The 144,179-nt window shown below is 42.3% G+C and overlaps 7 protein-coding genes, 1 long non-coding RNA gene and 1 pseudogene across 15 annotated transcripts in view; 3 read left to right on the top strand and 6 right to left on the bottom strand.

Moving 5' to 3' along the window:
* Positions 1 to 8,307: 8,307 nt before the first annotated feature.
* On the top strand, positions 8,308 to 9,249 carry LOC109904447 (C-X-C chemokine receptor type 3-like). Its single transcript, XM_020501685.1, has one exon. The coding sequence runs from the start codon at positions 8,308 to 8,310 to the stop codon at positions 9,247 to 9,249; it is 942 nt and encodes a 313-aa protein (XP_020357274.1).
* A 5,650-nt stretch (positions 9,250 to 14,899) lies between these two features.
* On the bottom strand, positions 14,900 to 25,115 carry LOC109887597 (immunoglobulin lambda-1 light chain-like; annotated as a pseudogene).
* Positions 25,116 to 41,352: 16,237 nt separating this feature from the next.
* On the bottom strand, positions 41,353 to 42,282 carry LOC109903570 (leukotriene B4 receptor 1). Its single transcript, XM_031789234.1, has one exon. The coding sequence runs from the start codon at positions 42,280 to 42,282 to the stop codon at positions 41,353 to 41,355; it is 930 nt and encodes a 309-aa protein (XP_031645094.1).
* A 6,039-nt stretch (positions 42,283 to 48,321) lies between these two features.
* LOC116353408 (protein misato homolog 1-like) lies at positions 48,322 to 53,435 on the bottom strand. Its single transcript, XM_031788657.1, has 8 exons — positions 53,301 to 53,435; positions 52,922 to 53,056; positions 52,346 to 52,498; positions 51,949 to 52,080; positions 50,924 to 51,108; positions 50,219 to 50,323; positions 49,864 to 49,976; positions 48,322 to 49,267 (listed from the first exon to the last, which is right to left on the bottom strand). The coding sequence occupies exons 2-8, from the start codon at positions 52,991 to 52,993 to the stop codon at positions 49,008 to 49,010; spliced, it is 1,020 nt and encodes a 339-aa protein (XP_031644517.1). The 5' UTR covers positions 52,994 to 53,056; positions 53,301 to 53,435; the 3' UTR covers positions 48,322 to 49,007.
* Positions 53,436 to 60,155: 6,720 nt separating this feature from the next.
* Positions 60,156 to 61,085, bottom strand: LOC116353462 (leukotriene B4 receptor 1-like). The gene has a single exon (XM_031789232.1). It carries the CDS (start codon positions 61,083 to 61,085, stop codon positions 60,156 to 60,158), a length of 930 nt encoding a protein of 309 aa, XP_031645092.1.
* A 594-nt stretch (positions 61,086 to 61,679) lies between these two features.
* Positions 61,680 to 71,640, bottom strand: msto1 (misato mitochondrial distribution and morphology regulator 1). Its single transcript, XM_031788656.1, has 14 exons — positions 71,385 to 71,640; positions 70,391 to 70,520; positions 69,981 to 70,050; positions 69,819 to 69,894; positions 68,629 to 68,686; positions 66,828 to 66,978; positions 66,192 to 66,306; positions 65,844 to 65,978; positions 65,268 to 65,420; positions 64,871 to 65,002; positions 63,828 to 64,012; positions 63,552 to 63,656; positions 63,217 to 63,329; positions 61,680 to 62,620 (listed from the first exon to the last, which is right to left on the bottom strand). The coding sequence occupies exons 1-14, from the start codon at positions 71,466 to 71,468 to the stop codon at positions 62,361 to 62,363; spliced, it is 1,767 nt and encodes a 588-aa protein (XP_031644516.1). The 5' UTR covers positions 71,469 to 71,640; the 3' UTR covers positions 61,680 to 62,360.
* A 334-nt stretch (positions 71,641 to 71,974) lies between these two features.
* tmem79a (transmembrane protein 79a) lies at positions 71,975 to 78,259 on the top strand. Its single transcript, XM_020500360.2, has 4 exons — positions 71,975 to 72,401; positions 74,416 to 74,601; positions 74,866 to 75,094; positions 75,909 to 78,259. The coding sequence occupies exons 2-4, from the start codon at positions 74,418 to 74,420 to the stop codon at positions 76,099 to 76,101; spliced, it is 606 nt and encodes a 201-aa protein (XP_020355949.1). The 5' UTR covers positions 71,975 to 72,401; positions 74,416 to 74,417; the 3' UTR covers positions 76,102 to 78,259.
* Positions 77,335 to 109,943, bottom strand: LOC109903572 (myocyte-specific enhancer factor 2D homolog). 8 transcript variants are annotated; one of them, XM_020500353.2, is made up of 13 exons: positions 109,769 to 109,943; positions 93,850 to 94,183; positions 90,120 to 90,323; positions 89,418 to 89,561; positions 88,953 to 89,160; positions 88,201 to 88,257; positions 86,432 to 86,613; positions 85,325 to 85,354; positions 84,309 to 84,435; positions 82,824 to 82,986; positions 82,094 to 82,162; positions 81,467 to 81,514; positions 77,335 to 80,904 (listed from the first exon to the last, which is right to left on the bottom strand). In XM_020500353.2, the coding sequence occupies exons 2-13, from the start codon at positions 93,901 to 93,903 to the stop codon at positions 80,460 to 80,462; spliced, it is 1,731 nt and encodes a 576-aa protein (XP_020355942.1). In that variant the 5' UTR covers positions 93,904 to 94,183; positions 109,769 to 109,943; the 3' UTR covers positions 77,335 to 80,459. The 8 variants fall into 8 exon arrangements, with proteins under 8 accessions (XP_020355942.1, XP_020355943.1, XP_020355945.1 ...); XM_020500354.2 differs by having other exon boundaries at positions 85,334 to 85,354; XM_020500356.2 differs by lacking the exon at positions 81,467 to 81,514.
* Positions 109,944 to 142,289: 32,346 nt separating this feature from the next.
* The window catches only part of LOC116353407 (uncharacterized), an 11,248-nt gene continuing 9,358 nt past the window's right edge, over positions 142,290 to 144,179 (top strand). Inside the window, exon 1 of the long non-coding RNA XR_004202872.1 lies at positions 142,290 to 142,416. This is a non-coding gene — a long non-coding RNA (uncharacterized LOC116353407). The remainder of the gene's footprint in view (positions 142,417 to 144,179) is intronic.

Genomic DNA, 144,179 nt, shown 5'->3' with positions numbered 1-144,179 from the left:
AATTTGCAAATAAATTCATAAAAAATTATACAATTAGATTTTCTGGATTTTTTCCCCTCATTTTGTTTGTCATAGTTGAAGTGTACCTATGATGAAAATTACAGGCCTCTCTCATCTTTTTAAGTGGGGGAACTTGCACAATTGGTGGCTGACTAAATACTTTTCTGCCCCACTGTACAGTGCCTTCAGAAAGTATTCATACCCCTTGAATTATGCAACATTTTGTTGTGTTACAGCCTGAATTCAAAATGCATTAAAACGACTGCATCCTCACCCATCTACACACAATATTCATAATGAATAGTGAATTTGTTTCCCAATGTCTGATGGAAAGCAGACTGAAAGATGTTTTTCTATAGGATCTTGCATGTGCTTGGCTCCATTCCATGTATTATTTATCCTGACATCTCTCCAGTCCTTAACGATTACAACTATACCCATTACATGAATCAGTTACCGCTATGCTTGAAAATTTGGAAAGGTTCTCAGTAACGTGTTGTATTGGATTTTCCCCAAACATCACACTTCCTATTAAGGACAAAAAAATTCCTTGTCTCATTTGTTGCAGTATTATTTTGGTGCCTTGTTGCAAACAGGATGCATGTTTTTAAATATTTTTATTCTGTACAGGCTTCCTTCTTTTCACTCTGTTAATTAGGTTATGTAACGGTTTTCTTCTATCTCCTCCTCTGACGAAGAGGTGTAGCAAGGATCGGACCAAAATGCGGCGTGTAGATTATAATTCATGTTTAATGAAAAAAACACACTAAACACAAACACTACAAAACAATAAACGTAACGAAAACCGAAACAGCCTATACTTGTGTAAACTAACACAGACCAAGGACATCAGGACACTAAGGACAATCACCCACGAAACACTCAAAGAATATGGCTGCCTAAATATGGTTCCCCATCAGAGACAACGATAAACACCTGCCTCTGATTGAGAACCACTTCAGACAGCCATAGACTTAACTAGAACACCCCACTAAGCTACAATCCCAATACATACACACCACATACAAAAACCCATGCCACACCCTGGCCTGACCAAATAAATGAAGATAAACACAAAATACTTCGACCAGGGCGTGACAGGTTAGTATTGTGGAGTAACTACAATGTTGTTTATCCAACCTCCGATTTCTCCTATCACAGACATTAAACTCTGCAACTGTTTTAAAGTCACCATTGGTCTCATGGTGAAATCCCTGACCGGTTTCCTTTCTCTCCGGTAACTGAGTTAGGAAGAATTATTGTGTCTTTGTAGTCACTGGGTTTACTGACACACCATCCAAAGTGTAATTAATAACTTCACTATGCGCGAAACACTCACATAAATTGTGCAAATATAGTACAATAAACATCCCTCATGAGAAGCCGGTGGTGGTTGGACCGTTTCAGGAATCTGAGGTTCCTCTCCTTGTTCGGTGTTCGGTGTCACCTGTCTTCTAGCCATCGTCGTTCCACTTTTCATTTTTCATTTGTTTTGTCTTGTTTTTTTCCGACACACCTGGTTCTCATTTCCCTCAGTAAGTCTTGTGTATTTAACCCTCTGTTCCCCCCATGTCTTTGTGTGGAATTGTTTCTGTAAGTGCTTGTGCACATTGTTACTGGTGCACGTCGGGTTATTTCTTTATGCCGTTGGTTTTGACATTTAACTGCTCTGGCTATTACATAGTTCTGCTCTCCAGGGTCTTACTTCACTGCCACCAGTTACGCATCCCTTACACCTATGTAAAATTAAAATATTTCAGCATACCTCTCCCTTTTTGTAATGGGATAAAATCCTAGGAATCAAACTGCATTTCATAATTCATTATTTTAAATATTTTAAAGACAATTCCACAGAATGTAGGACCAATTCTTAAATGACAATCTGTTTAAAATAATGCTGAGTGATTAAATTCCAGTTGACTGTAACCATGTCAATATAATATTACATTTAAAGATGCATTATGCAGAAATCACTACACCATTTCCTGGTTGCTAAAATGCTAATAGTTCACCTAACTTCTGTTTATGTGATAAAACAAAGAAGTATAGTGTAAGAGCATGGCTTCAACCCTGTTCCTGTTGAGCTACTGTCCTGTAGGTTTTCACTCCAACCCTGTTCCTGTAGAGCTACTGTCCTGTAGGTTATCACTCCAACCCTGTTCCTGTAGAGTTACTGTCCTGTAGGTTTTCACTCCAACCCTGTTCTTGTTGAGCTACTGTCCTGTAGGTTCTCACTCCAACCCTGTTCCTGTAGAGCTACTGTCCTGTAAGTTTCCACTCCAACCCTGTTCCTGTTGTGCTACTGTCCTGTAGGTTTTCACTCCAACCCTGTTCCTATAGAGCTACTGTCCTGTAGGTTTTCACTCCAACCCTGTTCCTGTAGAGCTACTGTCCTGTAGGTTTTCACTCCAACCCTGTTCCTGTAGAGCTACTGTCCTGTAGGTTTTCACTCCAACCCTGTTCCTGTAGAGCTACTGTCCTGTTGGTTTTCACTCCAACCCTGTTCCTGTAGAGCTACCGTTCTGTAGGTTTTCACTCCAACCCTGTTCCTGTAGAGCTACTGTCCTGTAGGTTTTCACTCCAACCCTGTTCCTGTAGAGCTACTGTCCTGTAGGTTTTCACTCCAACCCTGTTCCTGTAGAGCTACTGTCCTGTTGGTTTTCACTCCAACCCTGTTCCTGTAGAGCTACTGTCCTGTAGGTTTTCACTCCAACCCTGTTCCTGTAGAGCTACTGTCCTGTTGGTTTTCACTCCAACCCTGTTCCTGTAGAGCCACTGTCCTGTAGGTTTTCACTCCAACCCTAATCTAGCGCACCTGATTATAATAATTACCTGGTTGATAATCTGAATCAGTTTTAATACAATTTGGGTAGGGGTGAAAACCTACAGGAGGGTAGCTCTCCAGGAACAGGGTTGGTGAGCCCTGGTGTAGTAGAGAATCATTTTACCATCTGTGAAATATATTTTCCATAACAGGAAATATTGTATTTTCACCTGTTTGATCAGGTGTTCAAAACCTAAAGTAAAGCAAAAACAAAATGTAAGAATGAGAAGCATAGAAATAGCACACATTGAATAATCTACGCTTCATAGACGTGCTTTCAATGAGAATGAAACATCTAGAACTCATATTTCTATGTGAATTTGGTCATCCAAAAAAGTTACATAGCCTATTGCAGGTTCATTTAAAAGACACATAACCTTTTTTAATGTTTTCAAGATTATCATAACAAAAACAATAAAGTCATAATGTAATTTACAAGATATTCCAAAAAGTATATTTACATGAACAGCAAGACTTTGTATGATAGCTCACTTAGAAAAATATTATAAAATAATAAGATAGCAATATAGCAAATAGACAGCAAAACTGAGCATTTATTTAAATGAGAAATTACACGTATATAAGCTTACTTCCAACATCCAGTCTAGTGCCTCCACAAAAAGGGTACGACAGTGATACAAACTCATGCAACGGCCATACAACAACCCTTGAAACTGATCTCTTTGTCAAGATAAATTTAGTCAAACCACTCTCAGATTTCAACAATAACCCTATTGTTTGAAAATATACACACTGTATAAGCACCTTGTTTGATATATTACATCTTGAATAGGCATTCAAATTTAACTCACTTTACTTCAAAATGTAACACAAATTCTCCAAAAATAAAAACACATTTCTACTTTCTTTTTGAGAGATTAGTAATAGTGTTAAGAAAATTCATTGGGATTTTGATAACAGAGGTCAAGATCGAGAATTGAATACTACTAACACTCAGTTTAGTCCCTTCACCAAAAGTCCACCACAGTGATAGAGTCTGATTGACTCGCAGTACATAAACCTCCAGACACAGAGGTGAACGTTAATAACACAACATGGAACTGATCAATGAATCTTACGTTGTCACTGATGCCCCCTACTGGTATACTCTGGAACTCCAGGGGAAACAATGATGCTAATACTACTACTAATAATATATATATAATAATAATTCAAATATAATAAACAAAAAAAATGCACAATGTCGAAGATGTGTGTTAAAGAATCAAATCAAATCAAATCAAATTTTATTTGTCACATACACATGGTTAGCAGATGTTAATGCGAGTGTAGCGAAATGCTTGTGCTTCTAGTTCCGACAATGCAGTAATAACCAACAAGTAATCTAACTAACAATTCCAAAACTACTGTCTTATACACAGTGTAAGGGTATAAAGAATATGTACATAAGGATATATGAATGAGTGATGGTACAGAGCAGCATAGGCAAGATACAGTAGATGGTATCGAGTACAGTATATACATATGAGATGAGTATGTAAACAAAGTGGCATAGTTAAAGTGGCTAGTGATACATGTATTACATAAGGATGCAGTCGATGATATAGAGTACAGTATATACGTATGCATATGAGATGAATAATGTAGGGTATGTAACATTATATAAGGTAGCATTGTTTAAAGTGGCTAGTGATATATTTACATCATTTCCCATCAATTCCCATTATTAAAGTGGCTGGAGTTGAGTCAGTGTCAGTGTGTTGGCAGCAGCCACTCAATGTTAGTGGTGGCTGTTTAACAGTCTGATGGCCTTGAGATAGAAGCTGTTTTTCAGTCTCTCGGTCCCAGCTTTGATGCACCTGTACTGACCTCACCTTCTGGATGATAGCGGGGTGAACAGGCAGTGGCTTGGGTGGTTGATGTCCTTGATGATCTTTATGGCCTTCCTGTAACATCGGGTGGTGTAGGTGTCCTGAAGGGCAGGTAGTTTGCCCCCGGTGATGCGTTGTGCAGACCTCACTACCCTCTGGAGAGCCTTACGGTTGTGGGCGGAGCAGTTGCCGTACCAGGCGGTGATACAGCCTGCCAGGATGCTCTCGATTGTGCATCTGTAGAAGTTTGTGAGTGCTTTTGGTGACAAGCCGAATTTCTTCAGCCTCCTGAGGTTGAAGAGGCGCTGCTGCGCCTTCTTCACGATGCTGTCTGTGTGAGTGGACCAATTCAGTTTGTCTGTGATGTGTATGCCGAGGAACTTAAAACTTGCTACCCTCTCCACTACTGTTCCATCAATGTGGATAGGGGGGTGTTCCCTCTGCTGTTTCCTGAAGTCCACAATTATCTCCTTAGTTTTGTTGACGTTGAGTGTGAGGTTATTTTCCTGACACCACACTCCGAGGGCCCTCACCTCCTCCCTGTAGGCTGTCTCGTCGTTGTTGGTAATCAAGCCTACCACTGTTGTGTCGTCCGCAAACTTGATGATTGAGTTGGAGGCGTGCGTGGCCACGCAGTCGTGGGTAAACAGGGAGTACAGGAGAGGGCTCAGAACGCACCCTTGTGGGGCCCCAGTGTTGAGGATCAGCGGGGTGGAGGTATTGTTGCCTACCCTCACCACCTGGGGGCGGCCCGTCAGGAAGTCCAGTACCCAGTTGCACAGGGCGGGGTCGAGACCCAGGGTCTCGAGCTTGATGACGAGCTTGGAGGGTACTATGGTGTTGAATGCCGAGCTGTAGTCGATGAACAGCATTCTCACATAGGTATTCCTCTTGTCCAGATGGGTTAGGGCAGTGTGCAGTGTGGTTGAGATTGCATCGTCTGTGGACCTATTTGGGCGGTAAGCAAATTGGAGTGGGTCTAGGGTGTCAGGTAGGGTGGAGGTGATATGGTCCTTGACTAGTTTCTCAAAGCACTTCAATGATGACAGAAGTGAGTGCTACGGGGCGGTAGTCGTTTAGCTCAGTTACCTTAGCTTTCTTGGGAACAGGAACAATGGTGGCCCTCTTGAAGCATGTGGGAACAGCAGACTGGTATAGGGATTGATTGAATATGTCCGTAAACACACCGGCCAGCTGGTCTGCGCATGCTCTGAGGGCGCGGCTGGGGATGCCGTCTGGGCCTGCAGCCTTGCGAGGGTTAACCCGTTTAAATGTCTTACTCACCTCGGCTGCAGTGAAGGAGAGTCCGCATGTTTTCGTTGCAGGCCGTGTCAGTGGCACTGTATTGTCCTCAAAGTGGGCAAAAAAGTTATTTAGTCTGTCTGGGAGCAAGACATCGTGGTCCGTGACTGGGCTGGATTTCTTCTTGTAGTCCGTGATTGACTGTAGACCCTGCCACATGCCTCTTGTGTCTGAGCCGTTGAATTGAGATTCTACTTGGTCTCTGTACTGACGCTTAGCTTGTTTGATAGCCTTGCAGAGGGAATAGCTGCACTGTTTGTATTCGGTCATGTTACCAGTCACCTTGCCCTGATTAAAAGCAGTAGTTCGCGCTTTCAGTTTCACGCGAATGCTGCCATCAATCCACGGTTTCTGGTTAGGGAATGTTTTAATCGTTGCTATGGGAACGACATCTTCAACGCACGTTCTAATGAACTCGCACACCGAATCAGCGTATTCGTCAATATTGTTATCTGACGCAATACGAAACATATCCCAGTCCACGTGATGGAAGCAGTCTTGGAGTGTGGAGTCAGCTTGGTCGGACCAGCGTTGGACAGACCTCAGCGTGGGAGCCTCTTGTTTTAGTTTCTGTCTGTAGGCAGGGATCAACAAAATGGAGTCTGGTCAGCTTTTCCGAAAGGAGGGCGGGGCAGGGCCTTATATGCGTCGCGGAAGTTAGAGTAACAATGATCCAAGGTTTTTCCACCCCTGGTTGCGCAATCGATATGCTGATAAGATTTAGGGAGTCTTGTTTTCAGATTAGCCTTGTTAAAATCCCCAGCTACAATGAATGCAGCCTCCGGATAAATGGATTCCAGTTTGCAAAGAGTCAAATAAAGTTCGTTCAGATCCATCGATGTGTCTGCTTGGGGGGGGATATATACGGCTGTGATTATAATCGAAGAGAATTCTCTTGGTAGATAATGCGGTCTACATTTGATTGTGAGGAATTCTAAATCAGGTGAACAGAAGGATTTGAGTTCCTGTATGTTTCTTTCATCACACCATGTCTCGTTAGCCATAAGGCATACGCCCCCGCCCCTCTTCTTACCAGAAAGATGTTTGTTTCTGTCGGCGCGATGCGTGGAGAAACCCGCTGGCTGCACCGCCTCCGATAGCGTCTCTCCAGTGAGCCATGTTTCCGTGAAGCAAAGAACGTTACAGTCTCTGATGTCCCTCTGGAATGCTACCCTTGCTCGGATTTCATCAACCTTGTTGTCAAGAGACTGGACATTGGCGAGAAGAATGCTAGGGAGTGGTGCACGATGTGCCCGTCTCCGGAGTCTGACCAGAAGACCGCCTCGTTTCCCTCTTTTTCGGGGTCATTTTTTTGGGTCGCTGCATGGGATGCATTCCGTTGTCCTGTTTGAGAGGCAGAACACAGGATCCGCGTCGTGAAAAACATATTCTTGGTCGTACTGATGGTGAGTTGACGCAGTAGTTCAGTAGTTATTCTCGACTGTATGTAATGAAACCTAGGATGACCTGGGATACTAATGTAAGAAATAACACGTAAAAAAACTAAAAACTGCATAGTTTCCTAGGAACGCGAAGCGAGGCGGCCATCTCTGTCGGCGCCGGAAGTCAGTAATGCAAGTATATATATATATATATCTTTGTGCTTTATACAAATGTGCAGTTTTTGTCAATAGCTTCCCAAATTAAGATTACAGAAAATAGCAGTCATGGTAGATTTATGCTAGAATCTGTTGCAGGGAAGAATTGTAGTTTTTCTAGCCTTATTTTGCCACTAAATGGAAGCATTAAACTAAGGCCATACGTTCAAAGAGAGCCAACAACACAGAGATGAATTAAATGCATTACACATCCATTTATCTGTCAATAGTTAAAATCATTTTACACAAGATAAAATCACATATAAAACATGAATTATTAAATGTGGGGAAAATATATAAAAACTGTGTGGCTTGACCCTGGACAACAGCTACAATCTACTTTATATGTTTAGTCTATAGTTTAAAACTATCTTCTAGGAGTCATGTGTCTATTGATGAGAATCAGGTTGAGTGTAGCCTTAATGACAAAATTGGGAGTATCGAACTGTTAACCTCAAACACAAATCTCTCTCTCTCTCTCTCTCTCTCTCTCTCTCTCACTCACTCACATTCACACAAAGGCTCAGACTCAAGCTCACACTCACAAACACACAGAGCTTTGTCAGGAGGAAGCTGACCAGAGGCAGTTAACCCACATCAGTTTCCTTATTATCACTCTGTTACAAGAGTTCAAGAGAAGTATACAAACTTGTGAGGATTTGAAGAACGATAAACAAATAATTAAATGTCTAAAGTCGACTGTCTTCCAGGTAGCTCTTAGATCTCGTATTATTTCAGGACCATTGGGAACATGACCTCCTCCAACAACTCTAGCTTGGACTCCACTTTGATTCCGGCTAGCTGGAATTCGGGCAGCCTGATATCGAGCATCATCCTGGGGCTGTGCTGTGTTCTAGGCCTCCCTGGTAACATAGGTGTCCTCGTGGTCATCCTGCGCCGCTCGTCCCGACGCCTCAACTTCACCCTGTGCCTCATGCTGAACCTGGCTTCCTCTGACATCCTGTGCTTGGCCATGGTTCCCGTTTGGATCTACAATATCCTGTACGACTGGACTCTGGGCCATGCTGTATGCAAGTTAGCCACCTTCCTGCTCTACCTCAGCCTGTGTTCTAACGTGCTAACGGTTACACTACTCGGTGTCCATCGCTACCTTCAGGTGCTCTACCCGCAGATGTGGAACAGGCTGGGGCGCAAGGGGGAGGTGGTGCTGCTCCTGGCCCTGTGGGGGCTCGCCTGTGCTCTGACATCCCCCACTGTTGCCACTCGCGATGTGGTTGATGGCGGGCTCCATTGCCAGCAACACAAGGGCTCCGATGCTGAAAGAGTTGCTGTGCTTGTCTTGCAGACCCTTTTAGGGTTTGTGGTCCCGTTCTCTGTGCTGGTCACCTCCTACTGCCGCCTCCACCGGCGGGTGAACCAGACAGCGCTGTTCAGCAGTGCCAAGATGACGCGGCTGGTCACCAGTGTGGTGGTCGCCTTCTTCATCCACTGGATCCCTGTGCACATTGTCAATGTGGTAGATATCGCCTACATTGTGCTGGGGGCTTCTCTGCCGGAGTCGTCAATTCCGCTGCCGTGCCAAAGAAGCACGGCAGCGCGTATCGCCCGGTGCTTTTTGTTTTTTAACTGCTGCCTGGACCCCTTCTTGTACGCCTTCGCCTCGCGGAGGATCCGTGAGCAGCCCAAGTCATCGTCGAGTGGCGAAAACAGGATGCAGGTCACAAATGTCTGATGTTTAAAGCTGTGCTCTGCTGGTGCGACTAAAGCCAAATGACTGGCATGCCGACCCCTAATTCTAACCCTCAGCCTACACATAGTCAAACCCCCTAACCCTAACCTTAACAATTCAGGGTACTCTCAAAAATAAATTGCTTTTTTTTAGGTGTTCTTGACTTTGATTTTAGAACAGCCAAATAAGAGTCCCATTGCCCCCTGCTATTTTGTCCTCAACAAAACCTACATTTTGGTTTGCTGACTGTATAGGCTGTACTTTCTAGGTATCCATAGGTTAGCCTAGATGTGTTATTTCGGGGATCTAACGCCCTTCAAGCTTGACCTCCATTGGTCAAAGCCTAAATTGTATTGCTTCTTTCAGCTTTCCCATAAATACATACATGTATTTGGTTACTATGAGTAAGTTTCTCTCACAGTACATGTACTTCTGCTTTGGTTCAGAGGAGCTTCAACTTACCCGTGTGTTTTGGAATATTTGTCTGCTTGTGAAGTTGCCTCAATGTATGTCAAAATCAGGTATTTTAGAAGAGAGCACAATGGAAAACCACACTAGATCTATGCAACAACATGTCTGCCTAAATAGATCAATAAAAGCATGCATTTCAAACCTTACACCACTCTGATGCCCAATATGGGTTTAACCATTTTAGTTTCAGTCTAACCCGCAACAAGAAGTGTGCCAACTTGCCAACACTGCCAAACAAAATCCATTCTGAACCAAATGAAGGTAGAAGTTGCCATATGTCAGATGTAATAACACATTTGGTAAACAGACAAACAACTTTATCTGCACCCAAAGGAACATGCCTTTAGGTTTATAATTAGAGAAAAAGCTTGAGATTGACATAATGTAGTTTAAAACATATTTTGAAACAATAAATAGTTTTTGGGGGTAAAAATTGGTGGTAAAAATTATGAGCTGACGCACACCCAGCATTTATTGTAGAGGTGCTGACTAACTGTATAAAAAGAAAGAGAGAAAGTAGTACACTCTACATAGATATGCGTCACACACCCCACATATGCTGCCAACAATTTAATGGGTATATAAAGTGTAACTTTCTCTTTATACGGTTCTGGGGAACTTGGAGATTTTCAGATGTAAGCAACATCAAATCTAACTTGCTTTTCTTTTTAAAGTGCTGAATAGAAAGAATAGTAGAGGGTAAATATCATTTTCAAATTATAGTAGAGGGTAAATATCATTTTCAAATTATAGTAGAGGGTAAATATCATTTTCAAATTATAGTAGAGGGTAAATATCATTTTCAAATTATAGTAGAGGGTAAATATCATCTTCAAATTATAGTAGAGGGTAAATATCATCTTCAAATTATAGTAGAGGGTAAATATCATTGTCAAATTATAGTAGAGGTTAAATATCATTTTCAAATTATAGTCGAGGTTAAATATCATTTTCAAATTATAGTAGAGGGTAAATATCATTTTCAAATTATAGTAGAGGGTAAATATCATTTTCAAATTATAGTAGAGGGTAAATATCATTTTCAAATTATAGTAGAGGTTAAATATCATTTTCAAATTTTAGTAGACGTTAAATATCATTTTCAAATTATAGTAGACGTTAAATATCATTTTCAAATTATAGTAGAGGGTAAATATCATTTTCCACACAGTATTTGACCATAACTTGACATGCACAATGTTTTAAATCATTTGAATCCAACGGCAGGTTGTGAGCATGTTCAGAAATACAGTGCCTTCAGAAAGTATTCACACCCCTTGACTTTTCCCTAAAAAATTCCAGCCTGATTTTAAAATAGATTATATTAAGATTTTCTCTTTCATGCCTACACAATCTCCCATAATGCCAAAGTCAAATAATGTTCTAAGAAATACAATTAATAAAAAGTGAAAGTTGAATTGTCTTGAGTCAATAAGTATTCCTCCCTTTTGTTACGGCAATCCTAAATAAGTTCAGGATAAAAAATTTAGTTATTGAATTTATTAATTACACATTGGATGATGTATCAGTACACCCAGTCACTACAAAGATACAAGCGTCCTTCCGAACTCAGATGCCGGAGAGAAAGGAAACCGCTCAGCGATTTCACCATGAGGCCAAAGATGATTTTAAAACAGTGAGTTTAATGGCTGTGATAGGATAAATCGGAGGATGGATCAACAACATTGTAGTTACTCCACAATACTAATCTAATTGACAGAGTGAAAGGAAGGAAGTCTGTACAGAATACAAATATTTCAAAACATTCATCCTGTTTGCAACAAGGCACCAAAATAATACTGCAAAAAATGAGGCAATGAATTTTCTGTCCTGAATACAAAGTGTTATGTTTGGGGCAAATCCAATACAACACATTACTGAGTACAACTATCCATATTTTCAAACATAGTGGTAACTGCTTCATGTAATGGGTATGCTTGTAATCATTATGGACTAGATAGTTTTTCAGGATAAATAATAAATGAAATGGAGCCAAGCACAGGCAAAATCCTATAGGAAAACCTGGTTCAGTCTGCTTTCCACCAGACATTGGGAAACAAATTCACCTTTTAGCAGGACTTGAACCTAAAATCAAGAAAATCTACACTGGAGTTGCTTACCAGAAAGACAGTGAATGTTCCGGAGTGGCCGAGTTACAGTTTTGACTTAAATAATCTATGGCAAAAAAATACATTTGATTATTTATCAATGATCAACAACCAATTTGACAGAGATTGAAGAATTTTCATAAGAGAAATGGGGAAATGTTGCACAGTCCAAGTGTGGAAAGCTCTTAGAGACTTACCCAGAAAGACTCACAGCTGTAATCACTGCAAAGGTGGTTCTACAAAGTATTGACTCAGGGGTGGGAATACTTACGTAAATGAGCTATTCCTATATTTTGTTTTCAATACATTTGCAAAAGTTTTCCAAAACATGTTTTCACTTGGTCATTATGAATATTGTGTGTAGATGGGTGAGGATGCAATCTTTTTAATGCATTTTGAATTCAGGCTGAAACACAACAAAATGTGGCATAATTCAAGGGGTATGAATACTTTCTGAAGGCACTGTATGTCAGTCTTATAGTTGTATTATCCTTATACAGTACATACTGTACGTAGGACAAATCATCAGAAACAGGGGTATTGTAAAGCAGTTGGCTACTGTAAACCTGTAGCACGTTGTTGTATACCATTTATTATATGTTGGTGATCAAATGATTGTATCTTTTGAAAAAGGTACAAAACAGGTTCACATGGACAGAAAAACAAGTGATGAGACCGAACAAGACAAACGGTTCCCATTCCACCCCGAACCACAGGACTTCCCCAACCCAAAGTTAGATTAGCGGTTCACAATAGCGGTCTTTTTACAGAGTCATGTTGTACGTCATTTCTGCCCCATGCAACAATGTTCAAAATCAGCTTCTCTACTGATACAGTATCGCCTGTCTCTCTGCTTGAAATTCATCAGCTTGCAGTGTACCAATGAAATTCAGATAATGACTGGAATATATTGTTATATACATCACAGTACATTGTACACTATAATTAAGCAATAAAACACGAGGGTGTGTGGTGTATGGCTAATATACCACGGCTAAGGGCTGTTCTTACGTACAACGTAACTCGGAGTGCCTGGTTACAGCCCTTAGCCGTGGTATATTGGCCATATACCACAAACCCAAGGTTGCTATTATAAACTGGTTACCAATGTAATTATAGCAAAATTAAAATCATTGGAAAATGATAAAGTATTTACAACCACATCTATAGTTTGGTTTTACCTTCCATCATAAATTGATGTCAAATTGTTACATTTATGAGGTAAAAATTCAGAAATGTACAGTGGTTAACAGTTATATGTTAACCAGGCACTACATTATTTTGGTTCGGTAGTTATCATTTTTGAGCAGTTTGATTAATTAAGTGATAGTTAATTGCATTGTTAGCAATAGACAAGGAATTCCTACAAGAAGTGAATATTTCATTTTGAACAGCAGATACTTTGACTTGATATTCAGCCAAATTTAGTGATTTGTGACTTTGTTTGTTGTACTCAGTCAGTTGGAAATGTGCTTAGAGTTTTGAAACATGAACCATTTTGATGATCTGTTTCGGGTTTTTATGCTTAGAGTTGTGAAACTGTACCAAATACTTGATTGAAAAACACCACAAAGTAACACCCACTTCATCACCCAAACTGCCATAACACACTGTGGTCAGAGGAGGGCGACAGAGTTTGAGTGGGAGTGTATCTGGTTCTCATTACACTCTGACTGTCAGTGGAGTCCAGGCTGAAGATGCTGGAGATTACTACTGTCAGCAGAGGTACAACGGGTTTTACTGTGTCAGAGCGTCATACAAAATCCTCCCTCAGCTATAGAGGAACTGCTCTGACTCAACAGCTGCAGAGCTACGGAGTCTCTTCTATTCTAAAGTATCCTAAACACCATTTCATCAAAATATGACAATACAAAACAATAATGGAATTGGTTAGACTTGTCTATGGATAATGTTACTGTACATATCTCTCAATGTATTCTGCAAAAATTGACATTTGTGTAAAGACACTTGGACCACTAAGGAAACAGAGCTGTAAGAAATGCTTGATTTTGCAGGAAATGTTGAACAACATTCAGAAAAGGTTTTGATTTTTTAAAAACGTTTTATTGAACTTCATATTCATATGAAAACCACCCATTTCAGTACACAAATATATGATTGTTTACCCTGTCCAAACCCAACTATTCATCACCTAGTCAACTTCTATACCCCTCCAACCCTGAAAGAGTGAATACAGTCATATTGATTCCATTCAAGAAGTACTATTTTAATATCATGATTATACTGTACATATCTGTCACAAATACATTTAGTTTACATATAGAAATTCATAAAAAGATCTTAGATTGAAGTCCCCTATTTGAACATTATGCAAAGTCCAGTGTAATAGCTGCTTCCCCAGTCCATGTTCAGTTCTCTAAGTCAAAAACACAGCTCATGAAGACAAGTGATTTTATAGATAATGGATTCAGTACTAGTAATATCATGAAGACCCTTGATTTTATAGATCATGGATTCAGTATTAGTAATATCATGAAGACCAGTGAGATTATAGTTAATGGATTCAGTATTAGTAATATCATGAAGACCAGTGAGATTATAGTTAATGGATTCAGTACTAGTAATATCATGAAGACCAGTGAGATTATAGTTAATGGATTCAGTACTAGTAATATCATGAAGACCATTAAGTTTATAGCACATGTCCTCAGTATTAGTATCACTGTAGGTCACAGGAGGCTGCTGAGGGGAGGACGGCACAGAATAATGGCTGAAATGGAGTGAATGGAAAGGTATCAAACACATAGAAAAGATATGTTTGATGAGTTCGATACAATTCCATTCATTCTGTTCCAGTCGTCACTTTGAACCAGTCCTCCCCAATTCAGGTGCCACCAACCCCCTGTGCTGTAGATATCCTTTTGACTGGTACCAACTTTGCCCAATCAGCCAAGTATTCATTGAGCGATGCTATTTAACTGAAATGTATTAGTAAAATCATTTTCCATGGCAGAGCTCTCCATTCCTTATGACAACTAAACAAATCGTAAAGATCTCAATGTCTAATGGTAAAACTCATTAATGATATCCAGGCAAACAATTTTAAAGATTGAATGTCTTTATTATCTCAACATGTCAGAACCAACAGCATGACAGCAATAAAGGGCATCACACACGTGATTAAGAAAGACAAGCAGATCTATGACATCAGAATCAGAGAGATATGGATTCCCAGACAGGGTCCAGCCCAACACAAGTGTTCTAGTCACAGGAGGCTGCTGAGGGGAGGACGGCTCATAATAATGTCTGGAATGGAGTGAATGGAATGGTATGGATCACATGGAAACCATGTGTTTGATGAGTTCGATACCATTCCATGTATTCCATTCCAGCCATAACTTTGAGCCTGTCTTCCCTATTTAAGGTACCACCAACCTCCTGTGGTGCTAGTAGTGCTGGATCAGTAAAACGGAGAGGCGTTGAGTGCAGAACAGAGTAAAAACAGTGGAGTCAGAGGAGGAGCTCATTAATCAGAACACTGGTCTCTCCTCAGTGTCTCCGAGAGAGGAGTCTGGGAGCCCTGGGTGGCCTCACACGTCACAGAGTCCACCTTCCTCCACTGGTCAACAGGGAGGGTCAGGGTGCTGCTCCAGCTGTAGTGGCCATCCTTCACCAGGACCCCAGGGCTCCCGGTCACCTCCCAGGTGCTGCTACTGCTCCCATCCACCTTCCAGCTCAGCTTCCAGTCTGAGGGGAAGACCTTGTTTGCCAGGCACATGAGAGTGGCCTTCCCCTGCTGCAGCTCCACACTGGAGGGGGGCAGGACCGTCATGGTGGGACGAACATCACCTAGGTGACAGGTGGGATGTTAGAGAGAGGGGAGCTGTCAATCAATCACCAGACTGATATGACAATAATGATGCGGCAGTTTTACATCTTGGCTTTAAACTAAGTTGGTTTTTTTCAGTAGGTTTCTGTCCCTCAAACACACAGCTTCTCAGTCTTTCTGTCACTCTTTCACTTCCCTTTGAGTAGCTACTGAAGCAGATTAAAATGATTATGATTATAAGATTACTGAAAATACATTCAAATATACTTCAAAACTTTCAATATTTAAAAGGAAAATATTTCAGCATACCTCCCGTGGGATAAAATCCTAAGAATAAAACTGCATTTCATAATTTATTCTTATTATTATTTAAAAGAAAATTCCACAGATTGTAGGACCAATTCAATAATGACATTCCGTTTAAAATAATGCTGAGTGATTAAATTGCAGTTGACTGTAATCATGTAAAAATAATATTACATTTACAGATGCATTATGCAGAAATCACTCCTTTATTTCCTGGTTGCTAAAATTCACTCCAACCCTGTTCCTGTAGAGTTACTGTCCTGTAGGTTTTCACTCCAACCCTGTTCTTGTAGAGCAACTGTCCTGTAGGTTTTCACTCCAACCCTGTTCCTGTAGAGCTACTGTCCTGTAGGTTTTCACTCCAACCCTGTTCTTGTAGAGCAACTGTCCTGTAGGTTTTCACTCCAACCCTGTTCCTGTAGAGCTACTGTCCTGTAGGTTTTCACTCCAACCCTGTTCTTGTAGAGCAACTGTCCTGTAGGTTTTCATTCCAACCCTGTTCCTGTAGAGCTACTGTCCTGGAGTAAAAAAAAAAACGTTTAACCTAAATACAATGACATGGTAACATTTGTTGTTGAATTCACGGTTAGTTGACAACTCAACCAAATGTAAATCAAAACTAGACATAGAACTGTTGTCTGTGCCCAGTGTGAACCTACCATTCATTATACACTGCGACCACAGGAGTATTGTATCAGATATTTCCCCACTATAGTATGATACAGCACCACTGTGGTCTCTATCTTGTACAGTAAATATACAATGAAAAGCCTATAGACAGACAGTGCAACTAGTGCTCCCATTATAAACACAAACCTCCTCACACACAGTCATGTTAACACTATGGGCCATTAGTAGTCAGTATTACATGATATCTATAGATCTGAAGCCAACCTGCAAGAAACCCCTTCCACCAAATACAACTAACATTTAACTTCACTATAAATGTTATCTCTCATTCAAATGATGAACCTGAGAATGTAGAGTCAGAGATGATGTTAAGTCCATAGAGAATGACATCATCTCTTGGTGGTTCCTCTGTGGAGGAGGGCCCGCTATGGTGATACTGGGAAACACTAGCAATAACACGTCATTAACATGTCTCTCTTCAGTCTGTGCTGCTGCTGCTGCTCTCCTCCAGTTGCTACTGGAACAGCAATACATACAGTTGAAGTTTACATAAACCTAGCCAAATACATTTAAACTCAGTTCTTCACAATTCCTGACATTTAATCCTTGTAAAAATGCCCTATATTAGGTCAGATAGGATCACCACTTTATTTTAAGAATGTGAAATGTCAGAATAATAGTAGAGAGAATCATTTATTTCAGCTTTTATTATTTTCATCACATTCCCAGTGGGTCAGAAGTTTACATACACTCAATTAGTATTTGGTAGCATTGCCTTTAAATTCTTTAATTTGGGTCAAACGTGTTGGGTAGCAGGGAGAGTACAGTAGACGGCACACGTCAAACGTGCTATTTATGACCCCATGTCATGGGTCCCATGTGTATGCCCATATATGGGCATCCTGTCAGGACATCCTGGCGGGAAGTTATTACGTGTTCTAGGGTGTGCCCATATAACAGCAACATCTTAAGACATCAGTCAGGAAGTTAAAGCTTGGTCGCAAGTGGGACTTCCAAATGGACAATGACCCCAAGCATACTTCCAAATTTGTGTCAAAATGGCTTCAGGCCAACTAGGTAAAGGTATTGCAGTGGCCATCACAAAGCCCTGACCTCAATCCCATAGAAAATGTATGGGCAGAACGGAAAAAGTATATGCGAGCAAGGAGGACTAAAAACCTGACTTAATTACACCAGCTCTGTCAGGAGGAATGGACCAAAATTCACCCAACTTATTGTGGGAAGCTTTTGGTAGGCTACCAGAGAGAATACAGTAGACGGCACACGTCAAACGTGTGATTTATGACCCTATGTCATGGGTCACGTGTGTATGCCCATATCTGGGAATCCTGTTAGGACATCCTGGCGGGAAGTTATCACGTGCTCTAGGGAGTGCCCATATATGGGCATCCTGTCAGGACACCCTGTCGTCCGTTCATGTATGCATGTATTTCATCTGTTACTTTAAAGTTGTCATGATGATTGATGTGTAGGGACCTCATTGAACTGGGGGATGAGTGGGGGATGTGACAACTACTGTTGCAAAAAGGTGTTTTAAGAAATACATTCGGTTGACAGATTTGTAATATTATTTAAAAAATGATATAACATTATTATTATGTTACAGGCGAGACAGACCCAGAAATGTCAACGTCTTGTCAAGTGCTCAAATCTGTACAACAGTCCCGTATAATCACGTAGAGTAGCTCCAACTTACATGGATGTGTTTACCAGACAGTGATGAAAACATTTTAAAGGAGCTCTAATACAAACATGCAAAGATATATATTTGATACAATTACCCCGTTAAAAACTGTTGATACAATATCACTTCTCATTGTGTACATTTCAAGGTTTCAACAACAACAAAAACAACTATCTAATTAAAGTTTCTCAGACCTACACACTGTTGAGTTTCCTATTTATTAAAGAACAATCACTAAGACAAAACATAAAAAGTTGTAATATAATCTGTATAGATGTCATTCTATACTGTGAAAACAGGTACATTCTGAAAAGATTTTGATGTTGATGTGATAACACATTCTTTTATTCATCTCGCAATTTAGAATAATACTGTTTATTTTATACTTGACTTAAACTGTATTATTTATCTTGTCTCATACCATGCTAATACACTACCACGCAATGCAAACCGATGAGGAATTAATCCCATAACAGGTGTGTGTCTTTTTGGATCAATAAATGATCAAGAATACCAATAGGCGTGATCAAATCCGCTCCCCTATTACGACATCATATAATGCACAGTCATATGCAAAACCATAAAACTCCGACAAGAAAACATTGAAAACCTTAACATGACCACATGCATTGTCATGGGGGGGGGGGGGGGGGGACCACTAGCCCTTCTAAGTAATTGAGCCGAGAACATAATTGCTATATTGTAATTAAAATCATTGACCGACAAGAGAACACAGGACCATAGCAAAGCAGGACCCATATAGAATTAAAACAACATTATTCTTAATGAGAATATGTAGTCTTCTGTAACAAGCCCTTGAACAAGGCAGTTAACCCACCGTTCCTAGGCAGTCATTGAAAATAAGAATTTGTTCTTAACTGACTTGCCTAGTTAAATAAAGGTAAAATAAAAAATGACTTTCTAGTCTGAGAGGTTTGATATAATTAGAGTGTCAAAAAGACCCTAAGAGGGTATAAGCTATTGTTTACAAACAGTATGAATAAAAACATTGGTTCAATGGATAAATAGCCTTCATTTAAAAAAAACATATACGTGAATGATAATAATTAATACATATCATTCTTAAATAATATATATCTATATACAAACATCACATTGAATATTCAGCTCACCTTCAAAAAGCTCCATGAGGAAGGATTCACAGATGATCTTTTTGGCTGTTCTGTCTTCACGCTGTTCTGGACTGATGGCTGGTGTTTGGATCTAGGGTTAAGCCTGCTGTACAGAACGGTAGAATACGGTCTGTTTCATCTGCTCCTCCGAAGTCGTTCAGAGTCCAAAATGCATCACGTTTCATTTTGGGGGGGGGCTGTCCGCTAAAAACACAATATTTATTTTTTAAATAGGGTACAGACTTTTTGTTTTTAATGTATTCATATTATTATGGATTTTATTTTTGGACTTAAGTCAAAAATAGCATGACGGTGACGGGCTTCGTAAAGAAGACTCAGTTTGTGTCTCAGACTCTGTCTCAGTTTGAACCTCTGATTTCTCATCTAATGATGGCTGATCCCAATCAATTCTTCCTGGTAGCACCTGGGTAAACGACGGGTAGCCTATAGACGTTAGATAATATTAGCATATATTTAATTGAAGTATGTACATTTTAACTTGTAAAAATACGTGCAATTGTCATCAATACATACCTGAAAAATCCATGTCCACCAGGGCTGTACTACACTTTAATACCCATTAAATGCATTTATTTATAACTGTCAGTTGTAGGAAAGACTGTATTCATATTAAAAAAACATTGTTTTAAAACAATTGCAGACCCCCCCCCCCCCCTCCGAAAAGCCCCATGTTTTGAAACGCACACCCGCGTCTTTCCTGAAACATTTTCTCGTTAAAAGGTTCTTCGTTAAAAGGTGAGATACAATTTTAAAACCCTTTATTTAATTACAAATATTTAGTACAGACCTTTTAAAACATGTTACAATTAGTACAAACAACTTTACTATTCCTTTCTTCCAGATAAATGGTCCGGCTATGGGGTTAGCCCTGACATCCATCCGTTTCCAATTCACCTTCGTCAAGACAGGATCTCTTGCTCACAAGAGAGCAACATTCCGTAAGTTTTCATTCCATGGATAGATCAAACGTTGTGCATGTAGACCCTGGGCATGTCTTAAGGATAGAAGCGCCCAGCGGAGTAATTGTTCACGATTTTGGAAAAGAATGGCAATTTTTTTCATCATGGCCAGGTATATATGATAATCGGATAATTTAAAGCTAAAGATCGGCATAAAATAGTTCACATCCTTGCAGGCTTTGGAAAATATATATGAACTAACAGATTTTGTAGCATTTGAACTAACATATTGTTCACAAGCTAAAATTGGGCTATACGCCATTGAAGAGATTCTTATGGCTTTCAAATCATCGCGCCCGCACACCTCCTCCTCCAACGCGTAGCCTGGCAGGGATGTACCACTCAGGGCTTGTTCGATCTGACATAGCACTAGTCGTATCTTAAGCCATTCTCTCATACGCAGTGCTGGAGAAAAACTCCAAGGTTTTGCTTGATAAAGTGGGCTGGGGCCATTTTCTGTGAAAATCTTCACAGTTGAATCCTCATGTTGGAATATGTGAGCCATATGTCCATCACGCATATCCAAAACTTCTCCTCCTCGATGCTTTTGTCATTGGGTTCTTGGCACAAAGTACACCCAGAATTGGCCTTGGAGACATGTTTAATTTGACGGTTTAATGTTCTGGGTTGATTTGATAAATTTCTTGTTTAGTGTTCTGGGGCGCTTATGGTGTTCTGGGGCTTATTTATAATGCGTCTGCCCCCAATAACCCCGGACATTCCTGTTTCATAGACAACAGCCCTAAGGTCCCTAAAACATGGTGGGGGTCATACTCTTTGAAATGTTCAAACACATCCCCCAGTTCAACAAGGTCCCTATACATCAATCATCATGACAACTTCAAAGTAACAGATGAAATACATGCATGAATTAACACTCACTCTAAGGCGTGAGAACGGACGACAGGATGTCCTGACAGGATGCCCATATATGGGCACTCCCTAGAGCACGTGATAACTTCCCGACAGCATGTCCTGACAGGATACCCATATATGGGCATACACACGTGACCCATAACATAGGGTCATAAATCACCCGTTTGACGTGTGCCATCTACTGTATTCTCTCTGGTACCCTACCACAAGCTTTCCACAATAACTTGGGTCAATTTTGTCCCATTCCTCCTGACACCTGTGGTAACTCTGACAGTAGTAAACTCCTGTATACTCAGCCTGGACATCACTGATGGTCAGAGTGAAGTCAACACCATTTCCTCTCCCACTTCCACTGAACCTGGTGGAAACTCCTGTGAACCTGTCTGATGTGTAATAGATCAGGAGTTTAGGAGCTTCTCCAGACGTCTGATGGTACTAGGCCAGGTAATACTGTGAGCCAGAGTACTGAGTAACTTTACTACTGGTGCTACAGTCAATAGAGACAATTTGACCCGGCTGGACTGATTGAGCTGCTGACTGAGTCAGTACATACTGGGCCCAAGACCCTGCAGGGAGAAAGAAGGAAAAGATCACATATAGGAAGGTAAAATATTTGGAAGATTATATTCGTAATTCCACATTTACAGTGGGGAGAAAAAGTATTTTGTCAGCCACCAATTGGGCAAGTTCTCCCACTTAAAAAGATGAGAGAGGCCTGGAATTTTCAGCATAGGTACACTTCAACTATGACAGACAAAATGAGGGAAAAAAATCCAGAAAATCACATTGTAGGATTTTTAAGGAATTTATTTGCAAATTATGGTGAAAAATAAGTATTTGGTCATCTACAAACAAGCAAGATATCTGGCTCTCACAGACCTGTAACTTCTTCTTTAAGAGGCTCCTCTGTCCTCCACTCGTTACCTGTATTAATGGCACCTGTTTGAATTTGTTATCAGTATAAAAGACACCTGTCCACAACCTCAAACAGTCACACTCCAAACTCCACTATGGCCAAGACCAAAGAGCTGTCAAAGGACACCAGAAACAAAATTGTAGACCTGCACCAGGCTGGGAAGACTGAATCTGCAAAAGGTAAGCAGCTTGGTTTGAAGAAATCAACTGTGGGAGCAATTATTAGGAAATGGAAGACATACAAGACCACTGATAATCTCCCTCGATCTGGGGCTCCACGCAAGATCTCACCCCATGGGGTCAAAATGATCACAAGAACGGTGAGCAAAAATCCCAGAACCACACGGGAGGACCTAGTGAATGACCTGCATAGAGCTGGTCATTCAAAGTAACAAAGTAACAAAGCCTACCATCAGTAACACACTAGGCCGCCAGGGACTCAAATCCTGCAGTGCCAGACGTGTCCCCCTACTTAAGCCAGTACATGTCCAGGCCCGTCTGAAGTTTGTTAGAGAGCATTTGGATGATCCAGAAGAAGATTGGGAGAATGTCATATGGTCAGATGAAACCAAAATATACATTTTTGGTAAAAACTCAACTCGTCGTGTTTGGAGGACAAAGAATGCTGAGTTGCATCCAAAGAACACCATACCTACTGTGAAGCATGTGGGTGGAAACATCATGCTTTGGGGCTGTTTTTCTGCAAAGGGATCAGGACGACTGATCCGTGTAAAGGAAAGAATGAATGGGGCCATGTATCGTGAGATTTTGAGTGAAAACCTCCTTCCATCAGCAAGGGCATTGAAGATGAAACGTGGCTGGGTCTTTCAGCATGACAATGATCCCAAACACACCGCCCGGGCAACGAAGGAGTGGCTTCATAAGAAGCATTTCAAGGTCCTGGAGTGGCCTAGCCAGTCTCCAGTTCTCAACCCCATAGAAAATCTTTGGAGGGAGTTGAAAGTCCGTGTTGCCCAGAAACAGCCCCAAAACATCACTGCTCTAGAGGAGATCTGCATAGAGGAATGGGTCAAAATACCAGCAACAGTGTGTGAAAACCTTGTGAAGACTTACAGAAAACGTTTGACCTCTGTCATTGCCAACAAAGGGTATATAACAAAGTATTGAGATAAACTTTTGTTATTGACCAAATACTTATTTTCCACCATAATTTGCAAATAAATTCATTAAAAATCCTACAATGTGATTTTCTGGATTTTTTTTCTTCTCATTTTGTCTGTCATAGTTGAAGTGTACCTATGATGAAAATTACAGGCCTCTCTCATCTTTTTAAGTGGGAGAACTTGCACAATTGGTGGCTGACTAAATACTTTTTTGCCCCACTGTACAACGCGATGCTTGCATTCTGAAAATGTTCCAAATCAAATCTAATCAAATCCAATCAAATCAAATCTAATTTTATTTGTCACATACACATGGTTAGCAGATGTTAATGCGAGTGTAGCGAAATGCTTGTGCTTCTAGTTCCGACAATGCAGTAATAACGAACAAGTAATCTAACTAACAATTCCAAAAAAACTACTGTCTTATACACAGTGTAAGGGGATAAGGAATATGTACATAAGGATATATGAATGAGTGATGGTACAAAGCAGCATAGGCAAGATACAGTAGATGATATCGAGTACAGTATAACATATGAGATGAGTATGTAAACAAAGTGGCATAGTTAAAGTGGCTAGTGATACATGTATTACATAAGGATGCAGTCGATGATATAGAGTACAGTATATACATATGCATATGAGATGAATAATGTAGGGTAAGTAACATTATATAAGGTAGCATTGTTTAAAGTGGCTAGTGATATATTTACATCATTTCCCATCAATTCCCATTATTAAAGTGGCTGGAGTTGAGTCAGTGTCATTGACAGTGTGTTGGCAGCAGCCACTCAATGTTTTTTTTTTATTTTATTTTTATTTTACCTTTATTTAACCAGGTAGGCAAGTTGAGAACAAGTTCTCATTTACAATTGCGACCTGGCCAAGATAAAGCAAAGCAGTTCGACAGATAAAACGACACAGAGTTACACATGGAGTAAAAACAAACATACAGTCAATAATGCAGTATAAACAAGTCTATATACAATGTGAGCAAATGAGGTGAGAAGGGAGGTAAAGGCAAAAAAAGGCCATGATGGCAAAGTAAATACAATATAGCAAGTAAAATACTGGAATGGTAGTTTTGCAATGGAAGAATGTGCAAAGTAGAAATAAAAAAATAATGGGGTGCAAAGGAGCAAAATAAATAAATAAATAAAAATTAAATACAGTTGGGAAAGAGGTAGTTGTTTGGGCTAAATTTTAGGTGGGCTATGTACAGGTGCAGTAATCTGTGAGCTGTTAGTGGTGGCTGTTTAACAGTCTGATGGCCTTGAGATAGAAGCTGTTTTTCAGTCTCTCGGTCCCAGCTTTGATGCACCTGTACTGACCTCGCCTTCTGGATGACAGCGGGGTGAACAGGCAGTGGCTCGGGTGGTTGATGTCCTTGATGATCTTTATGGCCTTCCTATAGCATCGGGTGGTGTAGGTGTCCTGGAGGGCAGGTAGTTTGCCCCCGGTGATGCGTTGTGCAGACCTCACTACCCTCTGGATAGCCTTACGGTTGAGGGCGGTGCAGTTGCCATACCAGGCGGTGATACACCCCGCCAGGATGCTCTCGATTGTGCATCTGTAGAAGTTTGTGAGTGCTTTTGGTGACAAGCCAAATTTCTTCAGCCTCCTGAGGTTGAAGAGGCGCTGCTGCGCCTTCTTCACGATGCTGTCTGTGTGGGTGGACCAATTCAGTTTGTCTGTGATGTGTATGCCAAGGAACTTAAAACTTGCTACCCTCTCCACTACTGTTCCATCGATGTGGATAGGGGGGTGTCTCTCACCTCTCACCTTGTGCGTAACAGCCCAGAGTCCAGATGAAGATGGGGATGAAAGTCATGGTTGCCTTGGGTTCTGTTTAAATGAAATACAGCTCTCACATGAAGTGTTCAACTCACAGGGCTATAAACACTCTCAGAGCACTGAAGCATGTGATGCCAATGCAAAGTGTCTCTCTATAGAAATGTTCCTCCTGGGCAAATCACTGCACTGTCATTAAGAAAAGTTCTGAAATCCTCCTCCATGTGTTGTCTGAAAGTCATTACACAAACATATTTATACTGACACATTCCTTCATTGCTGTATCAAGCTCTTTTCATGATTACTTGTTAAAATATGATTAGATATTATCAACATAGTGCACAGCTGTTTTCATACTGTTGAATGTTTAATCGTGAACAGGGAACAGGGAACGTGAATGTGTCCAATCTCCTGGAGTTCCAGAGTATACCAGTAGGGGGCATCAGTGACAAAATAAGATTCATTGATCAGTTTCATGTTTTGTTAATAACATTCCCCTATGTGTCTGGAGATTTTTGTACAGCGAGTCAATCAGACTGTCACTGTGGTGAACTTTCGGTGGAGGGACCAAACTGAGTGTAAGTAGTATTCAATTCTCGATCTTGACTTCTGTTATCAAAATACCAATTCAATTTCTTAACACTATTACAACTACCTTAAATAGAAAGTAGAAATGTGTATTTATTTTTAAAATAATTTGTGTTGCATTCATTAACCTTAGAAGTTAATTGAGTTAAATTAAAATGCCTATTCAAGATGGTATATCAAACAAGGTGCTTATAAAGTGTGTATTAATTTCGAACAATGGTGGTATTGTTGAAATTTGAGAGTGGTTTGGATAAATGTAGGTTTACAAAGAGCGAGAGCCGTGTCTTTATAGTTTCAAAGGTTTTTGTATGGTCGTTGCATGAGTTTGTGAAGAATCAACAACAAGTGGGACACAATCATGAAGTGGAACGACATTTATTGGATATTTCTAACTTTTTTAACAAATCAATAACTGAAAAATTGGGCGTGCAAAATTATTCAGCCCCCTTAAGTTAATACTTTGTAGCGCCACCTTTTGCTGTGATTACAGCTGTAAGTCGCTTGGGGTATGTCTCTATCAGTTTTGCACATCGAGAGACTGAAATGTTTTCCCATTCCTCCTTGCAAAACAGCTTGAGCTCAGTGAGGTTGGATGGAGAGCATTTGTGAACAGCAGTTTTCAGTTCTTTCCACAGATTCTCGCTTGGATTCAGGTCTGGACTTTGACTTGGCCATTCTAACACCTGGATATGTTTATTTTTGAACCATTCCATTGTAGATTTTGCTTTATGTTTTGGATCATTGTCTTGTTGGAAGACAAATCTCCGTCCCAGTCTCAGGTCTTTTGCAGACTCCATCAGGTTTTCTTCCAGAATGGTCCTGTATTTGGCTCCATCCATCTTCCCATCAATTTTAACCATCTTCCCTGTCCCTGCTGAAGAAAAGCAGGCCCAAACCATGATGCTGCCACCACCATGTTTGACAGTGGGGATGGTGTGTTCAGGTTGATGAGCTGTGTTGCTTTTACGCCAAACATAACGTTTTGCATTGTTGCCAAAAAGTTCAATTTTGGTTTCATCTGACCAGAGCACCTTCTTCCACATGTTTGGGGTGTCTCCCAGGTGGCTTGTGGCAAACTTTAAATGACACTTTTTATGGATATCTTTAAGAAATGGCTTTCTTCTTGCCACTCTTCCATAAAGGCCAGATTTGTGCAATATACGACTAATTGTTGTCCTATGGACAGAGTCTCCCACCTCAGCTGTAGATCTCTGCAGTTCATCCAGAGTGATCATGGGCCTCTTGGCTGCATCTCTGATCAGTCTTCTCCTTGTATGAGCTGAAAGTTTAGAGGGACGGCCAGGTCTTGGTAGATTTGCAGTGGTCTGATACTCCTTCCATTTCAATATTATCGCTTGCACAGTGCTCCTTGGGATGTTTAAAGCTTGGGAAATCTTTTTGTATCCAAATCCGGCTTTAAACTTCTTCACAACAGTATCTCGGACCTGCCTGGTGTGTTCCTTGTTCTTCATGATGCTCTCTGCGCTTTTAACGGACCTCTGAGACTATCACAGTGCAGGTGCATTTATACGGAGACTTGATTACACACAGGTGGATTGTATTTATCATCATTAGTCATTTAGGTCAACATTGGATCATTCAGAGATCCTCACTGAACTTCTGGAGAGAGTTTTCTGCACTGAAAGTAAAGGGGCTGAATAATTTTGCATGCCCAATTTCTCAGTTTTTGATTTGTTAAAAAAGTTTGAAATATCCAATAAATATCGTTCCACTGCATGATTGTGTCCCACTTGTTGTTGATTCTTCACAAAAAAATACAGTTTTCTATCTTTATGTTTGAAGCCTGAAATGTGGCAAAAGGTCGCAAAGTTCAAGGGGGCCGAATACTTTCGCAAGGCACTGTACTTTTGGTTACACCAGGGCTCACCAACCCTGTTCTTGTAAAGCTACTGTCCTGTAGGTTTTCACTCCAACCCTGTTCCTGTAGAGTTTCCCTCCTGTAGGTTTCCACTCCAACCCTGTTCTTGTAAACCTTCCCTCCTGTAGGTTTTCACTCCAACCCAAGTTGTAATTAACCTGATTCAGCTTATCAACCAGGTATTTTTTTAGAATCAGCTGAACTATATTAGGGTTGGAGTGAACCTACAGAACGGTAGCTCTACAGGAACAGGGTTGGAGTGAACCTACAGGACAGTAACTCTACAGGAACAGGGTTGGAGTGAAAACGTACAGGACAGTAGTTCAACAGGAACAGGGTTGGAGAGCCATGCTCTTCCACTATACTTGCTTGTTTTGTCACATAAACTGAAGTTAGGTGAACTATTAGAATTTTAGCAACCAGGAAATGGAGGAGTGATTTCTGCATAATCTTTAAATGTAATATTATTTTTGACCTGCTTACAGTCAACTGGAATTGACTTCCTCAGCATTATTTTAAACAGATCATTATTTAGGAATAGGTCATATATTCTGTGGAATTTTCTTTAAAATAACAATAATAATGAATAATGAAATGCAGTTTGATTCCTAGGATTTTATCCCATTACAAAAAGGGAGAGGAGTGCTGAAATATTTTCATTTTAAATAGTAAAAGTTTTGAAGATAGTTGAGTAATCAGTAATCTCATACAGTTATAAGATGCTTCAGTAGCTACTCAAAGATAAGTGAAAGAGTGACAGAAAGACTGAGATGCTGTGTGTTTGAGGGACAGAAACCTATTGAAAACAAAACATCTTAGTTAAGCTAAGATATAAAACTGCTGCATCATTATTGTCATATCAGTCTGGTGATTGACTGACAGCTCCCCTCTCTCTAACTTCCCACCTGTCTGCTAGATGAGGTTCGTCCCACCATGACAGTCCTGCCCCCCTCCAGTGTGGAGCTGCAGCAGGGGAAGGCCACTCTCATGTGCCTGGCAAACAAGGTCTTCCCCTCAGACTGGAAGCTGAGCTGGAAGGTGGATGGGAGCAGTAGCAGGGGAGGACGGTGGACTGTGACCTGGTGGACTCTGACCTTCATGGTGTTTTAGGTCAGGTCGTGACAAGGGGGGTTTCTAGATAGAAATATACTATTTGGTGTATGTGTATGGTTCCCAATTGGAGGCAGCTGATAATCGTTGCCTCTAATTGGGGATCATACTTAGTGTGTTCCTTTTCCCACCTTTAGATATTGTTTTGTAGTAGTGCCTATGTGCTCTACGTACTTCACATCATTATATCTTTGTGTCACGATCGTCGTATTGAGTAGACCAAAGCGCAGCGTGGTGTGAATGAATGATTTTAATGAAAGATGAAAAAAAACACGAAGTATACGAACAAACAAACAAACTAACAAGACGAACGTGACTGCTATCAAAACACTGTGCTAGAGTGCACCATAACATAGACAATAACCCACGAAACACAATACAAAACAGGCTACCTAAATATGGTTCCCAATCAGAGACAACGACAAACTCCTGATTGAGAACCATATCAGGCCAAAACAAATAGAAATAGACAAACTAGACATAGAATGCCCACTCATATCACACCCTGACCAAACAAAACATAGAAACAAACAACGCAAATCATGGTCAGAGTGTGACAGTACCCCCCCTAAGGTGCGGACTCCCCAAAACAGCCGCAAAACCTAAACCTACAGGGGAGGGTCTGGGTGGGCATCTGGCGTGGGACGTGGACCCCATTCCACCATAGTCATTGCCCTCTTCAAGGGCCTCTTTAGAGTGACGACCCTCGCCTCCGACCTTGGGCCTGAGACCCTAATTAAAGGCCCCACTGGACTGAGGAGCGCCTCTGGACTGAGGGGCAGCTCCGGACTGAGGGGCAGCTCCGGACTGAGGGGCAGCTCCGGCCTGAGGGGCAGCTCCGGACTGAGGGGCAGCTCCGGACTGAGGGGCAGCTCCGGCCTGAGGGGCAGCTCCGAACTGAGGGGCAGCTCCGAACTGAGGGGCAGCTCCGGACTGAGGGGCAGCTCCGGACTGATTGACGGCTCTGGCGGCTCCTGGCTGGCTGACGTCTCTGGCGGCTCCTGGCTGACCGGCGGCTTTGGCGGATCCTGGCTGGCCTGCGGCTCTGGCGGCTCCTGGCTGGCCGGCGGCTCTGGCGGCTCCTGGCTGGCCGGCGGCTCTGGCGGCTCCTGGCTGGCCGGCAGCTCTGGCGGCTCCTGGCTGGCCGACGGCTCTGGCGGCTCCTGGCTGACCGGCGGCTCTGGCGGCTCCTGGCTGACCGGCGGCCTCTGGCGGCTCAGGACAGACGGGGGACTCTGGCGGCTCAGGACAGACGGGGGACTCTGGCGGCTCAGGACAGACGGGGGACTCTGGCGGCCCAGGACAGACGGGGGACTCTGGCGGCTCAGGACAGACGGGGGACTCTGGTGGCTCAGGACAGACGGGGGACTCTGGCGGCTCAGGACAGACGGGGGACTCTGGCGGCTCAGGACAGACGGGGGACTCTGGCGGCTCAGGACAGACGGGAGACTATGGCGGCTCAGGACAGACGGGAGACTATGGCGGCGCTGGACAGGCGGGAGCACCTGTAGGGATGAGACGGAGAGACAGCCTGGCGCGTGTGGCTGCCACCGGAGGGCTGGTGCATGGAGGTGGCACTGGATTGACCGGACCGTGCAGGCGCACTGGAGCTCTTGAGCACCGAGCCTGCCCAACCTTACCTGGTTGAATGCTCCCAGTAGCCAGGCCAGTGCGGCGAGGTGGAATAGCCCGCACTGGAATGTACCGAACCGGGCTATGCACACGCACCGGGGACACAGTGCGCTCCACCTCATAACACGGTGCCTGCCCAGTCCCTCTCTCTCTCCGGTAAGCACAGGAAGTTGGCGCAGGTCTCCTACCTAGCTTCGCCACACTCCCTGTGTGCCTCCCCAATACATTTTTGGGGCTGCCTCTCGGGCTTCCAGCCACGCTGCTGTGCTGCCTCCTCATAACGGCGCCTCTCTGCTTTCGCTGCCTCTAGCTCTGCTTTGGGGCGGCGATATTCCCCTGGCTGTGGCCAGGGTCCTTCGCCATCCAGAATCTCCTTCCAAGTCCAGGAGTCCTGTGTTCTTTGCCGCTGCTGCTGCTGGCCGTTACCACGCTGCTTGGTCCATTGTTGGTGGGTTATTCTGTCACGATCGTCGTATTGAGTAGACCAAAGAGCAGCGTTGCGTGAATGCATGATTTTAATGAAAGACGAAAAAAACACGAAGTATACTAACAAACAAACAAACTAACAAGACGATCGTGACTGCTACCAAAACCCTGTGCTAACGTGCAACATAACATAGACAATAACCCCACCAAGAACCACAATACAAAACAGGCTACCTAAATATGGTTCCCAATCAGAGACAACGACAAACTCCTGCCACTGATTGAGAACCATATCAGGCCAAAACACATAGAAATAGACAAACTAGACATACAACATAGAATGCCCACTCATATCACACCCTGACCAAACAAAACATAGAAACAAACAACGCAAATCATGGTCAGAGTGTGACACTTTGTTTTGAGTTTCACTATTAATAAAATGTGGAACTCTTCTCACGCTGCGCCTTGGTCCAATTATTTATATGACGGTAGTGACAATTAGCTATAAACTCACTGGTCTTCGTGATATTACTAATACTGAAGCCATGTCCTATAAACTCACTGGTCTTCATGATATTACTACTACTGAATCCATTAGCTATAAATTCACTGGTCTTCAGGATATTTCTAATACTGAAGCCATTATCTATAAAATCACAGGTCTTCATGATACCACTAGGCTACCCTGCCACCTCTACATCTGTACTTCCGGCGCCGACAGAGATGGCCGCCTCGCTTCGCGTTCCTAGGAAACTATGCAGTTTTTTGTTTTTTTACGTGTTATTTCTTACACTAGTACCCCAGGTCATCTTAGGTTTCATTACATACAGCCGAGAAGAACTACTGAATATAAGATCAGCGTCAACTCACCATCAGTACGACCAAGAATATGTTTTTCGCGATGCGGATCCTGTGTTCTGCCTTACAACCAGTGCAACGGAGCGGATTACACGCAGCGACCCAAAAAAACGACTCAGAAAAAGAGGGAAACGAAGCGGTCTTCTGGTCAGACTCCGGAGACGGGCACACCGTGCACCACTCCCTAGCATTCTTCTTGCCAATGTCCAGTCTCTTGACAAGAAGGTTGATGAAATCCGAGCAAGGGTAGCATTCCAGAGGGACATCAGAGACTGTAACGTTCTCTGCTTCACGGAAACATGGCTAACTGGAGAGACGCTATCCGGAGCGGTGCAGCCAGCGGGTTTCTCCACGCATCGCGCCGACAGAAACAAACATCTTTCTGGTAAGAAGAGGGGCGGGGGCGTATGCCTTATGACCAACGTGACATGGTGTGATGAAAGAAACATACAGGAACTCAAATCCTTCTGTTCACCTGATTTAGAATTCCTCACAATCAAATGTAGACCGCATTATCTACCAAGAGAATTCTCTTCGATTATAATCACAGCCGTATATATCCCCCCCCAAGCAGACACATCGATGGCTCTGAACGAACTTTATTTAACTCTCTGCAAACTGGAAACGATTTATCCGGAGGCTGCATTCATTGTAGCTGGGGATTTTAACAAGGCTAATCTGAAAACAAGACTCCCTAAATTTTATCAGCATATCGATTGCGCAACCAGGGGTGGAAAGACCCTGGATCATTGTTACTCTAACTTCCGCGACGCATATAAGGCCCTGCCCCGCCCCCCTTTCGGAAAAGCTGACCACGACTCCATTTTGTTGATCCCTGCCTACAGACAGAAACTAAAACAAGAAGCTCCCACGCTGAGGTCTGTCCAACGCTGGTCTGACCAAGCTGACTCCACACTCCAAGACTGCTTCCATCACGTGGACTGGGAGATGTTTCGTATTGCGTCAGACAACAACATTGACGAATACGCTGATTCGGTGTGCGAGTTCATTAGAACGTGCGTTGAAGATGTCGTTCCCATAGCAACGATTAAAACATTCCCTAACCAGAAACCGTGGATTGATGGCAGCATTCGTGTGAAACTGAAGGCGCGAACCACTGTTTTTAATCAGGGCAAGGTGTCTGGTAACATGACTGAATACAAACAGTGCAGCTATTCCCTCCGCAAGGCTATCAAACAAGCTAAGCGCCAGTACAGAGACAAAGTAGAATCTCAATTCAACGGCTCAGACACAAGAGGCATGTGGCAGGGTCTACAGTCAATCACGGACTACAGGAAGAAACCCAGCCCAGTCACGGACCAGGATGTCTTGCTCCCAGGCAGACTAAATAACTTTTTTGCCCGCTTTGAGGACAATACAGTGCCACTGACACGGCCTGCAACGAAAACATGTGGTCTCTCCTTCACTGCAGCCGAAGTGAGTAAGACATTTAAACGTGTTAACCCTCGCAAGGCTGCAGGCCCAGACGGCATCCCCAGCCGCGCCCTCAGAGCATGCGCAGACCAGCTGGCCGGTGTGTTTACGGACATATTCAATCAATCCCTATACCAGTCTGCCGTTCCCACATGCTTCAAGAGGGCCACCATTGTTCCTGTTCCCAAGAAAGCTAAGGTAACTGAGCTAAACGACTACCGCCCCGTAGCACTCACATCCGTCATCATGAAGTGCTTTGAGAGACTAGTCAAGGACCATATCACCTCCACCCTACCTGACACCCTAGACCCACTCCAATTTGCTTACCGCCCAAATAGGTCCACAGCCGATGCAATCTCAACCACACTGCACACTGCCCTAACCCATCTGGACAAGAGGAATACCTATGTGAGAATGCTGTTCATCGACTACAGCTCGGCATTCAACACCATAGTACCCTCGAAGCTCGTCATCAAGCTCGAGACCCTGGGTCTCGACCCCGCCCTGTGCAACTGGGTACTGGACTTCCTGACGGGCCGCCCCCAGGTGGTGAGGGTAGGCAACAACATCTCCTCCCCGCTGATCCTCAACACTGGGGCCCCACAAGGGTGCGTTCTGAGCCCTCTCCTGTACTCCCTGTTCACCCACAACTGCGTGGCCACGCACGCCTCCAACTCAATCATCAAGTTTGCGGACGACACAACAGTGGTAGGCTTGATTACCAACAACGACGAGACGGCCTACAGGGAGGAGGTGAGGGCCCTCGGAGTGTGGTGTCAGGAAAATAACCTCACACTCAACGTCAACAAAACTAAGGAGATGATTGTGGACTTCAGGAAACAGCAGAGGGAACACCCCCCCATCCACATCGATGGAACAGTAGTGGAGAGGGTAGCAAGTTTTAAGTTCCTCGGCATACACATCACAGACAAACTGAATTGGTCCACTCACACAGACAGCATCGTGAGGAAGGCGCAGCAGCGCCTCTTCAACCTCAGGAGGCTGAAGAAATTCGGCTTGTCACCAAAAGCACTCACAAACTTCTACAGAAGCACAATCGAGAGCATCCTGGCGGGCTGTATCACCGCCTGGTATGGCAACTGCACCGCCCTCAACCGTAAGGCTCTCCAGAGGGTATTGAGGTCTGCACAACGCATCACCGGGGGCAAACTACCTGCCCTCCAGGACACCTACACCACCCGATGCTACAGGAAGGTCATAAAGATCATCAAGGACTACAACCACCCGAGCCACTGCCTGTTCACCCCGCTGTCATCCAGAAGGCGAGGTCAGTACAGGTGCATCAAAGCTGGGACCGAGAGACTGAAAAACAGCTTCTATCTCAAGGCCATCAGACTGTTAAACAGCCACCACTAACATTGAGTGGCTACTGCCAACACACTGTCAATGACACTGACTCTACTCCAGCCACTTTAATAATGGGAATTGATGGGAAATGATGTAAATATATCACTAGCCACTTTAAACAATGCTACCTTATATAATGTTACTTACCCTACATTATTCATCTCATATGCATACGTAGATACTGTACTCGATATCACCTACTGTATCTTGCCTATGCTGCTCTGTACCATCACTCATTCATATATCCTTATGTACATATTCTTTATCCCCTTACACTGTGTATAAGACAGTAGTTTTTTGGAATTGTTAGTTAGATTACTTGTTCGTTATTACTGCATTGTCGGAACTAGAAGCACAAGCATTTCGCTACACTCGCATTAACATCTGCTAACCATGTGTATGTGACAAATAAAATTTGATTTGATTTGATTTGATTTATTACTCATACTGAAACCATTATCTATAAAATCACTGATCTTCATGATATGACTAATACTGAAGCCATGTGCTATAAAATCATGAGTCTTCATGATATTTCTAATACTGAAGCCATTGGTTATAAAGCCACTAGTCTTCATGATATTTCTAATACTGAAGCCATGTGCTATAACCTCACTAGTCTTCATGATATTTCTAATACTGAAGCCATTGGTTATAAAGCCACTAGTCTTCATGATATTTCTAATACTGAAGCCATGTGCTAAAAACTCACTGAAACTCTCTGGGGACAGCTGAACATCTGGCTATGGTGCTGCTCTATTCTGGGAGTGTGGCAGTTCCCTGCCCATGCAAATCTGAGTTTCAACCCCACCACAGCTCACAATCTCTCAGCCTCAATCTTCTGGGACTGGGGCAGCTGTGTGTTTGACCAGAGAACTGAACATGGACTGGGGAAGCAGATAATTACACTGGACTTTGCATAATGTTCAAATAGGGGACTTCACTCAGGTCTTTATGGTTTTCTATATGTAAAATAAATGTATTTGTGACAGATACAGTTGAAGTCGGAAGTTTACATACACTTAGGTTGGAATCATTCAAATTTATTCAAATTCGTTTTTCAACCACCCAACAAATTTCTTGTTAACAAACAAGTTTTGGCAAGTCGGTTAAGACATCCTTTTTGCATGACACAAGAAAATTGTTCAACAATTGTTTACAGACAGATTATTTCACTTACGTATAACTCACTGTATCACATTTCCAGTGGGTCAGAAGTTTACATACACTAGGTTGACTGTACCTTTAAACAGCTTGGAAAATCCAGATAATGATGTCATGGCTTTAGAAGCTTCTGATAGGCTAATTGACATCATTTGAGTCAATTGGAGGTGTACCTGTGTATGTATTTCAAGGCCTACCTTCAAACTCAGTGCTTCTTTGCTTGACAACATGGGAAAATCAAAAGAAATCAGCCAAGACCTCAGAAAAAATGGTAGACCTCCACAAGTCTGGTTCATCCTTGGGAGCAATTTCCAAACGCCTGAAGGTAGCACATTCATCTGTACAAACAATAGTACGCAAGTATAAACACCATGGGAACACGCAGCTGTCACACCGCTCAGGAAGGAGATGTGTTCTGTCTCCTAGAGATTAACGTACTTTGGTGCGAAAAGTGCAAATCAAATCCAGAACAACAGCAAAGAACCTTGTGAAGATGCTGGAGGAAACACGTACAAAAGTATCTATATCCACAGTAAAATGAGTCCTATATCGACATAACCTGAAAGGCCGCTCAGCAAGCAAGAAGCCACTGCTCCAAAACCGCCATAAAAACCAAAACAGATAATCAAAATGGCTCATGTTTCAAAACTCTAAGCACATTTCCAACTGACTGAGTACAACAATCAAAACTACAAATCACTCTTTCAATTTGGATGCATATCGAATTATCTTTTTTGACACCTTTATTTAACCAGGTAAGCTAGTTAAGATAAAGTTCTCATTTACAACTGCGACCTGGCAAAGATAAAGCAAAGCATTGCGACACAAACAACAACACGGGGTTAAACATGGAATAAACAAGCGTACAGTCAATAACACAATAGAAAAAAATTAAGTATTTTTACAGTGTGTGCAAATAGCGTAAAGGAGGTAAGGCAATATGTAGGCCATAGTAGCAAAGTAATTACAATTTAGCAGATTAACACTGGAGTGATAGATGAGCAGACGATGAAGAGCAGATGATAATGTGCAAGTAGTGAAACTGGTGTGCAAAAGAGCAGAAAATAAATAAAAACAATATGGGGATGAGGAAGGTAGATAGGGTGGGCTATTTACAGATGGACTATGTACAGCTGCAGCGATCAGTTTGCTGCTCAGATAGCTGATGTTTAAAGTTAATGAGGGAAATGTAAGTCTCCAGCTTCAGCGATTTTTGCAATTCGTTCCAGTTACTGGCAGCAGAGAACTGGAAGGATAGGCGGCCAAAGGAGGTGTTGGCTTTGGGGATGACCAGTGAGATATACAGTACCTGCTGGAGCGCGTGCTACGTGTGGGTGTTGTTATCGTGACTAGTGAGCTGAGATAAGGAGGAGCTTTACCTAGCATAGACCTATAGATGACCTGGAGCCAGTGGGTTTGGCGACGAATATGTAGTGAGGGTCAGCCGACTAGAGCATACAGGTAGCAGTGGTGGGTGGTATAAGGGGCTTTGGTAACAAAACGGGTGGCACTGTGATAGACTGCATCCAGTTTGCTGAGTAGAGTATTGGAAGCTATTTTGTAGATGACATAGCCGAAGTTGAGGATCGGTAGGATGGTCAGTTTTACTAGGGTAAGTTTGGTGGCGTGAATGAAGGATGCTTTGTTGCGAAATAGAAAGCCAAATCTAGATTTGATTCTGGATTGGAAATGTTTGATGTGAGTCTGGAAGGAGAGTTTACAGTCTAGACAGACACCTAGGTATTTGTAGTTGTCCATGTATTCTAGGAAAGAACCGTCCAGAGCAGTGATGCTAGTCGGCGGGTGCGGGCAGCGAATGATTGAAAAGCATGCATTTGGTTTTACTAGCGTTTAAGAGCAGTTGGAGGCCATGGAAGGGGTTTTGTATGGCATTGAAGCTCATTTGGAGGTTAGTTAACACAGTGTCCAAAGAAGGGCCATATGTACACAGAATGGTGTCGTCTGCGTAGAGGGGAATCACCCACAGCAAGAGCGACATCGTTGATATATACAGAGAAAAGAGTCGGCCCGAGAATTGAACCCTGTGGTACGCCCATAGAGACTGCCAGAGGTCCGGACAACAGGCCCTCCGATTTGACACACCGAAGTCTGTCTGCGAAGCAGTTGTAGAAATTTTACATCAAATTTTGTTGGAAGGTAAAACCAAACTGTGTATGAATGTGGCTGTAAATACTACATCAATTTGCTCTCATTACGTTGTTTACCAGTTTATAATAGTAATCTCGGGGGGTTGTGGTATATGGCCAATATACCACGGCTAAGGGCTGTATCCAGGCACTCCGAGTTGTGTTGTGCTTATGAACAGCCCTGAGCCGTGGTATATTGGCCATATACCACAACAATTTTGCACAATGTTGCATGGGACAAAAAAGGCATACAACATGACTCTGTAAAAGCGCCACTATTGTGAACCACCAATCTAACTTTGGGTTGGGGAAGTCCTGTGGTTCGGGGTGGAATGGGAACCGTTTGTCTTCTTCGGTCTCATCACTTGTTTTTCTGTCCATGGGAACCTGTTTTGTACCTTATTAAAAAGATACAATCATTTGATCACCAACATATAATAAATGGTATACAACAACGTGCTACAGGTTTACAGTAGCCAACTGCTTTACAATACCCCTGTTTCTGATGATTTGTCCTACGTACAGTATGTACTGTATAAGGATAATACAACTATAAGACTGACATACAGTGCCTTCAGAAAGTATTCATACCCCTTGAATTATGCCACATTGCCACATGTTATAGCCTGAATTCAAAATGTTTTAAAAATATTGTTTCCTCACCCATCTACACACAATACCCCATAATGACCAAGTCAAAACATGTTTTGAAAAACTTTTGCAAATGTATTGAAAACAAAAAATAGAAACAGCTCACACCCCTGAGTCAATACTTTGTTGAACCACCTTTGGCAGTGATTACAGCTGTGAGCCTTTCTGGGTAAGTCTCTAAGAGCTTTCCACACTTGGATTGTGCACCATTTCCCCATTACTCTTTTGAAAATTCTTCGAGCTCTGTCAAATTGGTTGCAGATCATTGATAGATAAAAATGTTTAGGTTTTGCCATGGATTTTTTAAGTCAAAACTGTAACTCGGCCACTCCGGAACATTTACTGCGTTCTTGGTAAACAAGTCCAGTGTAGATTTGCCTCATTTTAGGTTATAGTCCTGCTGAAAGGTGAATTTGTTACCCAATGTCTGGTGGAAAGCAGACTGAACCAGGTTTTCCTATAGGATTTTGCCTGTGCTTGGCTCCATTCCCTTTTTTTTATCCTGAAAAACTCCCTAGTCCATAACGATTACAAGCATACCCATAACATGAAGCAGTTACCACTATGTCTGAAAATGTGGAGAGTGGTACTCAGTAATGTGTTGTATTAGATTTGCTTCGTATTCAGGACAAAGAATTAATTGACACATTTCTTGCGGTATTATTTTGGTGCCCTGTGGCAAACAGGATGCATGTTTTGAAATATTTGTATTCTGTACAGGCTTCCTTCTTTTCACTCTGTCAATTAGATTAGTATTGTGGAGTAACTAAAATGTTGTTGATCCATCCTCCGATTTCTCCAATCACAGCCATTAAACTCTGTAACTGTTTTAACATTGGCCTCATGGTGAAATTCTTTCCTCTCCGGCAACTGAGTTAGGAAGGACGCTTGTATCTTTGTATCGACTGGGTGTATTGATGCACCATCCAATGTGTAATTAATAACTTTAATAACTACATGTTTTATCCTGAACTTATTTAGGCCATAACAAAAGGGTTGAATACTTATTGAATCAAGACAATTCAGCTTTCACGTTTTATTAATTTGTAAACATTTCTTCGAACATTATTTGACTTTGACATTACAGGAGTTTGTGTCTAGGCCAGTGACACAAAATCTTAATTTAATCTATTTTAAATTCAGGCTGGAAAAAAACTGTGGAAAAAGTCAACGGGTGTGAATACTTTCCGAAGGCGCTGTATTTCTGAACATGTGTAACAGTATTGATTCCGTCCCTCTCCAAGCCCCAACATGGGCTCGAACCAGGGACCCTCAGCACACAGACAACAGTCACCCTCAAAGCATCGTTACCCATCGCGCCACAAAAGCATTGCAGAGAAAGGGGAACAACAACTTCAAGGCCTCAGAGCGAGTGAAGTCACTGATTGAAACGCTATTAGCGCGCACAACTGCTAACTAGCTAGCCATTTCACATCGGTTACACATGCTCACAACCTGCCATTGGATACAAATGATTTAAAACATGGTGCATGTTAGGTGATGGTCAAATACTTACCCTCTACTATAATTTGAAAATGATATTTACCCTCTACTATAATTTGAAAATGATATTTACCCTCTACTATAATTTGAAAATGATATTTACCCTCTACTATAATTTGAAAATGATATTTACCCTCTACTATAATTTGAAAATGATATTTACCCTCTACTATAATTTGAAAATGATATTTACCCTCTACTATAATTTGAAAATGATATTTACCCTCTACTATAATTTGAAAATGATATTTACCATCTACTATAATTTGAAAATGATATTTACCATCTACTATTCTTTCTATTCACCACTTCAAAAAGAAAAGTAAGTTAGATTTGATTTTGCTTGAATGACTCAACAGTGAAAGTTCTGTGAAACCCCAATGAATTCACAATCAAAGTTCTGAACATAAGATAGAGGGAATTACAAGTGTTAGGAATTTTGTACTTATAAATATACCACTTACATCTGAAAATCTGCAAGTTCCCCAGACGTTAAATTGTTGGGAGCATATGCAGGATGTGTGACGCATATCTATTTAGAGTGTTCTACTTTCTCTCTTTCTTTTTATACAGTTAGTCAGCACCTCTACAATAAATGCTGGGTGTGCGTCAGCTCATGATTTTTACCACCTGATCATAACCCCCAAAAAACTGTTTATAGTTTCATAAAATGTTTTAAACTACAGTATGTCAATCTCAAGCTTTTTCTCTAATTATAAACATAAAGGCATGTTCCTTTGGGTGCAGATATAGTTGTTTGTCTGTTTACCAAATGTGTTGATACATCTGACATATGGAAAGTTCTACCTTCATTTGGTTCAGAATGAATTTTGTTTGGCAGTGTTGGCAAGTTGGCTCACTTCTTGTTGCAGGTTAGACTGAAACTAAAATGGTTAAACCCACATTTAATATCAGAGTGGGATAATTTATCTATTTAGGCAGAAATGTTGTTGCATGGATCTAGTGTGTTTTTCCATTGTGCTCACTGCTCAAATACCTGATTTTGACATTCAATGAGGCAACTTCACAAGTATGACGAAATATTCCAAAACACACGGGTAAGTTGAAGCTCCTCTGAACCAAAGCAGAAGTACATGCACTATAAGAGAAACTTACTCATGGTAACCAAATACATGTATTTATTAATGGTAAAGCTGACAGAAGCAACACAATTTAGGCTTTGACCAATGGAGGTCAAGCTTGAAGGGCGTTAGATCCCCGAAATAACACATCTAGGCTAACCTATGGATACCTAGAAAGTACAGCCTATACAGTCAGCAAACCAAAATGTAGGTTTTGTTGAGGACAAAATAGCAGGGCCAATGGGACTCTTATTTGGCTGCTCTAAAATCAAAGTCAAGAACACCTAAAAAAAGCTATTTATTTTTGAGAGTACCCCGTCTTGTTAAGTTTAGGGTGAGGGGTTTGATTATGGGTAGGCTGAGGGTTAGAATTAGGGGTTGGCATTCCAGTCACGTGCCTTTAGTCACACCAGCAGAGCAGAGCTTCATACATCAGATATTTGTGACCTGCATCCTGCTTTCGCTCCTCGACGACGACTTGGGCTGCTCACGGATCCTCCGTGAGGCGAAGGCGTACAGGAAGGGGTCCAGGCAGCTGTTAAAAAACGTAAAGCTCCGGACGACACGCGCTGCCGCGCTTCTGTGTCTCAGCAGCGCTGCCGATGCCTCTGGCCAGGAAGTCTGCAGCACAATGCCGGCGATGTCCACCACATTGACAATGTGCACAGGGATCCAGAGGATGAAGAAGGCGACCACCACACTGGTGACCAGCCGCGTCATCTTGGCACTGCTGAACAGCGCCGTCTGGTTCACCCGCCGGTGGAGGCGGCAGTAGGACGTGACCAGCACAGAGAACGGAATTACAAACCCTAAAAGGGTCTCCAAGACGAGGACAGCAACTCTTTCAGCATCGGAGCCCGTGTGTCGCTGGCACTTGAGCTCGCCATCGCGCACATCGCGAGTGGCAACTGCGGGGGCAGTCAGGGCACAGGCGAGCCCCCACAGGGCCAGGAGCAGCACCGCCTCCCCCTTGCGCCCCAGCCTGTTCCACATCTGCGGGTAGAGGACCTGGAGGTAGCGCTGGACACCGAGTAGAGTAACCGTTAGCACGTTAGCATACAGGCTGAGGTAGAGCAGGAAGGTGGCTAACTTGCATGCAGCACGGCCCAGAGTCCAGCCTTGCCCGAGAGTATAGATCCACACGGGCACCGTGGCCAGGCACAGGATGTCGGAGGAAGCCAGGTTCAGCATGAGGCACAGGGTGAAGTTGGGGCGTCGGGACGTGCGGCGCAGGATGACCACCAGGACAGCTATGTTACCAGGGAGGCCCAGCGCACAGCACAGCCCCAGGACTGTGCTCGAAATCAGGCGGCCCGAATCCGGGGAGGTGGAGTCCAAGCTAGAGTTGCTGGAGGAGTCCATGTTCACCGTGGTCCGTGAAAGAATATGAGCTATCTGGGAGAGGGTAGACTTTAGACATCTAATTCTTTAGTTTCTCGTTCTTCAAATCCTCACAAGTTTGTATACTTCTCTTGAACTCTTGTCATAGAGTGATAATAAGGAAACTGATGTGGGTTAACTGCTTCTGGTCAGCTTCCTCCTGACAAAGCTCTGTGTGTGTGTGTGTGTGTGTGTGTGTGTGTGTGTGTGTGTGTGTGTGTGTGTGTGTGTGTGTGTGTGTGTGTGTGTGTGTGTGTGTGTGTGTGTGTGTGTGTGTGTGTGTGTGTGTGTGTGTGTGTGTGTGTCTGTGTCTGTGTGTGTCTGTGTCTGTGTCTGTGTCTGTGTGTGAGAGAGAGTATGAGTCAGAGAGAGAGATATGTGTTTGAGGTTAACATTTAGAAACTTCCAATTTTGTCATTAAGGCTACACTCAACCTGATTCTCATCAATAGACACATGACGCTGAGAAGATAGTTTAAGCTTTAGTTAAAACATATAAAGTAGATTGTAGCTGTTGTCTAGGGGGAAGCCACAAGGGTTTTATATATTTTTTCCACATTTAATAATTCATATTTTTTATGTGGTTTTATCTTGTGCAAAACGTTTTAATGATTTGAACTTTTGACAGATAAATGGATGTGTAATGCATTTAATCCATCTCTGTGTTGTTGTCTCTCTTTGAATGTATGGCCTTAGTTTAATGTTTCCATTTAGTGGCAAAATAAGGCTAGAAAAACTACAATTCTTCTAAAATGGAGGAAATGGTGTTTGACCCCAAATCAGTCAGTGACCACGTGTCTATGGTTGTCCACAATGCCAACATAGCACAGGTTAGATCACCTGGGTGCTGATCTGGTAGGTCAAAGTAAAGAGGGTCTGCTTCAGAGTCCAACAACGCCTCTATTTCCTTCGTAGACTAAGGGATTTTGGAGTTGACCAGAAAAAAAGCTCCTGTTCTTCCATGAGGTCATAGGGAGAATCCTGAGATACGGCATCACAGTCTGGTTTGCAAATGATCAAACTGCCCTGAAGGTCTTGGGTGTGAGGCAACATCACTCACTGAAGACTATTTTTGAATAGACAATTATCAGACAAGATCAGAAAATAATTTCAGATCCCTCCCATGGCCTTTTCTAGGGTCCCTCCTCCCCTCAGACAGCCGCTATAGGGTTCCTCCTACCCTCAGACAGACTCTAATGGATCCCTCCTCCACTCAGACAAAAACTATAGGGTCCCTCCTCCCCTCAGACAGACTCTATAAGGTCCCTCGTCACCTCAGACAGTCACTATTCGGTCCCTCCTCCCCTCAGACAGACTCTACAGGGTCCCTCCTCCCCTCAGACAGACAATATAGGGTCCCTCCTCCCCTCAGACAGACTATATAGGGTCCCTCCTCCCCTCAGACAGACTCTATAAGGTCCCTCCTCCCCTCAGAAAGATAATTTAGGGTCCTTCCTCCCCTCAGACAGACACATTAGGGTCCCTCCTCCCCTCAGAATATCGCTATAGTGTCCCTCCTCCCCTCATACAGACACTATAGGGGCCCTCCTCCCCTCAGACAGACACTATAGGGGCCCTCCTCCCCTCGGACAGACACTATAGGGGCCCTCCTCCCCTCAGGCAGACGCTATAGGGTCCCTCTTCCCCTCAGGCAGACGCTATAGGGTCCCTCTTCCCCTCAGGCAGACGCTATAGGGTCCCTCTTCCCCTCAGGCAGACGCTATAGGGTCCCTCCTCCCCTCAGACAGACACTATCGGGACCCTCCTCCCCTCAGGCAGACGCTATAGGGTCCCTCCTGCCCTCAGGCTGACGCTATAGGGTCCCTCCTCCCCTCAGTCAGGTCCCTCCTATAGGGTTTGTGTTTGGTATGTACCTTACTCTACCTGCTCAACACAAATCCAAAAAGGACCTTTGACACACACATGACTCTAAGTCGCACACGGGCAGTTGTATAAAGTGTCTGCTAAATGACATATATTATTATGTATATATATATATATATATATATATATATATATATATATATATAGGGTTGAAGTCTGAGGTTTACATACACTTAGGTTGGAGTTAATAAACTTGACTTTTCAACCACTCTACAAATTTCTTGTTTACAAACTATAGTTGTTATAGTCAGTTACTTTGTGCATGACGCAAGTATTTTTTCCAACAACTGTTCACAGACAGATTATTTCACTTATAATTCACTGTATCACAATTCCAGTGGGTGATATGTTTTCAAACACTTCGTTGACTGTGCCTTTAAACAGCTTGGACTATTCCAGAAAATGATGTCATGGCATTAGAAGCTTCTGAAAGGCAGTGTTGGAGGTGTACCTGTGGATGTATTTCAAGGCCTACCTTCAAACTCAGTGCTTCTTTTCTTGACATCATGGGAAAATCAAAAGATATCAGCAAAGACCTCAGTCAAAAAATTGTAGACCTCCAGAAGTCTGGTTCCTCCTTGGGAGCAATTTCCAAACCCCTGAAGGTACCACGTTCATCTGTACAAACAATAGTACGCAAGTATAAACACCATGGGACCACGCAGACATCGGACCGCTCAGGAAGGAGACATGTTCTGTCTCCAAGAGATGAACGTACTTTGGTGCGAAAAGTGCAAATCAATCCAAGAACAACAGTAAAGTACCTTGCGAAGATGCTGGAGGAAACAGGTAAAAAAGTATCTATATCCACAGTAAAACGAGTCCTATATCGACATAACCTGAAAGGCCACTCAGCAAGGAAGAAGGCCCTGCTCCAAAACCGCCATTAAAAAACCAGAGTACGGTTTGCAACTACACATGGGGACGAAGATCATACTTTTTGGAGAAATGTCCAATGGTCTGATGAAACACAAACAGAATTGTTTGGCCCTAATGACCATTGTTATGTTTGGAGGAAAAAGGGAGAGAGCTTGCAAGCCAAAGAACACCAACAGCAACATCCCAAGACATCAGTCAGGAAGTAAAAGCTTGGTCGCAAATGGACAATGACCCCAAGCATACTTCCAAAGTTGTGGCAAAATGGCTTAAGTACAACAAAGTCAAGGTATTGGAATGGCCATCACAAAGCCCTGACCTCATTCCTATAGAACATTTGTGGGCAGAACTGAAAAATGCGTGTGCGAGCAAGGAGGCCTACAAACCTGACTCAGTTACACCAGCACTGTCAGGAGGAATGGGCCAAAATTCACCCAATTTATTGTGGGAAGCTTGTGGAAGGCTACTCAAAACGTTTGAACCAAGTTAAACAATTAAAAGGCAATGCTACCAAATACTAACTGAGTGTATGTAAACTTCTGACACACTGGGAATGTGATTAAATAAATTAAAGCTGAAATAAATCACTCTCTACTATTATTTTCCATTTAACATTGTTAAAATAAAGTGGTGTTCCTAACTGACCTAAAACAGGGAATTTCTACTAGGATTAAATGTCAGGAATTGTGGAAACTGAGTTTAAATGTATTTGGCTAAGGTGTATGTAAACTTCCGACGTCAACTGTATGTGTCGTACTTCTTGATGTCACGTTCTGACCTTAGTTCTTTTATTATGTCTTTGGTTTAGTATGGTCAGGGCGTGAGTTGGGTAGGTTGTCTATGTTCCTTTTTCTATGTTTTGGGATTTCTGTGTTCGGCCTGGTATGGTTTTCAATCAGAGGCAGCTGTCAATCGTTGTCCCTGATTGAGAATCATACTTAGGTAGCCTGGTTTAACTTTTGACTTGTGGGTGTTTATTTTCTGTTGTGTTTTGATGCACCGTTCAGGACTGTTTGTTTGTTTGTCGTGTTTTGTTTCTGTATTCATTCTTTATTAAATTACAATGAATACTTATCACACTGCACCTTGGTCCTCTCTTTCTCCCGCCGACAACCGTTACACTTGAATGGAATCAATATGACTGTATTCACTCTTTCTGGGTTGGAGGCGTTAAGTTGTTGAATCGGTGATGAATAGTTGGGTAGTTGGGTTTGGACAGGGTCAACATTCATGCATTTGTGTTCTGAAATGGGTGATTTCCCCTAAAAATCTACACCTTTTCTGAATGTTGTTCAACATTTCCTGCAAAATCAAGCATTTCTTACAGCTCTGTTTCCTTAGTGGTCCCAGTATGTTCACACAAATTTCAATTTTTGCAGAATACATTGAGAGATATGTACAGTAACATTGTCCATAGACAAGTCTAACCAATTTATTAATGGGAAAGCTGACAGAAGCAATACAATTTAGGCTTTGACCAATGGAGGTCAAGCTTGAAGGGCGTTAGATCCCCGAAATAACACATCTAGGCTAACCTATGGATACCTAGAAAGTACAGCCTATACAGTCAGCAAACCAAAATGTAGGTTTTGTTGAGGACAAAATAGCAGGGCCAATGGGCCTCTTATTTGGCTGCTCTAAAATCAAAGTCAAGAACACCTAAAAAAAAGCTATTTATTTTTTAGAGTACCCTGACCTGTTAAGTTTAGGGTGAGGGGTTTGATTATGGGTATGCTGAGGGTTAGAATTAGGGGTTGGCATGCCAGTCACGTGCCTTTAGTCACACCAGCAGAGCACAGCTTCAGACATCAGATATTTGTGACCTGCATCCTGCTTTCGCTCCTCGACGACGACTTGGGCTGCTCACGGATCCTCCGCGAGGCGAAGGCGGTCCAGGCAGCTGTTAAAAAACGTAAAGCTCCGGACGACACGCGCTGCTGCGTCTCAGCAGCGCTGCCGATGCCTCTGGCCAGGAAGTCTGCAGCACAATGCCGGCGATGTCCACCACATTGACAATGTGCACAGGGATCCAGAGGATGAATAAGGCGACCACCACACTGGTGACCAGCCGCGTCATCTTGGCACTGCTGAACAGCGCTGTCTGGTTCACCCGCCGGTGGAGGCGGCAGTAGGACGTGACCAGCACAGAGGACAGCAACTCTTTCAGCATAGGAGCCCGTGTGTCGCTTGCACTTGAGCTCGCCATCGCGCACATCGCGAGTGGCAACTGTGGGGGCAGTCAGGGCACAGACGAGCCCCCACAGGACCAGGAGCAGCACCGCCTCCCGCTTGCGCCCCAGCCTGTTCCACATCTGCAGATAGAGCACCGAATAGAGTAACCGTTAGCACGTTAGCATACAGGCTGAGGTAGAGCAGGAAGGTGGCTAACTTGCATGCAGCACGGCCCAGAGTCCATCCTTGCAGGAGAGTATAGATCCACACGGGCACCGTGGCAAGGCACAGGATGTCGGAGGAAGCCAGGTTCAGCATGAGGCACAGGGTGAAGTTGGGGCGTCTGAACGAGCGGTGCAGGATGACCACCAGGACACCTATGTTACCAGGGAGGCCCAGCGCACAGCACAACCCCAGGACGGTGCTCGAAATCAGGCGGCCCGAATCCGGGGAGGTGGAGTCCAAGCTAGAGTTGCTGGAGGAGTTCATGTTCACAATGGTCCGTGAAAAAAGAGATCTAAGAGCTGTCTGGAAGAAGACAGACTTCAGACATCTAATTCTCTGTTTCTGAAAACCTCAAGTTTGTTATCTTCTTTTGACTTCTTGTCATAGAATGATAGGGGAAATTGTGGGTTAACAGCCTCTGGTCAGCTTCCGTTTAATGAGCTGTTGGTGTGTCAGCCAACCTGATTCTCACAAATAGACACACTGAGAAGATAGTTTCAAGCTGTAGGCAAAGCATCTACCATATATGTGCCTAGGGGCCAGCCATGCAATTGTTGTATATTTTATCATTTTTCAGTGATTTTAACTTGTGTAAAAAGTTTAAATGATTTGAACTTTTGACAGAAATGGATGCGTAATGTAATCCATCTCCTTGTTGCAAGGGCTTGATAAAGATAACAGCTCTTTCTTAGCGTCTCGCTAAGTTTTTGGCCATAGCTTCAATGTTGCCATCTAGTGGCAAGGACAGAAAAACGATATAAAAGATTACTGCACCTTTCATTTCCTCCCTGCCACAGATTCTAGCAGAAATCTACCATGACCTATGTTATCTTAATTTGGGAAACTATTGACAGTAACTGGACAGTTGTATAAAGCACATTTATTTGCAGATACACATATATACAGTACTTGCATTCTCTCGTTTCTTTAACTCACATCGTAGTTCTTGTGTTTTAAAAAAAAAAGTATTCAATATTATTATCATCACTGCATTGTTGTCAAATAGCTCGCAAGGTTAGAATTAGACAGTACTGTTTTACACCTTTTGTATCCTGTGCATGTGGCAAATTAACTTCACTAACAGTTCCAACATATCACCAACCGACATTCTCCCTTCATTGACCTTTCCTTCTATCCTCTTATTTTGTCTCTCCTTGATTTAATGACTGCGTTTCACAGTCCAAATATCTTTTGTCAGTTAAAACCTCAATCTTTTACCATAACCGTTCTCTGGTCGCCATCTCAGTTGTAAATGAGAACTTGTTCTCAACTGGCCCACCTGGTTAAATAAATGGTAAAAAAGACAAATAAACAGCATTCTTTCCAACCAGAATTCACAATCCTTATCAAGTCTCACTGTGTCTTCATGAATGCGATCAGATCCACAGACAAGAATATACAATGTGGATGGGTGGGTCTGTCAATACTAGTCAATGTCAATTGAGACCCATCTATTCAGATGGTATGGAGTGCGCAAAAATCATTCTGGGCTAACAATGCGGGAAACAGAAAAGAGAAAATGACTCTTGCGGTTCAGCAGTTGTCAGTCAATCAATCATCGTCGTCCTCTTCCGAGGAGGAGCACATCATGCCTCCGCTATCATTGCGGTAACAGCGGGCCAGGAGGTGGAGTTGCTCCAGGGACTCCTGGAAGTCGGTCAGCTCAGGCCCCTGGGAGAGGAAGCTGGGGGCGATGCGGCGGGGGTCCAGGGTGCTGGCACCGCGGTGCAGCTCCGACAGCCACGGGCCCAGGGCCGGAGAAGACTGCAGGGAGGTGAGCACGGGGAGGGAGGAGACCGCACAGGACCGCTCTGTGGAAGAGGATAGGAAGAGGGAGATAAGGTGAGAGGTATAGACCTGACAATAATGAGAGAGACTGTTGGATACAAGCATAGTGAGGCATGACAACAGAATAGACTTATTTAGGGATTGTGAGGCAGGGATCTGAAGTGAAGTGACAGGGAGTGAGCGAGGAAGGGTAGAATATGCATATACGATCACTTGTGTAGCCAGATGAAATGGCTTTTACTATTACTATTTATTAATACTGCACAATTTAAAAAGACTTGCTCCCTAATCCCCCCCTTCCCAGATACAAAAAAAAAATGCCTTTCTATATTATACTTCTTCAAAAATGATATATTCTACTGAGCCATTTACTTTATGTTCGTATTCTTATATTTTATTGTTGTTGCATTGCCGAGAAGGAACCTGCAAGTAAGCATTTCATTGGATGGTGTATACCATGTGTATCCTGATCATACGACTAATAAAACTTGATAACAGAAACATAGACATTGAGTCAGAGAGAGACAAACTTTGAAAATAACTTGACAGTGAGAAAGAAAGCGCAGTTCGATAAATGGACCAGAAATGTCAGAGAAACATTAGGATTAGATTTACTCACTTTTGGGGGGAGGGGCTTGACTCTGCAGAAAGCCCTGTGGACCCAAGGATTGGCTGAATATCTGTGGGAAGGGCGGGGTCAGCTTACTGGGGCTGGATACAAGCTGGACCGAACTGCACAGGGAGAATGAGGAAATGGTCAATTGTGATTTTTATGATTTAAACAGCAGGATTGGTTTGGTGTGGTCTATCAAACTACTACAGTCGTGTGTGTGTGTTGAATCCGTCCATGTGTATGTGGCCATGTCTCGAAGCCTGCCTATGTGAGTGTCAGTGCATGAGAATAAGTGTGTGTGTGTGTGTGTGTGTGTGTGTGAGAAAACGGGTGCTATTGTGTATGCAAGAATGACACTCACAAAGGCGTAGCGGGGTAGTGAGCATTGATGTAGGAGGCTAGCACCTCTTCCCCACAGTCAAGGCTATGCAGCTGGGTGGGCGGCTGCATCCCTGGTCTCAGCTGGCTGCAGATGGGACCGCAACGTTACAGCAATGCACATTAACTGGTAAGGTCCATGCCCCAGGACTACCTGACATGATGACTCCTTGCTGTCCCCAGTCTACCTGGCCATGCTGCTGCTCCAGTTTCAACTTCCACCTGACTGTGCTGCTGCTCTAGTTTCAACTGTTCTGCCTTATTATTATTCGACCATGCTGGTCATTTATGAACATTGAACATCTTGGCCATGTTCTGTTATAATCTCCACCCGGCACAGCCAGAAGAGGACTGGCCACCCCACATAGCCTGGTTCCTCTCTAGGTTTCTTCCTAGGTATTGGCCTTTCTAGGGAGTTTTTCCTAGCCACCGTGCTTCTACACCTGCATTGCTTGCTGTTTGGGGTTTTAGGCTGGGTTTCTGTACAGCACTTTGAGATATCAGCTGATGTACGAAGGGCTATATAAATAAATTTGATTTGATTTGATTTGATTAACACCAGAGCAACGTTTAAAATCGGCCAATTGGCATCCAAAAATACAGATTTCCGATTGTTATGAAAACTTGAAATCGGCAAATTCCGATTAATCGGTTGACCTCTAAACATAACAGCCATGTTTTGTCTCACCTGACCAGACTCTGCCCCTCTAAACCCTTGAGGGTCACTGATTGGCCGAAGCAGTGGCCATCGCCCAGCTTGGGGCAAGCCGATAGGGGTTTCCACGGCAACACATCCGCGCAGTCACCTAGGGCGTCGGGGAGAGAGCACCCCTGCATCATCGGAAAGGGGAGGGCTCCGTACGCAGCCACCACCTGAGGAAAAACACATGTTCATTAAATCAAATCAAACTTTATTTGTCACATGCGCCGAATACAGCAAGTGTAGACCTTACCGTGAAATGCTTACTTACAAGCCCTTAACCAACAGTGCAGTTCAAGAAGAGTTAAGAAAATACTTACCAAATAGACTATTTTTATTTTACCTTTATTTAACCAGGCAAGTCAGTTAACAACACATTCTTATTTTCAATGACGGCCTGGGAACAGTGGGTTAACTGCCTGTTCAGGGGCAGAACGACAGATTTGTACCTTGTCAGCTCGGGGGTTTGAACTCACAACCTTCCGGTTACTAGTCCAATGCTCTAACCACTAGGCTACGCTGACGCACCACTATAGTAATAAAAAAATAAAAAATTGGGCGGGCCGTCATCAGGCACCAAAGAGAAGAAAACAGACAAACAGGGAGGAAGTACACAGACTTGGCCAACAAGAAATGTTTTCAAATGTTTTTTTGTTTGTTGTGTGACCACTAATCAATATGACCCTGGTCTCACACACACTGTAAATCTGTTAAATGTATAGTAGGCTGTGGGGAAGACATAATGATTATCTTGTGCCCTGGACATTCCCTTCTAAATGTTATTTGAGAGTGATAACTGAAGCCAACCAGAGCTGCAGTCTAGCTTGAGCTGTTATTTTAGTCATACCTGTCTAAACCTTTCAGACCTTTCACAGGTTATTTATTTAACCAGGTTAGTCTCATTGGGAAGGAAAGAAAAATCGGACATAAGAGATAGCAGTAGGGTTAGAAATGTAAATAGCTTGATTTTAAACTCAGCGGTAATGGATTCAAAGAAAGCACCCAGCTCTCACCTTTCTCCCGGACACTGCCAGTGCGTCTGCAAACTCCCACATGGGGGTGCTGTTGTGCCTCAGCCTGTAAGGGACAGTAAGGGAGTCCAGGGCCAGAGCCAGCACAGAGCTGGAGTGGTACCACAGTGAGGGCTGGAGGAGACCGAAAAGACAGAGTGATTGGAATAGACAGAGAAACACACACACATTCATTTCTGGGGTTGTAGGACATCTTAGCTTGCTAAAAACAACAGTTAGCATCCTCTCAAGCAACGGTGGGGGAGAGCGATGTCAATCATTTACACTACAGCTCAATCAAGTCTATATATTTTCAGCGAAAGTATGAATAAATGACTACCAAAATGTGGGAATAGACAGATGATAGATGGGAAAAGAGGGTGGCGTCTGTCTGACTCACGTCGTAGTTGAGGTGGGGGGAGGAGGGGGGTTGGGCGGGCCGTCTGCCCAGCCCGCCCTTCAGGGTCAAAGGGCAGAAGAACGAGCTGTTATTGGCCATGTGGACCATGCCTAAGGAGTAGTTCAACAGGTGGTAGAGCTCCTTCATCGGGGTCTGAGGAAAGCAACAGAAGAACAATGTCATAGGACTTTATTCACAACACAATAGCTGTGCATGAAACACAATTACTATGAGATACGGACAAAACCAGATTAGTCATTAAATCAGTAGCAAATTGTGAAATAAAAACAAAATCACAGATCTCAGCTGAACTCTATGAAATACATTTCTATCTGCAATTTTACAGCGAATAAAACCCATGGCAAAGAATTACATGGCAAGAACACCTGGGTCATGCTCATTAGGCACCAAACGGAAGAAAACTGACAAACAGGGAGGGACTATCTGGACTTGGCCAATAAGAAATGCTAATTGTCCATTGAGTGCCCTAATGAACATGACACTGTTGAATAAAACAGTGCTTACTGATGAACTGCCTGAAAACACACTGCCAAAAACCTCCCTCTTGTCACTCACTGTGTCTGGGTGACTAACAGGTGCGAGCCCCCAGGTAAGGATGCCCCGTCCCCCATAGGAGTCCTGCAGCATCTCGGTGACCTTTGAACCCAGGCCAGAGAAGCCATCAGCCAGGTCACAGAGCACCTGGAACCCCTGGGAGGGAGGGAGAGGGATGGCAGAAGGAAGAGCAGGAGAAAGAGAAAGGAGAGATGACAAACAGATTAACTCAGCCATTCGAGGAGTGATTGTACAGAATGGGGCCTTTAGAATGAACAAAGTATGTTTGGATGGATATATGGATATTTTTGATATTCGAGACATGTAGTTTTCCAGGAGCAGGGTTTGTGATAACCCCTATTGGAGAGTCACGGTAGAGGATCACCAGTCAGTTAGTTACCTGTAGGTAGTCACATTCCTCTATGAAGAAGTGTAGTCTGTCCTCCAGATCCTCCAGCACTGAGCCCTGAAGCAGAGCCTCCCCCTGGCCAAACGTTTCCAAGCGGTGGGCCTCCCTGTAGAACACAATGCCAAAACAAAGTCATTTTCCTGAGAAATCCAAGATAGTTCTGCTGTAGCGTGTGGGAAATGCACTCCGTGCGAAATAATTGGGAGTCGACCTAGCCACATTATAGGACTGTAATGTACTGTAGTGTGTGACCGTAATCATTTTTCAGGTTCATATCTGTTCAACAACTCATCAACCAAACTTTGGAACTGGTAGGGACAGCTCAGGGCTTCATGCCCTTTTATCCCGCTTTTCAGTTTCCAGTTGAGGTTTTTGGTTGGTCAAGGGTCCATCATAGTTAACCTTTTCTTGTCATCTTCAACTTGACTTTTATTAAAACAAACTATTTGGTTTAAAATATGTAAAGAATTTTAAAAAAGACAGTAAAATAAAGAGGGGGGTGGGGTTGGATATAGGATACGAACCCGGGGTAAAGATTTCATTTTTTGGGTTGGGAATGAGATACAGAGAACTGCATCTTTGGCTGTTACTATTTGACTGCATGTGCCTATGGTGATGCTCTCACCCGTCGTGGTTGTACTCGTGGATGACAGAGATTGTGCGGGGGTGCAGGTGGATCCTCAAGAAGTCCGACCATACCCTCACACTGCCCTCCAGTCGATAGCCCTTCTGAGCGCGCTCCAAGCGGCTGTTCACCGTCTCCATGGCTAAAGTCCCTATTCGGGAAACACGGATCGATGAAAAGGAAGTGTGTGTGAGTGACCGAGAGCGGCTTGTTTCTCGGTCTGATCCTCTTTTAGCCCATTTCTGGTCATACAGGTTCACACAATTACACTGGACTTTGCATAATGTTCAAATAGGGGACTTCACTCAGGTCTTTATGGTTTTCTATATGTAAAATAAATGTATTTGTGACAGATACAGTTGAAGTCGGAAGTTTACATACACTTAGGTTGGAATCATTCAAATTTATTCAAATTCGTTTTTCAACCACCCAACAAATTTCTTGTTAACAAACAAGTTTTGGCAAGTCGGTTAAGACATCCTTTTTGCATGACACAAGAAAATTGTTCAACAATTGTTTACAGACAGATTATTTCACTTACGTATAACTCACTGTATCACATTTCCAGTGGGTCAGAGGTTTACATACACTAGGTTGACTGTACCTTTAAACAGCTTGGAAAATCCAGATAATGATGTCATGGCTTTAGAAGCTTCTGATAGGCTAATTGACATCATTTGAGTCAATTGGAGGTGTACCTGTGTATGTATTTCAAGGCCTACCTTCAAACTCAGTGCTTCTTTGCTTGACAACATGGGAAAATCAAAAGAAATCAGCCAAGACCTCAGAAAAAATGGTAGACCTCCACAAGTCTGGTTCATCCTTGGGAGCAATTTCCAAACGCCTGAAGGTAGCACATTCATCTGTACAAACAATAGTACGCAAGTATAAACACCATGGGAACATGCAGCTGTCACACCGCTCAGGAAGGAGATGTGTTCTGTCTCCTAGAGATTAACGTACTTTGGTGCGAAAAGTGCAAATCAAATCCAGAACAACAGCAAAGAACCTTGTGAAGATGCTGGAGGAAACACGTACAAAAGTATCTATATCCACAGTAAAATGAGTCCTATATCGACATAACCTGAAAGGCCGCTCAGCAAGCAAGAAGCCACTGCTCCAAAACCGCCATAAAAACCAAAACAGATAATCAAAATGGCTCATGTTTCAAAACTCTAAGCACATTTCCAACTGACTGAGTACAACAATCAAAACTACAAATCACTCTTTCAATTTGGATGCATATCGAATTATCTTTTTTGACACCTTTATTTAACCAGGTAAGCTAGTTAAGATAAAGTTCTCATTTACAACTGCGACCTGGCAAAGATAAAGCAAAGCATTGCGACACAAACAACAACACGGGGTTAAACATGGAATAAACAAGCGTACAGTCAATAACACAATAGAAAAAAATTAAGTATTTTTACAGTGTGTGCAAATAGCGTAAAGGAGGTAAGGCAATATGTAGGCCATAGTAGCAAAGTAATTACAATTTAGCAGATTAACACTGGAGTGATAGATGAGCAGACGATGAAGAGCAGATGATAATGTGCAAGTAGTGAAACTGGTGTGCAAAAGAGCAGAAAATAAATAAAAACAATATGGGGATGAGGAAGGTAGATAGGGTGGGCTATTTACAGATGGACTATGTACAGCTGCAGCGATCAGTTTGCTGCTCAGATAGCTGATGTTTAAAGTTAATGAGGGAAATGTAAGTCTCCAGCTTCAGCGATTTTTGCAATTCGTTCCAGTTACTGGCAGCAGAGAACTGGAAGGATAGGCGGCCAAAGGAGGTGTTGGCTTTGGGGATGACCAGTGAGATATACAGTACCTGCTGGAGCGCGTGCTACGTGTGGGTGTTGTTATCGTGACTAGTGAGCTGAGATAAGGAGGAGCTTTACCTAGCATAGACCTATAGATGACCTGGAGCCAGTGGGTTTGGCGACGAATATGTAGTGAGGGTCAGCCGACTAGAGCATACAGGTAGCAGTGGTGGGTGGTATAAGGGGCTTTGGTAACAAAACGGGTGGCACTGTGATAGACTGCATCCAGTTTGCTGAGTAGAGTATTGGAAGCTATTTTGTAGATGACATAGCCGAAGTTGAGGATCGGTAGGATGGTCAGTTTTACTAGGGTAAGTTTGGTGGCGTGAATGAAGGATGCTTTGTTGCGAAATAGAAAGCCAAATCTAGATTTGATTCTGGATTGGAAATGTTTGATGTGAGTCTGGAAGGAGAGTTTACAGTCTAGACAGACACCTAGGTATTTGTAGTTGTCCATGTATTCTAGGAAAGAACCGTCCAGAGCAGTGATGCTAGTCGGCGGGTGCGGGCAGCGAATGATTGAAAAGCATGCATTTGGTTTTACTAGCGTTTAAGAGCAGTTGGAGGCCATGGAAGGGGTTTTGTATGGCATTGAAGCTCATTTGGAGGTTAGTTAACACAGTGTCCAAAGAAGGGCCATATGTACACAGAATGGTGTCGTCTGCGTAGAGGGGAATCACCCACAGCAAGAGCGACATCGTTGATATATACAGAGAAAAGAGTCGGCCCGAGAATTGAACCCTGTGGTACGCCCATAGAGACTGCCAGAGGTCCGGACAACAGGCCCTCCGATTTGACACACCGAAGTCTGTCTGCGAAGCAGTTGTAGAAATTTTACATCAAATTTTGTTGGAAGGTAAAACCAAACTGTGTATGAATGTGGCTGTAAATACTACATCAATTTGCTCTCATTACGTTGTTTACCAGTTTATAATAGTAATCTCGGGGGGTTGTGGTATATGGCCAATATACCACGGCTAAGGGCTGTATCCAGGCACTCCGAGTTGTGTTGTGCTTATGAACAGCCCTGAGCCGTGGTATATTGGCCATATACCACAACAATTTTGCACAATGTTGCATGGGACAAAAAAGGCATACAACATGACTCTGTAAAAGCGCCACTATTGTGAACCACCAATCTAACTTTGGGTTGGGGAAGTCCTGTGGTTCGGGGTGGAATGGGAACCGTTTGTCTTCTTCGGTCTCATCACTTGTTTTTCTGTCCATGGGAACCTGTTTTGTACCTTATTAAAAAGATACAATCATTTGATCACCAACATATAATAAATGGTATACAACAACGTGCTACAGGTTTACAGTAGCCAACTGCTTTACAATACCCCTGTTTCTGATGATTTGTCCTACGTACAGTATGTACTGTATAAGGATAATACAACTATAAGACTGACATACAGTGCCTTCAGAAAGTATTCATACCCCTTGAATTATGCCACATTGCCACATGTTATAGCCTGAATTCAAAATGTTTTAAAAATATTGTTTCCTCACCCATCTACACACAATACCCCATAATGACCAAGTCAAAACATGTTTTGAAAAACTTTTGCAAATGTATTGAAAACAAAAAATAGAAACAGCTCACACCCCTGAGTCAATACTTTGTTGAACCACCTTTGGCAGTGATTACAGCTGTGAGCCTTTCTGGGTAAGTCTCTAAGAGCTTTCCACACTTGGATTGTGCACCATTTCCCCATTACTCTTTTGAAAATTCTTCGAGCTCTGTCAAATTGGTTGCAGATCATTGATAGATAAAAATGTTTAGGTTTTGCCATGGATTTTTTAAGTCAAAACTGTAACTCGGCCACTCCGGAACATTTACTGCGTTCTTGGTAAACAAGTCCAGTGTAGATTTGCCTCATTTTAGGTTATAGTCCTGCTGAAAGGTGAATTTGTTACCCAATGTCTGGTGGAAAGCAGACTGAACCAGGTTTTCCTATAGGATTTTGCCTGTGCTTGGCTCCATTCCCTTTTTTTTATCCTGAAAAACTCCCTAGTCCATAACGATTACAAGCATACCCATAACATGAAGCAGTTACCACTATGTCTGAAAATGTGGAGAGTGGTACTCAGTAATGTGTTGTATTAGATTTGCTTCGTATTCAGGACAAAGAATTAATTGACACATTTCTTGCGGTATTATTTTGGTGCCCTGTGGCAAACAGGATGCATGTTTTGAAATATTTGTATTCTGTACAGGCTTCCTTCTTTTCACTCTGTCAATTAGATTAGTATTGTGGAGTAACTAAAATGTTGTTGATCCATCCTCCGATTTCTCCAATCACAGCCATTAAACTCTGTAACTGTTTTAACATTGGCCTCATGGTGAAATTCTTTCCTCTCCGGCAACTGAGTTAGGAAGGACGCTTGTATCTTTGTATCGACTGGGTGTATTGATGCACCATCCAATGTGTAATTAATAACTTTAATAACTACATGTTTTATCCTGAACTTATTTAGGCCATAACAAAAGGGTTGAATACTTATTGAATCAAGACAATTCAGCTTTCACGTTTTATTAATTTGTAAACATTTCTTCGAACATTATTTGACTTTGACATTACAGGAGTTTGTGTCTAGGCCAGTGACACAAAATCTTAATTTAATCTATTTTAAATTCAGGCTGGAAAAAAACTGTGGAAAAAGTCAACGGGTGTGAATACTTTCCGAAGGCGCTGTATTTCTGAACATGTGTAACAGTATTGATTCCGTCCCTCTCCAAGCCCCAACATGGGCTCGAACCAGGGACCCTCAGCACACAGACAACAGTCACCCTCAAAGCATCGTTACCCATCGCGCCACAAAAGCATTGCAGAGAAAGGGGAACAACAACTTCAAGGCCTCAGAGCGAGTGAAGTCACTGATTGAAACGCTATTAGCGCGCACAACTGCTAACTAGCTAGCCATTTCACATCGGTTACACATGCTCACAACCTGCCATTGGATACAAATGATTTAAAACATGGTGCATGTTAGGTGATGGTCAAATACTTACCCTCTACTATAATTTGAAAATGATATTTACCCTCTACTATAATTTGAAAATGATATTTACCCTCTACTATAATTTGAAAATGATATTTACCCTCTACTATAATTTGAAAATGATATTTACCCTCTACTATAATTTGAAAATGATATTTACCATCTACTATTCTTTCTATTCACCACTTCAAAAAGAAAAGTAAGTTAGATTTGATTTTGCTTGAATGACTCAACAGTGTAAGACCTGTGAAACCCCAATGAATTCACAATCAAAGTTCTGAACATAAGATAGAGGGAATTACATGTGTTAGGAATTTTGTACTTATAAATATACCACTTACATCTGAAAATCTGCAAGTTCCCCAGACGTTAAATTGTTGGGAGCATATGCAGGATGTGTGACGCATATCTATTTAGAGTGTTCTACTTTCTCTCTTTCTTTTTATACAGTTAGTCAGCACCTCTACAATAAATGCTGGGTGTGCGTCAGCTCATGATTTTTACCACCTGATCATAACCCCCAAAAAACTGTTTATAGTTTCATAAAATGTTTTAAACTACATTATGTCAATCTCAAGCTTTTTCTCTAATTATAAACATAAAGGCATGTTCCTTTGGGTGCAGATATAGTTGTTTGTCTGTTTACCAAATGTGTTATTACATCTGACATATGGCAAGTTCTACCTTCATTTGGTTCAGAATGAATTTTGTTTGGCAGTGTTGGCAAGTTGGCTCACTTCTTGTTGCGGGTTAGACTGAAACTAAAATGGTTAAACTCACATTTAATATCAGAGTGGGATAATTTATCTATTTAGGCAGAAATGTTGTTGCATGGATCTAGTGTGTTTTTCCATTGTGCTCACTGCTCAAATACCTGATTTTGACATTCAATGAGGCAACTTCACAAGTATGACGAAATATTCCAAAACACACGGGTAAGTTGAAGCTCCTCTGAACCAAAGCAGAAGTACATGCACTATAAGAGAAACTTACTCATGGTAACCAAATACATGTATTTATTAATGGTAAAGCTGACAGAAGCAACACAATTTAGGCTTTGACCAACGGAGGTCAAGCTTGAAGGGCGTTAGATCCCCGAAATAACAAATCTAGGCTAACCTATGGATACCTAGAAAGTACAGCCTATACAGTCAGCAAACCAAAATGTAGGTTTTGTTGAGGACAAAATAGCAGGGCCAATGGGACTCTTATTTGGCTGCTCTAAAATCAAAGTCAAGAACACCTAAAAAAAAGCTATTTATTTTTGAGAGTACCCCGTCTTGTTAAGTTTAGGGTGAGGGGTTTGATTATGGGTAGGCTGAGGGTTAGAATTAGGGGTTGGCATTCCAGTCACGTGCCTTTAGTCACACCAGCAGAGCAGAGCTTCATACATCAGATATTTGTGACCTGCATCCTGCTTTCGCTCCTCGACGACGACTTGGGCTGCTCACGGATCCTCCGTGAGGCGAAGGCGTACAGGAAGGGGTCCAGGCAGCTGTTAAAAAACGTAAAGCTCCGGACGATACGCACTGCCGCGCTTCTGTGTCTCAGCAGCGCTGCCGATGCCTCTGGCCAGGAAGTCTGCAGCACAATGCCGGCGATGTCCACCACATTGACAATGTGCACAGGGATCCAGAGGATGAAGAAGGCGACCACCACACTGGTGACCAGCCGCGTCATCTTGGCACTGCTGAACAGCGCCGTCTGGTTCACCCGCCGGTGGAGGCGGCAGTAGGACGTGACCAGCACAGAGAACGGAATTACAAACCCTAAAAGGGTCTCCAAGACGAGGACAGCAACTCTTTCAGCATCGGAGCCCGTGTGTCGCTGGCACTCTAGCTCGCCATCGCGCACATCGCGAGTGGCAACTGCGGGGGCAGTCAGGGCACAGGCGAGCCCCCACAGGGCCAGGAGCAGCACCGCCTCCCCCTTGCGCCCCAGCCTGTTCCACATCTGCGGGTAGAGGACCTGGAGGTAGCGCTGGACACCGAGTAGAGTAACCGTTAGCACGTTAGCATACAGGCTGAGGTAGAGCAGGAAGGTGGCTAACTTGCATGCAGCACGGCCCAGAGTCCATCCTTGCAGGAGAGTATAGATCCACACGGGCACCGTGGCAAGGCACAGGATGTCGGAGGAAGCCAGGTTCAGCATGAGGCACAGGGTGAAGTTGGGGCGTCTGAACGAGCGGTGCAGGATGACCACCAGGACACCTATGTTACCAGGGAGGCCCAGCGCACAGCACAACCCCAGGACGGTGCTCGAAATCAGGCGGCCCGAATCCGGGGAGGTGGAGTCCAAGCTAGAGTTGCTGGAGGAGTTCATGTTCACAATGGTCCGTGAAAAAAGAGATCTAAGAGCTGTCTGGAAGAAGACAGACTTCAGACATCTAATTCTGTTTCTGAAAACCTCAAGTTTGTTATCTTCTTTTGACTTCTTGTCATAGAATGATAGGGGAAATTGTGGGTTAACAGCCTCTGGTCAGCTTCCGTTTAATGAGCTGTTGGTGTGTCAGCCAACCTGATTCTCACAAATAGACGCACTGAGAAGATAGTTTCAAGCTGTAGGCAAAGCATCTACCATATATGTGCCTAGGGGCCAGCCATGCAATTGTTGTATATTTTATCATTTTTCAGTGATTTTAACTTGTGTAAAAAGTTTAAATGATTTGAACTTTTGACAGAAATGGATGCGTAATGTAATCCATCTCCTTGTTGCAAGGGCTTGATAAAGATAACAGCTCTTTCTTAGCGTCTCGCTAAGTTTTTGGCCATAGCTTCAATGTTGCCATCTAGTGGCAAGGACAGAAAAACGATATAAAAGATTACTGCACCTTTCATTTCCTCCCTGCCACAGATTCTAGCAGAAATCTACCATGACCTATGTTATCTTAATTTGGGAAACTATTGACAGTAACTGGACAGTTGTATAAAGCACATTTATTTGCAGATACACATATATACAGTACTCGTTTCTTTAACTCACATCTTAGTTCTTGTGTTTTCAAAAAAAAAGTATTCAATATTATTATCATCACTGCATTGTTGTCAAATAGCTCGCAAGGTTAGAATTAGACAGTACTGTTTTACACCTTTTGTATCCTGTGCATGTGGCAAATTAACTTCACTAGCAGTTCCAACATATCACCAACCAACATTCTCCCTTCATTGACCTTTCCTTCTATCCTCTTATTTTGTCTCTCCTTGATTTAATGACTGAGTTTCACAGTCCAAATATCTTTTGTCAGTTAAAACCTCAATCTTTTACCATAACCGTTCTCTGGTCGCCATCTCAGTTGTAAATGAGAACTTGTTCTCAACTGGCCCACCTGGTTAAATAAATGGTAAAAAAGACAAATAAACAGCATTCTTTCCAACCAGAATTCACAATCCTTATCAAGTCTCACTGTGTCTTCATGAATGCGATCAGATCCACAGACAAGAATATACAATGTGGATGGGTGGGTCTGTCAATACTAGTCAATGTCCATTGAGACTCATCTATTCAGATGGTATGGAGTGCGCAAAAATCATTCTGGGCTAACAATGCGGGAAACAGAAAAGAGAAAATGACTCTTGCGGTTCAGCAGTTGTCAGTCAATCAATCATCGTCGTCCTCTTCCGAGGAGGAGCACATCATGCCTCCGCTATCATTGCGGTAACAGCGGGCCAGGAGGTGGAGTTGCTCCAGGGACTCCTGGAAGTCGGTCAGCTCAGGCCCCTGGGAGAGGAAGCTGGGGGCGATGCGGCGGGGGTCCAGGGTGCTGGCACCGCGGTGCAGCTCCGACAGCCACGGGCCCAGGGCCGGAGAAGACTGCAGGGAGGTGAGCACGGGGAGGGAGGAGACCGCACAGGACCGCTCTGTGGAAGAGGATAGGAAGAGGGAGATAAGGTGAGAGGTATAGACCTGACAATAATGAGAGAGACTGTTGGATACAAGCATAGTGAGGCATGACAACAGAATAGACTTATTTAGGGATTGTGAGGCAGGGATCTGAAGTGAAGTGACAGGGAGTGAGCGAGGAAGGGTAGAATATGCATATACGATCACTTGTGTAGCCAGATGAAATGGCTTTTACTATTACTATTTATTAATACTGCACAATTTAAAAATACTTGCTCCCTAATCCCCCCCTTCCCAGATACAAAAAAAAAATGCCTTTCTATATTATACTTCTTCAAAAATGATATATTCTACTGAGCCATTTACTTTATGTTCGTATTCTTATATTTTATTGTTGTTGCATTGCCGAGAAGGAACCTGCAAGTAAGCATTTCATTGGATGGTGTATACCATGTGTATCCTGATCATACGACTAATAAAACTTGATAACAGAAACATAGACATTGAGTCAGAGAGAGACAAACTTTGAAAATAACTTGACAGTGAGAAAGAAAGCGCAGTTCGATAAATGGACCAGAAATGTCAGAGAAACATTAGGATTAGATTTACTCACTTTTGGGGGGAGGGGCTTGACTCTGCAGAAAGCCCTGTGGACCCAAGGATTGGCTGAATATCTGTGGGAAGGGCGGGGTCAGCTTACTGGGGCTGGATACAAGCTGGACCGAACTGCACAGGGAGAATGAGGAAATGGTCAATTGTGATTTTTATGATTTAAACAGCAGGATTGGTTTGGTGTGGTCTATCAAACTACTACAGTCGTGTGTGTGTGTTGAATCCGTCCATGTGTATGTGGCCATGTCTCGAAGCCTGCCTATGTGAGTGTCAGTGCATGAGAATAAGTGTGTGTGTGAAAACGGGTGCTATTGTGTATGCAAGAATGACACTCACAAAGGCGTAGCGGGGTAGTGAGCATTGATGTAGGAGGCTAGCACCTCTTCCCCACAGTCAAGGCTATGCAGCTGGGTGGGCGGCTGCATCCCTGGTCTCAGCTGGCTGCAGATGGGACCGCAACGTTACAGCAATGCACATTAACACCAGAGCAACGTTTAAAATCGGCCAATTGGCATCCAAAAATACAGATTTCCGATTGTTATGAAAACTTGAAATCGGCAAATTCCGATTAATCGGTTGACCTCTAAACATAACAGCCATGTTTTGTCTCACCTGACCAGACTCTGCCCCTCTAAACCCTTGAGGGTCACTGATTGGCCGAAGCAGTGGCCATCGCCCAGCTCGGGGCAAGCCGATAGGGGTTTCCACGGCAACACATCCGCGCAGTCACCTAGGGCGTCGGGGAGAGAGCACCCCTGCATCATCGGAAAGGGGAGGGCTCCGTACGCAGCCACCACCTGAGGAAAAACACATGTTCATTAAATCAAATCAAACTTTATTTGTCACATGCGCCGAATACAGCAAGTGTAGACCTTACCGTGAAATGCTTACTTACAAGCCCTTAACCAACAGTGCAGTTCAAGAAGAGTTAAGAAAATACTTACCAAATATATTTTTATTTTTATTTTTTATTTTGTTATTTTACCTTTATTTAACCAGGCAAGTCAGTTAACAACACATTCTTATTTTCAATGACGGCCTGGGAACAGTGGGTTAACTGCCTGTTCAGGGGCAGAACGACAGATTTGTACCTTGTCAGCTCGGGGGTTTGAACTCACAACCTTCCGGTTACTAGTCCAATGCTCTAACCACTAGGCTACGCTGACGCCCCACTATAGTAATAAAAAAATAAAAAATTGGGCGGGCCGTCATCAGGCACCAAAGAGAAGAAAACAGACAAACAGGGAGGAAGTACACAGACTTGGCCAACAAGAAATGTTTTCAAATGTTTTTTTGTTTGTTGTGTGACCACTAATCAATATGACCCTGGTCTCACACACACTGTAAATCTGTTAAATGTATAGTAGGCTGTGGGGAAGACATAATGATTATCTTGTGCCCTGGACATTCCCTTCTAAATGTTATTTGAGAGTGATAACTGAAGCCAACCAGAGCTGCAGTCTAGCTTGAGCTGTTATTTTAGTCATACCTGTCTAAACCTTTCAGACCTTTCACAGGTTATTTATTTAACCAGGTTAGTCTCATTGGGAAGGAAAGAAAAATCGGACATAAGAGATAGCAGTAGGGTTAGAAATGTAAATAGCTTGATTTTAAACTCAGCGGTAATGGATTCAAAGAAAGCACCCAGCTCTCACCTTTCTCCCGGACACTGCCAGTGCGTCTGCAAACTCCCACATGGGGGTGCTGTTGTGCCTCAGCCTGTAAGGGACAGTAAGGGAGTCCAGGGCCAGAGCCAGCACAGAGCTGGAGTGGTACCACAGTGAGGGCTGGAGGAGACCGAAAAGACAGAGTGATTGGAATAGACAGAGAAACACACACACATTCATTTCTGGGGTTGTAGGACATCTTAGCTTGCTAAAAACAACAGTTAGCATCCTCTCAAGCAACGGTGGGGGAGAGCGATGTCAATCATTTACACTACAGCTCAATCAAGTCTATATATTTTCAGCGAAAGTATGAATAAATGACTACCAAAATGTGGGAATAGACAGATGATAGATGGGAAAAGAGGGTGGCGTCTGTCTGACTCACGTCGTAGTTGAGGTGGGGGAAGGAGGGGGGTTGGGCGGGCCGTCTGCCCAGCCCGCCCTTCAGGGTCAAAGGGCAGAAGAACGAGCTGTTATTGGCCATGTGGACCATGCCTAAGGAGTAGTTCAACAGGTGGTAGAGCTCCTTCATCGGGGTCTGAGGAAAGCAACAGAAGAACAATGTCATAGGACTTTATTCACAACACAATAGCTGTGCATGAAACACAATTACTATGAGATACGGACAAAACCAGATTAGTCATTAAATCAGTAGCAAATTGTGAAATAAAAACAAAATCACAGATCTCAGCTGAACTCTATGAAATACATTTCTATCTGCAATTTTACAGCGAATAAAACCCATGGCAAAGAATTACATGGCAAGAACACCTGGGTCATGCTCATTAGGCACCAAACGGAAGAAAACTGACAAACAGGGAGGGACTATCTGGACTTGGCCAATAAGAAATGCTAATTGTCCATTGAGTGCCCTAATGAACATGACACTGTTGAATAAAACAGTGCTTACTGATGAACTGCCTGAAAACACACTGCCAAAAACCTCCCTCTTGTCACTCACTGTGTCTGGGTGACTAACAGGTGCGAGCCCCCAGGTAAGGATGCCCCGTCCCCCATAGGAGTCCTGCAGCATCTCGGTGACCTTTGAACCCAGGCCAGAGAAGCCATCAGCCAGGTCACAGAGCACCTGGAACCCCTGGGAGGGAGGGAGAGGGATGGCAGAAGGAAGAGCAGGAGAAAGAGAAAGGAGAGATGACAAACAGATTAACTCAGCCATTCGAGGAGTGATTGTACAGAATGGGGCCTTTAGAATGAACAAAGTATGTTTGGATGGATATATGGATATTTTTGATATTCGAGACATGTAGTTTTCCAGGAGCAGGTAGAGGATCACCAGTCAGTTAGTTACCTGTAGGTAGTCACATTCCTCTATGAAGAAGTGTAGTCTGTCCTCCAGATCCTCCAGCACTGAGCCCTGAAGCAGAGCCTCCCCCTGGCCAAACGTTTCCAGGCGGTGGGCCTCCCTGTAGAACACAATGCCAAAACAAAGTCATTTTCCTGAGAAATCCAAGATAGTTCTGCTGTAGCGTGTGGGAAATGCACTCCGTGCGAAATAATTGGGAGTCGACCTAGCCACATTATAGGACTGTAATGTACTGTAGTGTGTGACCGTAATCATTTTTCAGGTTCATATCTGTTCAACAACTCATCAACCAAACTTTGGAACTGGTAGGGACAGCTCAGGGCTTCATGCCCTCTTTTATCCCGCTTTTCAGTTTCCAGTTGAGGTTTTTGGTTGGTCAAGGGTCCATCATAGTTAACCTTTTCTTGTCATCTTCAACTTGACTTTTATTAAAACAAACTATTTGGTTTAAAATATGTAAAGAATTTTTAAAAAGACAGTAAAATAAAGAGGGGGGTGGGGTTGGATATAGGATACGAACCCGGGGTAAAGATTTCATTTTTTGGGTTGGGAATGAGATACAGAGAACTGCATCTTTGGCTGTTACTATTTGACTGCATGTGCCTATGGTGATGCTCTCACCCGTCGTGGTTGTACTCGTGGATGACAGAGATTGTGCGGGGGTGCAGGTGGATCCTCAAGAAGTCCGACCATACCCTCACACTGCCCTCCAGTCGATAGCCCTTCTGAGCGCGCTCCAAGCGGCTGTTCACCGTCTCCATGGCTAAAGTCCCTATTCGGGAAACACGGATCGATGAAAAGGAAGTGTGTGTGAGTGACCGAGAGCGGCTTGTTTCTCGGTCTGATCCTCTTTTAGCCCATTTCTGGTCATACAGGTTCACACACACAATAGTTTGCTAACTTATAAATCATGTTAAATATTGATTAAATGTAATCTTGGAAAATATACTTTAAAACTTCTTATGGCTGGGGGCAGTATTGAGTAGCTTGGATGAATAAGGTGCCCAGAGGTGCCCAGAGTAAACTGCTTGCTCCTCAGTCCCAGTTGCTAATATATGCATGATATTAGTAGTATTGGATAGAAAACACTCTGAAGTTTCTAAAACTGTTTGAATGATGTATGTGAGTATAACAGAACTCATGGCAGGCAAAAACTTGAGAAGAAATCCAACCAGGAAGTGGTAAATCTGAGGTTGGTCGATTTTCAACTCAGCCCTTATCGAAGACACATTGGGATATTGGTCATGTTGCACTTCCTAAGGCTTCCACTAGATGTCAACCGTCTTTAGAAACTTGTTTGAGGCTTCTACTGTGAAGTGGGGCCGAATGAGAGGGGAATGAGTCAGATGTCTGCCAGCAGCCACGAGCTCAGTCACGCGCATTCACATGAGAGGTAGCGCCCGTTCCTTTGCTTTTCTGAATACAAAAGAATTCTCCGGTTGGAACATTATTGAAGTTTTATGTTAAAAACATGCTAAAGATTGATTCTATACATCGTTTGACATGTTTCTACGGACTGTAACGGAACTTTTTGACATTTCGTCTGCAACTAGTGAACACGCTTCGTGAATTTGGATTTGTTTACCAAACACGCTAACAAAAGTAGCTATTTGAACATAAATGATGGACATTATCGAACAAATCAAACATTTATTGTGGAACTACTGATTCCTGGGAGTGCATTCTGATGAAGATCATCAAAGGTAAGTGAATATTTGTAATGTTATTTCTGACTTCTGTTGACTCCAACATGGCGGATATATGCATTTGTTATCTGAGCTCTGTACTCAGATTATTGCATGGTTTGCTTTTTCCGTAAAGCTTTTTTGAAATCTGACACAGCGGTTGCATTAAGGAGAAGTATATTTTTAATTCCATGTATAACACTTGTATTTTCATCAACATTTATAATGAGTATTTCTGTAAATTGATGTGGCTCTCTGCAAAATCACCGAATGTTTTTGGAACTACTGAACATAACGTGCCAATGTATACTGAGATTTCTTTATATAAATATGAACTTCATCGAACAAAACATACATGTATTGTGTAACAGGAAGTCCTATGAGTGTCATCTGATGAAGATCATCAAAGGTTAGTGATTAATTCTCTCTCCATTTCTGATTTTTGTGACTACACTCTTTGGCTGGAAAAATGGCTGTGTGTGTTTTTGTGACTTGGCTCTGACCTAACATAATCATTTGTGTTGCTTTCGCTGTAAAGCCTATTTGAAATTGGACACTGTGGTGGGATTAACAACAATATTATCTTTAAAATGGTATAAGATACTTGTATGTTTGAGGAATTTTTATTATGAGATTTCTGTTGTTTTGAATTTGGCGCCATGCACTTTCACTGGCTGTTGTCATATCGATCCCGTTAACGGGATTTCAGCCCTAAGAAGTTAAAAAGAAGACCTTACCTGAACAGTGAGGCACTGGAGTTGGGTCAAAATCAACCTCAGCCAATATCTCCCCCTTCTGGACATAAAAACAACTGTCATAACAAGACACTTGAATGAGAGCCTTTTCGAACACGAGTTATGCCTGGTCCAAGAACAACTCCAATTTCCTTGCCCTGGGCCCAAACCCTTTGGTGAATGAATAACTGCAAGTATTAGGCAGGTGTAAGTAATATGGTGACGGCTCTACCTAGCCTTTCAACAGGCTTCAGCGAGTTTCAGCAATATTGCTTACACCTATCTGGTTCCTTCAGACATGCAATCGGGCTAATGCCGGGTGTACACTACACAACTTTCAAAATCCTAACGTCGTTGAGCCTCTCACATTAAATTACCGTATTTCCTGTATGTTTTTGTCTTGCCAACGTAGTGGTGCGCACACTCAACGATCTGGCACAGATGGGTTGTCACACACTACAAGATTCTTCACTTGGTCATGAAGATTCTCCATACCACCATACTGTCTTGCGAAAAAACTATGATGTGATTAGATTGTGTAGCTAGAACGAGCTGTGGCTCAAAGCAGCCTCAAACGTTTTCAGTCAGATATTCACACTTGCCATACAGAGTTGATATTTCTAGACAACATGTTGAATTGAAAAACATTGCTTGTGAACTTCAGAGCTGTAACGATTTGGCACATTTGCTTTGGTTAAAGCCAAGTACAAAGGCATACTAGTAGTACTCATTGCTCCTGCGCGAGTCTACACATTCTGGGTGATGCAAAATAACGTTGCCATCTCACTGGCGAGCTCTCATTGGCTATTGCTGCTCACCGTTCTCAAAACTTGACGTTGCACATCTTACATTACAAGAGCATTCCAGATTTTGTGCTGATAAAAATCGAACTTTTGAAAATATCACGACGTCTGGGACTGCTCACAGACGGAATTGGTAGCATCTCTGACACGCTCACGTTAAATGAGTGTCGGTGATGGCCGTGCACTGGAAATAGGCAACATGGGGAATTTGTCTCCGATCTCAAAAACTTGTATGGGACAGCCAAATCGGGGCCAAAAATCGATTAGTGTACACCCAGCTTAAAGGGTTAAAGGCTAGAAGTTGTTTTTGGACTATCCTATTTAAAAAGTCTTCATTCTTTGGGTTTAAAGGGAGAGAAGTAATATACATGGTGTTTGTGTCATACTCACGTCTAGCTTGTCCAGGTCTAGGAGGAAGGAGTTCTTTGTTGGCAGGCTCTCTTTGTGCACCATTACATTGCCCTCCCTGCAAAGAGAAGTAATTTACATCACACACATAAACAAGGTTTGGGAGAAACACACAGACAGACAAATGCACGCACACACACTTACCATGTGATAGCAGTGGGATCCTTCCCAGTCTCATAGAGGCTCCCCTCCTGTCTCAGTGTCTGAAGGCTACCTATATAATGGCAATGGACACAGAGGATGGTGATTCAGTATTTAAATATAGCCAACCTGGTTGTTCAATCTATATCTACCCCTGTAGCCACAGTAGCTATCCTTACTCCAATGACATGCATTGTCCATTTGTCACCGTCAAACCTAAAGATGTACACTGTAATTGTGGCAAACTCTGTAAAACGTTCCAACATGTCATGTTTACTCAATCTGTGACCTCTAAGTGACATTCAGCAAAACATCTGTGTGAAATTTCAAGGAAGCGGTTAAGTGCTTCAGAACATTTCAGCAACGTGGTGCCCTTATGAATGACGCACTGCGGGTTACCAAGGGTTGGTTACCTTTGAGGTCCATAGCGATCAGGCGGGGGGTGTAGGTAATATGACCCCCAAAGGTTTGCCCCTCTCTGAAGAGAACATCATTCTGGAGCTCGCCTGGGGGTGCATCTGGGTCATAGGTCAGCGAGGCATCCTGATGCAATACACAAACAGAAGGACAGGGAGGGAGAGAGAAGAAAATGTATCTTAATAGTGGCATAAGATGCAGTCAAGATGTACATACATAGCAAATATTTTAAGGCAAATCATATGTTATGTGTACTGTGTCAACTCATACAAAGACAAATGGTAATTCAATGTGTCACCTTCCATGCTGCAAATATTTACTCATTTGTAATGATGGACACATCATATATTGACACTTGACACTTGCTCATGTATACTGAGCACCAATTGACAATGTTTATGAAGACAGACAAACAGACCACACTAAAACAAAAGGTCCCTACACCATAAATAAACCATCTCTGCCTACACCCTCACAGCAAAGACATAGTTAACAGGCTAGCTATCTCTAACTTTAAAGCATGTATTTTTTCTGAGTTTCATAATTGACTCTTGTGTTTTTTCCTCGTTGTTACCTAGCTAGCTACAATACATGGATTATTTTATCTAGTTACTTTTGCCCTAGCGGTATAACGTTAGCTGGCTGTGCAATTTCTGTCGATGGTTGTTGCAGTAAAATGAGGGCCACACCCTAGCCTCACTCCCTTTTGCTGCACCTCTCACCCTCTGTGCACCAAAACACCACTCTTCTCCGCATTGTTAGCCTGGCTATTTCAGTTTGAATGTACGATAACTAGGGTCATGTTAGCTAACTACAGTAACAGTAGCTAGTTATGTCAGAATAGTAGTGGCTAGCTAACCAACTAACTTATCCACGTACTGCACCAGTTCTTAACTAAAATAGTAGCTAGATAGCTAGCTTGCCCACTACAACTTTTAGAACACATGCATATGTTATATGCAGAAACCGCTAGCTTTAGCGCGTATCAACCTGTAAATTCCACCAATGTGTGCCAACGAAGTTTGAATAGTGCCCGAGTTGAAGAGTGACGATTTCTCTACACAGGCTACCCATCGTGACGTCTATAAATTAATAAAAAAAATATCACAAATGCATAAATCTGTTAATTTCAGAATATTCTTTTAGAATAAGATATATGACTCTCCATCATGGCAGGAAAACATGACAACAGAGTTATGGATCACTCAAACATGTGTGCATCGTTCAGAGGGAGCCCACCCTCGATGGAGGCCTTGGCGTCTACTATTGGTTAATAAGAAATACACGAACGAATATGATTGGCTTTTTAAAACGTTTTTCAAAAAGTGGATAGGGTTCGGTTTCACTGCGCCGAGGAGGCACACGTGCAGCGCACAGCGCTCTGATAGGAGCGCGGTGAGAAAGCAGCCTCTTTATTGGCCTGTTGATGTTAGACAAAGACCCGGTACAGTAGACTATCGAATGTTGGCCTACCTGCGATTTATGAAAATAAAATATTATGGGTAGCCTATATTTACGACGAGGGGATGCATCTTCACCGATTAAAATGAATAAAATAATTTATAAAGATTACCAACATGATATATAGACAAAAGTTTGTTTAACAAACCCTCTCTATCGCAATGTTATATCTGTGGTTTTGAGCTAGCCAGATTGTAGTCCAAAAACCCGGAAATAAATTACTTATGGTTGGTTCAGTCATACATATGGGAAAACAATCGGGTTTTGGGATAAACCATGGCGGAGTTAGTGCCTACAAAAACTATACTATTTTTCTCTATGGCATTGTAGAAAACGTAATCGTGGACAAAGTTTTCACATGATACTGCCTTTGCAACTACACAAATGTCCTGCAGTGCTTTACCTTGACACACCTGTGAAACAACCCACCCCTACTTAAGTTTCACTTTACGACCGAGTTTGACAAACACTAGGACAAGTTAACTTATTTACACTATTAAAACATCATATTTGAATCTCATGGAACAGCAGGAGCCTAGACATCAGGTAAGTCAACTACAATTAGGCTACAGGGTTCAAAGTTCCTTATGTCTTGGTGTTTTCACTATGGATTTGGTCCAGTATCGTTAGACCAGATTCGCAAAGCAAATTTTTACCACAACATTCCTTCTCTGTAAGCTCCCTGTTTCTGCAGTGTATTACAAATTGATATAAAGTAGGCTTTATACCTTTACCAACTGTATATAAGAATGTTGATCATTCCCACTTTCCACAGGAAAAGTTAACTTTCTCCTTCCATGCTCACTGACAGCTCATTAGCTTATCAAATAGATTGATTTGTAGTCACACGGTAATACATAGTTTTATTGCTCTTGCCTTTCAGGTGAATCAGTGGGACTTGCCCTTATGAGAATATTTTGTACCAACTTGTTTTATGGAATATCATTTGAAATGTTGAAACGCAATGGTAAATAGTCACTTTGCAGACAGACAGACGGGCCAATAATTGCACTCACAACACATAGCCCCTAGACATGAATATCATACAGACCGAGACAGGCAGAGAAACAGTGATGTCAGAGCACCTGACTTTAAACCCAGAGCCAGATGAAGACCGAGCTGGAGGGCCTTCTACAACCAGTGGGTCTACAGCTGCAGGACCTCAAACACCTGGATCGAAACAACTGGGCCTAGAGCACAGGAGGATGGAAGAAGAAAAGGGGGAAGAGGATGAAAAGGAGGAGAAGGAGGCAACCAGCTCAGCTGCCTTTCAGCCTAGCACCATGGCAGGGAGACCAAGAGATGGTGCGAGAGGGAGAGAAAGGAAGTGTACCATCTGAGAGCGAGGGAACTGAAGGGGAGGAGAGGGAGATAGGGAGCCAAGAGCTTCTGGAGGGACAGGAGAGACAGCCAGAGAGTGAGCGAAAGGCAACATGGAGAGAAAGCATGCCGGAGGGAGAGAGATGGACGGATGAGGAGGTGGAGGGAGGCCAAGATGAGGAAAGGGATGGTTCGCTTGAAGATGAGGAGGAAAGCCCAGTGAATTGGATGCCAGAAAAGGCTATGCAGGTCTTCACTCCGACAGTGATAGTGCGTCCATCTAGCAAATGGGAGGAGTTCCCACCCGAAAATAACTACTATGAGGAAATGGACACTGAGAAGAGTTCTTTCTTAGAGCCCCTGACACATACAGTCCCACCAGTATACTACTACCCACAATGGACAGAGGAGCGGGACAACTACACACGTATGTACCAGTGCCGGATCAAAACCATTTATGTCAATCAGTTCAGGGATTGAAGTGCATTACTATGAAACAAATATTTGTCATAGTAATGTCATTATCTGCTGCCTGTGACTGGAACGAATTGCAAAAATCGCTGAAGTTGGAGACTTTTATCTCCCTCATCAACTTCAAACATCTGCTATCTGAGCAGCTAACCGATCGCTGCCGTTGTTCATAGTCTATCGGTAAATAGCCCACCCATGTTTACCTACCTCATCCCCATACTGTTTTTATTTATTTTATTTTATGCTCTTTAGCACACCAATATCTCTACCTGTACATGACCATCTGATCATTTATCACTCCAGTGTTAATCTGCAAAATTGTAATTATTCGCCTACCTCCTCATGCCTTTTGCACACAATGTATATAGACTCTCCTTTTTTCTACTGTATTATTGACTTGTTAATTGTTTACTCCATGTGTAACTCTGTGTTGTCTGTTCACACTGCTATGCTTTATCTTGGCCAGGTCGCAGTTGCAAATTATAACTTGTTCTCAACTAGCCTACCTGGTTAAATAAAGGTGAAATCAAAATAATTATGTTAATAATTATGTTGATTAAAAAAATTAAAAAATGTTTTGCCCATCTTCTGAAAACATCTGAAACTCTACCTCATCAGAGTATTTCAAATAATCCCACAGCACACCCCTTTTTTTTCCTTTTAAGTCTTAATTAGTTTTGATTATAATACAACTTTTTTTGTTTTTTTAAAAGCAATTTTCCCAATATTTGGCTGTAATTAATTGAACCCAGATTCCTCTGTTATTTAGATATGTGTTGCGGGGATGTTCTGAAACTTAGCCTGGGCATTGGTGCTGCAGCTGTTCTATTCCCTCTACTCGTATGGGGTGGTTATGCCCTCTTTCCCTTTGATGCCCCGCCACTGGACAGCGCCCCTCTCAGGCTGGTGTACACACTACGCTGCTCCTTCTTTGCTGTCATACCCATCATTCTAGGTAAGACTGTGGACTATTAGGGTTGGGCTGCGATATGACGTTGTTGCCTATTAGCCATTTAACAGACTCATAATGTGTGTTACTTCTTGCTCTTGGCAATGCTAATGTTTTAATAAAGAAAATTGAACTCTCATGTATGCATTGTTTTGCTGTTCCTCACTTTTTTTGTCTTATTCATCCTCTGGGAGGGGAAACAATCGTCCTCTCCCCCTACCTCTATCCCCATCCCTTGCACTGTCCCCCTTCCCTCCTCTCCTTTCCCAGGTGTGCTGGTGCAGGGGGTGGCGCGGCTGCACTACGGCGCCGTAATGCCCCTCTACGAGGGCAAGGTGGGGGAGGAGAGCCGGGAGATGGCGGTGCACCGGCACTATGTGGTTGACTCGCTCTCCATCTTCCTGCTCTACTTCCTGCAACTGGCCATTATGGCCACCTACATTAGCCAGGACCTGCTCAAGATTGTGCCCCTGCTCACCATCGTCTTTGCCTTCGGCAGGTGTGTGAAATGTATGTTCACTACTCTGCCTCCTTGGTGACAGTGCATTCTACACTGTATGTTTATTTGTGTGTGTGATTATGTGCATTCACTCTGCAGGTAGCAGAGATGTAGCCGACGTGGCATCACTAGATAATCAGCTGTTTTGAGATTGGGCATACGTCTCTAGTGTAGTCAGCCTAAAACGTGGCCATTGTTCCCCTTTCTCAACAAGGGCCATGGCTTTTGTGGAGGGATAGGTAATACTGCTTTGTGGGTGCAGAATGGGTTGTGTTGTGCAGATGGGGCCTGGTGTGTTCGTGCAGATGGGTAGTAGCATTCCCTTCTCTCTGATCTATACTTTCAGTCAACATTGTTATCCTTATATTTTCTGACCTTTTTTATATCATGTTTGTAAACACTTGATCCGTTCTCTGTATATTATCTCCATGTTCTCTGACCCATAGAGTTATCTGGTATTCGTTTATTGTTCTGCATCGCCTTTTGGAGATTTGAATTAATCTTGGCAGACCGGAATTTTCATGTTTTCTGTTAGCAGGAAGTATCTTCAAATTACTATGTAGTCTACCTTAAGTTTAGACTGGGGCAATATGACAGCGGTTACTAATATTCACTGAATATGGGCGAGTTCGTTTAACATGGCCGGTGCCCTGGTTGGGCAGAGTTTTAGACCATTCCATTGGTCCTTAAGTGAAATCTCCACCCACCCGGGCCATGCAAAATGAACTTGCCCCAGGTCTCTTCTTCTATAGGCTGAACTACTGGGTTCGTGTGACCTAATTGTCTGATCTTGTTGTGATCTCTCACCCTACAGGCTGATCTACTGGGTGTGTGTGTCCCTAGGCAGCAGTGTGAGGGGGTTGGGCTTCGGCCTCTCCTTCCTGCCCATACTGGTCATGCTGGGTGCCAACCTCTACTTTGTGTGCTCGTCACTCAGTGAAGGGGCTGTCTTTGATGTGGCCCCTCCCACCACCGCCCCACCTCCCCGGCAGAGTTGGTGGGGCTAAGGAGGAAGAGTAGATATCCTGAAGCCTAGATGGACCCCCAGTCCCTAGACACTTGTGTAGATCTGAAAGATGTAAGGATAAATGACATGGGAATATGTCCACTTTGCTTTCTGATAGACCAGGGCCATGCTCAGTAGGCAAACATTGTGCAACCTTGCAGATAGAAATGTATTCCTTACTCTATTATGTCAGAGATGCAAGTGTGTTCACAATATAACACACATTCCCCAATGTTTTGCCCTACTGAGGTTTGTTTGAAATGTTGTTGGTACCCATTCAGCTCTACACAACTGTCATGGTGTTGATTTGGAAGGAGTAAGGGGGGAAGAATCAATCAAGTTCATCAGCTTGGATTTCATCTGAAACATTGGATTGCATTTGCAGTGGTTGATGGTGAAATACAATGACTTGAGGCTAGCAACCCCATAGAAGTTGCTTGTAATTGCAGGATTGTGTGCCATACGCCCTATGGGACTCCCAATCACGGGGTCTTCAAGTTATTGAAATTTATGAAGACTTGAGTGCAACTTTGCTGAAGTATAAACGTAGTGCAGAGTTGACTTTTAAGAAGAAAAAAAAATGCGGTGTCAAACAGGCTGGAAGCCCGTAACAACGAGGGAGACAAGGAATAACAAAATACAATAGTGTGAGTGGTTGCATGCATAGATATGACAATGAGGGGTGTTGAATGGTGCCAAAGCAAACAAACAAAATGGCCACAACCAAAATCAGTGTCTGCATGGAGAGGCTCAATGGGGAAGATGTGTATTTATCCTGGGCCCAGGTGTGTCCCATTTCGCTGACAACCCTCCCGTGTCTCCCACCGACATCCTAATAAGGAAAACGAGAAAGAATACAGCAGACAGTGGGGTTGTCACAGCAGCTATAATTGTTTCAACTACAATGATTACATTTCATTTCCAAATTTGTTACAGCATTTAATACTCCCAATGGATGGGAATGAAGTATAATTTAATGCCTACACGCAATGTGCCTTATGTCTGTACAGTACCATAAAAGCAATGAACAAATCAGTACATTGTTTGTAAAATTACAGCCAGCTGATATAATTGTTGTATTCCTTTTGGACATTGTCGTTCAATATGGTTGGCACTGTCTTAATGGAATGATATTTCTCATAAAGCACCTAGTATTCCCGAGTTGTGTCATGACATCATGAAGCCAAGGGATGAGATGGGGATTGACAGCCAGCTCAAAAGAAGACAAGATCACTTTTTCACTCAATTTGTCTATTTAATATATAAAATACGGTAAAACATACGCAAAAAGGATAAGGTTAAGGGACTTGGATACTTTGGTACAACAAACACTTTTGTAAAAGCGGTATAGAATTTTAATAACATCAGTGCATACATTGTATATGAAAATATACACAAAATGTATATCGTTCTCAAAAAACAAAAATAACCTTTACAACGAAAACCCAAAGCAGACTAACCGAGCACAATATATTAGCTATCATTTGTTTTTCTTATGCTACATTTTTCATGAGGTTCTCTTACTCATTTGTGATGCATTGTGATTTCTTTTTTAATGCATGTAACATTTGTTTTGTATAATCCCACGCATTTACATTTTCGAATTGGGTTAATTGCTCATTTCAGTTTCACCCCCCCCCCACATAAATAAATGTTCATATCTTAATCAATATTGCAGCATTTAACTGGTATTTTCCTTCATTGCATTTGCTATGTCACAATAACTGATCGTGCAATTCTAGCAAGTTTCAAGAAAGGAAGCCAGTTACACATATCATGTATATAAGGTCGATTAAATAAAAGGTTGAATATCCTACACAAAATACCAGAAAAATATAAGCTCCATAATAATAGAATATTAATAAAAGACAATGGAGCTGTCACCAGCACAAATAAACACTTGAAAAATAGTAAGATCTAGAAAACGTTTCACACAAGAAAAAAAAAGGGTGCAGGTTTTTCATTTAACATTATAGATTGTCTTCAGACTACATTGCTAGATTGGACAGAAAACCTTTTGTACATGAGTGGCCTGCAAGTGTCAGGGTGTTAAAACCAAATCAGTGTGGTGTCAAATGTCTCAAACCAGAGGGACCGCTCCCTCAGACTGAGGTGGGCGTGACTACACAAAAGTTCAGATAGAAATGTAGAGTGTAGAAGAAAAAAAAACTTTGAATTGGGCAGGGATGTCCGTTCTAGACATTACATTTCTATCTGCAACGTTGCTCCCCACAAGAAAGGTCACTGGTGCCAGCCATACGCACTGAACCCTGGGATACCCTGAGCAGGCAATGAAACTAAACCTGTGTTGCATAATGTACAGTAGATACATTTATAGAAATCAACACCGCCTTCTTACATTGTGTCAAATAGGACAACTCCATTAGGACGTAGCTCACGGCGGAGGGTGAAGCATATGAAAACACGATTTCATATGAATGATTAAAATGTGACTTCAAAAATCGGCAAATTACTTCAAATAAAGTAGCATTCGTTTTCGCTCAGCCTGACAGTGTATACTGTAGTTTACGAAGTCTGATCCTTTTAAGACAAAATACCATGATTCAATGCAATTGTACTAGTTTAATAGTACAATCCATTTTATTTCTATAATTTGTTATAGTGGTCTATCACTTGACTTTGATTATTGGGGATTGGGTTCAGAGCGTGAGGCCAAAGGGCATGTTGACGCCGCGGCCAAGCAGGCCTCAAGAGTGAGACAGAAAGTGCACACCATCAACACGAGCATTATATAGGTTACTGAAAAACTTCTCGGCTACTGCGGCAGGACTCCTGCATCGTAGCTCGAAACATATCACAATCACACTCATATGCAAGCAGATCCACTGAGAATGAACACATTGCTTGTTTTAGGGATACCTAGCGAAGTCTATGCAAATATATTCATATGAACACACATCTGTATTGAAAAGCCTACTGCTTTGCTGCCAACTGAAGCTATAGAAATATAGAATATGTATTTTTCCATTCTGCTGAAACAGCTCTTTTTAAACATTGCAAAGAGGTGCAGAAAGCTAAGGGAACATCAAAACGCTTTTGTATAATAATTGTATACAAAGTCTTACTCTTAATTCCCCAAAACTACAGTTCAACAGTTCTAACCTTTATGAATGTGTCCAAAATGCCAAGACCAAATACTTCCTTAAAGAGAGCAACCAGAAGTCCAAAACAAACTTTAAATATGCATTGCATCGGGGTCTTCTACTAGTAGAACAAAGCCTTTAGAAGTCCTGTATCTCAGCATCTAGCCTAAATTCTGGTGCAACAAAGATCGCAACAATTCCTTCAAAATCAGAAAGGAAACACAGGTGACGACACAAAGTACATCTGAGCATAGAGATATTGAGAGCAGAATCAAAGTCTGAGTGTTTTTTTTACTGTTTCGTGGAGGTGGTCAGTCATAATAACTTAACAATATTCTTCAGTGTCCCTGTACTGCGTCCGAGGCATTTGGCATTTAGGAAAAGAGGTTGATATCGGCACTCTGGCAAGATGCTCGATTTGGCCTTGGCTGACAGTGCCAGTTGACCACAGAGTGCCACCTGAGGCTTTGGCTGGGGTGATGGAAATTGGTGGCAGCGGTGGGATCCATTCCTGTGTATCCCGGACCGACCGGACATCCTGTTTGCCCGTCTGGGGTCTCTTCGCTCAGTGCCACTGATGAAGCTGAGCCAGCAATCTTTGCAAGCAGCGCTCGTCAAAACAGTCATTCCCAAAGTGCATTTTGAAGGGGTGCTTTCTGAAGCAGACAGTGCTAATTATATCGAACAACAGAACTGAAGAGTCAACGGGGCAGAAAGTCCCAAGGTGAAAACTAGCACTTGTGTCAAGCAAACACAGCAAAAGCCTTCCGTCGGACTGTTAACGATACAGTCGTGCTCAAATTCAAATACGTGACGTTTCGACTAACATCTCTAGATTCACTTTTACGCCTGGTATAAACAGCAATGAGCAGTCAAAACATTTAGGAGAATATGTTCTATTTTAAATCCATCCATTATCTTCTTATCATCCTGATAGCGCAAGTGTCAATTCCCACAAAACACACAAACTCAATTTGAGCGGGACAGCATCGAGATTCTTTGAGCCCCCATATTCAATGTGCTGCCCAATACAAAATCCAACAGCACACTATACCATCCTCCCCTCAGGTGGAGCACAAGCCCATACATTTCTGTCTCTGCTTTGAGTCCTGGGGAGCTGGGTAGGTGGAGGCAAATTCTTTGGATGGAGGCAGCGAAGTGGAGGTGGAAAATGGCGGGAGGTGGTGGTGGGGGGGGGGGGGGGTGTTCTGTGTTTGTGGTGCTTCAGGGGTCGATGATGTTGGCGCCATGGCCTCTATGTGACCCACGCATCGAGTCTCATGCGTTTTATGTTGGCTCCCTCCTGCTCCGCCTCATTCTGGGCCCGCAGGAGCTCCACCGAGGGGCTGAATTCGGGGGGCAGGGAGCGGCCAGGGTTGCCCATGTTGCCCGCTGCACTTCCGCCGATGCCTCCTCCTCCGCCACCTGCCACAGGGTCGTCGTGGTCATTGCCCTCGTAGGAGCTGCCGTTGCTGCTGAGGCTGTCGGCGGGGGAACGGCCGGTTGGGGGCTCCAGGCACAGCAGGGAACCAGGGTATTGTGGCGGGGGCGCGGCCGTCTGGACGCCCCCCCCGGATGAGGACGGCGGGGGGCACGGGGAGTGGCGGTCTCGGCCAGGCGAGATGGGCTCAGACTTGATGCTCATGTTGGAGTTGGTGTTGACAGTCAGCATGGTGCCCTGAGGTATGTGCCCCACCGGCCTGAGTGTCAGAGAGAGAGAGGGAGAGAAGTGCAGGAGAGGGGAGGGGAAAGATGGACAAAGATTAAGCACAGAGATGGAAATTAAGAGAAAGAAAACAGGATGGGTGAGTTTCACTTGACAATTACAATATATTGCAATACAAACAGTGACAGGTTTCTCATGTGACGTTTCGGAGGGAACCCCTAATCACAAGACAGAGCACCAACAAGGCATAGTAGTAGCAGCAACACCATTTGAATTGATGATCAAATCCATTCCAAGCAGTTGACAAGTAAAAGTAACCCTCAAGCTCCCAAAATCCATACAAAAACAGGCCAACAGCATTAGAAAAGCATGAAATTGTCTGTGTATGAAAGGGGTGATTTGACAAGAGATCATGGCGGCTCAGGAAAAACAATCCTGAAACGGGATTTTTCAAAAATCCCAGTTGGAGGATTCCCGGTTCCGGAATTTTCTGAAATAACCTGGGAACTTTGGTCAAGTGTAAATCACCACCACAGAATTTACATGCCGGGGCAGCCAAAAGCGCACAGACATGACAGTACGGAGAAATACAGTACCGGCCCAACCACTCATCTCTACCCAAGAGGAGGTTGGACTGCGAGGCGCTGTGGGGAGAAAGAAACATTGGAGACACTTGCAAAAGAAAATGACAGAGTATGTAGCTATGCATGTGAAAGGTGTACATGAAGGGGGTATATTAGTATTCATCAATCTACCGATCCATCGATACAGCAATTGCAAACAAAAATAGATGGACATAATAATACATGAATGGAAATATGTATATGTTAGGGATAGATCATAAATAGATTGAAGTTGTGCCCAATCCCATTTCGTCCAATATAGAAGAAGTATTAAAAAAAAAAAGAGCTGTGACCACATTTTCAGGAGTGGTAAATGATATTTAATGGTTTTCATAAGTGGTCTCTGGACAGACCGTTGCCTGATTCAATGTTAGTGCAAGCCTTTGTGCCCCCCCTGTGGTTAATGCTAATATGTGTCACCATCTGGAAAAGACAACTCTCCCTTTATAATAAAAGACTTTGCTATCGTTTGTAAATGTACTTGGCATTGTCCAAAATAAAATTGTTCTGAAAAAGGCATCTGTGTTCTTAAGGAAGGAAAACATGGAATAGAGAACAGTCCCCATCCACCCGAAGGGACACCTCGGCAAAGACATTCACCTCAGATTGGCCGCCAGACTGGAGATCTGGCTAGACAGGTCCCCGCTCTGTTTGTCCATGCCCCACATGCTGTGGACAAAAGGAGAGAACACACTCACTCAGTCACACAGGCTACTGAGGCTGAGTGTGTGTGCATGGTGGCCATTTTGACCTCTATTATGTGGGTCAATTGACCACTGGAGGATTTGGCTGGGCTGGGGGGGAGGTATTGGTGCCAGCAGTGGGATCCATTTTGACCATTGACCTTTGCTGTTTGGGACAAAACGGTGACTCTTGCAACTTTGGAGGTTCTAAAAAAACTACACGATCCTGTGTGCTGCCATCATAAAGCTGAGTGTGGAGCCACAACGCAGCATAATACGACCGTCCTTATTTGTGCCAGGTATTTTCCTCACACAGGGCATCTGACCTAAGATAATTAGGTATTTTATCAGTATATAAACTTTAAAAACAAATCCTGTATTAAGTCCCATCCCTAAAAACAACGATGGTGCTTCAAGAAGAAAAGGATCTGGGGTGGCATATGTCGGTGACACCAATTCACAGACCCCATCTAAAGGATGTGAATTGCTTGCAGTTACAAATGACATGGGGACACTATGCTACATGACAGGAATGGCCAGTTGCATAGTGTTTTGATGGACAGCTCGACAGTCATCAATTGGTTTGTAGAGAATGGAGGACGGCTTCATGGTTGCTTTGTGACGTGGCAATGCAAGGATGGACTTACACCAAGTTGCTAAGCGACGCCAGACTAAGTTGTTGCTGTTGCTGCTGCTGTTGCTGCTGGGACAAAGACGGTTGCTGTTGCCACGACACGTTGCCTTGCAGCAGGCCGCCTGGTGATGCCAGGGCGTGGAGAGCGGTGATGTCAGCGCTCGTCAGCTGGTATTCTGAGGGAGGCGAAAGACAGAGGGAAAATGGTTCAGCCACATTCACTTCCTTTCATGTGTAATGTTGAAATGAATCAATCTATATAGGAACTCTGTACACACTAGTGCAGCTATGGTGCTTTTTGCAACGGTTTGTTACTCACTGTTTGTTACTCCGCCACTCTAAAACTACTGATTTTGGTGTCGGGGAGAAATGAAAACTAGAAGGACTGCAGAACTCGGAGGCCAGAGTTGTGCAATCCTGAACTAGTGTCTGTGCAATATATACACACAATGCAAGCATGTCTATTGGACAAGAATATGAAACACAACATACAACCATTTCAGAGGATCAGTCAATATAAATAAATTATTAGGCCCTACTATATGGATTTTACATGACTGGGAATACAGATATGCATCACTTGGTCACAGATACCTTTTTAAAAAAGGTAGGGGCGTGGATCAGAAAACCAGTCAGTATTTGGTGTGACCACCATTTGCCTCATGCAGCGCGACATCTCCTTTGCATAAAGTTGATCAGGCTGTAGATTGTGGCCTGTGGAACGTTGTCCCACTCTTTAATGGCTGTGTGAAGTTGCTGGACATTAGCGGAAACTGGAACACACTGTCGTACACTTTGATCCAGAGCATCCCAAACGTGCTAAATGGGTGGCATGTCAGGCCATGGAAGTACTGGGACATTTTCAGCTTCCAGGAATTGTGTATAGATCCTTCTGACATGGGCCTCAGGTTCTCGTCATGGTATCTCTGTACCATTCCGTACCATAACCCCACCATGAGGCACCCTGTTCACAACGATGACATCAGCAAACTGCTCACCCACACGACGCCATATGGCGTGGTATGCCGGTTGAACATTCTGCCAAATTCTCTAAAACAACTTGAGGCGGCTTATGGTAGAGAAATGAACATTGAATTATCTGGCAACAGCTCTGGTGAACATTCCTGCAGTCAGCATGCCAAATGCACACTCCCTCAAAACTTGAGACATCTGTGGCATTGTGCTGTGTGACAACTGCACATTTTAGAGTGGCCTTTTATTATCTCCAGCACAAGGTGCACCTGTGTAATGATCATGTTTAATCAGCTTCTTGATATGCCACACCTGTCAGGTGGATGGATTATCTTGGCAAAGGAGAAATGCTCACTAACAGAGATGTAAAAAACATTTTAGAGAAATAAGCTTTTTGTGCATATGAAACATTTCTGGGATCTTTTATTTCAGCTCATGAAACATGGGACTAACACTTTACATGTTGCGTTTATATTTTTGTTCAGTGTATAAGCATTTGTAGCAATCTGCTCATGCTTCAGGTAACCTGTGTTGTAAGCTGTCGGCATGGCGGAGAAGGGCAACCCCTGCGCCAGGAGGCTGGGCGTTGTCACGGAGACCACTGGCGTGGTGAGCGCCTGGGCCACTTGTGCGCCGGCCAAACGCTGGGCATTCTGGGAAGAAAGGAAATGAGGGAAAATGTTAGACCAAATAAACAAAATAATTTAAACCTTGGTGTTTGACAGAAATGAGCGACATGTTTAAAACCTGTGTATTCAATGAATGGAACTTCTGACATGATCAAATGTCAAATGTTGATATGGTTGGACTCATGACAAGCTAAGCCTTTCAAAATGTATCTCGTATTAGGTGGAGGTGTTGTCGGGAGACTTGACGTCATGCATCACACACACAATAGTGGTGGTGGCATTGCCAGGTGAACGCGAACGAGCCTTAAAGGAATAGTTCACATTTTAAAATTAATAAGCTTACTTCAAAAAGTGAATTATCCCTTTAAAAATGCATGCCATTCATTGTTTGGGTAACCTCATGCAGTTTCCAGATGGACAGGGAACGTGCTGCAAGTTGGTGGTGGCAACAAACTGCCATGTGAAATGACACCCATCATACCGCCCAACAGTGTCAGCGTTGATGGAAGAAAATGGGCCGACAAAACAATGAAGATGATCCAAGCGAAGTGTGGCAAACGTCGCCCAAAGTTGCTAACATTCCCACTGATAGATGCTAGCATAGCTTGAAGGAATCTTTATTTTTCACCTTAAATTACAGCAACTGATCATAGTTGTAGGACTATATGCAGTCATGCTTGGAGTCACACAACTACGACCCCTAAAACCACATGCAATCCGGTGGCGACTATAAACTCATGACCATACCACCACATGCCATTGAGCCATAGCCAAAGAGACTATACTTTGGCCTTTAAAATGACACACTCATGAGCGTTGATTTGCACACTTGTGACCATGTGAAATGTAGGGGGAAGGTCAACAGTCATCGACACATGCGAGTGACAGGAGGGAAAAAAACAAACAAATTCACCTCGCTCACCATCTCCAGCTCATCATCTGTCTGCAAAGGGGCGGGAGCGGAAATAATTACGCCACTGACCTTTCTCTGAACCCAAAACACATGAATCTCTAGTCTCGACCGTCCGTTGACTAAAGGTCATGCTGGACAGAAGACCGTGAACAGAGAGGAGAAGGTCCTGTTTGTCAACGATACTACACCGAGTGTACAAAACATTAGGAACACCTGCTCTTTCCATGACAGACTGACCAGGTGAAAGTTATGACCCCTTATCAAGGTCACTTGTTAAATCCATTTCAAAATCAGTGTAGATGAAGGGGAGGAGACAGGTTAAAGAAGGATTTTTAAGCTCTAAAACAATTGAGACATGGACCGTGTAATGGGTGTCATTCAGGGGGTGAATGGGCAAGGCAAAAGATTTAAGTGCCGGGGTATGGTAGTGGGTGGCAGGCGCACCGGTTTGAGTGTGTCAAGAGCTGCAACGCTGCTGTGGATTTCACACTTAACAGTTTCCCGTGAGTATCAAGAATGGTCCACCACCCAAAGGACCTCCAGCCAACTTGACTCAACAGTGGGAAATTGAAGTCAACATGGGCCAGCATCCCTGTGGAACGCTTTCGACACCTTGTAGAGTCCTTGCCCCGGTGAATTGAGGCTGTTCTGAGGGCAGAAAGTGGTGCAACTCAATATTAGGAAGGTGTCCCTAATGTTTTGTACAATCAGTGTATTTTACTGATATTATAGTGTATGATATAATATTTTCTTTATAACCTTTGCTTACTCTAGATTGCACAAGTTGTGTTTCGGCAATCTGGTGGTTTTGGTGGAGGCACAAATCTAAAATAAAAATCTTTAACTAGAAAAAACAACAACTCCAAAGTCCATACTAGATTTCACTCTTGCTACGAAACTGAGATGACCATGTGCATAATAAGTGTCAAAGAGTTTGTGGAAGGGGAATAGTCACAACCCGCATCAATTACTATTTTGATGCAATTAAAGTCAACAAAACACAGACATGTCCCATTTAGTCTGGTAAAGCCTGGTTGACCCCAGTTAGACCTGGTATGGCCTGGTTCTGATTGAACTTGGTTAGTGGTTCAGCTTGGTTGAGCTCACCATCTGCATCAGGCTCTTCCCACCCTGAGAGGTGATTACCCGGAGGTCTGGCTTGCGGCTGTTGACCATCTGTGGGCTCTGAGGCGGGGGCGGGGACTTGGCCGGAACTACTTTCCCCAGGCTGTTGCCATTGGAGACAGAGAGGAGGCCCGGGGAGGCCCTGGCACTGATGTATCCGTTAGCTGGAAGGGGAAAAGGAAGGAAGCGAGATAAATGACAAAACCCATGCAGGTAAATCAACACCTACCTAGGCACAGCAGGAATTGCTTAGTGTATTTAGAAGATGAAACCTCAGAGGCTAAAAGTCCTTTATTTCATCATCACTGATCTGAAAGGAGCTTATATGATATACAGCACAGAGCCATGTTTTAATCTATCCTTCAACTATCCATGGTCACAGAGGAAATTATATGAGGGAGGGAGGCTGCTTTCATGGGAAAGGTCTTTTTTTTGTGCAATGCGATAATCGGAACGATGCAGGATTTTAAAAGATTTTGTGTTGGAATACACCAAGAAAACGCCAGGGGGGGGGGGGGGGGGGGGGGGCTTTACTTGGCACATTGCGCATTACTTGGCTCATGCGGCTGGGTGTTAAGAAGAGTGGTTTGGCGGGTCATGTTTCAGAGTACCCATGACTCAACCTTCGCCTCCCGAGTCTGTTGGGAGTTGCAGCGATTAGACAAGATCGAAATTGGGGAGAGAAAAATGGGGTAAAACACAGCAAACAAACAAATCTTCAGACAGACAATAGGCAGACATTGCAATTGGAGGATGCATTTTCTGCATATTCTATAACGATAGAATGTTCTATAATGATATTCAATAGGCTACATCGGTCAGTACAAACTTTGAGAAATTATGCCGTCATACTTTTCGCTCCCACACCTAAACAATAAAAATAACACTACACCACTGGTTGGGGGACAACAGACACCATGGATGTGCTCCCAACTCAATGACAAACAATGTTTTGAATTTAAAAAAGTGCCCATAGTCAGCTTGCATTGCTCATGAGCTGTGAGAAAATGTGTACATTCCACGGCAGAAAGTACACAGAAAAACATGTCGTCGTGCCACACAATGACACATGACAAGTTGTCTTTACACCATAATCTCAGCTATCCCTGGATTGCGTGCTTCAAGCCTTCTTAACACCAGGCCTCCCCTCTTGCCAAAAGCCTGGGGCTAGATTTGATTTCTCCCCAAGGGAGGGTTGACACCTGAACCTTCTGGGTCTCCCTCTCCGCCTGGCTCCCACATTGCTCTGGTGTCTATCCAGGCAAGTGCTAGGGACACCAGCTGACGTCAATGGAGACATTCCAAGATGATCCGGGGCAGTCTAGGTAATACTGGGACAGTAATGTCAGAGAAGATCGAGGAAGAGATGGAGAGGAACTACTAAGGACTGGACCCTGGATGGAGTATATGATTGCTCTTGGCAATGTGACAAGCATAAAATATGTTTCACTTTCCCTTACTTTTTCACATTCTTTTAGCAGGCCCTTTTCTTGAAAAAAAGCAACATCCACATCTCTAATATGCTGATATTTATTGAGACATTTGGAAAAGTTCTGTCATTTGAGCATCTCAATAAATCTCTGTGGGAGCAAATCATAGTGCAGACATTTTTCTGTCTAGCACCTAAGATATTGGATTAAATTAGCCCTTTTTCAATGAGTACATCCATTTCTTAACAAATTGACTGTCAATGAGCGTAGTACTGTCAGTAGAAGTGGTATTGTAGAGTAGTCTGTCATAAGGTTACTCACGGACTGGACTTGGGCATCCTCCATTTGAATTGTTCAGGTCGCCCCCGAGCATAGCACCTGTTGAAATGATAAACACTGGCTTAGCAAGAACAATATGAACACTCCTAGCAGAGAGACTGAATTCAAATGTTTTTCTATTACTTTCACACACATTATAAGTATTCAGATGTATATTGTTTGAAAATACAAGTAGTAGAATATTGGAATGTATTTGGAAATACACTTAGAAAGCATAGGCATGTATATGAAAATACTCAAATACAAATAAATATTCCCATGCATTTGAACCCAGGTCCTAGGAGTGTTTGAAATAATATATTTGGAAAAAAGTATTTGAAAATATTTATTTATAAAATTGCAAAATACTTTCAAATGATTCCAATAGAAATAGATGATTTTGGCCACATTATTAGAAAATACTCAAATACATAGAAAGTAAATGTTTAAATAATCAAATACACGTGTGTTTGATCCCAGGTCGTCTGGATTCATTGCTTCAGAACAACATGGATTTGAAACAGGTTTCCAATTCATTGAATTGTAACAACTCATTGATTGGAACCAGGGTCTTGTTCATTTGGCAGCAAATGGACTGAAACAGGGAGGGACTACCTGGACTTAAGAAACGCTCATTAATTTTCTGTTGCAAAACATTTTTTTACGTTTTCCGTTGCATGTCCTAATGAACAGGACAATGGCTATGGCAGAGCACAGAGTTTGTGTGGAGAGGAAAGATGACCTCTTTCGCTCACCTGCACTGGCAGGTCGCTGTGGCAACCCAGGAGACACCGTGTTTCTCTGGAGCGCCGGTTGCTGGGGCGACAGGTGGTGGTTGTCAGACGGCGACGTCACGTAGGAGGTGGTCACCATGGCGTTGCCAGGGTTACTGAATTGCAATGTGTTCTGATTAGAAGCCTGGACGGTGACGGGCATTGAAAATGTGGGGGGCGGGACCGCAGACTGAAAGAAATTTGATAGTTAGCACTTTTCAACATTGGCTCAGTGGAAGACAATGGAAGAATAGCAGCATCAAACTGCTGTAGGTAAAGTGGAGCTTCCACCATATAGTTCAGTGTTTCGCAAACCTCTGAGTACCACCATTCATTGCACTTATTTTACCTATCCCAGTGCTATCACCCATACTAAGGGATAGTGGCTAGCTAAGGGCAAGGTGTTTTAAATTGGGGGAGATGGTGAGGAAAAGGGGAGATGCTTACACTGACACCATAGCGCTTGAAGAGGATGTCTAGGTCTTCGGTGGTCTTGCGGTATTTGTCGTCGTTCAGGGGGCTCTGGTCTATGGAGTCCTCTCCGTCCGGCTCGGGACTTTCGCAACCGTTGAAGCCTTTCTTTCGCAACGTCTGTGAAGACAGGATGGGAAAAAAAGAGTGGTGGGAGATGAGAACTAAGGATGGGAGCTGAAGGTCCATCTGGCTGAATTGGAACAAGTACAGTCGAGCTGTATTGTTGAATTATGCGTCTGAGTGAGAACAATTTCAAGGTACATTTGTGCGATAGCCTGGTTCCAGATCGGTTGTGCTGTATAGCCAACTTTATATGATCAAATTCATTGCTAAATGACAACCGTAGTTGGGTATACAGTACAAAACGATCTGTGACAATGCTAAGCATCCGATGCACTTCCTCAAAAATGGTGAGAGTTTCAGACCTCCGGACTTGGCAAGAAGACACACAGATCAGATCAGTTCTGAGACTACATTCCCATTCCCTTTCTACAAAGAAGCGACGACACTTTGGTTGCAATAAGGTTCATTGTTCTGTGCAGATTGACCTTGGCTGGCGCAGTGGAACCAATCAAAGTGTCACAAAAAGGGAAAACCCTGCCCACTTGGCATTCCAGGCAGTCTCAAGCTAAAGTGGTATGGTCAGAGGCTGATAGCCCTTTCTGTTTGCTTTACCTCAATGATGTCGGCGTTGGTCCGGCTCTCGTGGGGTTCGTTGTACTCGGTGTACTTGAGCAGCACCTTGTCCATGTCGGTGCTGGCGTACTGGAACAGTTTGTTAGAGTGGTTGAAGATGATGAGGGCGATCTCACAGTCACACAGCACACTCAGCTCGTACGCCTTCTTCATCAGCCCAAACTTTCTCTTGGTGAACGTCACCTGCATTGGGAGGGGATAGAGAATGAATCAATTCGATTTATTTATACAAGCACTTTTTTCCCCATCAGCAGTGTCACAAAGAGATTTACATAACATAATGGAGGGAGGTGAGAAGAGATCGCAGAGGTTGAGGGAAGTGAAAATGAGTTTGAGTTGTGGTGTCTGTAGAAAGTGTCAATTTAAGTCATTAACAAGTGCCGACACAGTGTTAAAAATCTGAGTGAACCAGCAGAGTGGGCTTCCTTTATCTGCAATGGAGTGAATTAGTGCCACTCTGGATCTTCAGTGACATTTTCATTAGGGCACACTGTAGCAAAATGCTTCAAAACATTGTGCCATGAAAAACATTTCCTTCCATTTCAGTGTTTTCTTCAGTTTTGTGCCTAATGAACATGACCCACATGCAACTAACCCCATTCTCTTCAGCTTCAATCTCTTTACCCTTCTCTCTTTCCCAACTCTCCTTCCCCATGTTGCTCAGAGCCCTGAACATGCAAATGAGATGCTTTGATGAGAAAACTGATAAGGGACTTCAATATCCTTCCTTCAGAATTACCCACCCCCCCGTAGATATAGAGAATCTTCCCACTTTTACATCAAAAACACACATGCAAGTGCGCACACGGAAGGGCAATAGAGGACAAGGAAGGGTGTAACATCTACTGGGGTTATGGTTTTGTAATATGCTATTACGAAATGCTACTGTAGTGATACGTAACCTTTGGTCAGCAATTATGGATTTTATTTCAATGTATCCTGTATGTTGGGTGTACATTTCTGAATGACCTGAGGCAATCACAGTTGTTATTGTAGTAGGAATAGTGAATGAGGTACATTGTCACCGAATAGTCAACATCGTAAACCGACCATGGCATTGTACCATAAGTGCAATGCTAATATGTTTTGTATGTACCCTCTGTGTATTGTGGGTATTTTCTGCGTTTTGCAATGTACAACCAGGAAGATTATTTTAATATTTAACCAATCATGACTAATAAATTCATCTAATCAAAAATCGCAACATCAGACAAATAGGAGGGTGGTGAGTGAACAAGAAGTGGACAGAAACAGATTTCCCAAGACCGTAGCACAGACACACCCAGTCACAATCCCACTCCCACACTTTTACCCTTTCAAACATACACGTATGCAAACACTTACCTTTCTCAACACACACCTACCCCCACACACACATTCAGCCTTTGAAAACACACACACGCGCACAGATCAGTAACTTCTGTCCCTGATATGACTGTGTCCACTGGTCTGCAGCTGCTGTGGACATTCTGATTTATCTGGAGCAGCTGTCCGCAGGGCTGTGTGTGATCTGATTGACTCCATGTCGGTTTGAACTCTGTGCCTGCTCGGCCTGAAACACTATGCACTCTCAGAAAGGGCCACAGGTGCGTGAGAGCTCCATTCAAGTCAAACGCACACCCTCAAACAAACTAAAAGATACACTCTACAAACCCAGAAAACAGTAACATTACACTACAACACTGATACGATGTTCATTAAATGGGCAGTGACACTAACACTAGTACATTAATACAGGGAAAGATATACATTTGCACCTGTTATTTTTAGGAGGATAAAAAGCTCAAACTGTAAACCATTAGCTGAAGAGAAGGAAGAAAAGCTTACAGTTATGTTTGACCTTTTTTTGGTACATTTATTTCAACAGGTGTATAGTTTGCACCAGTACAAACATTCAGTGAATCTGGCCCATGGTGTCAAATGGACCTTGGAGGTCTAACACATACAGTTGAAGTCAGAAGTTTACATATATATATCTTAGCCAAATACATTTAAATTCAGTTTCACAATTCCTGACATTTATTCCTCATAAAAATTCCCTGTTTTAGGTCATTTAGGATTACCACTTTATTTTAATAATGTGAAATGTCAGAATAATAGGAGAATGATTTCTTTCAGCTTTTATTTCTTTCATCACATTCCCAGTGGATCAGAAGATTACATACTCCTAATTAGTATTTGGTAGCATTGCCTTTAAAAATGGTTTAACTTGGGTCAAACAAGCCTCCCACAATAAGAATGTTGGCCCATTCCTCCTGACAGACCTGGTGTAACCGAGTCAGGTTTGTAGGCCTCCTTGGTCGCACACGCTTTTTCCAGTTTTGCACACAAATTTTCTATAGGAATGAGGTCAGGGCTTTTTGATGGCCACGCCAATACCTTGACTTTGTGGTCCTTAAGCCATTTTGCCACAACTTTGGAAGTATGCTTGGGGTCATTGTTCATTTTGAAGACCAATTTGCAACCAAGCTTGAACTGCCTGACTGATATCTTGATGTTGCATCAATATATCCACAAATTTCCCCCCTCATGATGCTATCCATTTTGTGAAGTGCACCAGTCCCTCTTGCAGCAAAGCATCCCCACAACATGATCCTGCCACCCCAGTACTTCACAGTTGGGATGGTGTTCTTCGACTTGCAAGCCTCAACCTTTTTCGCCAAACATAAAGGTCATTATGGCCAAACAGTTAAGTTTTTGTTTCATCAGACCAGAGGACATTTCTCCAAAAAGTATGATCTTTGTCCCCATGTGCAGTTGCAAACCGTAGTCTGGCTTTTTATGGCGGTTTTGGAGCAGTGGATTCTTCCTTGATGAGCGGCCTTTCAGGTTATGTCGATATAGGACTCGTTTCACTGTGGATATAGATATTTTTCTACCGGTTTCCTCCAGCATCTTCACAAGGTCCTTTGATGTTGTTCTGGGATTGAGTTGCACTTCTCGCACCAAAGTACGTTAATCTCTAGGAGACAGAATGAGTCTCCTTCCTGAGCGGTGTGACGGCTGCATGGTCCCATGGTGTTTGCGTACTATTGTTTGTACAGATGAACGTGGTACCTTCAGGCGTTTGGAAATTGCTCCCAAGGATGAACCAGACTTGTGTAGGTCTACATTTTTTTCTGAGGTCTTGGCTGATTTCTTTTGATTTTCCCATGATGTCATGCAAAGAGGGACTGAATTTGAAGGTAGGCCTTGAAATACATCCACAGGTACACCTCCAATTGACTCAAATTATGTCAATTAGCCTATCAGAAGCTTCTAAAGTCATGAAATCATTTTCTGGAATTTTCCAAGCTGTTTAAAAAGGCACAGTGAACTTAGTGTATGTAAACTTCTGACCCACTGGAATTGTGATACAGTGAATTATAAGTGAAATAATCTGTCTAAACAATTGTTGGAAAAATTACTTGTGTCATGCACAAAGTAGTTGTCCTAACCGACTTGCCAAAACTCTAGTTTGTTAACAAGAAATTTGTGGAGTGGTTGAAAAACAAGTTAATGACTAAGTGTATGCACCTTCCGACTTCAACTGTACATCGGCCCGCCTGGATATGACTGGATTGGGAGGAAGGATGTCTCTTTCAATACTGAAAAAAGGCAAGGGCACACATCTTTCTCGCCCATCTTATAAGGAGTCGACTATATTCAAGGCCCTTGAATAACACCCTGGTCCAGACTATGAAGACACAGCCACTCATCTCTGTCTCACCTGTCTGTTCCTCTCGTCGGTGATCCGTTGGATCTGAATCTTTTTCCTCCCCATGCTTCCTGGTGGTTGGTTGGGGTCAGTCAATCAGGGTCAAGGGTCAGAGGTGCCTCCTCTCAGACGAGGAGAGAGGGAGTGTAGCTCTTTCTAGAGTACGGGCAGACTCATAAACACCACGTGCGGTCGCGCACACACACTCCTCTGCCCAGGTCTAGGGTGACAGGGCAGAGGGTCTGCCGTTGGTAGAGCTGGTTGAGAGTTGCCCTCAGTTCATTGTTCGCTCAGGTCAAAGGTCACCAGTTTCTCAACCGTTGCTGTGGTGAGGACGATGTCACTCCTTGAAGGGAGAGAGAGAGAGAGTTACGTCTACATTCCTCATGTACACACAGCCATTATAATGTGTTTTCATAGAAGAGACTGTTGTTGACTATGTGACCAGAATGCACCAGAATCTGTCTTCTACACTACACTGTGAGGGGCAAAAAGCTAACCAAGCTATTAATGTATTAATTGGATTTACTCAGCAAAGAAGATTTGCTCTGAATACTGCAACTTTACTGTGAACATATCCGTAAGTACTGTGGACAGAGTTATGCGAGGGAAAAACATGTGTTTTTGTTCAAAACGTGTGGCTCAAGGACAATAGCCCAGGTAACACTGTCTGACCTGTTTGAGTACACACACCCCTTCACACCGAGCCAACAGCTATTATGCTTCTCCATCAGACAGTGTAAACACACCCCCCCCCCCCTCTCAACGACAGAAAGGCTCCGACGTCACCCTGCTATTGTCATTCCTCCCTGGTCAGATGTGATCCCACACTGAGGAAAGGCATGCTAACCGCCGCTGGCGCTTCCAACCGATTAGCGAAAGCCCTCACCTATTCATAGATGCTAGTCTATGACAACAACAGGGTGTCGTGCTAAACGCTAGCGCTAGGGGGAATTCCCATGCACAAGGACATCAGAGGGAGAGACGGAAGGATTACGACAGGCATCTAAAAATACCGGTGTTCACACAAGACACATTTCTCCCCTGGGGGGGGGGTTGTTTGTACTTCAAGGTGAGCGTGTTAGAGGAGAAGTATGTGGCTAGGGCTAGCATGTAGCATGATGTTTCATAGATGACAAGAAAAGAAGCAACATGGGCAATTTCGTTCTTTGGAGTCAACTCAAACCTTGTTCCTTGGGGCGTTAAGCAATATCACAGCGGTAGTGGACACATTCAGAGTTCCAGAACATTCTGAAGTGATTTCAGAGTTGGATACTGTACATGGGACTGAATGACTAATAGATATCAGAAGCGCCTTTATTCGCCTAGTGAATTTACACGTGCCCGGAATTAGCCATACCCTCGAACATCAGCCACTTCCTGACAAAGCCATTGGTCCCATTTTTTAACCATAGTCCACACAATATGCTGTCTAACTCAGCAGGGTTTCACTTCAGTTCAACATACATTTTCATGAAGAGGCCACAAAAATGAATTATATCCTCATATTCCTCTCATAGGACTCTCCTGGAAATGAGACAATGGTGTAAGTAGTCCCACATCTCAAGAGGGCCTTATAAGCGCTTTGTAAAACTGTGTTCAATTAACAAGAACCTCTTGTTATTTAGCACTTGTTTGTACCAACCACACATTTTCAGAGTTTTGGCTTATATGAATTCATGAGTGGTTTTGATACAAACCCAGGCTATAGCCTACTGCCCTCCCTACGTTGGGATCAGAAGCATAAGGGAAAGCATCTCTATTCCAATCTCATTCCATGTATTGTACAGTATTGCAGCTTCACTAGATGCCAAGTGCATGGATTACAATTAATACTCAGCTGGAGGGAAATCCTGCATACACAAGGAGTCACCAGGATCAATGTGGAGGTAAATTGCACTATAACAAAATGACAAAAAGGAAACCAGGTAAATTCGTGCAGAACATAGTAACCCCTGCCTCAGTCAGAACCCACCTGTGTCCTTTAGTACATATGCGTCTGTGCCACCCACCTTCATATTCACAAGTTCACATGCTGGAGCAGCTGTTAGCACACTTTCTGTTCAGACTGAACCAGGTTTTCGTCTAGGATTTTGCCTGTGCTTAGCTCGATTTTGTTTTCTTGTTTTATCCCCCCCCCAAAAAAACTAGCTCAGTAGTCCTTACCGATGACAAGCATGCCCATAACATGATGCAGCCACCACCATGCTTGAATATATGAAGAGTGGTACTCAGACGTGTTTGCCCTGAACATAACGCTTTCTATTCAGGACATCAAGTTAATTTCGTTGCAGTTTTACTTTTGTGCCTTGTTGCAAACAGGATGCATGTTTTGGAATATTTTTCTTATTTTCAAGGTAATTTAGGTTAGTATTGTGGAGTAACTTCAAAGTTGAAGCATCCTCAGTTTTTTCCTATCACTGATTTAATGTCACCACTGGCCTCATGGTGAAATCCCTGTATTGATACACCATCCAAAGAGTAATTCAATAACTTCACCATGCTCAAAAAGGTTATTCAATGTCTGCTTTTTAAATGTTTTACCCATCTACCAATAGGTGCCCTTCTTTGCAAGGCATTGGAAAACCTCTCTGCCTTTGTGGTTGAATCGGTGTTTGCCATCTTCCTTTTAAATAGGGAGCTAATTTGTTTTCAGCACTTTTATTTCCAAAACTTGGTTTCTCATTGCTCGCTCTTGTCCCTCTGTAGCAGACATACGGTAAGCAAAATATGTTTGGAATATCAAATCGCATTTCGGCACCAAATGATCGTGATAATATCGTATTGTGAGGTCCCTGGCAATTCTCAGCCCTGGAAATGTATTTGTTCCAAACAACGTCTTAACAATTAACTAAATCAAAAATGGTACTTTTGAGTTATGAATATTTATGTTGAATAAATGAATGTGAACATGTTTATTTCAGAATCAAGACGTACTCCATATTTCAGAGCACACTATAAAGGAGTATAATGACACCAAGATGTTGTCTGGATCTTAGATTAGGGTCTTACAGGAACAATGTATAGGTCTAAAAAGGCCCTAAAATGGCCACTTTCATCATGATAAATTAAAATGTGTGATACAAATGTAAAAAGCATGTCAAACATTCTTCCTCCTAATGAAGTTTCCATGTTAGAATTGCCAGAAGAATCTTGAGATACCTAAAAAATATTGAGCTTGGAATCGCACAATCCGGCTCGCAAACGATTGCCATTTCAAGAGTTCATGCAAAAGTTCCATGAGTAAGCAATACAGGCACATAGTCTTAAGTTGTAAATGCAGGGCAAAATACATGCATGTGAACACAACAAATTAACGGTGAATTAAACATGACCTAATTCGCCCAAACCGCATATCAGAAATGACAAAGCCACCAAAGCTCTCCATTCCAATAGCACGATTGAAAACAAACGTAAATCGTATGTTTATATGGTGACAAGTACCATTTAAGACCGTGTTAGAGCAGGGCTTTGCCTATGTAGACTGACATCACTGGCCATGACAGGAACATGAACTCCAAGACCACCCAAGGGTTCATTCCCTGTGATCATTTCCATTATCAAACAACATTATATATGCGTCAAAGAGTGCTTAATCTGGATAGAACCCTATGGCACAATGAAACTGCATGCAAGTGACGGTCTATATTTGGCAAGAAAATAGTACCGGTACATAAAAAGCTATCACCATATTCATGGTAATCCAGGACATTACGACTCGCTTTCTACCCCCTCCTGAAAATGAGATCAGTCCTTGATTCCAATGTCTTTTCACTCACTATTCCAGATTTGTAATATTTTCTTCCAGGAAAGAAATGAATGAATTTAGCCTCTTTGAACTTGCCCCTTTCTCTACAGAAAGATTTGTAAACAGCAGCTGGAGAGGTCAGTGATTACATTGTGGATGTGCCAAACCACAAATCCATAGGAGAAAATCCAAGTAATATTTTTTTTATTTTAAAGAGTTATCTACAAAAGTTTGGAACCCAAATTCCCCCACACGGAAAAATTCTCTATCCAATTGTCTAAAATCAAGACCGTTCCCAATTGTAGCTGGTTGAGAGAAAAATAAATTATATGCCTGCGCTATAGGTAGGGTTGCACATTTGGGGACTATTCAGAGGGGGAAACATTTCATGGGAATTAGGGAATAAATGCAAATTAATACCATTTAAAATATATATATTTTTTGCATTTGATAAATTTACCTTATCATAAGTAGACATAATTGCAAATCTTCATACACATACACACACACATACATACATACATACACATTTTATGTAGTTACAAAGTTAACATTAAATGAGTTCACTCTTCACATGGGATGATTTCACTGACCAACAAAAGAAAATATTGAATTATCCATCGCATCTCCAAAACTTTATCAACATACATCTGTAAAATGATAGTTTCTAGACTAAAGCTTTAGTTGTCTTCTCTCAGGCTTCCATGTCTTCTCCCTGGACCTCCTCAATGTCCACCTCTTGAACATCAGACTCTGAAGCATCATCTTTACTGTCACTTTCCAACCTTGAGGATGGCTCGTTGTCAGGTTCAAAAAGTCTCAAATTTGCCCGGATGGCCATACATTTTTCAACCCTTGTATTGGTCAGCCTGTTGCGTACTTTGGTGTGTGTGTTCCCAAACAAGGACCAGTTGCGCTCTGAGGCGGCTGATGTTGGTGGGATTTGGAGGATGATGGAGGCAACAGGGGAAAGAGACTCTGATCCACAAAGTCCCTTCCACCAGGTGGCTGATGAGATATGTTGGCAAGACTGCCATATTGCATCTCCACCCCAAAGCCCTTGCTTGGAAGTGTACATCGCCAGACTGCCAAGAACCTTGCCTTCATCCAAGCCAAGGTGGCGAGACACGGTAGTGATGACACCATAGGCCTTGTTGATCTCTGCACCAGACAGGATGCGCTTGCAAGCATACCAGGGTACAACATGTACTCTGAGGCGTGTATGGGCTTTAGGCAGCTGTCTTCAAGCTTTTTGATGTATTTCAGAACTGCAGTTTCCTCTGCTTGGAGCAACAGTGAAGTGGGCAGGGCAGTATAGATTTCTTCTCTTACATCTGCAAGCATAGTGAACATCAGACAGAATGGCAGTCTCCCTCAATCTGTGCAATGGCTATTGCTATAGGTTTCAGGAGTTTCAGGCTGCTTACCACTCTCTCCCAAAATACATCATCCAGGAGGATCCTCTTGATGGGGCTGTCCATATCAGCAGACTGATATGGCCATTTCTTGGAGAGACTCCTTCCCTTCCAGGAGACTGTCATACATGATGACAACACTACCCCAAACAGGTGTTGCTGGGCAGCTTCAATGTGGTGCTCTATTTCTTCTCGCTTTGCTTGGTGAGGTAGATTGCAGCTATAACTTGATGACCCTTCACATACCTAAACATTTCATTGGCTCTTGTAGAGTGTATCCATTGTTTTCAGTGCCACGACGTCCTTCAGGAGCAGATTCAATGCATGAGCAGCACAGCCAATGGGTGTGATGTGAGCGTAGGACTCCTCCACTTTAGCCCAAGCAGCCTTCATGTTCGCAGCATTGTCTGTCACCAGTGCAAAATACAGTCTGTGTTCCAAGGTCATTGATGACTGCCTTCAGCTCATCTGCAATGTAGAGACCGGTGTGTCTGTGCTCTTGTAGAATACTGGTTGAGGGATGGAGATGATGTAGTTAATTATTCCTTGCCCACAAACATTCGACCACCCATCAGAGATGATTGCAATACAGTCTGCTTTCTCTATAATTTGCTTGACCTTCACTTGAACTCTGTATCTAGCAAATGAGTAGATAAAGCATATCTGGATGGTGGGGTGTATTCTGGGCGAAGAACATTCAGAAATCTCTTCCAATACACATTGCATGTGAGCATCAGAGGTGAACCAGTTGCATACACAGCTCGTGCAAGACATTAATCAGCATTTCTTTGACTACCTTCCTCCATTGAGTCAAAAAAACATCTGACCTCGAATAGAAGTTGAGGGACTTTTGTCAGGGGTTGCTTGTTGTGAGCACTGAGGGAACTTTATGCACTTGGCCAGATTATTCTGCATCTTTGTTGCATTCTTCACATATGATTTGGCATAGTATTTCCAAAAGTACACAGCTTTTCCTTCTACATTAGCTGCAGTGAAATGTCTCCACACATAAGCTTTAGCCCATGGCCTTTTCCTGTAAAGATTAGGGGGACAAAATGGTTAAATAAAAACCGAATACAATTCCATGTACAGATAAATAGTTAAGCAGTTAGATTAAAACAACTCCTTAGTAAGATACATGTTTTAAAATGAAACATGTATGCAGACAGGTGAATTAACACTCCTCACTTAGGATCAAGCAAGCTAAAAACCCACATGGTAGCAAAAACTAACTAGCAGAAATGTTTACAAGTTAGAAATGATTTTAACACACTTTGCTGTAGGCTACTATTTACCAGTTAACAAAAAATTGTCGTATGAAAAATATTCACCCCACCCAGTATTGTCATCAAAACTTACCAGAAAGTATGTAGTCCTTGGCTCAGACAGTGTAGTAGTGTGGGCTCAATAGGATCTCATTACTGTGCAAGATCTTGAGAATCAGCTGTACATGTGATGGAAGAATGCACTGTGCATGCAGAGGGTTGGGGATAGTTTAACCAAAATATGCCACAAGACCTAGAATTGCCTTGTGTATTCCACCAAATGATGTAAGCTTATAGAGCTTATAATTTCCCAAAATTCCCAGGCTTAACTTCCCATGGAAAATTCCCAGAAATGTACAGGAAACTTTTCAACCCTAGCTATAGGACTGCTTTAAAAAATACAAAAAAATTGGTCCACTAATACAGAACTAGTTAGTTCCAGTGTAAATTGTGAATATTTTTTTTCTTCTTCCCCCAACCACTTTTTGCAGCACCGTCAGCACCCAGACTCTCCCGCAGTGAACGGCAACCTAACAATTTCTTGACTTTGCTGACACATTTGATTAGCCATAGAATGAACTACAATAAGGATTGTGGCCAGCCCGGTTCTCCCCGTGCGGCACTCGGCATGGCTACCCCCTCTCATTACTGTAATTGACATGTCCATCCTCCCTCTTCCTCCCCCCGAAGGCGCTGATGGCTCAATTAGGAGCTGGCTGGAGGACTGATTAGATGCCAAGATAATGAGGCTGTCGCTTGACTCACACCGAGCCAGAGCAGAACCAGCTCACTCTGTCAGTGACATTATAGGAACCCCAAAGAGCTAAAGGAGAGACGTAGCTTTCAACTAAAGCCCAGACTCAGACACTTTGGACAGGCTCAGGCAGGCTGGTCTAAAATAGACTGCTCCGAGTTGCTGAGACCTTACAGAGACCGCCTCATTATCTGTCGAGGGCAGACCTTCCGTCACCTTGGTTCAATCGACCTGCCTGGATGTCTCCTTGAAACGTCAACTGGGTGCTTTCGCACCCTGTGAAAATGTCCTCTGATTAAAGAGAGAGTGCGCAATCAAGCAAGGCTAGGCATCTGTCGGTTTTGGAGTGGTGTACAGTAATTAGTGGCAGTGACCTTTTAGCAGATTACACATTGGTCAATGAAATGTGGGCAAAGTCCTAGACTGAAGGCCAGGGCCATCATGCCTTGAAAAGGAGGAAGGCGGGGGTGGGGCTTATAATACTCATCGGTTATCTGACTCCAGCTAATGGAGGGATTCCTCAATGTTTCACAACGGAGGATAGGTTGAGTAAATCTCAGTTCTGTCATTTTTTTCTTGAGTCTCAGTTCAGTGCTTTGCAAAGAATTTGCTGGGTTCCATGCAGAGAGCTGCACAGAGGTAGAGGCCTGATGGTTACTATTCTTAGATACAGTTAACCCCTTCTTGATCACTCAGACTTATCCCACCTAGGCCTGTTGGTTTTTCCTCTGTAACCTCTCCTCATATTCATTTCATGATGGCCCTCTTGAAATCTCAGGCATTTTCCTTGTCACCTCCCGCTCCTTTGACCTTTTCTATTGATGGAGATGATCTCCTCATGCGGCAGAAATCCCACTCCAGGGCTACATGGAGTCTCTTTACAATGAATCACCATTTGAGTCCGGTCACATTGGCTTTACATTGCAAACTCTTGCTGAGGAAAGAGCGTTCACAGGTCCTGTCAAACTGACACGTTGCAGCCAGGTTTACTGCTACTAAGAGCAGTCAGGTCTAACACAAGCTGAACATGGCAAACCGTGACAGGTGTGAGTTCCTGGTGTGTCAACGAGTGACCAGAAGAGTGTATGGTGAACAGTGTTACACAGGGATTTGTCTAACATTGAAATCCATGGGCGGGTCCAAACAGTGCACATTTTATAACTTTTTGGGATGGAAAAACCTTGTGTAAATGACTAAACCAGATATAAAGTAAGTAGAAAAGATAATGACCCTCTATAAAAAATATATAACAAACTAGCAAATCACCCAAATAAAAGCTACATTCATGGAAAATGTTTAATGTATTTAACAGTGTTCTTTTGTTCAAACATAACAGAACACAATCAGCCATGGCAAAATGCATAGAAATGCAGAAAAATATTTTATACTGCAAAATGTCCTCTTAGCTCCATGGTAGAATATGTAGAATCACAGCAAGTGCTTTAAAAAAAACGGCAACATGTGTAGAATCTACCTTCTTAACGATACAAGAACCAACAAAGTTGAGAGGTGTAGCATCCGTTGTTCCCAGCAGCTTTCCCCAAAATACTCATCTTCTTCCTGATGCATAAAGACAAATATCCTCAAAGCCCCTGTACCTCCGGTTCAACCAGACAAATTAAAGAAGAGGAACTGTTTTACTACTGTGGCCAACTTTAAAATGCAAACAAGCCAGGCCAGCCAGCCTTTATCTCAAATCAGTAGTGTAACTTGTGGGAGCTACTGTTCCTGCTCCTGTTGTATATGTGCTGAACAGAAATACAAATGTGTCCAGAGGAAATCAACATTTTGACCAACATGATTAAAATAAATTTGCCAAAAAGGTTCATTGATACAGACGTAAAAACACAATGAACAAAAATATAAATGCAACATTTTTGAAATTGTTGCAGAGTAGTTTATATAAGGTAAATCAGGCGATTGAAATGAATTCATTCAGCTCTCATCTATGGATTTCACATGCCTGGGAATAAAGATATACATTTTTTGGTCACAGATATTTACATTTTTTTTTAAAGGTAGGGGCGTGGATCAGAAAACCTGTCAGTATCTGGTGTGACCACCATTTGCCTCATGCAGCGTGACATCTCCTTTGCATAGAGTTGATCAGGCTGTTGATTGTGGCATGTTGTCCCACTCCTCTTCAATGTCTGTGCGAAGTTGCTGGATATTAGCGGAAACTCGAACACGGCGTCATACTCGTTGATCCAGAGCATCCTAAACATGCTCAATGGGTAACATGTCTGGAGAGCGTGCAGGCCATGAATGAACTGGAACATTTTCAGGTTCCAGGAATTGTCTACAGATCCTTGCGACATCGGGCCATGCATTATCATGCTGAAACATGCGGTGAATAAATGGCACAATAATGGGCCTCAGGATCTCGTCACAATATCTTGGTGCGTTCAAATTGCCATTGATAAAATGCATGTGTGTTAGTTGTCCATAGCTTATGGTTGCCCATACCATAACCCCACCATGGGGCACTCTTCACAACGTTGACGTCAGCAAACTGCTCGCCCACACAACACCATACGCGCTGCCTGCCATCTGCCCAGTACAGTTGAAACTGGGATTCATCCATGAAGAGCACACTTCTCCAGCATGCCAGTGGTGAGCCTTTGACCACTGAAGTCAGTTACAACACCGAACTGCAGTCAGGTCAAGACCCTGTTGAGGACGACGAGCACGCAGATGAGCTTCCCTGAGATGGTTTCTGACCGTTTGTGCAGAAATTCTTCGATTGTGCAAACCCACAGTTTCATCAGCTGTCCAGGTGGCTCATCTCAGACGATCCTGCAGGTGAAGAAGCCATATTTGGAGGTCATGGGCTGGCATGGTTACACGTGGTCTGCAGTTGTTGCCGGTTGAACGTACTGCCAATTTCTCTAAAACGACGTTGGAGGCGGCTTATGGTAAACCAATGAACATTAAATTCTCTGGCAAAAGCTCTGGTAGACATTCCTGCAGTCAGCATGCACACTCCCTTAAAACTTGAGACATCATTGGCATTGTGCTGTGACAAAACTGCACATTTTAGAGTGGCCTTTAATTATCCCCAGTACAAGGTGCACCTTTGTAAACAGCATGATCATTAATCAGCTTCTTGATATGCCACATCTGTCAAGTGGATTGATTATCTTGGCAAAGGAGAAATGCTCACTAACAGGGATATAAACAAATTTCAGAGAAATAAGCTTTTTTTTCAGCTCATGAAACATGGGACCAACACTTTACATGTTGCGTTTATATTTTTGTTAAGTATAATTGACTAGTGAAATGGCCGTCTGTGACAGCATGTTCTCTAATAGGCTTGGGCGGTATACCTTACATCAGGGTATTTGGAAATAGCCACGGGATGGTTTTACAATACCATAACTACTACTTCTTTTTTTTACTACTTTTGTTTTTCTATACCATTTAATATTTGCAGCTACTTTTTAAGTAAGCATAAATCCCAGTCAACTTGTTCAATGCGTTAAGAGATAAAGCAGATTGCGTTCTTATTTTACATTATGAAGTTTACTTAGTTCCCCAAAACAGTTGAGCCAGTCAAGTGTTTGTTTGTAAATGGCACAACAGGAGAAACCGGAAGGTGATTCCAGCTGTGCATTGACAGGGGATGCGTTTTATATTGAAAGTCAGTGATTTGTTGCTTCAATAGAGTGATAAGGGACGTGAAACTCTAATTTTTCCTACACAGAAAATACATTAGTACAACACATTTGGCAGAAAATAGCTTGTTTTCATCAGATGGCAGAAGTCCAACGCTATTTGGCTGGCAGCCACACAAGGGAGCTTACAATGAAAAAGAAAGGTATTTTTTTGCAAAAACGATGCATGGCCAACATATTTCTAATGTTTAGGCCCATCATAGAAATAATGTAGCCAGCTACATTTCCTAATGTTCTGCTTTAAGTTCATCTTGAATTTTTACCAATAGATACCCATCCGTCAGAGTAGTGTCTGCTGAACACCCGTTCGTGAATTCTCAGAGTTTAGAGGAGCAACTGAAGCACACACTTAATCTTATGCCAAGCAGAAATGTTAACAAGAAGCATTTTACATCTGCGTTTACAAAAAAACAGCAAGAATATTTTTTTCCTGCGTGCAAAATTTAGCATAATGCATTAATACTGGGCATGGGAGATATACCATACATTGCATTCAGGAGGTATTCAGACCCCTTGACTTATTCTACATTGTTAGTCTTATTCTAAAAAGGCATTAAATATACAAATTCAGTCTACACACACAACCCTATAATGACCAAGTGAAAACAAATTATACATTTTTGTAAATGTATTAAAAATAAAAACAGAAATACCTTATTTACATACATATTCAGACCCTTTGCTACGATACTCAAAATTGAGCTCAGGTGCATCCTGTTTCCATTGATCATCCTTGATATGGTTCTACAACTTGATTGGAGTCCACCTGTGGTAAATTCAATTGAATGGACATGATTTGGAGAGGCTCACACCTGTCTATATAAAGGTCCCACAGTTGACAGTGGATATCGGAGCAAAAACCAAGCCATGAGGTCAAAAGAATTGTCCGTAGAGCGCCAAGACAGGATTGTGTCGAGGCACATATCTGGGGAAGGGTACAAAAACATTTCTGCAGCATTGAAGGTCTCCAGAAACACAGTGGCCTCCATCATTCTTAAAAGAAAGTCATTTGAAACCAACAAGACTCTTCCTAAAGCTGGTCACCCATCCAAACTAAGCAATCGGGTGTGAAGGGCCTTGGTCAGGGAGGTGACCAAGAACCCGATGGTCACTGACAGAGCTCCTCTGTGGAGATGTGAGAACCTTCCAGAAGGACAACCATCTCTGCAGCACTCCACCGATCAGGCCTTTATGGTAGTGGCCAGATGGAAGCCACTCCTCAGTAAAGGCACAACAGCCAGCTTGGAGTTTGCCAAAAGAAACCTAAAGGACTCTCAGACCATGAGAAAAAAAATATTTTCTGGTCTGATGAAACTAAGATTGAACTCTTTGGCCTGAATGCCAAGTCTGGAAGAAACCTGGCACCTTCCCTACGATGAAGCATGGTGGTGACAGCATCATGCTGTGGGGATGTTTTTCAGTGTCAGGGACTGGGAGACTAGTCAGGATCGAGGAAAGGATGAATGGAGAAAAGAACAGAGATCCTTGATGAAAACCTGCTCCAGAGCGCTCAGGACCTCAGACTAGGGCGAAGGTTCACCTTCCAACAGGACAATGACCCTAAGCACACAAACAACGCAGGAGAGGCTTCGTGACAAGTCTCAATGTCCTCGAGTGGCCCAGCTAGAGCTCAGACTTAAACCTGATTCAACATCTCTGGAAAACCTGAAAATAACTGTACAGCAACGTTTCCCATCCAACCTGGCAGAGCTTGAGGATCTGCATAGAAGAATGCAAGAAACTAACCAAATACAGATGTGACAACCTTGTAGTGTCATACCCAAGAAGACTCAAGGCTGTAATTGCTGCCAAAGGTGCTTAAAAATAGAACTGAATAATTATGTAAATAATTATGTACATTTCTAAAAAACTATTTTTGCTTTGTCATTATGGTGTATTGTGTGTAGATTATGGGGGGGATTTTAAAAAATTATAATTTTAGAATAATCTTATAACGTAACAAAATGTGGAAAAAAGTCCAGGGTTCTGAATACTTTCCGAATGAACTGTATATACCATATACTGGGGTATTTGGAAAAAGCAATGGGATGGATTCTCAATACCGTTGAACTATTTCTTTGTAGATTTTATTCAAAAGTAACTACAAAAAGACAAATTGTATAAGTAAATACCTGCAGTCAACTTGTGCAATACGTTAGGAGATAAAGAACACTGCGTTCTTCATTTCACCCGGTCACAATTTTTCATTATCAAGCTTACCAGTAGTCCCCAGTCACGCAGTGTTCGTTTACAAGCACACAACGACGAGAGACAGGAGCCTTGTGAGTCACCCACTGTTGTGAAGCATGCGCCAGGTGATCTAATTACAGTATGGAATTCACAACTAAATGTTTGCCAGCTAGATATCTTAGAACTCCTAAGTTAATTGTATAAAATGTGCTAAATGCTCTGCAGTCTCGTCTGATCTCGACAGCTAAGCAGGGTCAGTTGGGTTTGAAAACCGCGCCCCTTGTGTGCAGTGATAGTATTACTGAATATCTCGGTATGCCAGTCTGGATACCACCCAAGCCTAGTTAAGAAGACTCCTAACTTAATTTGCTAAGTGGCTGAATTAATAAGGTGACAACGCATCATATTGTGTTAGCTTTTTGTCGTGTTTTGTTCATTTGCACAATGTCTCGTTCACATTTGCTAATAAATGTCCAAACTCACCAAAAATGACATTCGATAGTTCCTACCTGTTTAACTTCATGAGCTGGATTGCCCGTATTTGCAATTTGTTTATTTTCCTTTGGGCTCGTTAGCATATTTAGCTAGCAAACGACATGGAAATTCTCTATTACTTGTGCAATTTTTGGGGGGGGAATTCTGGTACACCCAATAGGCTTTTTTTGCAGGTTATTTGGCACCCCTTTGTGTACTAAGCCGGTAATACCGTAAATACTGGGGTGAGAGAAGTACAGTAGGGGTGCCAGGGCATTCATACTTCTTGTGCATCGCCGAGCAGCGCAGAACTGTTGTGAAGGAAATTGTCAAGTAAGTAAGTTTGTGTTTATACAGGACCTCCCACCCTCACCTACCGTCAACCAATCATGTCAAGGCAGAGCTATACGGAGCCCTCAGAATTGTTATAAAATTTGAGAGGCGAGCAGCATGGAGAGCCAATTGGCCACTGCAACGGAGGTTCCACAATTGTATCACACCATCCTTCCCGCGCCTATTCCCGCATATTTTTTGACCAAGCATAAATTGTCTCTTAGAATGGCTTGTGACAATGTTTTCAGAAGGTTGGAAGTTCATTGGTTTCTGATAACAGCTTGAATGTGTACTCCATTGTTATATATATATATATATATATATATATATTTAAGTCTGGGTGATGTTTTGTGTAACAAACTGTGCCATACTGCAAGTATGGCTTACAATCACTTGGGTTTTACGAGTAGTCGGAGTCTACATGATTGTGTCCTTCAGACTGGCCCCAAAGCACAAGGCTGTGTCTGGCCTACTTCTACCCAAGCAGCAGCATTAGAATCAGACTAAGAACCGGATCCCTTGGGACCCTCCACACAACATAGCTGCCAATTTCCAGGTCACATGACATTAAAATGATTAACGTTCCACTACGAATCTAATTCAAGGCCCAGAATCTAATATTAATGTCTGCTGATGCATCAAGAGGTTATGCATAAGCTAAAGGATAAGTACAGTATTTAGGTGGACTAACAGCTAGGGAATCCATACCCTCTGTTCTATGGCACTGCTCACTTGGCTACAGAGATCTGAGCAAATGGTCCACATGAGATCAAATATAACAGATGTTAACAGTGGTCAAGGCCTTCAAAATACTTTGAAAGACCTTAAGAAGCTTCATACAATAGGTTTCCCATTCAAATGTAATAGGATTTATTAAAGGTATGCTGTGTGAAGGTATACAAATCTAAATATGTAGGCCCCCTATGTGCAGTACAGCATGATCTCCAAACCCCAGCATCACAGATTAGTGATTTGTTGTTTGTTTTAATAATCACATGCAAAGCCAGTACATCAAGGTGCAATAATTACATGAGAGAGATTTGAGAGGTATAATGATTTTAAAATGCAGAGAGAGATTTGAAGTATAGTGATTATAAAACGCAAATATATAAAAAAATTAAAAAAGGTTTGAAAGTTTTATCAGCGTGCTCTGACATCTGTGTTTTTGCCTTTGATAGCTAGCCTACCTGAGTATTTCGTCACTAACAGCTACATTGAAGATGAAAATCCAGGGGATATATATCGTCTACTGTGTGCAGCCTGAAGTGTAGCCTATTATTTTCAATTAAAAGTAATTGTCTAAAAAAAATTGTAATAGCAAGCCAGACTACTGTAGGCACAGACTGACAGACAGGTCAAAGACGGACAGACATTCTGATGGCACTTTGAAGCCAACTGGGAACACCGGGGGGCGAGGTCAAATCATGACGTCAGTGATCTTCAGGTCGGAAAGTTAATGTTCTAGAAAGATGCCCGAGTTGTCAACTTGGAATTCCAAGTTGGAGCACCGTTCAAAACGATTTTCCCAGTCGGAGCTCGTTTTTCCCCGTTTTCATAAAAGCACTGAAGTCGGAGAACCCGAGTTCCAAGTTATTTTGAACGTGGCAAGAGACTGACAGTCAGACAACAAATCCGCTGTGACAGCTCGCGCTGGCTCTATTGTTTTTGTTGTGGCCCGGTTGTCAACATGCGCGCACCTCCACCGTTATAAACCGAGAGCTTTCACGGTTCACACCATAATGGAGGGTTCATATGTCGTCTAGCGAAGGTGCTCTTTTAGGCCATTTCACAATCTCTGGCGAAGCCGACCGACAGCCATTAGTCTACCTTGCTTGCCAGCCTCAACTCTTACGAAAAAATACAACCCAACCAAGTGCCATGACTGCGACTACTGAGGTCACCAATTATATTAATACATTTTTAAAAACAATTTAGGGGTGAATAATGTTGTCAATACAAATCAGCCTATTAGGCTACCCTCTTGTCTAGAACGGTTTGATTAAAACAATACAAGCACTCTTGTTCTTACGAGGGGAAAAAAACGAAAACGCAGGAAGCAAATGTATAATTCCACTTACCCTGAAATATTACATCCACAATCGTGTGAAAAGCTAGAGGATTGGTTTAAAATATAGGTATAATGAAAATACGATGCGCTATAATCATGATCGACGTCTCAATTTAAATAAATCCACTCTCCCCTTCTCCGTAAAATGTAACTATTCCGTTCAGCCAAACGATACAATGTACCTAGTGCACAACCTACGTCATTGACACCGTTTATGAGTGACTTGTAAGAAGCCAATAGAAAGCTGACACTCCAGCATCAAAGCCAATCACAGTATAAATTACTGTAAATAGGAAGGGCATGAAGGAGACGGGATGACGGCCATGTTCTACAAGGGTTTTTGTATCCCTCCGCTTCGGTATTTACCTTTTGCATGATTTTGCATGTGGGTAAAATGTCACTGTGTGTATAGTCGAATGGCCTACCTCCTCGGGTTCATGTAGAAGACCCGTTAGCTGTTTTACAAATATCTGGTTTACAGTTAGGACATTTGTATACATACAGAATGTTGGGAGAATCTCAATTGTATACTCAACATGTCCTCTCTCCTTCTCAAAACCCATTGGATGAGAAAGCCAGAGGTCCCTCCCCTCTGACCTTCTCCTCCAATGAATTTTGAAAAGGAGGCAGGAGAGAGAACTCAAGGAGTATGCAATTGAGATCCTCCCCTAGTCTTTGAGTTGACAGCAAAAGAAAGTGGATATGTGGACACTAAGAAACAAAAAGCTCTGTGAAGTCTCCTCCATGATCAGAAGAGGGTGCCACTTCAACAGTATAGGCATGTGTAGGCCTATTATTTAGGCAGTAGGTAGTGTGTTCTAATTATCTTGATTAACCAATTGCTTTCACCTCCTAAATCGATTGTTATTGCACAGAACATAATTTCCAAAGACCTTGTGTACGTCGCAATGGTTGATAGCTTAGTGAGTAGCCTACCTTCCCCCTTATTGAACTCAGGACCTACAGTATGGGTGTGTTCAAGCGGGTCACTTTTGTCAAGTCATCACCACCTTTCAAAATGTGTTGCATTCTGGGGATAAAAATTGTCCGACTTGTGCGTACATGTCAACTGCATGAACTTTACAACACCCATGTGATCAAAGGTCAAGAAGATTCTCCGTTGCATAATCCTTGCGTCCTCTCTCTTTGCCTCCTTAAAACCCATTGGATGAGAAAGCCAGAGGTCCCGCCCCTCTGACCTTCTGCTCCAATGGGTTTTAAGAAGGAGGAGAGGAGCGAGGTCATGAGGAGTATGCAATTGGGAATCTCCCAACATTTCTGCAGTTGCTCTTCACAACCTTAATCCTGCAGTATTTCTCAGTCTCAAATGTGTTTTAGGCCTAACAACACCCATGCCAATATATCCTCCAAACACTGGCTTCTCGGGCATTATCACTTATATAGAGCCTCTCACAATGTAGGTGATAGCTGCAGTAAGTAAATAGGCATTTTAACATCATAGATTTCGCTGGTGGTAATTTGTGGAAAAGACACAGGCTGGAATGTGCTTTTAACCAATCAGCATTCAGGATTAGACCCAACGGTTGTATAATGTCTGCATTAGGGTGTTTTTGTTTGACCCATGCAAACTGGCCAAAGACATGACTGAAACAGGAACTAATTTGCCTGGATGTATGTGTACGGTGGATATACATATAGCCTACAAATAAGTGTGATATTTGTGGCTCTCTCACTGTCAATTGATTGTAGGCTCCAATGTACACACATGATTTCAGGGATTGTGATTGTATGATATGAGTGTTGGAGATGTTTATTTCGGCATTATAAAGAAAAAGTTTTACAAACATGGCAACTCTGCCATGTTGATTTGAGCCTTGCTGTTGAAAAAAACACATTTGTGTCCGACTTTCAGCTGTCGCAGATGCACCTCCCCCGACTTAACTCATGGACTTTCATCTACTACAGTCTGTTCCTTTAAAAGTTAAATTCACACACTATGGAGACTGACTGTACCGAGCATAGCGCAGTGTTGCAATGTTGTTTTCCGTCACAAAAGGGGCGGCTCCTTGTAATATTCAACATACTTTTGTACAACCTGAAAATTGAGACGTGCAATACAGGTACCGTTGTTGCTTGGTTCTCTGATCTAATCTATTGGCTATTCATCAAAGTAACCTATTTTGCATTGATAAACAACCAAATATTATCTGTGACTTTTCAAACAGTAAACCAAACAACAAGAATATAACAAAAAAAGTATTTTGTTTAAAAGTAATAACTGGTGATTCCAGGTTATTGTGAAATGGTAGAACCTTCTGTAGCCAACTAGCTATGTGCTTTTTTTCCTCCATAACCAAAACACGATGGTATTATATTTTTAGCTGATATAGGAATGATTATTTCACATGGAGATGTGGGAAGCTAAAAAGGCTAGCTAGTTTGCTATGTTTTAAGCCAGGTTAAAGCCAGCATCCAAATTAGGCTGCCAGCTAGCTAATACTAGCAAGAGAAGGCAAAATTAAATGAAAGACTTTGCTATTGCCCCCCAGTGAGCGTATCGTATTACCAAAAGGTGTTCCCTGCTCCAAAAATCCCACTTCACACACACATGCACATAGATCAACGGAGTGACGCTTGTAGTAACCTTAAAGGCCAACACCCCCACTTTTCAACCTAATTTTCAATATCTCCAGTGTCAACATATCTGAAAACGGCACATTTCTAAGTTTAGTATAGTTTTTTAAAATGACGGTAAAAAAGTTATAGCCGACGACATCAAAAGTTAAAACATTTTTAAAACAGTGATTTTCAAACAATATGAGCTTCACAGTGACGTGTGGAGCAAGAAAATACCCTCCCTTGGGCTAGAAACCTGTTGCAGGTTTTGAAAATCACTGTTTTTTAAACCTACCCTGTGATGCCACACAAGCTTTCTTCTTATATTTTTAACCACAGATCATAGAAACACTCTGTTTTCACATATGTAGACACCAGTGGTGGCTGTTGGGAATAGCTATAGGAGGATGGGCTCATTGTGATGGCTGGAATGGAATATATGGAATGGTGTCAAACATATGGAAACCACATTGACGCTGTTCCAGCCATTACAATGAGCCCGTCCTCCTATACCCCTCCCACCAGCCTCCTCTGGTAGACACTGGTTTGGTGCTGGAGATGATGAATATGGGGTTGAACATTTGCGGAATTGCCCTTTAAGCATCAATCTTGTTCACGTTGTTTATTCATTCACATTACCATAATCACCATAATCACGTTATGTTGCACCGGATGTCATGCATTTCAATGGGGATGTCCATAACAGAATGGAAACGCAGCACCCCCTTGCAGTGGAAGACTCTGTTGTGAGACCGACACTGCATACTTTGACATTTTTCAAACTTTGCATCATCTTCAGTCCAGCCAGAGTCCATCGAAGAACAGGAAGTTAATAAACCACAGAAGAAGTTGAAAATGTATGGTTTTCAGTGATGTCATTATGGGATAGCTAGCAACTTGTAAAAAATTACCCATTCCACACTTATGAAAAGTCATCTTAATTTTGGGAATGATCACAAAGTTTATCCAGAACTCAGATTGGAAGGTGTGGGCTTACTTGAGAAATCTTGTTGTAATAAATATTTTAGACAAATTCTTCATTCACAAAACCAACTTACACCGAGAGGAAAGTTTTTCTGGAACATGCTTATTCCTGACATTGTCTGGAAAAATGCATGGTTAAGACCTTACAAATACTGTATACCAAACAAAGTTAAGGAAGTGCATTTCAACATTTTGCATAAGATATATCCATGTAATTCTATGATTTCCAAATTTGTGGCTATTGATGATATCTGCATTTTCTGTGAAAAAGAAGGTGAGAATCTGTCTCACTTGTTCTTTGAATGTAAATTTGTGTCCGAATTTTGGGAAAACCTTGCAAAGTACTTATTTACCATTATGAACACTGCCTATAATTTGAACATAAAATATATAATATGTTACTATTGCAATGATAACAAAACCACAGAAATTATTGTAATTTTTTTTATTCTTGTTGCCAAATACTTTATACACAAATAAAAATTCAAAAATTCTATACCAAAATTACAAATTTTTCTGATTGAATTTAATTATCTTATTAAAACACTAACCCTAGTGAATAACAAAAATAATAACATCTTCATGAATCGTTATAAGATATTTTCAGAGTGAATAAAATTGCACTTATATTGTTTCTTTTTTGTATTTTATTTGTATTTAAATTTTTTGTATGTTTGAGCATTGTTAATACCTGTGTTTGGTTTGCTAGACATGTTTGATGTAGCAATGTAAGTTGATTTTTGTATTATGAATAAAATACATTTATTTAAAAAAAAAGAGTTTTTTAAATGAATGACCCATTCCTATAAGTGAGAAGCTAATTATATTATATGACTGCTGCCTCCCTTTTAAGTTTATTGTGATGGTAATGACGTTTGTTTTTTTATGCTAATTATTAGGTGGAGGTGACTAGCCAAAATGGTAACTTAAACCTAGCCAAGCTTTAGCTAGCTAGCCAGCCTGGTCTCATAGACTAGATATAACAGGGCACTCAATTACAATGATATGTTACATAAGATGGTTGGTTACTTAAGGCAAAAACACAAACAAATTTGCGAGTTCGAATCTCATCCTGAATTGTACAAATGGTCATTTGTAACATAGCATACGAAAAGGAGTCTCTCAGATTTACATACAGAATAATACAAAATGCTCTGAGACTAGGTTGAGCTAGCCTGCTCTCTGCTCTGCAGAGTACAGCTAGCTATAAAGTTAGAGAAACAAGTTGAGGAAAAAGTAACTAAACAAAACATGTTTTATTATCAGCTGAAACAATATATTTATCCTGTCTTGAATGAAAAGGTCATATTTTGCAATCTCCCAAAATAAATAACATCTCGGATGAGAGACAGGGGCAATGGTCCAAAAACTTAAGACACACCCCCTCTGTTAAGGCTTCTAGGAGCAGTGGGTGGAGGAGTCAGGCGCAGAGAGCAGGTTTAGTTCCGAACATGGATCTTTATTCCAAAGACAGTGAAAACGGACATGCCAAACACAAGGGCGCATGAAATAACCAGTCCAAACAAACAGGCCTAAACTGTCTGGAAAAAACACCATGAACAGATAACAAGCCCGCACAATAGCCGGCGGGCCTAGTGCCCTTAAATAGCCCACAAACAAAACTAAACTCAAAACAGGTGTAACCAATCAGACCAAACTAACAGAAACAAAAAAGGGAATCGATGGCAGCTATTAGGCCGGCGACGACGACCGCCGAGCGCCGCCCGAACAGGAAGAGGCACCATCTTCGGCGGGATTCGTGACACCCTCAGCCCTCAAATTAAGTGGACACTTCTGATGGCATATCATGACGTCTGACGAGTATACACTTGCAGAGCAAGGGGAGAGGGAGGAATAAATTATTTTTAAATTAACCACCTTTCAAAAAAACAAAAAAACACCTTTCACCGGAAATGTGTCACTCGTTCATCCCATGATGATTGTGTTTTCAGCCACCGGTAGCTTGTGGGTGCTTTATATGGAGCCCTACATTCAATTATAAGTGCATGTCTACTAACATTAAATATATCATTATTAATATATTTCTACTGTATGATAGCTAGCAAATTAATTAGCTAACTAACGTTAGCCTGCCTAGCTGGAAATTCTGAAGAAGGGAAATGTTTTATTTCTACAATTTCCAAAAGATAACCAAACAATAACATATTTACTTTTTACGTAGTAGCAAAATATCTAACTTATTTGCATTCGTTTTTTATTTACACTTGTATGTTGACTTCTCCATTGATATTGTTTTTAATTTTTTTGCAGACTTTTCGTAGCAGATGTACAATCATCGCAAATTGAATTATGGGGTGTTTCAGGCCCCGGAGTGAACATAATTGTACACTCGAAAAAGCCGACTGAAAACGAGGGCTGAGGGGCTTAAGTTGCAAACTTCCCTTGCTTGGTTAATTATTTGGACCACCCTCCAAGATGGCGACAGGGATTCCCCCAAGGGCATAAGGCATGGTTAAGTGGATGAGGGTGTCTTTGGACTAGAGGTCAACCGATTATGATTTTTCAACGCCGATACCGATTATTGGAGGACCCAAAAAAAAGCTGCTACCGATTAATCGGACAATTTTCTATTTATCTATTTGTAATAATGACAATTACAAATTAAAACAATACTGAATGAACACTTATTTTAACTTAATACATAAATATAAATAAATTTAGCCTCAAATAAATAATGAAACATGTTCAATTTGGTTTAAATAATGCAAAAACAAAGTGCTGGAGAAGTAAAAGTGCAATATGTGCCATGTAAAAAAGCTAACGTTTGAGTTCCTTGCTTAGAACATGAGAACATATGAAAGTTGGTGGTTCCTTTTAACATGAGACTTCAATATTCCAAGGTAAGAGGTTTTAGGTTGTAGTTAATATCGTATTTATAGGACTATTTCTCTCTATACCATTTGTATTTCATATACCTTTGACTATTGGATGTTCTTATAGGCACTAAGGTATTGCCAGTGTAACAGTATAGATTCCGTCCCTCTCCTCACCCCTACCTGGGCTCGAACCAGGAACACATCGACAACAGCCACACTCGAAGCAGCGTTACCCATCGCTTCACAAAAACTGTGGCCCTTGCAGAGCAAGGGAAATAACTACTCCAAGTCTCAGAGCGAGTGATGTTTGAAACGCTATTAGCGCACACCCAGCTAACTAGCTAGCCATTTCACATCGGTTACACCAGCCATTAGGCTGATAGGCTTGAAGTCATAAACAGTGCTGTGCTTGCGAAGAGCTGCAGGCAAAACTCATGAAAGTGCTGTTTGAATGAATGCTTACGAGCCTGCTGCTGCCTACCATCGCTCAGTCAGACTGCTCTATCAAATCATAGACTTAATTATAACATAATAACACACAGAAATACGGCCCTTTGGTCATTAATAGGGTCGAATCCGTAAACTTTCATTTCGGAAGCAAAACGTTTATTATTTCAGTGAAATACGGAACCGTTCGGTATTTTATCTAACGGGTGGCATCCCTAAGTCTAAATATTCTTGTTACATTGCACAACCTTCAATGTTATGTCATAATTACATAAAATTCTGGCCAATTGGTTCGCAATGAGCCAGGCTACCCAAAATGTTGCATATACCCTGACTCTGCGTGCAATGTACGCAAGAGAAATGACACAATTTCACCTGGTTAATTTTTTTAATTTTTCCGTGTAATGATTTTAAGAAAGGCATTGGTGTTCATGATTAGGTACAGTCGTCCAACGATTGTGCTTTTTTCGCAAATGCGCTTTTGTTAAATCATCCCCCAGCGTTGCATCGATTATGCAATGCAGGACACGCTAGATAAACTAGTAATATCATTAACCATGTGTAGTTATAACTAGTGATTATGATTGATTGATTGTTTTTTATAAGATAAGTTTAATGCTAGCTAGCAACTTACCGTGGCTTCTACTGCATTCGCGTAACAGGCAGGCTCCTCGTGGAGTACAATGAGAGGCAGGAGGTTAGAGCGTTGGACTATTTAACTGTAAGGTTGCAAAATTGGGTCCCCGGAGTGGACAAGGTGAAAATCTGTCATTTTGCCCCTGAATAAGGCAGTTAACCCACCGTTCCTAGGCCGTCATTGAAAATAAGAATGTGTTCTTAACTGACTTGCCTAGTTAAACGAAGGTATAAAAAAAATAATAATAATAAATAAAAAAATTCTGCAAAATCCGCACTCGATTTCCGATTGTTATGAAAACTTGAAATCGGCCCTAATTAATCGGCCATTCCGATTAATAGGTCAACCTCTAGTTTGGGCCGCAGTCAGGCTCTCCTCCAACTTGTGTTACAACAAAGAGTATGGATATACTGACAAGATACATGTCTCTCCGCCCTAACAATTGTAGTCATTGTCCACAATGCGATACGGCAGGCTATCTAGCTCCCGCCTATGCTTTCATTGGATTTGTGGATGCATCTCATTATTGTAATCCTATTTTTAATATTCGATGACGGTTGTTGATGTCAACCGCATGTATTCAATGGAGAGAGATGCTATGCTACTAGCCTCAATCTGTGAATATGCATAGCCATCTCGAGACAACGCCGATATAAAGTGTTTTTTCTCAAAGTTGTCTGGATGTCACGTGTCCTAATTATCAGTACACTTGTAACTACTTAGCAAAGCATTACTAATCTTCTATTCGATTAAATTAACTTTCATGTAGCAAATAAGCCATTCATTTTTTTGTCATCCAAATTCTTCACTCATTGATCTCCATACAAACTCCTTGCTTGGTGGGCGAAACAGCAGGGGGGGGGGGGAGCACCACCTGCTGGAGGGAGACAGATTTTCCACTGAATTGGGTCTCTCTCTTCCTCTCTGACATTACTGCAAGCTCTAGAGAGATACAAGATTCAGAGTGTAGCACAATGTTGCACTGTCATTTTTCATCACAAAAGGGGGATCTCCTTGTTATACGCTCCAGCATTCAAAGTACTTTTGTACTGGGTGAGCTTGAGTGGTCGAAGTGTCAGCATCTCCCGTACCGAAGATCCGTAGCTGGGGAAAATGGCGTCCCTTGAGAGGGCAAGAACAAGATGCATGTCAGGAGAATTGCAGTGTTATCATAAGTAGATGTATACTTGGAAAATGAGAATGAGAGGCAGAGGGGGTTGAAGAGAGAGCGGGAGGAAGCGGGTGACCTTGAATCGGTTAAAAAAGGGAGATGGTTTGTTAAAGGAGAATGGTAAAAAGTCTAAGCAGAATGAGCTGAAGACAGGAGGAGAAATGTAAGTGTGTAAGGGCAAACTATCAGAGGGGGCAGTTGTGGTGAAGTTCTCGGAGCCCAAGGCTTGCACCGATGGTCAGGATAAAGATGAGTCTGTGACAGTAGGAGTGACATTTTTTTTAAAGTGGACCCTTGCCTTTTGGCTGATCCATAGGTGGTTTCAGGGTGGGTGAAAACAGAGATAGGTGCTGTGGAATCGGTGAGGGTAACCAGCAGTGGTCTTGTGATAATTGTTTGTGTTTCTGCTGGTCAGAGGGAGCAGGCGCTCAGTGTTAAATTAATGGAGACGAGATGTGAATTGTTTTGCTCTCAAGAAAAGGGCACCATTGAAAGGAGTGATTACTGGGGTAGCGGTAAATGTGAAAGTTGACCAACTGAAGGGGAAGATTCCCAGGGTTTGTGATGCTCATCGTTTGCTACGAAGTAGACAGGGTGGCATCAGTGGTGAAACAGAAGATTCGTTGTCTGTTCTTTTGAGTTTTGATGTTGAGTACTTCCCCGACAAAGTGATGTTGGGATATATAAGTTATCCCGTACAAGCTTTTGTGCTGAATATATTAACTTGTTACAGGTGTCAAGCTTATGGGCATGTGGTAGCAGTGCGTAGGAGGGAGGTTCCTAGGTGTGAGAAGTCTGCAGAAGGGCATGAGACAAAGGAATGTGTAGCCTTGGGGAAAGAAGCAGTACGTGTTAATTGTAGGGGTGCCCATGGGTCTGGGGATCAGAAATGTCCCATGTGAGAGAGGCAGGTTGAGGTTTCCAGGGTTAGAGTAGTGCAGAAGTTGTCATATGCTGAGGCAGTGAAGAAAGTAGAGGAAGATGGGTGAGGGGGGCAGGATCCAGAGAGGAGTGGTGTGAGTAGTAAACTCAGCAAAAAAAGAAATGTCCTCTCACTGTTAACTGCGTTCATTTTCAGCAAACTTAACGTGTAAATATTTGTATGAACAACAACTGAGACAAACTGAACAAGTTCCACAGACATGTGACTAACAGAAATGGAATAATGTGTTCCTGAACAATGGGGGGGTCAAAATCAAAAGTAACAGTCAGTATCTGGTGTGGCCACCAGCTGCATTAAGTACCGCAGTGCATCTCTTCATGGACTGCACCAGATTTGCTGGTTCTTGCTGTGAGATGTTACCCCACTCTTCCACCAAGGCACCTGCAAATTCCCAGACATTTTTGGGGGGAATTGCCCTAAACCTAGCCTTCACCCTCCGATCCAACAGGTCCCAGACGTGCTCAATGGGATTGAGATCTGGGCTCTTCGCTGGCCATGGCGGAACACTGACATTCCTGTCTTACAGAATGAGCAGTATGGCTGGTGGCATTGTCATGCTTGAGGGTCATGTCAGGATGAGCCTGCAGGAAGGGTACCACATGAGGGAGGAGGATGTCTTCCCTGTGAAACACAGCATTGAGATTGCCTGCAATGACAACAAGCTCAGTCCGATGATGCTGTGACACACCGCCCCAGACCATGACGGACCCTACACCTCCAAATCGATCCCACTCCAGAGTACAGGCCTAGGTGTAAAGTTCATTCCTTCAACGATAAATGCGAATCTGACCATCACCCCTGGTGAGACAACCGCGACTTGTCAGTGAAGAGCACTTTTTGCCAGTCCTGTCTGGTCCAGCGACGGTGGGTTTGTGCCCATAGGCGACGTTGTTGCCGGTGATGTCTGGTGAGGACCTGCCTTACATCAGGCCTACAAGCCCTCAGTCCAGCCTCTCACAGCCTATTGCAGACAGTCTGAGCACTGATGGAGGCATTGTGCGTTCCTGGTGTAACTTGGGCAGTTGTTGTTGCCATCCTGTACCTGTCCCACAGGTGTGATGTTCAGATGTACTGATCCTGTGCAGGTGTTGTTACACGTCGTCCGCCACTGCGAGGACGACCAACTGTTCCTCCTGTCTTCCTGTAGCTCTGTCTTAGGTGTCTCACAGTACGGACATTGCAATTTATTGCCCTGGCCACATATGCAGTCCTCATGCCTCCTTGCAGCATGCCTAAGGCACGTTCACGCAGATGAGCAGGGATCCTGCACATCTTTCTTTGGGTGTTTTTCAGAGTCAGTAGAAAGGCCTCTTTAGTGTCCTAAGTTTTCATAACTGTGACGTTAATTGCCTACTGTCTGTAAGCTGTTAGTGTCTTAACGACCGTTCCACAGGTGCATGTTCATTAATTGTTTATGGTTAATTGAACAAGCATGGGAAACAGTGTTTAAATCCTTTACAATGAAGATCTGTGAAGTTATTTGAATTTTTACAAATGATCTTTAAAAGACAGGGTCCTGAAAAAGGGACATTTCTTTTTTTGCTGATTTTAGATCTGTACCAGTACATAGGGATAGGTCAACAAGTGATATATGCCTCAGTAAGATTGGATTTTTAGCATTTATAGCAATGGTTCTCAGCTGTACTGTAGGGATGGAAGGTAGGTTGCAGAAAATGGAGGTTGTGGTGGCAGCTGCAGAGAGGTATTTGGGTGTGCAAGACTTGATGTCAGAAGAGTTACAGGGTGTGTTGAGTGGTGGTTTACATTCCTTTCAGGCTGTTGGCCTGAGGTAGGACTAGATGGATTTAATAGTGGAGTAGCGTGGTGAGTTTTTAGTAAGTGTAGGGTTAGATGGTAGGGTATTTTTTTATTTAAGCAAAGTATAAAGGAGTAATACTTCAGCCTAGTAGGTGGCGGTAATGCAACATTTATTGGATGCCAACCGGCGTTAAACCTCATTGAAGAAATACTTTTGTACTAGCTGAAAATTGTGGTAGCCTTGGGGATAGTGTTGTGGCTTGGATCCTTGATCTTATCTATAGGCTATTCATCAAAGTAGCCTATTTTGCATTGATAACCAAATATAATCTTAGTGACTGTTCAAACAGTAAACCAAACAACAACAATATACGCAAAAAGGTATTTTGTTTAAACGTAATAACTGGGGATTCCAAGCTATTGTGAAACGGTAGAACCTGCTGCAGCCAGCTAGCCATGTGCATTTGTCTCCGTGACCAAAATATGATGTTTTTCTATTTTTAGGTGATATGAGAATGAATACACAAGCAGCATATCAAACTGGGATCATGTTTTAGGTTAGCCTTACCACTCAAATTAGCCCCATGCCTCGGGTACACGTGACCACCCTTCTGAAGCGTCTGTACCTGTCTGAAGAAGCCTGCGCAAGGGGCAACATGTCAGGCTTTTAGCCGTGGATTTCACAGATCCCCCATCTGCGACACTTCCGTTGATGGCAAGAGAAGATGCACCTTGAATGTCTGACTCCAAGACGCCACAAGAATTTCCATACTTCTAAATCAGACTACAGCTTAGGAAGGTCATAAATAATTCAGTAGAAGATAACCATTTTTGTTGTATGATGGAAAAGTAGTGAATTCAGAGTGAAAATGGACCCATCCACACAAAACAACTACTGCACAATTTAGACCCCTTTGGGTCTGTAACTTTTATCGCCCAAATTGTTTGTTGGTGTTTAACCAGGTTTTTAAGAACACATGACAGTGTGTGTATTTTGAGGTTTTATGAAGCATTTGAAAATCAACTTCTGTCAGGATGGATGATCTTGGAAAGACAAATTGCCATCTTTACGAACCATAAATTGGTTTATGAGCGTAGCCTTTTGTTAATCATCAACAATAACCTAGTAAAACATGTCATGAAAATACAATGGAACCATGTGTGTGAGTGAGTGAGGGGGAAAGAGAGAAAAAAAAGTCTGGGGTGAGGGGAGAATATTTTAGTAGGTATTCTATGTTTTATGTAAGAAGCTTGGGTAGGCTACAGGAGAAATACAGTGCAAACAGATTGGTCCCCATCAGTCAACATGTAACCCCCAGTTTGGACAGAGGTCTTTACACATTCATAATAAACATGGACATTTGGTACACTTATTACAGGAAAATGATATCATGACTGTATTGGGTGACCAGGAAATTCAACTCCATAACTGAATTGATGAATCAATGGATTTAATAGTGATGATATCTTATCTTGTTTTAGAGTAATGGAGTTAAGGAATATTAGCTCAATAAATTTTGTTTATGAAAAATTACATTTAGAATGTTAATTAAGAACATTAAATCAAATGGCATGGCCCAAATTATTGGCACCCAATAGCTTCACCTGCAAACTACTCCAATTCTTCAATGTCTGAATGGTGCCTTCCACCAACTGCTGTTTTCAGGTCTCGACAGGTTTTTGACGGGATTCAGATCTGGACTCATCACTGTTCACTCCAAAATAGTCCAGTGTTTATTCTTAAAACATTCCTGCCTTGTTCCCTCTTTCCCTCTCTCCTCTGAGGTAGGTGTGTGTGTGTGTGTGTGTGTGTGTGTGTGTGTGTGTGTGTGTGTGTGTGTGTGTGTGTGTGTGTGTGTGTGTGTGTGTGTGTGTGTGTGTGTGTGTGTGTGTGTGTGTGTGTGTGTGTGTGTGTGTGTGTGTGGTACAGCTGAGAGGTGTGTATGTGGGCAGAGAGCCCTTAGTGTGCAGTGACCCGCTGCTCCCGAGGGCCATCGCTTGCTGCCTGGCAACACGTCGTCACCATGGCGACAAAACCAACCAAAGCGGCCACCCGCACACCTGCTCAATCTCTAGCTAACATGGGGATGTCTGTGTGTGTGTGTGTGTGTGTGTGTGTGTGTGTGTGTGTGTGTGTGTGTGTGTGTGTGTGTGTGTGTGAGTGAGTGAGTGAGTGAGTGAGTGAGTGAGTGAGTGAGTGAGTGAGTGAGTGAGTGAGTGAGTGAGTGAGTGAGTGAGTGAGTGAGTGAGTGAGTGTGAGTGAGTGAGTGAGTGAGTGAGTGAGTGAGTGAGTGAGTGAGTGAGTGAGTGAGTGAGTGAGTGAGTGAGTGAGTGAGTGACATGCATATAGACAAATCAGACAGGCAGGCAGACAGAGGATAAGAGAGCAACAGTAATGGGGGCTTAAAAATTACAGGGCTCAACGTAATTTTCGATAGTACTACTAACTACCAGTGGAAGCTGGTGGGAAGAGCTATAGGAGGACTGGCTCATTGTAATGGCTGGAATGGGATAAATGTAACGGTATCAAACACAAACATATGGACATCACATTAATTAATTCCATCCCAGCCCGTCCTACAGCTCCTTCCACCAGCTTCACTGCTAACGACATAGATGACATGACAGAATATTGTAATACAGTAGTTAAGATACTATAGGATGTAGACTGTAGGTATTGGGATAATACTCCAATCCCTTTTTATCCGTCACATGCTTCGTAAACAACAGGTGTGGACTAACAGTGAAATGCTTACTTACGGGCCCTTCCCAACAATGCAGAGAGAAAGAAAACAGAGCAGTAAAGAAAAGTAAAACACGTAATAATAGATGCATAATAAGTAATGATAACTTGGCTATATACAAAGGGTACTCGTACCGAGTCGATGTGCAGGGTTCACGAGGTAATTGAGGTAGATACTGTATGTACATGTAACTAGGAATAAAGTGACAGATAACACACAGTAGCAGCAGCGTATGTGATGAGACAAAGTTAGTGCAAAAAGGGTCAATGCAGATAGTCTGGGTAGCTATTTGGTTAACGATTTAACTAACTATGGCTTGGGGGTAGAAACTGTTCAGGGTCCTGTTGGTTCCGGACTTCGGTACCACTTGCCGTGCGGTAACAGGGAGAACAGTCTAGGAGTGGCTGGAGTCTTTGACAATGTTTAGAGCCTTTCTCTGACACCGCCTGGAATAGAGGTCCTGGATGGAGCTCGGTCCCAGTGATGTACTGGGCCCTATGCACTGCTCTCTGTAGCGTCTTGTGGATGGATGCCAAGCAGTTGCCATACCAAGCGGTGATGCAGCCAGTCAAGATGCTGTCAATGGTGCAACTTTTTGAGGATCTGAGGGCCCAATCTTTTCAGCCTCCTGGGGAGGAAGAGGTGTTGTGTCCTCTACACGACTGTGTTGGTGTGTGTGGACCATGATCGATCCTTAGTGATGTGGACTGGACTAACGCACTGACAACTCTGTTATTAAAGCCCTGCTGCACTTATTTTTTTACCATGACATACAGTATATTGTCATTTTACTGTATTTGGCCTCAGCAGTCACATTTCATTTTTAAGCCATTACCATTGAACATGCTGTAAATATTTCAGATTATACCTTTACAGATCAACACATTGCAATTTCCCAACCAACAGATAAACATTGACTCTTGATTTTGAAAGAGAGAACAACTCAACTCTAAATATGTGTAGTGCAACTTAGGAGACAGCAAGGGGAAGCAGAATCCTATACGTTGTCAACTCCCAGCATCAGTTAAGCATAGGGATATGAAGTACACAAAAAACACCACATGATGGCAGCATCGTCTTTAGAATGGCGATTAGCTCTATTCTGTCGCCACTTTCCACAGGTAATAATTGCATACAATCAGGGCGTTTCACAATTGTTCCTTCATCAAATAGTCATTAGTGCAAGAAAATTAGAAGTGACAGTTGTAGTGGCCTACCAGTTGTGTAACAGTCACAGAGAAATTGACCTAATCTTTTACCAAATGTAATACACTTCATTTAGCCGATCTCATTTGAGATTCATTAAATACATATTGTAGATTTTAAAGCGTACCTTTATAAATAATGACTGTATGAACCCCACTGTGTCATTTAGTTTTCATGATGAATGATATGACAGGGGTGCAACAACAATGTTAAAAATCGTTTGTGTGTAAGGGGACCCTTTACGAAAAACCAACAGATGCATTATTACTTTTTTAAAACGTGTTATAAGCATGTATAATCCTTTATAATGCCTTACAAAATCCTTGATAGAAAAACTATTTGAAGCTATATTCCGTGGTCATTCTTGAATTGAGGTGACATTTGGGCATGGCACTTTAGAATATATTTATTTTTATGTTTTATTTATTTAAATGTATTTGGGTACATCTTCCCATTCTAAATAAACTAATATGGTAGCTTAATCAATTTAACATGAGTTATAATGATATTAAAAGACTGATTAATGCTTATGAAGACGCCACTTTTAAAGTCACTGAGCTCTTCTACAGCCAATGTTTGTCTATGGTGATTGCATGGTTGTGCGCTCGATTTTATACATCAGCAAATGGTGTGACAAAGGTGTCAAAAAGACAAAGGGTGGTTTCTTTGAACAATCTCAAATATAAAATATATTTTGATTTGTTCACCACATTTTGGTTATTACATGATTCCATATGTGTTATTTCATAGTTTTGATGTCTTCACTATTAGTCTACAATGTAGAAAATAATGAAAAACCCTGGAATGAGTAGGTGTGTCCAAACTTTTGACTGGTACTGTATGTGAGACAGAGTAGGCTACAATGAGTGGAACGTTTTCTAAAAAGACTGGTACCCAGTCTAGGTCTCTTGGGGAGAATATAGGCTATAGGCCTAATCCGTTTCTACGTTTTCAAATGGAATGAAGGGAATTTCGTAATTTTCACCATAAATCAATTCTCAAGGGGGCGGACGGTCAAAAAGGCTACCGTAGATATTTAAACTCCAATAACAGCCCTTTGGTTCCTATCAATTATATTTTTATTTTAGCGGGGGATTTCACAAGTCAAATGCATTGAACTAACATCAAACAGATCGAATTGAAGAAGCGTACCGAGAAACTTGGGACAGAAAGTTAAACAATTGGTCATGTCAGGCTTACAGTGATACAAAGGCTTATAAGCGTTTCAACATGGGTAAGTTATTTGTGTTTTGAAACATTGACAGAAAAAAGTTAGTAGTCTATTAGCCTGGATACAAATAGGTAACTTATGAGGTTGTAAAATACCATTGACACAAACAAACAAAAAATACTTGAAACGGAATTAATTATAAATGGACGATATTGAATAAACCAGCGTTAACTTATTGGGTTATTGTGTAGCCTAGGTATATTCTATGTTACGGACTCTGTTACAACTACAGATTTTAAACTTTTTTCCATCGCGTAATATCACGGGCTTGGAAACACCATGCAAGGCACTGTGCAACCTAATTCGAAATAAATGTGCTTATAAACATGAAAACATGCTGATTCTGTTCAATTAACCAAACATAATGAATGATTTATTAATGCTATTGTTTTGATTTCAATGTAATGTATTCAAATTGCCATAAAGTAAAATAAAAAAAATCATTTATTAGGCAATTTCATAATAATAATTAGGCATTCGAAATCTATAGTTATCATTAAAAATGTATAACCATTCAAGTTAGCGGATTCAAATCATAATGCCGACAACGGGCACCTGTTTACACCTCTCAATCATGTCTCTTAGTGAGCGACGGCAATTCAAATCTCCTAGTACGGGACGCCATTTGGGCAGGAGAACAAAGCAACAGATTCTCAAATTTGTCCGAAAGCTCGTTGAACGTGGCAAAGGTTGGGAACCTTTAACCTCAGTCAGGAGTGCTTTGTCCTTGCGCTCTAGTCTGAGTTTATTAGCTCGACCTTCCATCCACACCGTTCTTCCCCTGTTCAAACGGTTCTAATAAAGAAGGCCTCATGCTGGCAACTCAATCAGATGCCTTCAGACCGGTTTCTTTGACCTATATACCCTGCCCTATACCCAGCCTTCCTATACTGCTATTCTTTAAATTGCTATGGGGATCTTGCCTTAATGCTGAACAGGAATTTCTTTCGTGTCCTTATTATCTGGATGGATAATTGTCTATGACATAATGGATAGAACATAGCTACTCTGCAGGTGTGTGTGTGTGTGTGTGTGTGTGTGTGTGTGTGTGTGTGTGTGTGTGTGTGTGTGTGTGTGTGTGTGTGTGTGTGTGTGTGTGTGTGTGTGTGTGTGTGTGTGTGTGTGTGTGTGTGTGTGTGTGTGTGTGTGTGTGAGAGAGAGAGAGAGAGAGAGAGAAAGTTCCCCCAACATACCCTTCTTAGACAGTTTGTTAAATGTGTGTGTGTGAGAGAGAGAGAGAGAGAGAGAGAGAGAGAGAGAGGGAGAGACAGAGAGAAACAGAGCAGTCCTAGTTATTCGATCAAGCTAGGATGCCCCCTAAATATTAACATGAGTTTTTATTTAACCTTTTATTTAACTAGGCAAGTCAGTTAAGAACAAATACTTATTTACAATGATGGCCTACCCAGGCCAAACCTGGACGACACTAGGCCAATTGTGCACCGCTCTATGGGAACCAGGGATTGTAGTGACGCCTCTTGCACTGAGATGCAGTGCCTTAGACCACGCCACCACTCAAGAGCAAGTGATAGTTGAGTCTCAATCAATGGAGAATTGTCCAGATGTATACAATATCAATAGCTTCATTCCTTCCCATCACTATCTTGTGGAATTTGCCAAGAATAAGATGATGATGACAAGAAATAAACATGTAAAAAGGATTTCTATCATGCTGGCTATGCCTCAGCAAATAGAAACTTCAGTTTGTTACATAAGCATTAATCAATCTTATACTATCATTATAACCCATTTATTTGTTTAAGTTTACCTTGTAATTAAATGGCTGTATGCACACCACTGTGTCGTTTAGTTTTCATTATGAATGATATGACAGGGGTGCAACAACTCACAATTGTAAAACTAACTCAAAACCAACAGGTGCATTATTAATAAAAAAAAAAACTTGTTATAAGCATGTCTAAATCCTTATAATGCCCTTACAAAATCCTTGATAGAAAAACTGTTTGAAGCTATACACCTGGGTCATTCTTGAATTGAGGTGGCATTTCGGCATGGCACTTTCTTTTAGAAAAAACTACATTTTTATAAATGTTTTATTTGTTTTAATGTTTTTGGGTACATCTTCCCATTCTAAATCAACTACTATGGTAGCTTTAATACATTTAAATTGATATTTTTACCATTATGATAACATTGTGCCACCAGTAGGAGTACTAACACCAATGATTGTAACACCAATGATACGATTTAGGTAAATTAGGAGTTTCTAAAACGGAGGCCACATATTCTCAAATCTAAGGTCATTAACCTGTTAGAAATAATTGACTGAAGTGATATGATTCATATTTTTGCTCACAGTGTATTTCCCCTTCATTTAAATGGAGTAACATCATGTGACACTTTGGATTTAGACAAACCAAATTATCAACAGAATCCTCAAATTCATGACATACTAAAAGGGTGTTATTATCCAATACATGTAATATAGACCCTTCCCCAATAACAGTTTGCCACTGGACAGAATGCTCAAGGTCCTTGTATATATTCATAATGAGGGATTTTCAAGGCGGTAACACCAATGACTTAAAACTGAGGGACACGTATTATATATATATATATATAAATGTTTAAACATATTTGAATAGCCTTCTTTGTTTTATAATTGATCTATACAATTTATTAAATAATTGAGTTTACTTTCTAGCATTCAAAATAATAAATATCTCTAAATCCCCAAAACACTACAACTCTACTGGGTAACTACTGGGAAAAAAACTATTTGTTCACCCTAAGTAGGCTACTTTAAACAATGCATAAACATTGCAGTATAAATAACTTGCATTATGTTTAATCGTTGATAAACAGTTCAATATAAAAAAGAATACATGTACAATGCGTAACTATTTGTCATTTTAAAGTGTTTTTCATGGTTGCAAAGGCGAGGGACACAAATGCTTCTGCAATTCAAGAACGACCCACTTTTAAACTAAAGCCCCCAGAATGAACCATAGATTTAAGCACTACTTTTAGTCAAGACAGCTAACCATTATAGTGCAACACACTATTCAATTCCAAAGGGGTTGGGTTAAATGTGGAAGACACATTTCAGTTGAAGGCATTCAGTTGTACAACTGACCAGGTACCCTCCTTTCCTTTCCCTTTCCAATGTGTGGTGCTGGCAGATCCACACCTAGGAGCTGTCCCTTCAGCACTATACATCACCAGACAGCAGATCCACACCTAGGAGCTGTCCCTTCAGCACCACACATCACTGGACAGCAGATCCACACCTAGGAGCTGTACCCTCAACAACACACGTCCCTGGACAGCAGATCCACACCTAGGAGCTGTACCTTCAGCACCACACATCACTGGACAGCAGATCCACACCTAGGAGCTGTTCCTTCAGCACCATACATCACTGGACAGCAGATCCACACCTTGGAGCTGTACCCTAAACAACACACATCCCTGGACAGCAGATCCACACCTAGGAGCTGTACCTTCAGCACCACACATCGCTGGACAGCAGATCCACACCTAGGAGCTGTACCTTCAGCACCACACCTCGCTGGACAGCAGATCCACACCTAGGAGCTGTCCCTTCAGCACCACACATCACTGGACAGCAGATTCACACCTAGGAGCTGTCCCTTTAACTCAACACCCCTGCATAGGGGTGGCAAGTAGCCTAGTGGTTAGAGCATTGGACTAGTTACCAAAAGGTTGCAAGATCAAATCCCAAAGCTGACAAGGTAAAAATCTGTTGTTCTGCCACTGAACAAGGCAGTTAACCCACTGTTCCTAGGCTGTCATTGAAAATAAGAATTTGTTCTTAATTGACTTGCCTAGTTAAATAAAGGTTAAATATATATATTTTTTAAATGAAGAGGCAGCAGCAGCAGCAGGTCCACAGTATAGACCCACATACAGTATCTCTCTCTTTCTTTCTTTCTATCTTTCTTTCACAAACACACACACACACACACAGAGAGAGATCAGCATTGTCTAATTTCTTGATGTTATCATCAGTATAACATCAACTATTGGTCTGTTTCCTCTGAAATGTGTGTAAAAGACAAACCCACAGCCCAAACAATTTTTTTAAAGCCCTCTGCATGCTTAAGATATACAGCATATTTGGATATTGACTGCTATCCATGCAGAAGGCTTCTCCAGTATCTGTGCGTTAGAGATGTCGACAATGATTATGACGTGTCTCTTCTCTGATGAGTATGACGAATCTCTTCTCTAACGCCCAGGAAGCTCCATTTCAAACTCACATTAGACAGCTCTGCAAGCATTATAATGTCAAAATGCATTCATTAGTCACCAAATATGGAGTATCGCCAAGTAACTATCTTCATTTATTCACATTACAGCCGGTATGTACTTCCAAAAAAAGTTACAAAAAAACACACCTATTCGGTACCTCCAATGTGTTAAGGAAATTTATTTTGACATTATAACGCTTGCAGATCTATCTAATGGGAGTTGGAATCGGAGCTTCCTGGGTGTTAGAGAAGACACACATCCTCATAGTCGACATATCTAAAGCAGAGAGATACTGGGGCAGCAGAAGGCTTAAGCATAATTGTAGAAAACCGTCCTGAAATGTCTCTCTCCTTCATTCTCCTTCTCCTTCAAATCACAGCCTCTAAATGTGAATATTGGCATGACAGTTTTTTTTGTGTGTGTTCCTTTCCTTTCTTTTTTTACCCTAACTATATATATATATATATATATATATATATATATATATATATATATATATATACATAGAGTACCAGTCAAAAGTTTGAACACACCTACTCATTCAAGGGGTTTTCTTTATTTTTAATATTGCCTAAATTGTAAAATAGTGAAGACATCAAAACGATGAAATAACAAGTATGGAATCATGTAGCAACCATAAAAGTTTTATTTCAATCAAATTATGTTTTATATTTAAGATTCTTCAAAGTAGCCACCCTTTGCCTTGATGACAGCTTTGCACACATTCTCTCATAGTACTAATAAAGAAAAACCCATGAATGAGTAGGTGTGTCCAAACTTCTGACTGGTACTGTGTATACCAGTCAAACTGGTATATATATATAACTGAAGAGCTCAGTGACTTTCAACGTGGCACCGTCATAGGATGCCACCGTTCCAAGAAGTCGGTTCATCAAATTTCTGCCCTGCTAGAGCTGCCCCGGTTAACTGGAAGTGCTGTTATTGTGAAGTGGAAATGTCTAGGAGCAACAACGGCTCAGCCGGGAAGTGGTAGGCCACACAAGGGAAGAGATAGACCACACAAGCTCATAGGACAGGACCACCGAGTGCTGAAGCACTTAGCGTGTAGAAATCGTTTGTCCTCAGTTGCAACACTCACTACCGACACTCACTACTTCAGCACAAAAACTGTTCATTGGGAGCTTCACGAAATTGGTTTCCATGGCCAAGCTGCCGCACACAAGCCTAAAATCACTATGTGCAATGCCTAGCATCTGCTGGAGTGGTGTAAAGCTCGCTGTCATTGGACTCTGGAGCAGTCGAAATGCATTCTCTGGAGTGATGAATCACGCTTCACCATCTGGCAGTCTGATGGACGAATCTGGGTTTGGCGGATGCCGGGAGAGTGCCACCTGCCCGAATGCATAGTGTCAACTGTAAAGTTTGGTGGAGGAAGAATAATTGTCTGGGGCTGTTTTTCCTGGTTCAGGCTAGGCCCCTTAGTTCCAGTGAAGGGAAATTTTAATGCTACAGCATACAATGACATTCTAGACGATTCTGTGCTTCCAACTTTTGGAAATGTGTGTACTGTATATATAGCATCCTGCCTGGCCCTTTTTCTTATGAGAGTGTTTTTTACCCTCAAAATTCAATTAGATTTATAGAAATTCTGTTGATGAACTGCGAACATGGGCAACATCAATGCAGTGGCGATTTTAGCATGTAAATCTTGGTGGGGGAAAATCTAAATTGGGGATACATGCCAGCAAAGCCACTACACTACACAACACAACACTAAACAATACATTAATTGCACTTTAACAGTGACAAATGGTGCACACAAACTGTTAGGGCCTACATAAAGCTGTCCCAACAGCAAAGTCCCAACAGCAGTCCCAACACCTTAACACTGCTACACCTGGCTATCAGTGGCTATCAGCGGAACCTTGTATGACAGCGAAACAGTTCACTCAGCCTCATTTACTGCCTTTAAAAAAAGCATAGCTGATATGTATTACTTGCTTAAACAAATGTGTTTTTTATTGACATTTGAGATCTACAAACTATGGCATAAAGGGACGACAAGCGGATAAGAGGCAATCAATAATTTTGTTTGAGACATTAATGAGTGAGCTTGGACAGACGTAGTCAATACAGCTATTTGTTCAGCACTTTTGAAATTCACAGCGACAGAATTCAGAACATGGGCCATTCTTACAGTGATCTCCCTGTACACTAAGTCAGAACCATAGAATAAATTAAGAGGGCATATAAGCAGACAATGAAAGCTCTTACAATATTCAATGATTACATTTCTCTAAAACAGGTTATAGGCTACATGTGCACCACCAAATCAGAACTGTAGACAACATTTAAAAGGGAAAGACCCTAAGAATTTGGTGTATGAGGCACATGGGCTACTAACAGCTTACTACACAACATACAATCAGTATTACTTTCTTACCTACAGTATACATATCTCCCTGGCATATTGCATCATTTTGCAGCAGCATACAAGACATTTTTGGACTCACCTTGTTGTGCTGTGCTCACTTGAACAGGAAGGTGGCGCGGTGGTCCTTCATGGGCAAATTTTGTCATCAAACTTTGTCATCAAAGTCTGCCATTCTCTGGATGTATGGCGCTTTCAAGACACCTGGTAACTCTGACAAAAACAAGGTTGAATCATGATGACGTCAGTGATTTTCAGGTCGTAGCTCTAGAAAGAGGCCGGGTTCCCGACTTACAATTCCGAGTTGGATGACCGTTCAAAACGTATTTTCCCTGTCTGAGATCTTTTTCCCAGTGTTACCAGTTGTCTTGAACTCACTGAAGTAAGATTTCCCAGTTCCAAGTTAACCGTTGTTTTGAGAGTGGCAAAAATCCTGTTGGATTGACAGCATGGCCAATGTTGGATGTTTATCATTTTAAACTTGGAAAAGAGACCCTTAAACCCAGACTTGGACCACACATCCACTCCACTGAATAGCAGGCTAGTGATTTATTTGCAATGCTAGCAGTTAGCCACTGATTCCTTTCAAACCACTCATTGTTGAATTTGTGATTTCCAACTTGTTGTGTAATGTTTATGTCCAATGGCCAATTAGCACAGATAAATTATAGATAAAAATGTATCTTCACTATTTATTTTCATATGACAAGGATTAAAAAGGATTTGCCAGTAGATATTTGACTTGATTCATGATGATGACTGCTAGCTAAGATCAGTCCAATCAAAGCTACTGTTGATATAATGTGATTTGATGTCATTTCATCTATGGCCAATCTTTGAGCCTTCTTGGATGGGCACTTCTAATGTAACTCTATGGCAGCATGGCTTGAATTTTCGAGCTCTATCCTTAGATTTGGTGGTGACATAGTGTCCCCATGAGTGACAGAACAATGAGCCGATCACTGCGCAACTAGAGAACATTACCAACCCCTACACTCCATATTTTCCGCTGGTTGCCCCACCACAGAAAGCACTGAGCAAGGCTGAAACACCTGCATTTTGGAGGCGCCTTACTCAAGAAAGAAAAAAAGAGTCCATGTTTGTATGCAGCTTTATTAATGCAATTATTATTATTTTTAACTAATAATTTACATTGTTTGCAAACTGATATGTGACACATATTAATGGCAAAATATCATGCAAAACAGGCAAACATTTCTGGCTCAAAACAGGTGGGCATCGGCCCTGAATGACGGGTGGCCACTGCATTACTGGCTTTAAAGGTTTTGAAAATCCATCTTAGAAATTGAACGAAATTTTGTGGGAAATATTTAAAATCACTATATACACCGAAAATATTATTGAAGATGCACAAATTAAACATCCAAACGCAACATAAGCGGTCTACACTCGCCCTCTGCTTCAAAATAATTAATGTCGCTCGTGCTTCTTATGATTCTATGCACGTTAGTTTTCTCAGTTGACTTTGTTAAAACTGTTCTCTATTTCATAGCGCATGCGTAGTAGTCTTTTGTTGTATACTTGTGCATGTATTTCTCACAGTGTACCGCTAAACGTACTGGTCTAGTCTGGTAGCGCGGATGATAAAAGAATAGTGTGACATTGCATGTGGTTTGCTGCTGTCTGCAAGGCTCTGAGATTGTGACATACGACCTGCCAAGTGTCTGCTTCTCACGCCGGTATCTTGGCAACGTGTGTCGCGCGCCTGCGTTTGTGTGTGTGTGATTGGAGGTTGGGGAGGAGGGAGGGGGGCGGATCGGTTTGATAATGAACTTGAGTCATCTCATCACGATTCTGAAAGTCTCTTGTCAACTGCGATGGATCCGGGTTCCCATGCATTGCTGGGAGAAAAACGGGGCCATTGTGTATTATCCATAGCCCATTACCCGAACTTTTAAAAGGAGCCCCGTGGCCGAGAGCGGTTTAGGCAAAACATGAAACAGTGGCTGTATTTATAAGGTGGTTTCCAGGAAAACATCCCAAAATTGAGAAGACAAGGACATCTTTTTTTCTTCCATTTATTCAAATCAACAATAAAGGGTGAGCCAGTAGCTACAATGACTGTTTGGTGGATTCGCCCCTTATTGAACAAATAGGCTATTCAAAGGGGTTTCTTAGCCCCAACCCCATGTGTGATTATCATGATAATCATGCAGCCAGCCCAGACTGCCTCCCACAAACTCGCATTCTTGGAAGTCTGAACTTGGCTGACAGTTTAAACGCACTGTCCAACCCCTATGACCTAACGGACGCGCTCTAGTTTGCTATGCGTGAATGGTTTCTGGTGGACCATTATGAAATATATTAATTCATACATAAAAATATATTTCCCTTTGTTATTCTCCATCAATAGTTGTATTTATTTATCTAAGCCTATATCCTAGTTATAATTCACATCGTTCACATGAATATACCCCAGTTGAATGTAGTTCTAAGCTATTTTGGTTACTTTTGGTCCAATATAGACCTCAGTATGTAGTCCTATAAGCTATTACACGTTTGTTTGTTTGTGATGATTGATATGTATAGGCCAGGGACAAACGTGTGTATGTGTGTGTGTGTGTGTGTGTGAGAGAGAGAGAGAGAGAGAGAGAGAGAGAGAGAGAGAGAGAGAGAGAGAGAGAGAGAGAGAGAGAGAGAGAGAGAGAAAATGTGTGCGTGCGTGTGTATATATATGCGATGCGGGAGTGGGGAGGGGGTTGGAATGTTGCGACAGGTCCACATTGTCACTCCACGGATTTGTCTGGTTAATATCAGAGGGTGGGGACAACGATGTTACCGCATTGAGTCACAAAGGGGTGGGCCTTGGCAATGGTATATGATTTCTGACATGCGAGATCCAGACCATAACCAGTTTGGAAACGGTCGTATTGTCAGGTTGGAAGGCTAGGAAAACGGACAGCCCCAACTCTGCCTTTTACAAGGGGGAGGACAGGGCTGTCTGTGTGGGAAATATTGCTACTACGATAGCTGTGAAGAAACAGTGGGACCCGGTTGATTTAAAACCAATGGATGGTCCCAGGCGACGTCACCATCAACCGTCGCCACGAAGCTCGAGAATCTGCTGTTATTATTCTGTAGGTGCTCATTTCGTTTACATCGCTCTGCTCATGCAGACATGTCGGCAGTTGTGAGAGGTGCGTGACAACCCCACTAGATCCACCCTTTTCTTCAGAGGGTAAGAGTCGAACGTTATGGAATGAAATAACAACATACAGGCCTATTTGTGACCGATGTTGCCAGCGCAATGGCTTTATGCATATGGTAACTGTTTGTTCTTCATTCTGTGTATGAGTAATGCATTATAGGTTCGGTGCCTGGCAAGAGGGATAGTCGCAGTCAATAGGGAACTATGTCATTGAAAGGGACACAACGATTTGTGGATTAAATCGATAGTTAAATAACACTTGTACATTTCTAATATTCACAAAACAGATTGTCTCTTCTCTCGTGGGAAGGTAGAATGTGACCAACACAATAAGTATCCCAACACATGTAAGCCTTTTGTAGCCTATTGTTATCATGGAGATGCAGAGAGTAGCCTATGTGAGCGAGTGCGCATGATTCATTAGGCTATGTTGAACGATGCTATTCGGGATAAGTTTGCCTTGGGTACGGAGTTGGAAGGTCACGCTGGCTTTCCACTTGGACGTTTTGCTGGTGTGGTCTGCGAATGTATGGCTGGTATAGCCTACATAGGCTCACTCATTTTGGGAGATGATGAGAAGTACTTATTTATACTCGCATGCTTTTCGTGTCTGATTTTTGCAGACTTATTTGAGGCTTTGTGGGAAAATCTATAAACGACCATTGCAGAACTCACAAAATACCGTGATACCACGAGTTCCTCTCACCAATGCCTTCTTATTGTGTGGTCTATGCAGTGTTTGCGCCATATGGTGATCTAATGGCAAAACAAAAACAGATATTATAGGCCTTAGGCTATACCATGATTACACATTCCAAATGACTCCCCCATATGGCAGAATAAGCTATCACTGTATAGGCCTGGACTACCAGATATAGGCCTACATTCAAACTTGCCTTGTCTGCCTATGTATCAATTAAATCGAAGCCAACTTCTTCAACACACTATAGGCTATAATGTAACTATCTTTCTGAATTCTTGTTTAATGTATAGGCCTATGTCTTCGCGTGTGGCTATGGAGAATTGAGCAAGGCTACCCAGACAATCCTAAAATAATAGTTGTATATGTTTGCTATGGACTTGTAACAGGTTAGTGCATAAAATGGTCAAGAGTAAAAAGCATGTAAAAAAAAAGCAAAGATGATTACATGATTACATGAAACCAGCTGGGCACCGACACAACACATTGGCTCGAGCAGCATGAGGATTATAGAGCAAAGCCCTTATGGGGCCTGTTACGTAAATCGTGTTTAACCTTTTTTTGGGGACGAAAAAGGGTGATTTCAAACATCTAATGTGCACTTTCTGTTTTCTGAAACAGACGACCTTGTTATATGAATGGTTTACTTCCCAAATAGAACGTCAGCATTTTCTCATGGCTATTAGTCCAATTTTTGCTTCGCTTTCACAACCGGCATGTAATTGGAAATAAATTGCGCATTTGTCAATTGAAATGTCTGCTTGTGAGCTGTGAAGTGGTGCTCGGGCGATTATTTTCTCGCGTCACCCCCCACTTCCTTGTGAAATGTATGATTACTAGGATTGTGGTATTTTGGGACTAACTCCCGTAAATCTGATTTGGAAAGAGGTTGATTAAAAACCTTTGGGATTGTGTATTGGGAGTAGGCCTAGTATTTTAACGTGACGTAGTTTTATGGCCTGAGCAAGACATAGGCCTATATAGTTTTTAAAAAAATGTCCTATGATGTCTTATGTTTTTGTGTTATTGTATTGCGCTCTGAAATGTAATAAAATAAAACATGTAAATACAATTTAAAAGTCTATATAGTTTTGTCCTATATTGAAAGATGAAATGCATAACTGTTAATAATATTACCATCAACTATTATATGTCCGTTATTATTATTCGTTATTCGTTATTCGTTATTATTACTATTAGGCTTGTTGTTGTTATTGTTACTGTGTTATTCCGTTCTGCATAACGTTGTTTATGCTAAGCTGAAGATGATTTGATGTTGCCAATTTACATGTTGCTAACTAACATGGTAGCATTGTCGCCATGCCCTGTATTGTGCCGTTACAATCAAGATATAAGGGTAGTTGGTTATTGATGAGGTTACACAACGCTGCTATTGTTTTATAGTGGCCTATTATGGTCACCAATGGGGGTGGGATAAGAAGTGTATTCTTGATTAGAAGCACTTGCCTGCAGGCTGCTTTAGGTGTAAAGTACTTGTTTTGTATCGGTTATTTGCGGGATTGTCATTGACCATGCTTTAGACTGTTTGAATTGAACCCGACACGTGAGTCAGGTATTTTCACACACACACGCATCCGCACACACACGAACACACGGACTTGGCTCACGCAGAAGCATGTGCGTCTTACTGCAGTTGTGTTTATTCCGATGCCTTTCCGTTTCCAATGGACAGCGATAGTTATCAGCAGCGTTATTTTATCGCTGCGTCTGAATTATGAGCTTGCTTAATGTTATGTTCCGTTTTCGCCAACTAACTTCTTATTCCTTCCATTTCAGCACTTCGTCCCACGATATATGAGGGAGTACCATGTTGCACAGGTAAACATATTTTAAGGACCGTTGATATAGGGTAGGCCTAGACCATCATGCCATAAAAAGCGATTTGAAAAACCAGTCAATTTGTCCCATGCTAGCCTAAAATGAATTTGAATTCATCCTTAATTTGTACACCTTGGCCTCTTAAAATCACTGGAATAAGCTATAAAGACAGCTACCTGTGTAGCAGCCATCACATGACTCATTGGCAATAGGGTGTGTAACTAGCGAAATCACAACTGTTTCTCTTTGGGGACACTTCAAATGGGGCTGTGCGCATCATTAGAAATCTACATGTGACCATAGAACTGCATGCAACGTGTTCAGTGTGTGCTCTTCAGATACATTTCACAGTGCAAACTGAGACATGATTTGTATGTCTCTATCCTTGCCTTTCTCTCTCTCTTCCTCTCTCACAACACACACAGACACACACACACATATATATAATATGTGTGTGTGTGTGTGTATGTTTCACTCAACTTGTATATCAAGGTATCACCATAATAAAAACCTTTTAAAATTGTATTATTATAGGCCTATACGTTTAATATGTAGACCTACGAATATCATAATTCAAACGGAAAAATCATTTAAAGTAAGATGTCAAGGGGGTTTTGGCTTCCACGTTGATATTTGTTCTCATAGTCGATCACACAAAATAAAGAAAACCATCCTCTTGAGCAGCAACACCAATCCACCCTTTCAATTGTATGGATCACAGTCGGAAAACTTTCTTGACATCTTGACCGATATTCAAATGTGTAAAACTTTCAAAATGCTCTTGTATTTCTAAAACCGAAGGTGCTCTGACATTTAAAAAAACAGGTTGAGTAATAGGCCTATATACTATTTCAAGAATCGCAGATGCTTGTATTGTTTAAATTGTCATAGGTTACAGAATTCGGTCGAAATAGTCAGCCTTCAATTAAATAATCTTTTTTTTTTACTAAGGTGTGTGTTTAGAGTATAATAATCATCTATCAGATATGTTATGCAATCCATACTAATTTGACCCGATTAACACGAATACTCAAGAATATGGACGAAATATTCATTGCGTTATTACAGAAAATACCCCTATAAACCTATACCCCTATAAACCTATACCCCTATAAACCTATACCCCTATAAACCTATACCCCTATAAACCTATACCCCTATAAAAGTGCGTTTTTGTTGTGCGTCTTCCCTGTGAAATATGCCACTTCACCTGTTCTGCCAATGATGGTGCAGTGTTAATTTCTGTAAAGAAAATCCATTATATACAACCAATTTTAATATCGTAACAACAGGCTTCGTAATTAAGCTTTTCCGCAATCAATTTAATAGTGTAGGCATATGCGACATAAATACATTATTTTATTTGAAAATCATTTCTCAGGATTTAGTTTAATATTAACGTTTGAATTCATTCCCCAATTCCTCTTCATATTGGAATGATGTAACTAGATAGGGTCAAATATTCGATTGGATATTAATATAGATACATATATGGAAGCGTATGTAATTTAAATTAGGCACTGTTGCGGCCAATACACCGATTTTGCGTTACATATTCCAATGGAAAAACGTTCTTAACATCGTTCAAAGTTTGTATTGAATCCAACAGTGATACATTTTCAGACAGAAATCCCTGCGTCTCAGATGCATTATAATACAACGAAACAAAAATGATGTAATTATTCAACACTTATTATTATTTAAATATACTAATATAAATATGTGCAATTCTGATCATTGATAGGCTATAATATGCTAAATAATCATTATAAGAATGAAAAATAATAATAACACATTTCTTTCTATAAGGACCTTCACTTTGCCTAACTTATTGTGAAGAAAATATGTTTCTAAGTATATGGCCTGTCTCAACATCCCTATTTATCTGAATAGTGCATCCAATAACCCTCTATATTAAGGATTAATCTAAAGGTTATCTATGAAATGCATTTCCGTCAATGTATTCTTCGCTTTTAGGTAGACTTTGTTTTACCAACCTCAGAATATATCATTAATCCAAAAACAATGACATTAGAAACCCTGCAACAACCAAGAAATGATGACGCCTCTGCAAAGTCGGGCGGAATGATATTGAAACCAATTCCAGACATGAAACAGAGAAGAGATGTTCAAAATTTAAAAGTGACTAACATGAACACAGCATGTGACAACCCTAAGATATGTCATTATGTTAACATACATAGTTATATAGATAACATATAGCATATTCATCAAGGGCTTTTTCTATTTGTTTATTGTTTGGGGTAAATGTCTTCTGAGAATACAGTGGAAATGAATCCCTAATCAATACATCATTACATGAAAGGCTTCAAATTGCCGAGTGCGCGTGTGTTTGTGTGTTATACTGTGTGCTCCTCTGTTGGCTGCTGTCATCTTGATGAGATGTCCCACCTTGCTGAAGACACACTGATTGAACGGCAACGAGTTCTCTCTGGCTTCCTCCCTCTCTCTGGCTTCCTCCCTCTCTCTGGCTTCCTCCCTCTCTCTGGCTTCCTCCTTCTCTCTGGCTTCCTCCCTCTCTCTGGCTTCTTCCCTCTCTCTGGCTTCCTCCCTCTCTCTGGAGCCATCCCTCTCTCTCTCACACACGTTCTCTCACTCTGATGCTCATGAAGCACTCACCATTTCTTTGGCTGAAGAAGAACATGAAGCAACAGCGATGTTCCTTGTTGAATCTGACGATGGCGAAGAGAGGAGCTCTGTACAGGGATGTGTTCTCTGTTGATCGCCATTGATTTGAACAACAAAGAGGCACAAGCAAAAACACACCGACGCCATATTGTCCCGGCAGTTGGGAATAACAGCCTAACAAAGTGGCTGTAGGTTTCCATTGTAGTGATTAACAACGGGCCGTACTGATAGGCCTATGCCAGTGCCATGATATTTACTAAGGATTTGCTATATGATATATCGGGTTTTGATTTTCTAAGGGAGTCATTGAACAAGCACACCTCGCGTTCTGACAGCGGATTGGATGTCAGGTTGGAAGTCAAGTGAAGTTTATTTAGGACCAGTAACTAGGAGTCTTATAATGTTCAATTGATCTCATCATTTCAAATGAGCTGTATTGATTTTGTTATAATACAGGCCTACTATAGTAGATACTTCCAGGCCACATAACAAGAGTAAACTTGTTGTCCCCTTTGACAATAGTTGATTGAAATAGAATTCCCACACTTGGTAACGTGATTCGTCTCACTATTAACAACATGATTAGTCAATTAATAGACAAGTAATAGGAAGAAAAGCCTGTCCTGCATATATTGAGGCAGACTGGTCCTCTGTAGACTACTGATTGTAAGGTTGTGTGGCACTGTATTTGCTAACATTGTTTAAGATGATAGAATTCTGTGATATTTTGTTTTTTCTTTGCTATTGAAAGCTTTTCTCTTTCCGTTACAAAACCTACTGTGTGTTTGTCCACTCAATCTTCACATTCAATACTTCAATACTACTGCCATAATAAGAGTGCATCATTTGTTTGTACTTCGTCTACAGGTGTGTGTGTGTATCCCAGCCTACCTAGCTGCTACTCCTCTTCCCTGACTGGGTCCGGGATGGGCCCGAGGGGTTGGCTGTTATCTTTGGTTATCTAGCTGTATGAGTGGTGTACATTCTTCATAAAGCTAGATAACCGAAAGTAACAAGAATCCCATTACACTCCCGCGAGGCCGGTCTCTTGCGCCAACCAAAAGAAACAAAATGGCCGACGGTCGCGAGGAAGTCATTCTGGCGTTTGTGCCCAGCCGACCAAACAGAAGCCTTAAAGGTACAGTATAATGTCAGACTCAATTGTCACTAAGGTTGGCTCACATGAGCGTGTTTAGTACGTTTTGTGGTTATACGTGTATCAGAGTACCGTAAACTCACTCCACAGCAAGCTTGAAATGTCGCTGACGGAGCCATCCAAGAGGGATCTTTTGTACTGCTTAATTGGTTCGCATGTCGTCAAAAAGGGTGGTCGCGTGTGTTGCGAAGCAGAGAATCACTGGTTCAAGCCCAGTATGGGGCAGTCGGACAGTGGAGGAAGCTACTGTAAGCTACTGTAAGCTGTTATAGCAACAGACTCACCCCCTTTAAATTGTTATTTTATTTTTATTGTTGTTGAAAAACATATGGCCCAAATAAGGGGACTGTGCATAGGATACATGTTCTGTTTTCTACATGGTGTGTTTAGGTGGATAGCTTTCACAACTAGTTTTGGGATGATTGTTTTAGGCTCCTTGATATCCTTTGTCAGTGTGTATTCTTGTGGATTTAAGTTAATGAGGCTTCGAATTGGCAGAAGAGGCAAGCCATTAGGGTTTGATATACAGCATGAAACATAGTTAAGCAGTTCATGGTGCAACTTCATGAAAGGTGTAGCTGTACGAGTAACGGTGATAATTCGATTACCATCAGTATTGTCAGCACTGACAAATAAAGCAAGGAGAGCGAGACAGAGAGAAAGCGTGCGAGATACCTAGCTGTTTCTCTACTGCGGTGATAGAGTAAAAAAGACATCACTCCTGCACAAAGACCTCCCTCAGACTTTTCTCCTCCATCTACAAGCAAAAGAGGGTCCAAATGTCTCACCATTCACTGGAAGAGCTAGCCAGTAAGCTAGCGATTCAAGTAAAAAAAAAAATACAAGCATTTTTGCCATACACCAATGACTCCTCTCAACCATGCACAGTGCGTACACACACACACACACACACACACACACACACACACACACACACACACACACACACACACACACACACACACACACACACACACACACACACACACACACACACACACACACACACACACACTCCTGCAGCACAATCATTTAGCCAGAGCTTGGCCTCCTGACAGACATTTCTTTCTTCTCTCTCTGATTCTGGCTCTCACTCTTTCTCCCTCGCTACTCTTTCGGCCTCCCCCTCTTTCTTTCTGCCTCCTCCTCTCTCTTCCTGCCTCCCCCTCTTTCTTTCTGCCTCCTCCTCTGTCTTTCTGCCTCCCCCTCTTTCTTTCTGCCTCCTCCTCTCTCTCTCTCTATCTCCCCCTCTTTCTTTCTGCCTCCTCCTCTCTCTTCCTGCCTCCCCCTCTTTCTTTCTGCCTCCTCCTCTCTCTGTCTCCCCCTCTTTCTTTCTGCCTCCTCCTCTCTCTTTCTGCCTCCCCCTCTTTCTTTCTGCCTCCTCCTCTCTCTCTCTCTGTCTCCCCCTCTTTCTTTCTGCCTCCTCCTCTCTCTTTCTGCCCCCCCCCCCTCTTTCTTTCTGCCTCCTCCTCTCTCTTCCTGCCTCCCCCTCTTTCTTTCTGCCTCCTCCTCTCTCTGTCTCCCCCTCTTTCTTTCTGCCTCCTCCTCTCTCTTCCTGCCTCCCCCTCTTTCTTTCTGCCTCCTCCTCTCTCTTTCTGCCCCCCCCCTCTTTCTTTCTGCCTCCTCCTCTCTCTTTCTGCCCCCCTCTTTCTTTCTGCCTCCTCCTCTCTCTTTCCGTCTCCCCCTCTTTCTTCCTGCCTCCCCCTCTTTCTTTCTGCCTCCTCCTCTCTCTTTCTGTCTCACCC

The sequence above is a fragment of the Oncorhynchus kisutch genome, linkage group LG14, assembly GCF_002021735.2.
Source record: "Oncorhynchus kisutch isolate 150728-3 linkage group LG14, Okis_V2, whole genome shotgun sequence".
Classification (NCBI taxonomy): domain Eukaryota; kingdom Metazoa; phylum Chordata; class Actinopteri; order Salmoniformes; family Salmonidae; genus Oncorhynchus; species Oncorhynchus kisutch.
Note: the sequence above shows the minus strand (reverse complement) of the source record. Positions and strands in the feature narration are given on the sequence as shown.

Coding starts and splice junctions, on each gene's coding strand:
- LOC109904447 (XM_020501685.1), top strand. CDS start 8,308: ATGACCTCCTCCAACAACTCTAGCTTGGACTCCACTTTGATTCCGGCT.
- LOC109903570 (XM_031789234.1), bottom strand. CDS start 42,282: ATGGACTCCTCCAGCAACTCTAGCTTGGACTCCACCTCCCCGGATTCG.
- LOC116353408 (XM_031788657.1), bottom strand. CDS start 52,993: ATGCTGCAGGACTCCTATGGGGGACGGGGCATCCTTACCTGGGGGCTC. Junction 51,109..51,948: donor TGGCAGTGTCCGGGAGAAAG/GTGAGAGCTGGG, acceptor GTTTTTCCTCAG/GTGGTGGCTGCGTACGGAGC. Junction 49,977..50,218: donor CACTACCCCGCTACGCCTTT/GTGAGTGTCATT, acceptor CTCCCTGTGCAG/TTCGGTCCAGCTTGTATCCA.
- LOC116353462 (XM_031789232.1), bottom strand. CDS start 61,085: ATGAACTCCTCCAGCAACTCTAGCTTGGACTCCACCTCCCCGGATTCG.
- msto1 (XM_031788656.1), bottom strand. CDS start 71,468: ATGGGTAGCCTGTGTAGAGAAATCGTCACTCTTCAACTCGGGCACTAT. Junction 65,421..65,843: donor CTGTTAGTCACCCAGACACA/GTGAGTGACAAG, acceptor TGCTTTCCTCAG/ACCCCGATGAAGGAGCTCTA. Junction 64,013..64,870: donor TGGCAGTGTCCGGGAGAAAG/GTGAGAGCTGGG, acceptor GTTTTTCCTCAG/GTGGTGGCTGCGTACGGAGC.
- tmem79a (XM_020500360.2), top strand. CDS start 74,418: ATGTGTTGCGGGGATGTTCTGAAACTTAGCCTGGGCATTGGTGCTGCA. Junction 74,602..74,865: donor TGTCATACCCATCATTCTAG/GTAAGACTGTGG, acceptor CTCCTTTCCCAG/GTGTGCTGGTGCAGGGGGTG. Junction 75,095..75,908: donor ATCGTCTTTGCCTTCGGCAG/GTGTGTGAAATG, acceptor CTCACCCTACAG/GCTGATCTACTGGGTGTGTG.
- LOC109903572 (XM_020500353.2), bottom strand. CDS start 93,903: ATGGGGAGGAAAAAGATTCAGATCCAACGGATCACCGACGAGAGGAAC. Junction 85,355..86,431: donor GGAAGAGCCTGATGCAGATG/GTGAGCTCAACC, acceptor GCCCCTTTGCAG/ACAGATGATGAGCTGGAGAT. Junction 84,436..85,324: donor AGCTGGAGATGGTGAGCGAG/GTGAATTTGTTT, acceptor CTTTCTTCCCAG/AATGCCCAGCGTTTGGCCGG.